The 123,554-nt window shown below is 50.6% G+C and overlaps 12 protein-coding genes across 23 annotated transcripts; 7 read left to right on the plus strand and 5 right to left on the minus strand.

Annotated features, from left to right (window-relative positions):
• Positions 1-5,607: 5,607 nt before the first annotated feature.
• On the plus strand, positions 5,608-10,772 carry HSD11B1 (hydroxysteroid 11-beta dehydrogenase 1). Its single transcript, XM_032710607.1, has 7 exons — positions 5,608-5,739; positions 5,866-5,957; positions 6,587-6,717; positions 7,275-7,386; positions 7,971-8,156; positions 8,745-8,888; positions 10,496-10,772. The coding sequence occupies exons 2-7, from the start codon at positions 5,870-5,872 to the stop codon at positions 10,729-10,731; spliced, it is 897 nt and encodes a 298-aa protein (XP_032566498.1). The 5' UTR covers positions 5,608-5,739; positions 5,866-5,869; the 3' UTR covers positions 10,732-10,772.
• Positions 10,773-12,450: 1,678 nt separating this feature from the next.
• Positions 12,451-16,510, plus strand: LOC116798293 (corticosteroid 11-beta-dehydrogenase isozyme 1-like). The gene is made up of 6 exons (XM_032710604.1): positions 12,451-12,701; positions 13,722-13,852; positions 14,372-14,483; positions 14,617-14,802; positions 15,297-15,440; positions 15,853-16,510. The coding sequence occupies exons 1-6, from the start codon at positions 12,614-12,616 to the stop codon at positions 16,071-16,073; spliced, it is 882 nt and encodes a 293-aa protein (XP_032566495.1). The 5' UTR covers positions 12,451-12,613; the 3' UTR covers positions 16,074-16,510.
• A 507-nt stretch (positions 16,511-17,017) lies between these two features.
• Positions 17,018-32,154, plus strand: TRAF3IP3 (TRAF3 interacting protein 3). 5 transcript variants are annotated; one of them, XM_032710598.1, is made up of 17 exons: positions 17,018-17,203; positions 17,405-17,534; positions 19,174-19,502; positions 20,625-20,739; positions 21,421-21,478; positions 21,692-21,716; positions 22,344-22,373; positions 22,533-22,628; positions 26,125-26,196; positions 26,454-26,594; positions 27,991-28,128; positions 28,357-28,492; positions 29,221-29,283; positions 29,362-29,415; positions 29,949-30,103; positions 31,242-31,532; positions 31,924-32,154. In XM_032710598.1, the coding sequence occupies exons 3-17, from the start codon at positions 19,215-19,217 to the stop codon at positions 32,005-32,007; spliced, it is 1,746 nt and encodes a 581-aa protein (XP_032566489.1). In that variant the 5' UTR covers positions 17,018-17,203; positions 17,405-17,534; positions 19,174-19,214; the 3' UTR covers positions 32,008-32,154. The 5 variants fall into 5 exon arrangements, with proteins under 5 accessions (XP_032566489.1, XP_032566490.1, XP_032566488.1 ...); XM_032710600.1 differs by lacking the exon at positions 17,018-17,203 and having other exon boundaries at positions 17,217-17,534; positions 31,242-31,322; positions 31,419-31,532; XM_032710599.1 differs by lacking the exon at positions 17,405-17,534.
• Positions 32,155-32,766: 612 nt separating this feature from the next.
• C25H1orf74 (chromosome 25 C1orf74 homolog) lies at positions 32,767-34,011 on the minus strand. Its single transcript, XM_032710636.1, has one exon. It carries the CDS (start codon positions 33,968-33,970, stop codon positions 33,080-33,082), a length of 891 nt encoding a protein of 296 aa, XP_032566527.1. The 5' UTR covers positions 33,971-34,011; the 3' UTR covers positions 32,767-33,079.
• Positions 34,012-35,010: 999 nt separating this feature from the next.
• On the minus strand, positions 35,011-43,360 carry IRF6 (interferon regulatory factor 6). 7 transcript variants are annotated; one of them, XM_032710840.1, is made up of 8 exons: positions 42,702-42,706; positions 39,576-39,752; positions 38,513-38,717; positions 37,911-38,033; positions 37,644-37,790; positions 36,458-36,850; positions 35,966-36,084; positions 35,011-35,596 (listed from the first exon to the last, which is right to left on the minus strand). In XM_032710840.1, exons 2-8 carry the CDS (start codon positions 39,747-39,749, stop codon positions 35,375-35,377), a joined length of 1,383 nt encoding a protein of 460 aa, XP_032566731.1. In that variant the 5' UTR covers positions 39,750-39,752; positions 42,702-42,706; the 3' UTR covers positions 35,011-35,374. The 7 variants fall into 7 exon arrangements, with proteins under 7 accessions (XP_032566731.1, XP_032566728.1, XP_032566730.1 ...); XM_032710837.1 differs by lacking the exon at positions 42,702-42,706 and adding an exon at positions 41,414-41,656; XM_032710839.1 differs by lacking the exon at positions 42,702-42,706 and adding an exon at positions 40,341-40,640.
• Positions 41,152-56,310, plus strand: GUCA1B (guanylate cyclase activator 1B). 2 transcript variants are annotated; one of them, XM_032710841.1, is made up of 7 exons: positions 41,152-41,487; positions 45,208-45,497; positions 45,888-45,986; positions 48,947-49,518; positions 51,630-51,779; positions 53,432-53,546; positions 54,145-56,310. In XM_032710841.1, exons 4-7 carry the CDS (start codon positions 49,315-49,317, stop codon positions 54,270-54,272), a joined length of 597 nt encoding a protein of 198 aa, XP_032566732.1. In that variant the 5' UTR covers positions 41,152-41,487; positions 45,208-45,497; positions 45,888-45,986; positions 48,947-49,314; the 3' UTR covers positions 54,273-56,310. The 2 variants fall into 2 exon arrangements, with proteins under 2 accessions (XP_032566732.1, XP_032566733.1); XM_032710842.1 differs by having other exon boundaries at positions 49,037-49,518.
• Positions 56,311-61,168: 4,858 nt separating this feature from the next.
• Positions 61,169-65,141, minus strand: GUCA1A (guanylate cyclase activator 1A). Its single transcript, XM_032710673.1, has 4 exons — positions 64,801-65,141; positions 62,556-62,705; positions 61,918-62,008; positions 61,169-61,571 (listed from the first exon to the last, which is right to left on the minus strand). The coding sequence occupies exons 1-4, from the start codon at positions 64,996-64,998 to the stop codon at positions 61,414-61,416; spliced, it is 597 nt and encodes a 198-aa protein (XP_032566564.1). The 5' UTR covers positions 64,999-65,141; the 3' UTR covers positions 61,169-61,413.
• Positions 65,142-73,965: 8,824 nt separating this feature from the next.
• On the plus strand, positions 73,966-90,785 carry C25H6orf132 (chromosome 25 C6orf132 homolog). Its single transcript, XM_032710558.1, has 5 exons — positions 73,966-74,161; positions 78,591-78,706; positions 84,192-84,267; positions 84,574-87,436; positions 87,783-90,785. The coding sequence occupies exons 1-5, from the start codon at positions 74,011-74,013 to the stop codon at positions 87,886-87,888; spliced, it is 3,312 nt and encodes a 1,103-aa protein (XP_032566449.1). The 5' UTR covers positions 73,966-74,010; the 3' UTR covers positions 87,889-90,785.
• Positions 90,786-92,369: 1,584 nt separating this feature from the next.
• WDR77 (WD repeat domain 77) lies at positions 92,370-98,457 on the minus strand. The gene is made up of 10 exons (XM_032710559.1): positions 98,242-98,457; positions 97,953-98,138; positions 97,193-97,334; positions 97,052-97,101; positions 96,065-96,135; positions 95,684-95,738; positions 95,346-95,417; positions 95,145-95,253; positions 94,619-94,687; positions 92,370-94,257 (listed from the first exon to the last, which is right to left on the minus strand). Exons 1-10 carry the CDS (start codon positions 98,420-98,422, stop codon positions 94,098-94,100), a joined length of 1,095 nt encoding a protein of 364 aa, XP_032566450.1. The 5' UTR covers positions 98,423-98,457; the 3' UTR covers positions 92,370-94,097.
• Positions 98,458-98,546: 89 nt separating this feature from the next.
• ATP5PB (ATP synthase peripheral stalk-membrane subunit b) lies at positions 98,547-101,931 on the plus strand. Its single transcript, XM_032710560.1, has 7 exons — positions 98,547-98,687; positions 98,772-98,817; positions 99,303-99,448; positions 99,578-99,741; positions 100,218-100,343; positions 100,868-101,047; positions 101,776-101,931. The coding sequence occupies exons 1-7, from the start codon at positions 98,660-98,662 to the stop codon at positions 101,845-101,847; spliced, it is 762 nt and encodes a 253-aa protein (XP_032566451.1). The 5' UTR covers positions 98,547-98,659; the 3' UTR covers positions 101,848-101,931.
• Positions 101,932-104,546: 2,615 nt separating this feature from the next.
• On the plus strand, positions 104,547-105,932 carry LOC116798275 (transmembrane protein C1orf162 homolog). Its single transcript, XM_032710562.1, has 3 exons — positions 104,547-104,665; positions 105,076-105,155; positions 105,734-105,932. The coding sequence occupies exons 1-3, from the start codon at positions 104,569-104,571 to the stop codon at positions 105,791-105,793; spliced, it is 237 nt and encodes a 78-aa protein (XP_032566453.1). The 5' UTR covers positions 104,547-104,568; the 3' UTR covers positions 105,794-105,932.
• Positions 105,933-108,839: 2,907 nt separating this feature from the next.
• ADORA3 (adenosine A3 receptor) lies at positions 108,840-113,798 on the minus strand. The gene is made up of 3 exons (XM_032710669.1): positions 113,789-113,798; positions 110,516-111,192; positions 108,840-109,601 (listed from the first exon to the last, which is right to left on the minus strand). Exons 2-3 carry the CDS (start codon positions 110,863-110,865, stop codon positions 109,004-109,006), a joined length of 948 nt encoding a protein of 315 aa, XP_032566560.1. The 5' UTR covers positions 110,866-111,192; positions 113,789-113,798; the 3' UTR covers positions 108,840-109,003.
• Between the last annotated feature and the right edge of the window lie 9,756 nt (positions 113,799-123,554).

A 123,554-nucleotide genomic window follows, 5' to 3' on the forward strand; every position in this document is an offset into this window, starting at 1 on the left:
CTTCTACCTTTGCTGAGGTCCTTCACAAACCCACCACAGACACCTAATCGTGCAGAGTAATATCAGATTCCAGTATTACAGGGGTGTCAGAGGTGGAAAAATTGAAGCATGGAGGTGGCACAGCCAGTCTGAAGGGGTGTGGAAATAGAGTTCCGAGCTTCAGGCTGTACCCAGGGCACTGCCAGAATCATTAGAGGACTTTCACCTATTTAAAAATCGTTCTGGGCTCAGCCAGAATCTGTTGCACTCAGAACTATGTCATGTTAGTCAAATAAAGCCCCCAGACAGGCACAGCTGAATGATCCCGACCACACTTGGGAGGGGAAGGCAGGGAAACAGTCACAGCCAGGGCAGAAAATCCCTCTTTATCTGCCCAAAGACACACCAGCAGGGCAGAGGCAGGAGCAAGGCTACACACCTTACACAGGAACTGGGAAATGTGTCAGGAACATGCCATTCTCTGGCAAAAAGCCAAACAACTGATCCAAGCAGCAGATCCCAGAAGAGTTAAAAACGCTGCCCGACTCCGGTGCCCGAACGCGCGGCTCCTCCCAGAGCTGCACCAGTTAAGATCAGCATCTGAAAATTCCAGAGCACAGCTGAAGCACAACTTCATAGCACATAACCCACAGCAGTTCGTTTTGCTGACCATTATTTGTGTTTAAAAAAAAACCCAAACAATAAAACAGCAGCACGTAGCAGACGAGGAGTCCTACCCCGGTATCTGCACAAGCTTTCAGTCAAGTTTAAAGTACCTTTTCCTCAGTTAAAATTAAAGTTTTGAGTAAAATGGCCTTTGAGAAGTGCTTTACTTAGTTCATAGCCAAGCCTTTGGATTCTGGCAAGGCCAAACAATCCAACCTCTCATTGACAGCAATGGAAGTTTCATGGGAAAACGTGAGAACTGAGGCCTAAAGAGAGCCATCAGCTGAGGAGGGTCCATCGTCCTCCCCTACCTGCCAATTCCAGCTTTAGATTTGCAACCCAGCCTCAGGGATAGGGAAGGCTGTCCTGGAATTCCCTGTGGCACGATTGATGCATGGACAGAGCAGGGACCTGGATGTCTGTGGCTGTATCAGGCATGAAAGTGTTCCCAGCTCTGATCACCCAGAGCTGAACGCTTAAACGGATTAAACCATGACAATCACATCTCTGTCCAAGGAAACTGTTAATCCCACATCACTTCCCAGGATTAGTGCTACTCTACAAGTCACAGGTGTCTCATCCTGTCCTGTGGGGAAGGGGAATTTGAGAAATGAGAAGATGGAGCTGGTCTCAAGCAGCCCAGCCTGTGAGCCCAGAGGTGACGGGGGGAGCTCCAGGTGAGCTGGGTTTGGCCCTGGGTTTGTCTTCACACCTCATCACATAGTGCCATGCCCTGCTGCCCACACCTCCTGTCCACAGTGATCCAGTCACGGGGTTCAGGGGCTTAAAGCAAAGAGATTTGTGAACCAGTCAAAATAGCTCCTGCTAAGGCAGTTAACAGGATTAGACAGATAAAGCACCGCCTGGGGACCCACCTCAGGAACATCATGGCCTGCCACGACAACCTCCTGCCTCCTGACGTCCTGCAAGCTCAGAGGTCCTTTCTGGACACACATCACCCTGAAAGGCCAGCCTGGGAGGTCAGCCCTGCGTGTTCCCCCTTCCCCAGGGGAATGCACTGACACTGGACAGGGCTGGCTCTCTGCAGAGCACTGAATTAGACAATCATTAGTAGCTGACTTTACCACAACGGCCATAAAAAGGGTTATTTAAACCATACAATAAATTTCTGTGTGCACAGAAGCTTTGTAACCCCTTTAACATCACTTTAAGGATGACTTGCCAGATGCAGCAGATTAAAAGGCTTCAGCCAACTTCCCCACCCTTAAACCACAGCACGACCCTCCAACCCAGCCTATTTTCCCAGCCCCACCAAGCCTGTACTCCCACTCCAGGTGAACTGCAGCAAAGCCTGGCCAACACAAGTACCACAAATACAGTAAACAGCATCCACACACACCTGCCATGGAGCAAACAACCGTTGCCATGAATTGCAAAGACAAATTTTAAGTCCTGGGATATACCAGACAGCAACCAGATGGAATAAGACACACAGACAGTACTTGTGAGGACACCTCAGGCAAGCTACTGGGTAGCAGCAGACAGAGCATCTAAGGCTAAGCTAAACTCAGGTCCTGAGGGATAAACTCCTGAGGACAGCCACACATTGCCCAAGGGCTCAGTTGCATTGCTGAGTTTGCACGAGGCCAATTTCTGTTGTTCTCTTTGAGACTTGTTTGTATCTAATCTATAATAACCTGTAAACGTGACATTTTCCTGGTACGTGAAGTTCAAAGGAAAATTGCAGCTGGCACGAGAGCTGGGGAGTGTTTGTTTGCCTGTACCCATCCTGCAGCATCTCTTCAAAGATCCTGTTTCAGCTTGGAGCTGTTGTCCATGGAGCTGAAGGCCACCCAGACCCAGCAGCCCTCACTCACACATCGACCACTTCAAAGGCATGAGCTGAATGTCTTCAGAGAGTCCTCATTCCCTATTTGTAGTTTGGATACCGGATATTTCAGGAGCTGCCAGGCTAAATTTAGGGGTGCAGATAAGCATATCAACCTCAGGCACCCAACACCAAGGGCACTGGGAACATGGACAGCAGCCAAGATTTAAGGCAGCCACAGCTCCAACAAAGAGCAAGGCAGCAATTCCTGATTTGGTCACACAGGGAAAAAACATTAATTTAGCACTTATAAATGACTTCAACATCACAGTATTTTCTCTAAACCAGCAGTGTGTAGAAATATGATGTCAAACCAAACCAAACCCATCCTACAATCAACTCCAGTCTCTCCCTTGGGATCTGAGAGTGCATTTTTCTGGAGTGATGCAGCTGTGACAGGGATGGGGTTTGCAGGATGTGCCCAGGAGCCACAATAATGTGACATGAAGCTGTGCCAAAACCCACAGGCATCTGTCATGGCCCAACAGCATCATGCTGACATGCAGTCTAGTGCAAGGATAACTTTATAACATGATAGCCCTGTCTGGAAAGAACATATTTAGAGCTGTGTTCGTGGTAAAGGATGCTGAGAGAGCTGGGTTTGGAAAGTAAAGTCTAAATATCCATGAGACAAAGGAAAGCAAGAGGAGAAAGAAAAAAAAAAATAAAAAGGAAAATCTTCTGCATTTAATCAAGACTTGACCATTGGTTGAAAAAAGCCAAATATCACTCAAAAGAGGGGAAAAAAATGAAACAGTATCCAAATTCCTGCCGAGTGTGTTTGAGTCTTTGAGCTGCCTGCACAAACCCGCCTGAGCCTCAGCCTTGCTCTGGAACGTGCTCCCTCCAGGGACTCCCCAAGCTCCCCTCTCCCAGTCTGTTTGTCAGAACAAGTTTCCTTTCACAGATTCGTTTCCTCCGAGGAGCTCCCGGCGGCACTGAAGGAAGAACCTCCCCTGAGCAGAGAGGGCAGCACCGTGCTGAGCATCACCCCTCGGAAAACACAGCTCCGAACAGACAGGGACACAGAAGGGACTTGCGGCAGGGGAATACATCCAGGATAATCCGGGTGAAGCTGTTTAGGAAGTCACAGAGCTCCCTCTCACCGGGTCAGGGCCAGGCACAGCCCTGGGGTCCCCTCTCCGAGGTCTGGACCAGCTGAGACGAGAAAACCCTTGTCCGTCATCACCTTTCCCTGCCCTCCTCTGCCTTCCCTCACTCCCCGCCCCCAGGAAAAAGTCAAAAACAAGTTCTTAAGTTGCACACGGGAAAACAAGGCCAGAAAAAGCTGCGAGTGGGAGTGAGGAGCAGCAGCAGCACCCTGGAAGGGACGGGTGGCCAAGAGCAAACCCGCGTGGGCAGCGAAGCGCGGCCGGATCCGGCAGCTCCTGCCACAGCCCCCGACCCTCCTGGGGACCACATTTCCACACACTGAACTGCACGTGAACTGCTCATAAAAGAAAATTTGCGTAAGTTTCGGCCAAAATATTCGGTATTTCAATCTTATTATTGGCTACTTGGTAAAAACCCAACCCAACCTCACGACTTCTCGTTACCACCAGCGAGGCGAGCGCAGTGTCAGCTCCAGAATCCCCCCCTGCCTCCATCCCCACATCTCCTCGTGCTGCTGCAGAGCAAAGAGCACGATACCTTCCTGTCACGCTTGCAGATGGTGCACAAAGGTTGCTGCTTATTGCTTTACTGCAGTATCCTAATGCTGGCAATAAACTAAACTATCTAAAAAGAGCCTCTCTCCCTGCCGGCAGCACAGACAAGATCAGCTGAGATATGGTTAATTACTTCAGTGTTGGGGGTTTTTTTCCCCCCAAGCCAAGGCATGAAATGGTTGCCCCATCATTGTGACTCAAGTTCAAAGCAAAGGGAGGCAGGAAAAAGCAGTGAGTTCACTGGTGTTATCTGACCAAGCGTGGGCCGAGTGCTTCTTATCACAGGGAAAGTAGTTGAGACTGAAGTAGAAAGGCAGAAAAGAAAGAAGTAATCTGTAAAGCAGTAGTAAGGCCAGAGAGCTCCAATGACCTACCAGGTACACCACTGAATTAAAGCATCTTCCTTTGAAGATGCAATTGGAGGGTAAAATTTCATTTAATAATTCCTTCTGGCTGGTTACATTAGATTGGTCTGAAAGAGAACACCACGGACTTGTTCCCAGGAAATCAGCCCATGGAGCAGCCCTTGTCCTGTAGATCACAGATATCACGGAATTATTTAGGTTGGAAGAGATCTCTGCCATCAAGTCCAACCTTTAAGTGATTTCCACCAAGAAATCAGGTGAGGCTCTTGTCCCAAAAAACACATCCTTCTCCTGGCAGAGAAGGCCAAGGCTCCAGCAGGGCAATTACATGGAGCTCCCACAGCATGTCCTCATCCCACAGCAGGTGCTGGGACTCTGCAGTAAAGATCCCAGCAGAAGACCAAAGCTGGAACATGGTTTATCCCTATTGCTCAAGATCCATGGCGTTGAATTTGCTGCTGCTGAGGCTCAGGGAGTTAAGGGGGTGTTTAGTGGGTTTTTCACGAGGTTATATTCACCTAAAGTCAGAACAGAGCTTGTACAAAACTCAAAGCAGGAACCACAGCAGAGAGGCCCCTTATTTCTGTGCAGAAAACACACTCAGTGTTTCACTGCAAACCTCTCTGTGCCCACAGAACCCCTCGGAGCCGGGCTGGCTGCCCCCTGCTGATGGGTTCTGCTCAGCCCCTGCTCCCTCATCTGCTCCCAGAGGGAACAGAAAAAGAGGTGGAAAACTAAATCCTGCCCCAGCAAAGCATTTCTGGAGCTGTTTTGGAGCATAATGTGCTCCTGGGCCCCCACTGCCCAGCTTTGGGCACAGAGCAGTGACACCCTGGGGAGCACAGGGACATTCTCTGTGTGTCCCCCCACGGCACAGCAGCCCCCCAGTCGCTCTCCCAGTGCCAGACCCGGCTCACATCCATGCACAGTGCCCGCAGGAATAAAGGAGGATGTTTAACCACCTGCACTGGGCTCCCTCTGATGTTCTCCAAGTGAAACTTGATGCTGCTCAGCAAAGACACACCTCTTCCAGGGTGTTGTGCAAAATTCTGCATTTTAACGTAGGACAGGAAATATGAAAAGAGCCGGGCAGAACCCAAACAGCCCCGCTGGCCAGGCCGAGCAGCGGGGAGCAAATCAAAGCCTTGGCTCCTCTCATCCAGCCACCCGTGATTTTCCAGGGCTTTGGAAGTCGCAGCTCCTCCACTGACAGGTTTTTAAGGATTCTCATCGCTGCTTCCCTCTGGAGCAACTCTGTAGAGAGCTTTTTCTTTTTTTTTTTTTTTTTTTTTTTTGGGTTCCTTCCTTCTCTCTCATGCTGTGTCTCCTCACTCCACAGTGGGATGGGTCGGTTGCAAAAGATTCTCATTCCCTTGCTGGGATTGGTTTTGGCCTTCTGGTTTTATTCTGCGAGGGAGAATTTCAAACCGGGTGAGTATCCAAAGTGACTCTGCCTTTAAAGCAAAAAATATGAAAAGCCACATTTGAATGCTTTGCGTGGAAACCATTCAGAGCTTGGACCAAGCCAAGCCCGAGCCTTTGTGTGGTGGCTGATAGCAGAAAGTTGTTTTAACGAAGATTTGAAGTCCAACAGGGCAAGGAATATGCAGAAATACTTCCTGGGGGGGAGCAGGTGAGGCAGGGGGCTGAGGGGGAGAGGGCTCTGGACGCTCCGTTTTCCACCGTGTAACAACAGAGCTTATAAACATGACTTTTAAATAATGGATTTTAAGTTCAGAGAATGCACTCAGGGGGTGATTTTCACTACAGAATAGTTGGGCTGTTGGTTAAGTTTTGTCCTGACTCGTGGAAAAAGCTGCTGAAAGAGTCAAGCGCTGTCCCTGTGTCGCTGCATTCCATGAGGAGCTGCAGCAACTCCATGGCTTTTTCCATGAGATGGGAGGCATGTCCTGGTGCTGGATGCTTTGCACTCACAGGCTCATTTACCTCCCAATTCAGTGCTTATTCTGAAGGGTGTTACGGGATTCTTTTGAGTTTTAGGGTTGTTTTTTCTTCTAACAGCATTTGGATAAATTAAATGCCTGTGCCTCGGTCCCCAGAGATGCTGAAGGGGAAGCGGGTGATTGTGACTGGAGCCAGCACTGGAATTGGGGAGCAGATTGCCTATCACCTGGCACGGATGGGATCCCACATCCTCATCACGGCACGGACAGAGGCCAAGCTCCAGAAAGTAAATGGCAACCCTGGGCACTCCCACATGCACATTCTCAGCAGGGCACACGTGTGAAGGCCAATCTCACACCACAGGTACACCCACCACGCAGGAATATCCACACAGGCAATTTCCACAGCACAGACCCCAGCTGGGAAGGGTGGCACTCACAGGTAGACACCCCTGTGCCGTCCAGGGCTCCTGCGTGCACAGAAACCCCCCTCTCCTGCAGGCACACACACCCTGCAGAACATGTTATAAGATTTGAACTTATGTACGCACATCCCCACGGACACAGGCTGCCTCAGCACACACACACACACCCTCATTCCACTGCAGTGATAGCCAAGCCCCTGCTCTCCCCCCACACACACACACGTGCAATTCCAGACCGCACCGAGGAAGAGCCAGACCGCCTGGGGTGCAGGAATAACTTCCCAGGCTCCCTTTGAAGCTTAGAAGGCTCCAAACACCGCTGTTTTAAGGCGGGAGCACATCACAGAGGGAGCACAGCCCCCCCCTTTTGGTCCCACCCCGGGGCTGGGTGTGCTCCTGACGGGCTGTGTCGGTGGCAGGTGGTGCGGCGGTGCCTGGAGCTGGGAGCGGCCTCGGCGCGGTTCGTCAGCGGCACCATGGAGGACATGGCCTTCGCCCAGCACGTGGTGAGCGAGGCACAGGCCTCGCTGGGTATGTCTACAACTTGCTCTCCACCGGTGACAGCAGAACAGGGCATCTCATCCCGGCCAGGCTTATCGCAAAAAAAAAAAAAAAAGTGGGAGAGGTGGTGCGAGACGGGAGAAGTTTCCCCCTGGTTCTGCCCCCTGCCTGGCTTCACCACTGCCCCTCGAACTGAACTGCGCTCTCGTTTTCAGCCCCGTGCCCTCGTGACATCCTGTTGCAGTGCCACGGTCCTGGATTTCATCACCCAGGGGCTGCAGCGTCCGGCGGCCCCTCGGCAGCGCCGGTATCGCGGTCACGGGTCACGGCTGTGGAAATGCACGGTCCCTTCTCCCTCCCCGGGCCCACACGCAGCTGGGGGTGATCTCCCTTGTGCCGTGGCATTTGTGTTTTGAACCAAAAAGCAATATATCACAACGGAGTTTTTACTGGCAGCCACCATCTGGAGTATATCCTTGCCCCAGAGATAACGGGCCACAGCTCTGACCCAAAAACCTGATTTCTTCTGATTACACTTCCCAGGAAAGGCTGTTTTGCTGGCTGTAGCCCTCTCCCCTCCCCTCCAGCACTAACACCCTTTCCTCTGCTTGCAGGAGGCCTGGACATGCTCATTCTTAACCACGTTGGTGCCTCGTACTTTGGTTTTTTCGATGGGGACGTTGAGCACGTACGAAAGCTCCTGGAAATCAACTTCCTCAGCTACGTGGCCATGACCACGGCAGCCCTGCCCATGCTGAAGGAGAGTGAGGGCAGCATTGTCGTGGTTTCATCCATGGCAGGTGAGTGGGAAGCGAGGTGGGTGACGTGGGATTCACCCAAAAGACACCGTGGGCTGATTTTCGTAAGTAGCACATAGGCATCCTAAAAGAGCCACAACTGCTTAACACTCACAAACAAAAAAACAAACAAACACCAAAAACAACCCCAGCACCCAAATCCAGATTGTTTTGGGATTTTCTTGATGGAATTTGTTTTCTGCTCAATCCGATCTCCTCAGTTTGCTTTTTGACCAGCCCTGCAACTAAACCCCACAGCTGGTGTGCTGGGCAGTGCTCTGGTCACCAGCTCAGCTCAGGATCCAGGGCCAGGAGTTCAAACTTTGCTCCACCTCTCCCCACTGAGGGTTTTGTGGTTACTTTGGGTTGCTCATACCCTCAGCAGAGACGTGAGCCATGGTGTTGGCCATGAGACCTTAAAAGAGCTAGAAGCCAACAGGAATATTTGTAATGCTGCTGTTCAGGTGCCAGGATGACAGTTCACTAAGAGTGAACTCCCCTTGGGCAAAATACTCTCTCTGATGAAGGGCAAAACAGAGGTTCAGGCAGAGCAGCTTTCTGTGCTGTAACAGACCTTCACTCTGTGTCCAGGTAAAGTGGGGTTTCCCTTTACTGTCCCCTACTCTGCGACCAAGTTCGCCCTGGATGGATTTTTCAGCTCCCTGAGGCAGGAATTCAGCATTCAGAACATTAATGTTTCCATCACACTCTGCATCCTTGGCTTCATTGACACTGGTAAGAGTTGTGCTGTTGGATGCACTTGTCAGGAGCTGAGCATCACCATCCTGCCCCTCAACCCCCTCTGCCACCAACTCCTCCTCTCCCCTCTGCTGCTGCTCCTCCTCCAGCACCTCTGGGGTATCTCTGGGGGATTCCACCTCTCTGCCACCAAAACCAGTCTCAAAACTAAATTTATTTCTCTGTGTAATATAAAACCAACCACTGCTTAGCACAGCCAAACATCCAATTAATAAAAATACCAGCCACCTCCCTCTCATCAATCCCACCTATTGATACAGGAGCAAAGGAGGGGAATGCAGTGCATGTGTTTTGCATTTTCTGGGTGGAATTTGTTTTGATACAACCCACTCACCCCAGTTTGCTTTTTGAGCAGCCCTGCCATTGTATCCCAACTCTGCTGTCAGGCTCATCTGAGACACAGAGCTCACGTACTCCCAGCACGTTCTGCAGGGCAGCAGATCTGAGTCTTATCAACTTATTTGTGCTTTGACATACACACTGATGCGTCCAATTTTAGGAAACATTTTGTAAGCCCCACTCCCTGTTTCACATTAACAAGGTGGCCTTCCTCAGCTACCCCCACGTGCTCCTTATCCCCTGTGTACCCCTCAGCCCCTCCATGTACTCCTTGACCCCCTGCTCCCCTTTCAGCCCCTCAGGTATCCCACTCGCCCTTCTATGTGTCCCTTGGACATTTTCTCATCCCTCTGTCTGCCCCTCAGCCCGATGTGCTCCCCCACTTGCTCCTGTGTCCTCTTCAACTGTCCTGTGTGTCCCTCAAGGTCCTAACTTGCCCCTCAGCCCCTGCATGTTCTCCTCTGTGTACCCCTTGACCCTTGGCTCTCCCCTTAGCCCCTCTGTGTGACCCTTGGGGTCCCCACTCACCCCTCTATGTGCCCCTCAAGTCCTCCCCATGTGTACCCTTCATCCCCTCTCTGTGTTCCCCCACTCTCCCCTCATCCCCCCGTGTGCCCCACGGGCCCCTATGCGCCCCTCTCTGTGCCCCTCGAGCCCCCACTCGCCCCTCTCTGTACCCCTCATCCCCTCTCTGTGCTCCCCCACTCTCCCCTCATCCCGTCTCTGAACCCCTCGGGGTCCTCACTCTCACGCCATCCCCTCGGGTTCCACACTCACCCACTCGCCCCTCCTCCTCCCATGTCCCTCTCGGGGTCCCCAACCACCCCTAAGCCTCCGTGTGCCCCCTGGGGGTCCCCACTCGCCCATCTCTGTGCCCCTCGAGCCCCACTCACCCCTTTATGCACCCCTCAATCCCTCTGCGTGCTCCCGCACCCTCCCCTCATCCCCCCGTGTCTCCCAGGGCTGCCCCCTCTCCCGTCATCGCCCCGGGTCCCCCTTTGTCTCTGAGCCCCTCGGGTCCCACACTCATCCACTCGCCCCTCTTCCTCCCATGTCCCCCTCGGGGTCCCCACCCACCCCTAAGCCTCCGTGTGCCCCCTGGGGGTCCCCCCTCGCCCCTCTCTGTACCCCTCATCCCCTCTGCGTGTTCCCCCACTCTCCCCTCATCCCCCCCGTGTCTCCCACGGGTCCCTCCTCTCCCGTCACCGCCCCGGGTCCCCCTTTGTGCCCCCCCATCCCCGCAGACCGCGCCGTCCGCGCTGCCGCGGAGGTGCTGCGGGAGGTGCCGGCGCCGCGGGACGAGTGCGCGCTGGAGATCCTCAAAGGGGCCGCGCTGCGCCGCCGGGAGCTCTACTACCGCTACAGCTCCACCCGCCTGCCCCTGCTGCTCCGGGACTGCGCCGCTGAGCTCCTCGACTACCTGGTGAGGAGCCGCTACCGCCTGCCCGCCGCCCCCGGCACCCCCCGCCCGCCCCTCTGAGCCGGGGGCACCGGGGAGGGCTGGCCCGGGTACCCCCGTCCTGCGCCCGGGGAGGGCTGGCCCGGGTACCCCCGTCCTGCGCCCGGGCAACCCCGTCCTGCGCCCGGGCAACCCCGTCCTGCGCCCGGGCAACCCCGTCCTGCGCCCGGGCAACCCCGGCGGGCATCGCCGCCGCTCGGTTCGCGATGCGCTGGCGGCACCCGGAGGGGCGAGGGAGGTCTCGCAGCCCTGCCTGTCCCCGCCCCCCCTGCTCAAGGAAAAACCTAATTATTGAAGCTAATTGTTAAATAAAATGTACTAACCGGATGGCTTTGTGTGTTGTCGCTTTGCTATAAAACTGACAGAGCTCTCTACCGGCTTGGCTCTCACAGGGAGGCTGAAATTGAGGCAATAACCCTTCATTGTTTCATTTTTGGGAATATTTCAGCCTATTTGTTAGTTTAATGGCCAAATTCATAGAATTATAGAATCACAGAATGGTTTGGGTTGGGAGGGACCTTAAAGATGAGGTAGTTTCACTCCCCTGCCAGAGGCAGGGACACCTTCCACCATCCCAGGTTGCTCCAAGCCCTGTCCAACCTGCCCTTGGACACTTCTAGGGATGGGGCAGCCACAGCTTCTCTGGGCAACCTGTGCCAGGGCCTCCCCACCCTCACAGGGAAGGATTTCTTCCTAATATCCAATCCAAATCTACCCTTCTTTGGCTTAAAGCCATTCAGTCCCCATTCCCCATCAAATGCAAGCTTTTACTCCAAGCAAAACTTCCCAAACTCCCAGGCAGTTTCCTACACAAACATTCTAACTGGAAAACACCTTCTAGATGTGGGACAGTGGGAGCACATTCAGCACATGCTGAATGCAAACCCAAGCCCACAGCGAGCTCCACACCACTTCCCCAGCTTGATCCATTTACACCTCCCGTGGTTCTGGCCATTCCTGCACCAACTGTTCCATGTCCTGTGACAAAACCTCCCCAGACTCTTCCCACTGAAGCACTCCTAGGGATTTGTTTGCTTCTATAAAGGAAATTAGGAACTGCCATTTCTCTTGTCCTTACCTCAAGATCTCCTACACAAACCAGCTCACACAGAGCAGGTTTTGCCCTTTAAACTTCCTCTTTCAGACAGTTACTTACAAACCCATTTTCCATGTGCCCAGGCAGATGCTGAGCAGCGAGATTCACAAAGTTGTGAAAGCTGAAGGTCTTTCTTATTCATCAACCTGGCTCTTTTACTGCCTTTTACAATCCAGGGATTCCCCAAGAATTCAATTTTTTAGGTATAAGGGCCACCCAACAAACTGTCAGTATTGTACCAATGGTGATATCATGGAGGAGAAACCAGAAACATCATTACTGGTTGGAAAAGGTAAATTTGCCAGCCCTGCTCTCTCCAGATATTTCTGTGAACCTGTACCACAGTGATACCACTGATAAATAAATCCTTGTGGCAGCCAATGAGGAAGTTGCTTCTGTTTTAGAAGCAGAGTGGAGGGAGAAGGATGTCCATCCATCCCCCCTCTGCTCTGGGGGGACACAGGTGTCCCAGCCCCAAAAAACAACCACAAACACACCCACCACTCCGTGGAGTGAGAAACTGTTCAGTGCCTTCCCTTGAACGCTCTCAAAAAGCACACCTGAAACTCCTGGCAGGCCAAGGGTGCAAAGGCACAGCCTAAAGTCCAAAGCCACACTCTTCATTAGGTTAATGTTTGCTAAATCACTGGCAGAGCAACGAAAAGATCCAACAGATACCAGCAAACTTACGCAAGACAAGAACCAGCTCAAACCTTCCCAGACCCATCTGCAGCCTGCAGCCACCTCCACCTGCAGTGGCCAGAGCTGTGGGGTTTGTCTCACTCCTGCCTGTATTTTTGCAGAGGGATGGGTTTGCTCCTGAAGATTTTCATCCCCTTGCTGGGAGTAGCACTGGCCTTTTATTTTTATTCAGCACCTCCGAGTTTCAACGAAGGTAAGTCATGGGGAAAAAACAACCTCGGGGAGGCTGTGCCAGCGTGGCAGAGTGTGCCATGCAGAGGGGCACAGGCCACTTGAAGGGCCTTTTGGAGCACAGTCAGAGAAGCCAGAGTGTGGGAGGGCTGCAGGCTGGGAGGGGAGGGCAGGCAGCCCCCCATGCGAGGGGTCAGAGCACAGGAATCATAGAATCAGCTGGGTTGGAAGGGATCTCTGAGATCATCAAGTCCAACCCTTGACCCACTACTGCCGTGGTTCCCAGCCCATGGCACTGATGCCACATCCAGTCTCAGCTTAAAAACCTCCAGGGATGGAGAATCCACCACTTCCCTGGGCAGCCCATTCCAATGCCTGATCACCCTCTCTGGAAAGAAATTCTTCCTAATATCCAACCTAAACCTCCCCTGGCACAGCTGAAGCCCGAGCCCTCTTGTCTTGCTGAGAGTTGCCTGGGAAAAGAGACCAACCCCCCCCTGGCTCCCCCCTCCTGTCAGGGAGTTGTAGAGAGTGAGGAGGTCTCCCCTGAGCCTCCTCTTCTCCAGGCTGAACAGCCCCAGCTCCCTCAGCCTCTCCTCACAGCACTTGTGCTCCAGTCCCTTCCCCAGCCTCGTTGCTCTCCTCTGGACCTGCTCCAGGACCTCAATATCCTTCCCGAACTGAGGGGAGGGACAGAACAGCCGGGGTTACACCGGCTCTGCTGGGACACGCAGGGTGCGACCTCTGTGAATGACCGACCTGGGAAACGTGCGCTTTTCCAATTTAATCCTTTTATCAGCTGGCTCTCGCCGCTCCCAGGCCAGGCTGGGTGCAGAGTCTGAGCCTCGCACGTGCTCCCCACCGAGCCGGGATTAAGGAGCCGTGATTAAGGATCGGGCTCCAGCGGGGGTCTGGAGAGGGGTGCCCGCAGCTCCTGCACCTGAAGGTGAGGGGCGGCAGGGCCAGAGAGGAGCCACAGTGCCCACGTGTGGAGAGACAACAGGGGCTGTGCCGGCTCTGAGCTCCGCGCCCTCCTCTCCAGAGATGCTCCGGGGGAAGCGGGTGATCGTGACGGGAGCCAGCAGCGGCATCGGGGAGCAGATGGCCTATCACCTGGCACGCATGGAGACACACCTCCTGCTCACGGCACGGACTGAGGCCAAGCTGCAGAAAGTAAATGGCAAGCAGAGCCGGGCTGGATGAGGATGCCCACATGGGAACACCACAGATACCTTCCAGACCCACCCCAGTGTATCCCCAGCACGAGCCTGTTCTAACACACACACAACCCCCACTACAAAAATTGCATTTTCAATGCTGACAGCACAGCATTTCCTTCTCTGCAGCCCCCAGCTGTGAATTCTGACCTCCACCACCACAGACAAGGCCTGCTCAAGTCCTCGTCTGATCAACCCTTGCCCTTTCTCCAACTCTGAACTGGTTTTGTATCCTGTATAAAACAGAATCAAAGTGCTAACATTAAGCAATCATATCCCTATTTATAAACACTAAATATTTGGCTCAGATGTGCTGTCATTCAACTCTGCAGACAGAATCAGTTTTCCAGGCAACATGTCTCATCCCATAAAGGGAGCAGGGTTTCCAGCAGGACAGGGAGATGCCCTGAGACAGCAACAGCCTGGGATGGGGGTGCTCTGTGAAGGTGAGTCCATGCCAACACCATTCCCACAGGTGGTGGAGCAATGCCTGGAGCTGGGAGCTGCCTCTGCCCGCTACATCAGCGGCTCCATGGAGGACCCCTCATTCCCCGAGGTGGTGGTGAGGGAGGCTGAGAACACCTGGGGTAGGTGCTGTGGAGCTGCCCCTCCTCGCTGCCCAGCACATCCCCTGCCACACTTTGGGGGCCATTTCAACCCCCGGGAAGCTGCTTTGTTCAGAGATGCCTGTTGCTAACAGCAAACATGCTCTGCTTGCAGGAGGCCTGGACATGCTCATCCTAAACCACATCGGTTACTCCACCTTCAACTTCTTCGATGGGAACGTTGGGCACATACGAAAGCTCTTGGAGACCAACTTCCTGAGCTACGTGGCCATGACCACGTCAGCCCTGCCCATGCTGAGGGAGAGTGAGGGCAGCATTGTGGTGGTCTCATCCCTGGCAGGTCAGCACACAAGGGGGGCCTCTCCCTGCCCACATCCCTTCCTCTGCCCGCAAGGGATCCCTGCTGTGACAGAACAAGGACCACAAGGCAGAGAGCCACCCACTGGGAGTCAGGGTCAGCAAGACCTGGATCCTGGATGCCCAATTCAAGACCTCTGGGAGATTTATAGCTTATATTTTGCCCTTCTAGTCACCCACTAATCACCTTCCTGCATAGCACTGCAGTTGTTTTACGTGCATGGCCACATACTAAACATGATTTGCTATCTGTGGGTGTCTCTTCCTGAATACAGGAACAGTATCACCCCCAACAGAAGGTACTTCGTGCCATATGTCACATTTTAAACATTCCTGCACTTGTTTATTTCCCTCAAGCATTCATGACAGTTTACTCCATCACCTCAATCACAATACTGCAACTCCTTGAAGGGCAGGAGGAAGGGAGAGCTGGTGCCTGCCCAGCTCGTGAACCCCAATGTTGTGTCTCTGCTCCAGGTAAAGTCGGTTCCCCGTTTGCTGCTTCCTATTCCGCAACCAAGTTCGCCCTGGATGGATTTTTCAGCTCCTTGCGACACGAATTCGTCATGGACAAGGTCAATGTTTCCATCACCCTCTGCATCCTGGGCTACATCAACACAGGTAAGCTCAGCACCACCGGGGCCTCGGGACTCGGTCCATTCCCAGGCAGGGCCAAGCTGGGCCCACCCTCTGGCTCCAGGCTGCTCTGCCACCACTGCTGGACCCTCTGCCTGCAGTGTCTGTGCAACAGTGGAAACAGGACCCCAACTCTTTAAAAAGCGTGGCCTGGGACTTTTAACTCTGCTGTCCTTGCAGGGGAGGTGGGGATTCCACCCCGTGGTCCCTCAAGAGGTGGAAAGGAATGGGAAGGGCGTAGCCGTAACTGTTATTGTAACTGTTCCAAGCCTCCTTAAGCAGGTCTGATCCCCAGAGTTTGTCAGTTTGAGAATTCTCCCGACACCCTGGCTGGTGCCTGTGGCAGCCCCTCCATCTGACCCCACTCCTTCCCTCCCTGTGCTTCCCCCCTTCCCAGAGAGCGCTGTGCGAGCGGTCTCGCACGTTCTCCGGGACAAACCGGCGCCGAAGGAGGAGTGTGCCCTGGAGATCATCAAGGCTGGAGCCCTGCGCCAGAGGGAGCTGCACTACCCCCCCTGGGTGGTGGGCACTGCTGTCCTCCTCAGGGACATTGCCCCCGATTTCCTCGACTCCTCCATCAGGAGCAGCTACCGCGTGGAAAACCTCAAAAGAACGTAGCCACTGGGACAACCAGTGTGCCAGGACACCTTGGGCCAGGCAGCAGGGGTTTGGGTGTTGATCCAGCTGCTTCCACACCTCCTGGGCAGCTCGTGCTGGCACACCCTGGCAGCTCGAGACAGGACGCTCCAGAAGTGTGTAACACGGCAGGAAAACACCCTTTTTAGTAATGAACTCTTGCAACTGGCTTTTTGCACCCAAGAGGCACTTCAGAGAAGTCCAGCAGCAGGATCTGCTGCCAGCGTCCTGCTCAACCTCCAGAAACTGTTCCTCCATGGAAAGCCACCAAGGCAGAGGTACCAAGTACCACAGGACACGAGCCAGAACAGGGATTTGGGCCAAGCAGCACAAACCACCCAAAGCCACAAGAACCAGGAAATTTTTTGGATCCCTTCTAGGCTGGTCTCTGTAAAAATAAATCCTACACTACTATGAGATCTCTACGTTTCTTTGTGTTCCTTTTCCACGTGCACAAGCACAGAGCCCTTATCAGGGCAGAGAGCCCTTACCAGGGCACAGAGCCCTTATCAGCACCCAGCTGGCTAAACCCACCTCCTCTCGATTTGCATTAACAAAGCTTTCGCTTCTCTAAAGACCTTAATGAATTTCTGCCATTCCTGAGCCCTCCTCAGCTGCCAAAACACGTTTTTTCCCCCCCTCTCCCTCCTTTCCAATCTGCAAAAAGCCCTTAAAATAATAGCATTACTGTGCTTCCCTAAGTCTGGATTTCTCTACCCCAAAGCAGCTTTGGGGAAACCCAGTCACCGAGTGCCACGAGCAGTTCCATGAGCCAGCGCTCGACCTCTGCATGGTGGAGACCAGTAGATGGCCCAAAAGATAATTGTTAGGTCTGCTTAGAGAGGAGCTGGAGAGAGTTTGGGCTCCCAAGATAACCCAAGTGCCCGTGAGGTTGGGCCCTGTGTCCCACAAACGGGGCTGTGAGCAGAGACAGGAACCGGGGCTCGGCTGCAGCTGCAACGTTTCCTGTTTTACAGAGCGAGGAAAAAAAAGAGAGTGAGAGCAGAAAACGAGGTGGTTGGCACGAAGATGGCAGTGGGAGCGTGTTCATGCCTGATAACACCCTGCTCCTGCACAGCAGTCCAGGGGTAGGACAGGACCCCTGGGGCCAGGTAAGTGCTGGAGGACCCACAGCACCGGGGCCAGCGAGGACTGGGGGGGAGCAGAGACTAAAAGCAGCAACGTGCACCTTCTTTCCTCTTTTTTCACCCCACTTTCAGCCTACACAAAACTTGCACTGGGAAGCTGTAACATGAACCAGCAAGAAGCACTGTTGGGTTTGTTTTTTTTTTTTTTTCTTGTTTCCCTTGAAGCAAGAAGTGTAACAGCTTGGAAAGCACAGATAAAGGACATGTTTAATTAGAGAGGGTGATTTGGGGTAACAGAAGGAGGAAATAGAGTGTTAGCCTGTCAAGAAGGCCTCAACAGTTTGCTCAGCTCGGGGTGAGTAATGGACTGTGTGTTTCTTTAAGCTTTACCTTGCTTTAAAGTGCATTTTTGGTTAACTGGGGCTATTCCAGCCCTGGGACAGCACAGGTGGGAGAGGGGCTGAGCTATTCCTGATGGGAGCAGATGGATGAGCGCAGACTGGGCGGGACATTTAATGGGACCTTGTCTAAAACTCAGCAAAATCAGTTGAAAAACACTCAGCATTCGGAGCAGTGCCCTGGCTGGGGCTTGTGGACACCTGACCACCCAAAAACCACTGTGCTCCTTGCAAAGGGTGCCCCTACAGTGAAAGATGGCACCAGGAATGAGCTTTGAGCACTTCACAGCGAACACAAGGCCAACAAAAAGAATTACAGAGCAGATTTTAATGCAGACTCAACAGCATGGAAGTATTTCACGTGTAAATGAGACTTACTTGTTCCCATTTTTTTTTTCCCATTAGACTCAATAACTTCCTAATTGCCTGAGACAGAATGAGACCAATGAAGTTTTGGTGGTTTTTGTTTCACACTGGAGAACATTTAACCTGAATTTTCAGAGACTAAAATTCCTCCTTTTTTTTTTTTTTTTTTCTCCTCCTTCCTACATTAACATGATTTACTGGATACAAGGAAGTCTCACACCAGGCAGGCTGGGACCCTCTGAGCAACATTCATGGGATGTAAATAGGGATGATGGGGCCAGGGGACAGGAGAGGAGGACACAGCTTCTGCTGTGGAGGAATGAAAAGCAGTTTGGGTAGTTCTTGCTCAGCTTTCCCTTTAACTGATTTAGAGGCAAAAGCTCAAATACACTTGATACCACCAAAATCCAGTAAGGAATAACACAGTGGTGACTTGCAACCGTGCAGAGAAGTCATGAGGAGGGAGGAGGTTCCATCCCTGCACCCTGTGCACACATGTAGACAGTGCAACAGTGCTGGAATGGAGGATCTCCTCCTTTGGCCACGCCACTGTCTGGTTTGGGCCCCAAATTCCCAAGACGTGGGGCAGAATTCATGCCTGAGGCAAACTAAGAGCCTGTGCCCCCAGTCCTTGAGTACAGCTTAACAGTTAATTAATCCCAAAGAATAATAATTGATCTCTACACTTGTATGTGCAATGAAAGAAAGTCAGAGCTTGGCTAATCCCAGGTCAGGACCCACCCAATAGAGCAAGATCAGCAGGGTGTGCTTTAGACTTCATGGGCAATGGATTTACAGGATCAAGGAGGTTGGAAAAGACCTCTGAGATCACTGAGTCCAACCTCTGACATAGCACCACCTTGTCTGTTAGACCATGGCACAGATGCCACATCCAGCCTTTTCCTAAACCCCCCCGGGGACGGTGACTCCACCACCTCCCTGGGCAGCCCCTTCCAGTGTCTGATCCCTCTCTCTGAAAAGAATTTCTGCCTAATGTCCAACCCAAATCACCTCTGGCAGAGCTTAGGACTGTACCCTCTTGTCCTGCTGCTGGTTGCCTGGGACGAGAGCCCAATTCCCACCTGGCTACACCCTCCTGTCGGGGACTTGTGCAGGTTGTTCTCCAGCAACATTTACACCCACTGCCTGAGGACTCCAGAACCCAACACCTCACACTCACTAAACCTTAGAAACTATTAGTTCTGACTCAAACGGTGTCTTTTCCCTCAGTTCCACCAGGACAGAGGAGCTCGGGGAGGTGAGAGCCCAGGATGATCAGCCAGCCCGGGGAGGGGGCTCGGCCGCGGCGCCGGCGCTCGGGGGAGAGCTACGAGGAGAAGTGCGAGCGGCGGCAGGAGAGCAGGGAGAACCTGCGCGGGAGGAACAATGTGACCACCTGCCGGCATCTCCCGAGGGCAGCGGGGCAGCCACCCCACAGCCCGCGCCAGAGGGAGTTCCTGAGGAGGAGAAACCTGGCGGGCGAGGCGGGAAGGGCACCCCCGAGGCAGGAGCCGGAGGTGCAAACCCCACCGGGCTCCTCACCGACCGTCCTGCTCCAGGTAACCCCTGCCCCCGGGGCACAGCTCAGCACCCACCAAAACACCAGGGTCCACGTCACAGCGCAGCCAAAACGTGAGATTTGCACAGACAAAAACACGTGCTCTCCTCACGCCCTGCAGAGTCAGGTGCAGGCACACACATTGTCACCCCCCCCGAAGTGCTCCTCTCCTGTTTTCCGAACCCTGAGCCAGGCATTTTCTGCCACTCCTCCAAGCACAACCCCACATCCCAGCTGCCAGGCTACAGGTTTGCACTTACACAGGTTATTTTAGCCTTGCTAAGCCAGCTCTGAGCACCTGGGTTCCCTCCAGCCACCTTTGCTGCTAGCAGGAAGGGTGGAGGGATCAGGAGACTCCCTGGCACCCATTGCCAGCCCCGTGCTGCACAGCTGACAGGAACCCAGAGGGCTTTCTGTCTTGAATAACATCTGTGGCAAGCTGCAAAACACCCCAGTCAGAACCAAAGAGATTTCCTCCTAAACTTCTATCCGTGTAAAAATGAACCATTCCCTGAGTTCATCCTTGGGGCTTCACAAACTTGTGTGAGCACAGACAATCAAACATGAGGTGACTTACCCGGGTACACCCTCGAACTCCCTTTGCAGCACAAGACTGAGCAGAGCAATTACCAACCTCCTGCTGCCATTTGGTTCACCAGGTTTAGTCACAGGAATCTGGAACAGGCATTTACACGCTCACAGGGCCTTCTCTATTTACTCCTGCAGAGATATCAAAGCTCCAGCCCCGGGGGAAGCCAGTGCAGAACTGGCACCTCTGCTCCAAGGCAGCCAAACGGCAGCAGAGACCTCAACCAGGACCTATTTTCCTGCCACTCAAAGTCCTCATCTTTCCCCAAAAGATGTCAAGACACTTAGAGGGGATTCCTTGACCTGTTCTGGTGTTGCCACTCCTCCCACCCCAGCAGCCAGCTGGCTTTTCTTCCACTTTCCCAAAAAAAGCTCTGGAGCTGCTGCAGCCAAAGCAGCAGATCCTTGTGGATCTGCCATGGTTTCTTCATGCTCTTCACCCAGTCACCACAGCTACCAAACCTGACCAGGCCTTAACCCCTTCCCCTCAGCCTATTTTGGAGAGACACTGACTCAAGCTGCCCTCTCGTTCCAGGACTTGTGGAGCAGCCCCACATCACCCCCTGCACAGCCCCTGCTCCGCCTCAGCATCCCCCTTGGCATTCCAGCAGAAACCATTCCTGGGCAAAGTGACTCTGTGAACACCAAAGGTAGGTGAGGGATGCTCTGGTTTCCCAGCACAGCAGCATCCATGGGATCCCTTTCTCACCTCCATGTCTCCATCACCAAACTCTTTGGGGTGAGCTGGTGGCTTCCCTCCAACCCCAGCTCCCCAGCCAGCTTTGACCATCCCAGTCTGAGTTTCCCCTGAACAGTGCAGGAATTAGGAATACTTTTTCCTGTGGAGGGATAAACCAGCCCACAGCTTAGCCCCCAGTGCTGCCAAGCAGATGCTCTGCCCTACAGCTTCCCTGTCACTGTCCCAGCATTATCCAGAGCTCTGGGGGCTTTTTTTTTCCCTCCTTCCTACAATAATGTGATTTACTGGATACAAGAAAGTCTCACACCAGGCACAGCCACAGCAGCTCCCTGGCTGGGACCCTCTGAGCAACATTCATGGGATGTAAATAGGGATGATGAGCTCTGCCAGTGCTGATGGGGCCAGGGGACAGGAGAGGGGGATTTTTTCAGGATTACTCAGCTTCTACTTCTCTGTCCATCAGAGCAGGACATTTCTTTGCCTCTTGCCCCTATTAGTTGTCACTGGACACTATTTAAACTGCTGCCCATCCTAGGAGCCATCTGGGAGTGGAGATGGACACCCTAAAAGACAAAGTTCATGGCCCCTCAGGCAGGGGGATCATTCTCATGCTTTCACTTTGCCTTCACAGGAACACAGACCCTTCCAAATCCAAGAGGAGGAGTGAAAGACTCGAGCCAGCAGACAGAGTGAGTTGGTCCTGCCCTCCTTCCCTGGGCTGGGAATTCAGATCCCACAGAGCAGCAGCTTCCCAAGCCCAAAATGTTCCCCCTCAAAAAGGCACAAGCTTTTGCTGTACAAAACCTCCTCTTGGGGGGGGATGGCAGAGGGTGTCCAGCAGCACAGATGGCTGCAGACCCCCCATCACACACCTCACTAACACATTTTGGTTTTTATTTCAGCTGTGGATCAGCAGTTTTTAATAAGGTGAGCAAAACACTGGGAATGACCAGCCTGGAACTCCTACAAATTAAATCAATTTTCAAGTGGCTCTCAGCTGAAGGAGGGCAGATCTAGAGTGGATATAAGGAAGAAATTTTCTACTCTAAGGGTGGTGAGGCCCTGGCACAGAGAAGTTGTGGCTGCCCCATCCCTGGATGTGTCCAAGGGCAGGTTGGAAGGGGCTTGGAACAACTTGGGATAGTGGAAGGGGTGGAATTACATCATCTTTGAGGTCCCTTCCAACCTAAATCATTCCATGAATTTCTGACTGGGACACTGAGTGGTGCTAAATTTCTCTATTTTCCAAAGTTATGACACTCCTGCTATAGGAAAGGCACTGATTTCTGCTCTTCTCACTCACACCTGCCCTGATGTCACACATTGCGTGGCAAAAACACCCCAACTCCAACACAGTCAGTTGCAATAAAAATATTTTCACTTCCCCGGGAAAAAAACCCACCCAAACAAACCCCAGCAAGCTCTCCCCAACCATGCAAGTATAGGCTGTTAATTCACTTCTATTTCAAAACATTCGGATTTTGTAGCCAGTTCATTAAATGTTTATAAACTGATATAATCCTATTTTTTAAACATTTGCCCTTTCCCCTGCAGGAAATGATGCAGCTGTCCAACTACCTGAAGGTAGGTATCAAACCAGCTCAGGGAAAGCTGGTTTTCATCAAGAACAATACTTGTAAAATATTATTATTATTATTAAATAATAATTTAATATTTAAGTATTTAAAATAATTGTTAATAGTAATGGTGTTACATGCCCAATTTTAACTCCCTTCCCCACAGGAGGCCCTGCACCGGGAGCTGCTGCTCAAGCAGAAGATGGTGATTTTGCAGGAGCTTTTCTCCACACTGCTGGAAGCCTCAGAGAAATCCTGGCAGGTACCAGAACACCCCAAAAGATCATTATAAAAAGTGTTCTTTGCTTTCCCCATCAACAGGAAGTCTAAAAATCCTTCCTTCTGTAAGGTTTTTTGGAGGTTTTTATACTTGTCTTTCCCACTTTTTCTTAAATATAAGCCAACAGCTGGGTGTAAACGAGGAAAAAATTGGAATAAACCCGAACAATAATCTTCCACCAAGTTTTCTCTTCTAGTCAAAACAAGTTTCAAGCATTATGAACATTTTTTTAAATTTTTTTTTTTTTTTTTGCAAAAATAAAGATTTTAGGTGCACCCAAGTCCTGGCAAACCCTGGACTGAAAATCCTCTGAGCATCACTGAACCAGGGCTCTTTTTTTTTTTTTTTTTTTTTTTGCTATCAAGACACAAAATTGAGGTGATGCATTGTGTGTAATATATTAAGCTCTTCTATAGAATTATTAGATCAATTTATAGTTCATTGGGGCACTAAAAAAAATAAAAGGGGGGCTTTGAAAGTTCTGTTGGGGCAGAAAAACGAGCGATTATTGGGCGAGAGGGCACAGAAACCTCGTGTCAGACACATCCTGTGGTTTCAAACTTCCTCCTCCATTTGCTTCTTCAAATCTAATATGAGCAGGAAAAAACACCCCCTGCCACACTCTGCAGGAAGCAGCCATGAAACCTCACATTAGAAACAGGTGGGTGCTCTTTGCTGCTCCTTTGTCTCTGCTGCTGCTGCTGCCTCTTGCATCCAACCTTTCATCAGCCCAAATATTAACTGGGGGCTGGAGCCAATGGTGCTGCTGGGAGGGGAATTCCTGGAGCCACAGGAGGTGCTGGCAAAGGGAGGGATGGACAGGACAAGCTGATGGTTGGCTGCCTTTTTCCAGGCCCAAGTGAGATGCCAAACTCCTGTTGCAGCAGCTTTTTAATCTTCCCCGGTATTTTGAGTTTCAAGAACCTGCTGCTGAACACACATGAATGATTTTGGAGCTCCAGAAACCACTCTGTGCCCATTCCAGAGGTGCTGCTGGTGTTCCTGGGTGCTCCTGGCTGGATGGAGCAGGTGAACACTCTGCAGGAGGACAGGGGTGCCAAAGTGAAGGGATAAAGCATTTGGTGCCTCCTTCCCCCTCCCACGATTTCACTTCTAGCTCAGAGAGCTCTTCCTACCCCAGCTCTGTGCCTTAAATCCCCCATCTGCTGCAAAACTCAACACTGCCAGATGAGGGATGCTGAGAGAGTCTTGGTTATGATTATCAAGAGTAATTAATTTTAAGCTGTTCTCCTCCTAAAGAAAATTGCTGCTTTAGTGTATTTTTCTCCTCTTCCTGGCATTTGAAGCTGAGCCTGATTTTTGGGAATACCTCAAACTGCTCTGCAGAGTTTAAGCTCTTTGCCATTTCCAGCACATCACTGCTGCTACATGGACTTATTTTTCTAGCACAAGCATCGTGCTTGGGCAAACTGGAAGCTTTCCAGAAACAGCATTTATTATTATAACCCTACCCCAGCTCTCTAAAATGACTAAGGGAAGCAGTATCAGAGAATTCCCCAATCACAGGACAACCAAAACACTGCAGCTGTCAGCCAAAAGCAGTTTAGAAGACTTACATGGCACTTAAATGACAGCAGCAGAGAAATGCAGGAGAGTTTCAGATTTGGAGCTGCTTGTTCAGGTCACCTCAGACTCTGAAAAACAGGGCTGTGGAAGTGTAAAAAAATGTGGTATTTTCCAGGGAGGGTGTATTTTGAGCACATTAGCCCTAATCCTTACCCCTGCCTGGCTTATAGGTGGTGACTTGGGGCCCTCTTGATGATGGTGGCTGTAGGATTTGGGGGGGTTTTTTGCTGCTGTATTTATTTGTATGTGTGTTTTTGGTTTGGTTGGATTTGAGGGGTTGTTTTGGGTTTGTTTTTTTTTCCTCTGAAACAGCCCCTTTCACACAGTTAATCTTCAACACAAGGGCTTGACCAAGGTTTGCTCACATCCCTTATTCCATTTAGGGAAATTTCCTATTCTATGTTCTTTTGCCAATTTATGGGCTGCAGCTCCATCGAAGGAGTTTGCCAGCACAAGGACAGTGACCTCCTGGAGTAAATCCAGGGGAGGCCACCAAGCTGATCAGCGGGATGGAGCACCTCTGCTATGGGAAAATTGGGAATGTTCAGCCTGGGAAAGAGAAGCTTTGGGGTGAACTAATTGCAGCCTTTCAGTACCTGAAGGGAGCCTGCAAGAAACATGGAGAGAGACTGTTTGCAAGGGCCTGGAGTGAAAGGATAAGGGGGGATGGCTTCAAACTCACAGAGGGCAGGGTTAAGTTGGATATTGGAAAAAAATCCTTCCCTGTGAGGGTGGGGAGGCCCTGGCACAGGTTGCCCAGAGAAGCTGTGGCTGCCCCATCCCTGGAAGTGTCCCAGGCCAGGTTGGACGGGGCTTGGAGCAACCTGGGCTAGTGGAAGGTGTCCCTGCCCGTGGCAGGGGGTGGAATTACATCTTTAAGGTCCCTTCTATCCCAAACCATTCTTTGATTCCATGAGTTCTGCTCCAAAGTATAGTTGCCTTGTCCACAGCACAGTCACATCTGTGCACAACAGCTGGAACAGCACCACCCTCCAACATGAACCTCTGCAGGCAGAGTAAGATAAACCACTGAGGAAAACTAGGCATAATATTTCACATCTAAAATCACTTTTCAAAATTCCACTTACTTCCTGAGCCTTTGGCTCTTTGCACCGACAACTGAACTGGGGAGATTTAGTCTTTGGGGCTCTAAACGTGCTTCTGTGCAAATTTAAACAGTGCTAAGGCACAGGGGAATCTGCTTTTGCTTAGGTCTAACAGCTATTCCTGTAACATCAAGGAGTTTCTTTTCGGAGGTGTGACTTCAAACAGTGGTGAGCAGAGAGGGTATTGGTGTTCTCAGCACTGGTGGTGGAAAAAACAGCCTCCGTGAACTCTTTGCTGGAAATTTTATCTGAATTTGCAACACTCTGGTTTCACAAAGCCCAAGTAGCCTGACTAACACCGAGATGATGATAACAAGCAAAATGAATCATCAGTGCTGCCCTCTGTCCCCCTGCCCAACTGCAAGACGTTGCAACACAGACCCGACCTATTTTCTAAGGAAACCAGCGAGTCAGGGCTGTCACACCAGCTGGAGCTTTGGGCAGGGAGGGACCACGAGCCAGGGAACAGGCTCAGGGACCCTTCCAGACTCAAATCCCCTCCCTTTTAATTTATAATTTCACTGCCAGCACCTGCACTCAGCAACCAGTGAAACTGCCTCACACAGTTTTTCAGTCCATAAAAGTTTTGCTTCCCCCATATCCCATTTATCTGAAGTTCACAAAGGTTTACCTGAATTCAGCACTGAAGAGACTTTGACCCAATTTAGCCACAATATTACAGATGAAGGGAGAAAATAAATCAAAACACAAACTAACAAAACACTGGGGGCATATTGTGTGGTTCCTGGTTTCCCATGTCAGTTCAATTGTTTTTTTCCCCCCAGGGTCAGCTGAACGAAGACAAACTGAAGTGCAAACTAAGGGCCCTTGAAAATCAGCTGCAGGCTTGCACCCAGGTAATGTCTGAGCCACTGAGAAACACGGGGGGGGGAAGAAAGGCATGAAAACAAAAATCCAAACCACATCATTGGGTCGGGTCTCAGTTTCCAGATCAATCTAGATTAGATACATATCCAAAAAGGATTTTTCCTCTTTGCTCCACAGCAAATTAGCAGCAGCATTTACACACTCCAGATTTGCTAATATTCAGGTTCAACAAGGTTAGGAATCTGTCAGGGAAGACCCTTCAAGCACTTCTTTTCTCCCTTTAAAGAGTTACTCAAAGGAGTGTGTGAAGAAGATCCTGATAGAGATGGAGGACCAGAAGCAGACCTACGAGCAGAAGGCAAAAGAGGCTCTTCAGAAGATGCTGGAGGACAAGCTCCAAACAGAGCAGCAGCTGCAAAACTCTCAGGTGAGGAACATGTTTCACACCTGGTTTGGCTTCAGTTTAGTCCAACCGTGACAAACAAAGCACATGTCAGGGGAAAGGTGATGAAACGGGCAACAAAGAGAGAAAAATATGATTTTTTTAGCCACTGAGTAAAGCCCAAAGCAGCTTAATGCAACCTGTGCTCGTGGTGTGAGCTGCACACCAAGTTATTAAAACCAGCTTGCAGCTGGGGAAACGTGCTGCTCTTTGTCAGCTCAAACTGTAATCCCTTCTCCTCCACCCTCCCTTTGGCCCATTCCCTGCTCTGCACACTCAGGGAGCCACAAGCCACACACAGGGACATCCCAGCCACGAGGTCCCCAGAGATGCTTTTTCTGGAGTTGCTCTTTTATATGAAAATAGATTTCCCCCCCCCCCCCCTTCAAGAGGCAGCAGTTTGCTTTAACCCACGGGATAACTGGTATCTGCAGAAAAACAAGTAAATCTTATCCCAGGTTACTACCAGGCTTCTCAAGCCTGCTGGGAGCACGGGAATTAGTGTTCCACAGGGAACACTCTGCCCATGTTTGCTCTGTCCATCAGAGGGCATCAGCCCCACACAGGTTATAGTGTGTATATATCTCTCTATACAATAAAAACTATATATCTCTCTATACAATAAAAACTATATATCTCTCTATACAATAAAAACTATATATCTCTCTATACAATAAAAACTATATATCTCTCTATACAATAAAAACTATATATCTCTCTATACAATAAAAACTATATATCTCTCTATACAATAAAAACTATATATCTCTCTATACAATAAAAACTATATATCTCTCTATACAATAAAAACTATATATCTCTCTATACAATAAAAACTATATATCTCTCTATACAATAAAAACTATATATCTCTCTATACAATAAAAACTATATATCTCTCTATACAATAAAAACTATATATCTCTCTATACAATAAAAACTATATATCTCTCTATACAATAAAAACTATATATCTCTCTATACAATAAAAACTATATATCTCTCTATACAATAAAAACTATATATCTCTCTATACAATAAAAACTATATATCTCTCTATACAATAAAAACTATATATCTCTCTATACAATAAAAACTATATATCTCTCTATACAATAAAAACTATATATCTATCTATACAATAAAAACTATATATCTATACAATAAAAACTATATATCTATACAATAAAAACTATATATCTATACAATAAAAACTATATATATAATAAAAATATATGAGACATATATGTATATAAAATATATATAAATATATATACACACACACATCCCTGGTGCTGCAGGAGGCAGCACTGCCCCAGGCCAGCCTGCCATGGTCCCAGCAGGCTCTGGGTCCCAGCCCAACCCTTGCTCTCTCCCCCAGAGAAGCCTGGCAGCCACGAGAGAGGACCTCGCCTTCTGGCAAGAGCACGACACTGCCCTCAAAGCCGAACTCACCAAGGTGACCACGGCCCACAGCGAGCTCAAAACCAGCTTCCACACTTTACAGAGTGAGCTGCAGGTACGCTGGTTCCCTGCAGGAATGTTAATTCCCTGTAGGAATGTTGGTTCCCTGCAGGAACAGCCTCCACGCGGGAGTTCAGTGGCTGCCCCATCCCTGGAGTGCTCAAGGCCAGGTTGGATGGGGTTGGAGCAACCTGGGCTAGTGGAAGGTGGCAGGGGGGTGGAACAAGATGAGCTTTAAGGTCTCCCCATCCCAACCCACCCCACGGTTCTCTCCTGGCCCCAGAGAGCAGAGGCCCAGAACGAGGAGCTGCAGCGGGCGCTGCAGAGCCTGCGGAGCGAACACGCCGCCCTCCACCTGAGAGCCACTGCCCTGAGCCAGGACATCGACCTCAAGGCCCAGCACATCACTGCCATCGAAGGTATTGTGCGCAGGGAAATAGTGCCAGAGCATGTAAGGGAAGTACTCTTGAAATTCTGGTCCTTGAAGCCACACACACACACACAAAAGACCCGCTGGCTTTCAATGCGCTGCACACCTCAGCTCCTGATTTCCAGAGGGCCCCCAAAAGCCATTTCCAACTAGATTAAAGGACTTCACAGAAGTCAAGTGACTTTCCTAGAAGAAAGGATGGCCTGGGAGACCTGAACAAAAAAAAAAAAAAATAAATCAAAGCTGAGTTCTCAGCTTTGATGAGGGTTTTGCATCCTTCCAGAGCCATCAAACACAGCAATGCAGTGCCTGCTACTGTCTGAGGTGCTGCTTGGGGTGGGTATTACCAGCCTGTAAATATGAGCTAATAGTGTCCTAGACCACTGCTTTGGATAGAGACAAGCAAACTTCATGTGGCTATTTTAAAACATGACTAAGGAAGAGCAAATGGGTAGCAGTTCTAATTTCATAATAAGTCTCGCACAAACAGCTTTAAAATAAATCTTAAATTAGTAGAACGCAAGGCACACTGGAAAAAGCTGCCAAAACCAAAAGGGCAACGAACAGCTGAAAATCACATCCCTTCAGAGAAGGAAATTTGGTGTAGGCAACAATATCTGCTTCACTTTACACCTGGGGAGAAGGGGAAAGTTGCCATCCTTGCATAAAGATACAGAGATCTACACCAACCTTGATTTCCTTATGTTGTTATTTCAGACAAACTGCAAAAAGAGCAAAAGCAGAAGGTAATGCTGGAGGCAACAGTCAGCCATTTGCACAGTGAGTACCACGGAGATGCACGAGGTAAGAGGCCTGTGTAGGTGCTGTGGACAATAATGTGCTTTTCTGGGTTCACAGACTTGATCCAGAACAACCAACAGAAGAGCCAGGAGGTGGCAGTGCAAAGGAAAGGTCAGCAAACTTTGTAACCCCCACCTAGCACCCACTGGACACAAGAATGTTAGTCCTGACTCTAGGAGAAGGCTACACTGGTTTAGAATAAAGGATTATTTTAGAGCTGCACAAAACGAGTTATTACATTTCGCTAGTTAACATTAAAATATGTATTTATGATGGCAAACACTTTAAAAATAAATGGATTTCATTGCAAATTCTACTTCAGTGGCTATGCCATTTTTTTTCCCCAAACAAAACACATTCCAGTTTATAATTGCAATTACAGCTGTACTTGGAAAAAAAAAAGTAATAAAATGCATTTTAGATATCCCTCCCCTCCATTTCTGGCAACTACTGAGAAAGATTGCTCTAAATATGATTAACATGTAGCTACAGCAGAGACAGGCCTGTGATAATGAACTGAGCTCCTGTGCCTTCTGCTGTGTGTGTAACATGTAAATATTATCCTTAAACTGCCGAGTAAACAAGATCTAAAGCGAACCCAGAGCCTGGACCTGTTTCTCATCAGCAGCCTGACTGTTTTCTAGACCAGGTTTTCACCACCCAGACCCCACCTCTCATTCCTGCCAAGGAAAACCAAAACACTCTGTTAGAGCATCCTGAGGAGGAGGAGAAGGGAGAAGAAAGTCTGAAGGCTGAGATGCAGAAAAAGACATCCCAGCTCACAGCAAAGGAGAATGAGGTGAGGAAGCCACTGAATTGTTGCTGGTTTAAGAGCTCCAGCAGCAGCACAACACAACAAATGTCCTGGAGATAACTCAAACTTGGTGCCCCCTGTGAGGATTCTCTCTGCTGAATTTTTATCCTGATACCAGCCTTGCCTAAATCTCCAGTAAAGCACCTCCATGGAAGGACAAGGTACCAGCAGCCCTTGGCAGTAGCAGCAGAGCCCTCTCCACACAAACCCATTTCTGTTGGCACAGACAAGAGTCTCAAGAGCCTCACAGGAAAAAGCCACATTAAGAACCAAAACCCTGAGCACAAAGGAGGGAGAGAAGGGGAAAAAAAGGCTTGCAATAATAACAATAATATGAATAACAGGCAGAGCCTGCTAACAGAAGCACTGCCCTTGCCACTGGGCTGCAAAAAAAAAAAAAAAAAAAACAACCAAGCCTTTCCAGCCTTTTACACATTCCTTTCCATCAAATTATCCTTCTGCCAACTAACAGCCCCACAAGCAGTACTCAGACAGCAAGGATTTATTAAAAAGGGACTTATAAAAAATGATTTATAACTTACTGTAGCAGAGCTGAGAGCCACCCAGGAGAAGACCTTGTCACGTTAATCCAAAATAGAGAGAAGACCAGCACCAACAGGTCTTACCCAGCACCCCCTGGGGAAGGGTTTATAAAGCACAATCACAGCAAGAGGGAACAGCTGGGGAGGGGGCCCAGCTGCCCCCTATTTGGCTCCTGAAGCCTCTGGGCACGGGCAGCTCCTTCCACAGCTGCTGCCAATGCTCTGCTCATCAGAACGGCAGCAGGGTCTTGTGCCCTTCAGGAAAGGGCCCTCCCTGGGTTTTGGGGTTGTGCAGCACAACCAAGCTGCCTGTCCCATGTATCCCATGTCTCAGAGGGTTTAAAGGGCTCTGGGATTGCTGTCAGGGTCAGTGAAATGGAGAATGAATTTCAGAATGAGAGGCAAACCCTGACAGGAGTTTGCACCGCACGTCTTCTTCCCGGTCATAAAAATCGCTGTCCCTCCTTTCTCCGCTGGGATGTGAAGGTTGGCAGCGAAGCCAAGCAGGGCTGGTGACAGACTGGGCACTGCCTCCACCACCACATTCCCAGTAACCCCGAGATCTGCTCTGTTCCCTGCAGGTACACGTGGACACCCAGGCACACGTGGACACCGGGGCAGCAGGAGCGAGACCCCCCGGCCCGGGCGGTGCCCGCGCGCGGGTGAAGCTCTGCAGCCTCTGCGGGGGCCCTGCCAGGCTGCGTGGGTACAAGAGGGAGGGGACCCACCCCGGTAACCCCCCCTTGCTGTGCTTGCAGTGCTGGGAGCTGCGTTTGGAGCTGGAGGCCCTGAGTGAGGAGTACCGCTCCTGCCTGAGCCGGCTGCGCCAGTGCCGCGACGAGCTCAACCGCTCCCACAGCCAGCGGGCCCAGGTGGGAGTCCCCAACCCCAAACCCCAGTGCTGCACATCAGCCTGGGAAACCCCCCCCCAATGTGGAGAGATCAGTGACATGTCTGCTAGGGATGAGATGAGAAGTTTCTTCCCCAGCAAGGGGACCTGAGGGAATGGCCTGGAGTCGGGTTAGGTTGGGTATTAGAAAAAGGTTCTTCCCCCAGAGGGTGGTTGGGCACTGAACGGGCTCCCCAGGGAAGTGATCACAGCTCCAAGCCTGACAGAGCTCAAGGAGCATTTGGATGATGCTCTCAGGCTCACAGTGTGACTCCTGGGGATGGTCCTGCGCAGGGCCAGGAGTTGGACTTGACGATCCCTGTGGTCCCTTCCAACTCTGTGAAATTCCCACTAACACTTGCTTTTCCCTGCAGAGGCAGCGTGGTCACTGGATCCCCCTCGTGGTGGCACTCACAGCAGTGGCCATTGCCACCTTCCTGGCAAGTTACAGGCCATGAAGGGCCTCCCTGATGACTGACTTCACTGCAGGAACTGAGTGTGCTTCCCCAAAAGTCTGTGACCTCAGTGCACCTTCTGCTGTTTTGTACCTGCGCGTTTGGTTCACATCCTGAGCTGGTCTCACTCCAGACAAACTCCCAATAAATGCTGGAATATCACCCCTTCCCTCTGCTGCTTTGGTTACTCTGTTCCAGCTGAAGGTTGCACTGCCCTGTCCCCCATGGCACTGAAGGACAAAGCCACTCTGGTCATCACTGACAGGTCTCACACAGGGAGGGAGGGACGGGGCATCCCATGCCATTGGGATCCAGCCTCCCTGGGTTTTTTGCCCCCAAATTCCCTTCTTTTACTTACTGCCTCCCTGTATGGGATGTTTTTGACCTGGACCATCTCTACTTGTACCTGACAAAGAAACCTGGCTCAGGGAGGCTCTTTAGCACAGTCCCCTTGTTTTCCCCTCGTGCCTGTTCTGAGCAATTTTTCCACCTCCCATCTACCAGGCCCTGTTCTATCCTGCTTTTCTAGCCTGTCTTGTGGCCAAGCATTCCCTCAGCCACACCTGCTTCCCTTTCACTGCCAGCATCACATTAATTTGAGAGAGACAGAGGTTTTAAGCCCCTTTTGAGCTGCACTGTGCAGGTTTTACAGAACTTGCCCCTCATTCATGCAGAGGCTCAGCTACGACCCAGTGCAAGACACCACCTCGTATGAGTAGTAAATACAACATGGAGCCTCCAATAAACTTCACAAATTCAAAGTACCGTGGTGTTCAAAGTTTTTATTCATCCTCAGCTGCTCTCAGCAAATAAATACACCCTTACAGGGCACAATCTGCAGGCAGGACCGAGGCTGCAGAGCAGCTGTCAGCACACACGTCCACACGCTTGTCTTCTTTAAAGTACATGTATTTGTTCTGCCACTGGCCCGTGAGGTCAGGAGCATGAGACTGTCACAATTCAGCCTTTGGTGCTCAGGGGCCAAGAGATGCAGTGGGTCACACACAGGGGAACTGGATCTTTTGCCTCGGTCCCCGATGTAAGAAAGGCCAAAAAGTCCGAGTTTGCTCATGTTTTACAAGGCAACAGCTGGAAGAGACACGACCTCACTGGAAATGCAGAGATCCACAAAGTCACTCTGAGCACTGAATGCCTCCTTCAGCTCGTCACACCAGGCATCCAGCACCTCCCCCAGCTCCGTGTGGAGGCTCTCCGGGATGCTGAAGGAGTAAATCTGGACCCTGAGACCGTCCTTTATCCTGGGGCAGGAGGCCTGGACCGTGAACACCCTCAGCGGTGTCAGTGCCAGGCAGTTCTCGGCGCCCTCCTCCCTGGAGAAGGTGTACACCGCGGGGTACCCCAGCAGCACCCCCACCACGGTGCACAGGTTCCAGTCCTCGGGCTCAACCTCGCTGCAGGACACCGGCCCGGCGCCGGCGGCCTCGGCACCCCGCAGGTGGTCCAGCAGGGAGGCGAGGTGGCCCTTGATGGCCTCGGCCTCCGGCTCCCCGCAGAGCGCGGGGCATCCCCTCCCGGTGGAGACGTCCACGAAGGGCGCGGGGCGGGCGCGGAGCATCCCTTCGAGCGTCCCGCGGGCCAGCCGCGGGTGCAGGAGCAGCGCCGAGCCCCCCATGCCCAGCACGTGGAGGCGGCTCGGGGCCAGCCCCGCAGCCCGCAGCCCGCGCAGGTACCGCAGCAGCTCGGCGGGTCCCGCGGCCCCGCAGTCCCAGAGCAGCGCCGGCTTCAGCCCCGCCGACACCGCCAGCACCTCCCCGGCAGCGTGCAGGGCACGGGCCGCCGGCAGCCGCCGCCTTGTCCTGCTCCCTGTGCCCAGAGCATCCCGAGGCCCCAGAGCATCCCGAGTCCTCAGAGCATCCCGAGGCCCCAGAGCATCCCGAGATCCCAGAGCATCCCGAGCCGCCGCCACCAGCAGCGCAGGGGACAGGGCGCTGCCCCCCAGGGCCATGGACCTGGAGACACCGCAGGGCCCGCGGTTCCGGGGCGGGTCTAACCCAGCACAGCCCCTTTCCCGAGGCGGGTCTAACCCAGCACAGCCCCTTTCCCGAGGCGGGTCTAACCCAGCACAGCCCCTTTCCCGAGGCGGGTCTAACCCAGCGCAGCCCCTTTCCCGGGGCGGGTCTAACCAAGCACGGCCCCGATCCCAGGGCGGGTCTAATTAAGCGCAGCCTCCATCCCGGGGCGGGTCTAATTAAGCGCAGCCCCGGTCCCGGGGCGGGTTTAACGAAGCACGGCCCCGGCTGGAGCGACCTTCCCGGGCGGAGCCGTGGATAAGGAAAAGGCTGTTTGGGAGCAGAAATAGGGAGAAACCTCCGAGCTCGGGGAGGGAAGGGATGGGGGCACGGCCAGAGGCATCGCCCAGCGCGCAGAGCTGTGATGTGACATTACAGCTTCACAGAGTCGCTGAGTGGTTTGGGTTGGAAGGGACTTTAAATGTCATCCCCTCCTCACATCTCCCACTAGCCCAGGTTGCTCCAAGCCCTGTCCAACCTGACCTTGGACACTTGGGATGGGGCAGCCACAGCTTCTCTGGGTAACCTGTGCCACGGTCCTCAGAAAGAAGAATTTCTTCCTAATATCCAGCCTAAATCTTCCCTCTTTTAGTTTAAAACCATTCCCCCTTGTTCTATCATTCTCTACTCTTGTAAAAAAATCCCTCTGCAGTTCTGTTGAAGCCCCTTTATGTACTGAAAGGTGCTCTAAGTTCTTCCCAGAGACTTTTTTTCTCCAGGTGGCTTCTCTGAGTTTGCAGAGCTGCTTTTCTTTAAAGACAAATTCCTGTGTCACCTGCTCCAGGTGACCCTGCCCTGGCAGAGGGGTTGGACTGGATGAGCTCCAGAGGTCCCTTCCAACCCTAGAAACTCTGTGATATATGGATTTACAGTGCCTGTGTATACACACCCCTATAAACAAAGCACAGTAGAAGAAGCATCAGCATCCCAGCTCGCTGCTACAGCCCAGTTAAAGAGAAAAAACTAGACAAGGTGATATTCTCCAGGCAGTTTTAATAGAGCAGATTATTTTCTTTTTCCCCCTCTAATGATCAAGTGCTTATATACAACGTATCAATAGGAGATTAAAAAAATATTACAGAATTGAAAATCTGATTTATACACAGGGGTTGCTTAAGCCAACAGCTGAAAAGGGTGAAGGAGTCAGAAGCATTCCTGTAATCCCCTCTGCTTTGAGGGCTTCCAAAACAAAAGCACCTATGAAACTATGGAATCAAGATGACCAGATTTACAGATTTTGTTTATTCAGGTGTAGGCAAGGCACTGGTTAAGAAACACTTTTCTATATGTACAACAGAAAGAAAACCCCGGGGAGGGGGGGGGGCAAAGCCGGGGGTCTGTCACTGCGCCGGGAGCGGCTGGGCCATGTGCAGGGGGGGGGCCTGCATGGGCCACCCCTCCTGGTGGTTCTGCAGCAGCCTGTAGAGCTGCTTCAGGTGGGCCACGATGTTGTCCTTGATGTCAGGGGTGGAGATCTGCAGCCTCACGCTGCCGCTGTCGAAGGAGCGCGTGAAGTCACCCGAGAACATCTCGTAGATCATCCGGGCCACGACTGGGATGACCTGTTGGAGAGGAAGGCATTTGTTTCAGGCCAGTGGCACACAGGATACCCCATTATTTTGCAGGGATCCCCCATTCTGGATGCAGGGGATGGTCTCCACAATAATCTAAAGAGCACTCACAGACTGATTCTATCCAACACATGTAATGTTTGTGTTTGCTCTCCCCAAACTCACCAGCCCTACTGGGTTTTTCCCAGTGTCAGAAGCCACAGGTCTCTGCTATGCTTGGGCACTGATCCAGAGACAACACATCAAACCCAACAAGGCTGGCACAGAATCACAGAATCAACTAGGCTGGAAGAGATCCTCAAGTCCAGCCTGTGACCAGACACCACCCTGTACGTGTCACCTCAGAGCCTCAGCTCCTACCTGTACCACAATCAGCTTCCTCTCCCTGGGCTTTCCATCGGGCCACTCTTCTCCAAAACAGAAGTAGATCTCATAGGGTGGCTGTTTCTCAATTTGTCCCTTCTGATGGGCAATCAGCTCTAGGAAGAAAAGTAGAATGATGCAGGGTTGTCCTCTGTCAGTTAGAAACACCCCACCCCACCTCACTGTATCATCCCAGGTCTTGCCTACACACTGTCCTTTGCCACCTCTTGCACATACACAGTTACATATTATTTCTTGCACCCAAAGAGCTTTTTTCTAAAAGCAAGGCCCTCCAATGTCTTCCAGAGCATTAAATGAGTGTACATTCCCTTTCTTATGCCACACATCTGCTCCATGGAAGTCAGGGAGATGGTGGCCCCAACCCACACTCCACGCACAAGCAAAATAAACAGTGCACCCAGACCAACCCTTTCCAACAGTGCCCAGACCAGCACCCAAAGCCCCTTCCCAGAAGCAGAAGTTACCTACCGCTCAGGAATGTTTCCAGACAGAAGAGTTTGACTTTCTTCTGCCTCTCAATCAGGTTTGGTGTGGTGGAGGAAGGCGCACAGGGCCCAGACCAGTAGACCTTGCACTGGCAGAGCCGCACGGCGTAGATGGCGTGGCCGCTGACCTCCAGGATCAGCCCCCTGTCCATAACGTCCAGCAGCCGACTCGTGAAGATCTTCTGCTTCTCGTTGGTGATTTGCTCCGTTCCTGGAAACTTCACTTGCTCCAAACTGATGGGCCCAAAGAGCTCCTCCTGGTCTGGCATGGGGCCCAGCTCTCCGTAGAACAGTCTGCACCCCTGCGGGTTGCTCACGGTCGTCGTGGGTCCGGTCTCCTTCCCTCGGTACTCAAACTTGATTTCCAGGTCTGTCACTGAGAGAGAAACTGTCACTGTGGCTTTTCCTACATGTTCCAGCATCAGCAGCAGAGACACAGCATGGAACCACGGAATCACAGAAATCCTCAAATGGTTTGGGTTGGAAGGGACCTTAAAGCTCATCTGGTTCCACCCCCTGCCATGGGCAGGGACACCTTCCAGTGGCCCAGGTTGCTCCAAGCCCCGTCCAACCTGGCCTTGGACACTTCCAGGGCTGGGGCAGCCACAGCTTCTCTGGGCAACCTGTGCCAGGGCCTCTCCACCCTCACAGGGAAGAATTTCTTCCTAATATCCAATCTAAACCTACTCTGTGAGTTTGAAGCCCTTGTCCTGCCACTCCATGTCCTTATGAAAAGTCCCTCCCTTTCTTGCAGGCTTCCTTCAGGTACTGGAAGGCCACAATTAGGTCACCCCAAAGCCTTCTCCTCTCCAGGCTGAACAACCCCAATTCTCTCAGCCTTTCCTCACAGCAGAGCTGCTCCACCATCCCTCTCAGCAACTTGATGTCTCCTCTGGACTCACTCCAGCAGCTCCATGTTCTTGCTGTGCTGTTGCTCTGCAGGTGAGGTCTCACCTGAGGGGGCAGAGGGGCTGAATCCCCCCCTCCCCTGCTGCCCAGCACAGGGTTGGCTTTCTGGGCTGCAGCAACCCACTCTACAGTCACAGGAACATTCAAACTCTACACAGTTGTTGCAAACAAGCAAACAGCCACAGGAAAAAAAGTGAAAACATTGGGTTTTTTTTTTAAAGTACAAGGGCAGAAGCACTATTACAAACCCACACACATACTTGGCAGAGAGCTGATCCAGAGCTCAGGGCTGCTGAAGAAGTCGTGCTGCAGCGCAGTTGGGGGCATTTCCATATCCAGAGGTTCATTCTTTGGCCACACAGCTTCAGGGCTGCAGTTCTCTGCACTGCCTGGAGCCATTGGAGATTCTAAAAAAAAAAAAAAAAAAAAAAAAGGCAACAGTTCTTCAATAAACCAAGATCTTACTTCAAGCATGCACCAATTTACAAATAAATAGCCCCAATAGTACATTAGTCTGTGCCACCAACCATTGATATTAAGAAATGGAAATGTCTCTTGAATAGGGACATGCTGAGATTGATTCAATTCTTCCTCCTCTTCATCATCAAGATCATTATCCTTTTCATCCCACGGAGCTGAGCCAGTGGAACCTGAAAACAAGCACATTCTTGTGGGTGGATGGTCAGTGTGAAACACTGCGATGCATTTCTTGAAAAAAACAATAAAATCTTTGTATTGGTTGTGCACAGCATTGGATAATTATTTGTGTATTTTTCAAATATAAGTAAAAGGATAAATGTGATCTGTACAACACGATATCTACAGTTTAATAAGTAGTTCTAGAGAGCTAAGGATAAAGTATTGATAAAGTAAGACACAGATAAAGTAAGATACAGTATTGCCAATATGAGACTGTTGGGCAGAGAGCACACAACTGTGTGCAGCTTTATTCATCTTAGTACTGGTATTAAAGTCTGGTTCAAGGCCCTCTTAGTTTAAGCCCAGGCTTACAGATGGCAGCTGCTCTCTGCTGCACACCAAGGCAGCTCGAGAGTTAATGCACAGAGGGAAAGGAATTGTTGGACAAATGCCTGCTCAGGAAGCAGCCCCGTGGCAGCAGAGCCCTCACCTGGATTAATGATTGATCCCTGGGACTGTGGGATGTCGCACACCTCATAAATTTTAATGGGGTTCATGGGCACCTCCTTGGTGCCATCGTACATCAGATTGAATTCCCGGCTTTTGTTGAGCGCACATCGGAGCTGGGCTTTCCACTTGGCAGGGTCTGGCTCATCCACTCCTTCCTGGTACTTCCCTGTTTCCACTGCCCATGCCTGGGGACAAAGTACACCGAGCTCAGTCCACAGCCATCTGCACAGAGCAGCTTTTATCAGGAACCAAGGCTTCCCAACAAATTCACTGCAAAACCCTTCTCCTGCAGAAGCCTTAACCAGAGCTCCTCTGATAACCACAACAGAAATTCCCCCCCCCCCCTTTAATAGATTTTCCCCATTAAAAGAAGGGGAAAGAAAAAAAAAAAAAGGATGGAAATCCGAATTTCAGGAAATCATTAGCAATTCTGAACATGCAAAGTACAAACTGTAGAGGGTCATGCACGGAGTTTTTCTAGGTCTCTCAGGTTCAACAGCAGAAGTCATTTGGAGCCATACCAAGGAGGAAGGGACTTGGTTAAAATGGAGTGAAAGGGCAGCCACAGATGTCCAGTGGCTCTCTCACCTCAAAAATCAGACTATCAGCCCAAGATGCCTCCAAGATAGAGGCCAGAAATTCCTCCAAGGAGTGCGGGGAGTTATAATCAATCCCTTGGGATAAGAATATTAGTGGCAGCAGCGATGAGTGTCTGTGATGAGCTTGTGGTGGGACCTCTTCAGATTTACGTAACAGCATTTACTGGTTTGGTGCCAAGAGCAAGGCAGCTCCCACATCCTAAACCCAGCAGATGAAACAAGGAGCAGCAATCTTCCAGAGCCCAGGCCTCAGACACCATCTGGCCTTTGGTGGTTGGAAAGGGTTAAAGAACTCAACACCGACTCAGGCAGTGCCAGCCTTGGCATCCAGGTGCACAAAGTGGCTTTTCTGAGGTCAGATAAATAGGACAAAATGTGCCTGGAAGCTCCTGGGCCAACAATCCAGTCCTCTGTCCCTGTCCCCTGAGCCCTGCCCTGCCTCACCTTGAAGATGGTGTTCTCCTCCTCGTGCTGGGGGCTGTGCCTGGTCGCGTGTTTCCAGGGGATCTGGAAGCGCTTCGCTTCCCGGTTCAGCCAGATGAGGCCGGGATACATCCCACTGTCCACCTGGGCCACCAGCCACGGCTTCAGGCGAACCCTGCGCGGGTGCAACGCCATGGTCTGCAAGAGACAGGGGTCGACAGCCACTCACCCACCGCTCCAGGTCAGTCAGGACCCCAATGCTCTAAAAAACCCTGAGCTCGTTACGTGAAAAACCGCCGGATTGCCGCTGTTCTTTTTCGTGTTGCTGCACATTGAAACCACTCATTCGGGCTCAGCTGGGCGACTCCTCTGCCAGCAGGAGTTACTCACACATCACTGAGCGGGCACCAGGACTGTTACAAGGACAACAACTCGCTATTAAACCTTCCAGAGCGCTATTAAACCTTCCTTATTCGCCGTCGCTGAGCGCGCGGAGGGCGAGCCCCGAGCGCAGCCGAGCTGGAGATAAAGCCACGAACAAGCCACAGCAAGAACAGGCAGCAGAGTTTCCAAAGCCTCAGCAGAGGGGCCGAGCCGATCTCGTGCTCCTTTTCAGTCCTGTCAGACCTGCCATCGAGGAGGAGAAAACCTCACACACGTGCTTTTAGCCCAGCTGGGGTGGAAGGGGCTGTTTTATCCCAGAGGCAGCCGTTCCTCCCCAAGTCATTTTATGGCTTTTTCCCGAATGCCCTGAAAGCAGCACAATCGTTGGCAAACACCACTGACCTGTAATAACCAGGATGTTTATCCAGAAGGACATGAACTGCAAGTCTGCCCTGCACTCCTGCTAAAAACCGAGTGCTGTTTACTTAATGTTTTCGTTTAAGTAGCCCCGTGTTGCCGACACAGTTGCAGCCAACCAACAATATTTTCCTTGTGTAGAACAAAGCCAAACAAACAAAATTAACGCCTGTCCCTCTGCAAGGCCAAGAAACATTCAGTGTCTTTGAATTTTAGCAGGGGACTTCTACATGTGCTTAGAAGGTGCATCCCCCGTATTCCTTTGCAAGTCTTGAAACAGAGGTGAGAAATTACAAATATTCCCATTAATAAAGCAGTTACAGGTTAAGTAAAACCTTTGCTATAAGCCCTGAATACTCTGCTGCAGGAGTTGCAAAATATGTCTAGTAGCAGAGATGGAGAAGATTAAAAAAATCCTATCCAAGAACTAGTCTAGGAACAGGTTTTATTTGTTCAAATACCTGTAGATCCCATTCAGATGCAAGTACTCACACAAAATTAATCCAAACACAATTTAGTCTATCTGTTAAACAAAGAAAATATTCAGCTTCAACTGCAAATCACCTTTAAATAATAGTTTGAAAATGTGTGGGCACATTAGCAGAGTGTTTCCCAGGAGCTGCAAAGGATCAGGAAGCAATCATCAGAATTATTCTATGCTCCTGAAACTCTGCTGTGTTGGTTCTCCATGTCAGAAGTGCCGTCAGAATTAAACTTTGCAGCGTGTTTGCAAAGACACAAAGTCCAGGTTAATCCTGGACTTGGAATCGAGAGCTAAAGCAGGTTTGGATTTCTCTTGGAAAGGAAAAAAAAAAAAAGTGGCATTTTAACAAAAAATCCTTCCCAAGGCTCGTTTCCACCGCTTCTTTTACACTTCACTTTACAGGCAGTTCCTTCTGACAACAAACACTGCATTTGCAAGGCCAGCAGTGAATTCAAACCCACAGAACGAGGAGAGAAATTAGTGCCCCTCTCCCAGCAAACGAGTCGGGTGCCGTGGGCTGGGCTCGGCCCGCAGACAGCGCCTGTCAGTGCCCGGCATTACAATGCTTTATGACCTTTTATCACCGATGACTTGTTGACACAATAACCGAGAGCAAATCAACTTGAATCCCAGTGCTGGGCTCAGACGGTGAGTCAGCCTCTTACAAACTTCAACTTCGATCCGGGGGGGGTGGAGGGGGGGTCCAGTAGTGCCGGAGACTCCGGGAATGTCTTCTCACTACTCCTGGGATTTGCCAAGGGAGGTTTGGCCCTCACTCCCGACCCAGGGATCCTCCAGTTCGCTTCATTCCCACTCAATCTGGGTGGTGTGTGGGGATAATTAGCACATCCCTGTGCTGCTAATGCACGGTCAGCGATGTAATTATTCCCCGTACCCTAATTATTATTTAATAAGTTTGACACTTCTCCTCGGAGAGGAGACGGTCACCCCGACGAGAACATCTCGGGAAGGGAGCAAACATCCTGCAGCCACTTCCCCACGACAGCAGAGCAATGACCAAGGTCAGGGACAGCCCCGGTGGGCTGTGGTGGCTCTCGGGGCCCTGGAGTGGTGCCAGAGAGCCCAAAAACACACGGTGCACCAGGAAAACGCGGCCTGAAGCCCGGCTCGGCTTTGCTTCACAGATGCTTTCACTCTCCACCTGCACTCCCAAATATATTCAGTGTTCCTGCTCCACCTCGTCCATTAAGCCTCTGAAGAAGGAAGGGTCTTCTCTGGGTTCGACATCACAGTTCCTGTTCCTTGCTTGCTACCTCTGATTACATCACCCTGTATCTCATGAATCTGTATCCATTTTTACAAAGACAAACGTCCCCACGGAGAAACTGAATTTCCATCTGACACTTAATCACCTCCCTACACCGGGAACCCGGAGCTCCCACATTTCAGAGATCTCTACAGCTCTCTTCTCCCATCCACCGGCGCCCCCCCTCCACAACACACCTGAACACGGTGAACTCTCCCAATTCCCAGCCACGGTGAACTCTCCCAATTCCCAGCCACGGTGAACTCTCCCAATTCCCAGCCACGGTGAACTCTCCCAATTCCCAGCCACGGTGAACTCTCCCAATTCCCAGCCACGGTGAACTCTCCCAATTCCCAGCCACGGTGAACTCTCCCAATTCCCAGCCACGGTGAACTCTCCCAATTCCCAGCCACGGTGAACTCTCCCAATTCCCAGCCACGGTGAACTCTCCCAATTCCCAGCCACGGTGAACTCTCCCAATTCCCAGCCACGGTGAACTCTCCCAATTCCCAGCCACGGTGAACTCTCCCAATTCCCAGCCACGGTGAACTCTCCCAATTCCCAGCCACGGTGAACTCTCCCAATTCCCAGCCACGGTGAACTCTCCCAATTCCCAGACCCTGCAGCCCGACCTGGAAACCCCAGCCCCCTACCGCGGGCCCGGCAGCCCATGAAGTTGGAAGGGGCACGACTTGTTCCAGTGTTAGTTTTTGGGGCGACACCAGCAGCGGCCGAAGCGGGTGGGGGGCAAACACCACCCTCGCCCTAACTTCAGGCCTCGCTTTACCCCGACTTGAAAGGCGTAGCCCGGGGCTAGGACAGCCCAACCCGCGGCGCAGATGGTGAAGGGAGCCATAAATTGCCATTTTCAGCGGGCTCTGCCCTCCCGGCTGCCCGCGGAGCCGCACGAACCCCCCTGGCACCACCACCACCACCACCACCACCATCCCGCCGGGATCGGGGCGCTCCCGCCGAGCCGCCGACCTTCCATCCCGCGGAGCCCCGTGGGCTTCTCCCCCCTCCCCAAACCCCGCTTCCCGTCCCGCGTGGAGCTGCGCGAAGGGCGGATCCCGCGGCCGCTCCCGTCCCATCTCATCCCGTTCCGTCGCATCCCATCCCCGCGCCACTCACTCACCCGCTCCGTCCGTCCGTCCGTCCGTCCGTCCGTCCGTCCGTCCGTCGGTCGGTCGGTGCCGCCGGCGGGTCGGGGAGCGGCTCCGCGCCCGCGGGGGCTCTGGGGCCGCCCCGCGGGGCCCGCGCGTGGGCTCGGGGAGCGCGGCGGCCGCGCACACTCAGCGCCCGCCCCGCCCTCACCTGCCCAGGTGAGCCCGGCGCAGCCGCACCGCCCGCCCCGCCCACGGGCACCGCGGGGGGAGAGGGGGGGGCGAGCAAAGGAACCCCCCCGCCCCCCCAAAAAAAAACCCTGGAAGGAGCATCCGCACCCCCCCGTCCTTCTAGAGAGACCCTTTTCACTTCAAAACGCGATGTTTAGGGAAAAAAAGTTCATTTTAGGCTGGTTTCCCCCCCCCCCTTTAAATGGAATATTTAGGAAAATAAGTTTCCTTTTAAACGGGATTCCCCCCCCTCCCCTTTTAAATGGAATATGTAGGAAGTAAAATTTCTTTCTGAAACTTCCCTCCCCAATTTAAATGGAATATGTAGGAAGTGAAATTTCCTTTTTAAACTTCCCCCCCCCCATTTTAAATGGAATATGTAGGAAATAAAATTTCCTTTTAAAACTTCCCCCCCTCGCCCCCCATTTTAAATGGAATATGTAGGAAATAAAATTTCTTTTTAAAACTTCCCTCCCCCTCTATTTTAAATGGAATATGTAGGAAGTAAAATTTCCTTTTACGACTTTCCCCCCCCCATTTTAAATGGAATATCTAGGAAGTAAAATCTCCTTTTAAAACTTCCCTCCCCCTCCATTTTAAATGGAATATGTAGGAAGTGAAATTTCCTTTTAAAACTTTCCCCCCATCCCCCTTTTAAATGGAATATGTAGGAAGTAAAATTTCCTTCTACAATTTTTTCCCCCCCATTTTAAATGGAATATCTAGGAAGTAAAATCTCCTTTTAAAACTTCCCTCCCCCTCCATTTTAAATGGAATGTGTAGGAAGTAAAATTTCCTTTTACAGCTTTCCCCTCCCCCCGTTTTAAATGGAATATCTAGGAAGTAAAATTTTCCTTTAAAACTTTCCCCCCATCCTCCTTTTAAATGGAATATCTAGGAAGTAAAATTTCCTTTTAAATGTGATAAATATGTGGGGGGTTTTTTCCCTTTTAAATTGAATATCCAGGAAATCAAATTTCTTTTTAAGTGGGATATATTCTTTCCTTTCAAACTGAATATTTAGGAAAGAAAATTTCCTTTTAAATGAGATATACTGTCGCCTTGTAAACTGGATATTTAGGAATGAAAATTACCTTGTAAATGGCATTTTTTTTTCCTTTTAAATGGAATATTTGGAAAAGAAAATTTCCTTTTAAATTTGACGCTTTTCTTTCCAGTTTAAATGGAATATTTTGGAAAGAAAACAAAACATTCCTGTTTGGGTTTTTTGGTTGTGGGGTTTTTTTTGCCATTCGAAGCATATTCTGCCGAGTTACAGAATCACAGAATCATTAAAGGTGGAAAAGCCCTCTAAGATCATCCAGTGCAACCATTAACCAGCACTAACCCACGTCCCACAGCACCACATCCACATGTCTCTGGAACTCTTCCAGGGGCTGTGACTCCACCACTCCTCTGGCTCTCCCACTCCAGAGCTGGACCATCCTTTCAGTGAAGGAATTTTCCCTGTTATCCAACCTAAACCCCTTCCCAGCACAACCTGAGGCCATTTCCTTTTGTCCTAAATCAATCCATAAAAATCCATATACGGGATGAAGTAAAAACCAAAGTCACCTCTGATGAACACAAAGCCACAGGAATCCGTTTTTTTCTCTGGAAAGCAGAAAAACATCCCTTTTCCCCACCTTCATCCCCGTTCTGGGATCACACCGACCCCTGGGAAGGGGCTCAGCAGCATCTCTCCCCTGGTCCCTGCTCAGTCTCCCACCCTCCAGCCTCACATCTTATTTAATATTTTCCTCGTAGGTGGAGAGCTGTGACTCAGTGGTGAATCGTGGTTTCAAGGATCACACAATACTTTACCAGCCAGTTTCAATGAACCAGAAAAAAAAATTAAAAAAAATAAAAAAAAAATTGGGATTTTCCCTTCTCCTTCCCATCTGTGATCACTATGGAGAGTCCTGCCTTTGGAAAAGCTGACTGACATCCACAGCTCAGGCCTTGGAACTGTGAGGGATTTTGGAAATCTTCACACACAGAGAAGGCAATTCAAAGTTTTTCTTGGAAAGTTTGCCTTGCAAGATGCCAAGTGCAAGGTAAATATCTCAGGCTTCACTCACCCAGCACAGAGTGCCACTCAGGGATAACATTAGCAGGAGTTTGTCAGCACATAATACAATCTTCCTGCCAATAAACAGGAGACAAAAGGTGACACTCCAAGGTCAGTGTGTTGGATGACAGTGAAAATGGGGGGTGAAAGGGGTTTGGTTGGTTGTACTTTAATATGTAAAGCAAGGGACAGCTGCTCCTGCAGTGCAATGTAATAATACATATATTACATATATTACATCCACCCTGGTGTTGTTCCTGCTGTATAAAAGTGTGCAACGGGATGGACAATCTTGGGAGCAGCTGGGAAGAGACACAGGGAGGTGTTGGGCTGAACTCCCAGCCCAACTATAAAAGGATCTTTGATCTCTCCTCAGATGGCTCAGCACAAAAGCTGCCGTTCATCCTCCCCACATTCCTGCTGTCCACGCCTCCCTCCCGCCCGGAGACAACGGGGACATTTAAGGATGCTTCAGGTTTGCTTTGTTTGTGGTTGGATGCTCGGGGAGCTTTGGGGATGACGCCGGCAGTGATGCTGCTCCCTGTCCTGCACTCCCTGACAGAGCAGTGGCAGCTGCCCTGGGCACAGTTTTGCTCTTTCTGGGCCCACTGGAAGGAGGGTTGAGATGCTCAACCCGCAGGAGGGGTCTTGGGGCAGGCCAGGGCTGGGGGATTTAAAATAAGGGAGCAACGTGGCAAAACAACCAGGGGAGGACTCCTTGGGTTTCATTCTGCCTCCAGTTTGACTGAAGTTGGTCCCCTCATCCCTGCCAGCACCTTGCTGCCTCTGTCCCAGCCTCCACTGCCTCCCCAAGCAGCAGCAGATGCCAAACAAATGAGTCTTCCCAGCTCTCTGCAGGGTTTGGTGGTTTTTTTTTTCCCCCTCTTGAGTTTCTCCCAGGCTCTGCTGGAGCGTGTGGCAGCACGTTTGGGACTGAGCTGACAGGAAATAAGCTGTCTTTTTTCCATGCTCTTGGCTGGGAAACTCCACAGCTTTGGAGCTGTATAGGTAATAATCCTGGGATAACTCATTAGGCAGGACATGTAGTCAGATGTTGCCTGTTGGTAACTAATCATTCAAAGTGTTGATTCTGACAGAACATACCCAGCATTGATGCTGCTCCTTCAGGCAGCCAAAAAGGACCAACCTCTGTTTTCTAGAAAGAATTATTTTTATTTTTACTTCTCTCTGCCTATGTTTACCTCTACCTGCACCGTTTTTTCGAATCAAATTAAGAAATCCTTTGGCTGATAAACTGTCCCTGATAAAGTGACACTGTGCTGGCTGAGAGACTCCTCCAGTGCAGTCTGCAGAGCACACACCACCACGAGAGGATGTGCAGAGGAATTTTCATACCAGGAGCTATAGGATTGACTTTATTTCACTGCCAAATTAGCATCACTGCTTTTATCAACATGATTGTATGTCATGATACCTGCAAGAGCAGCAGCCAGGCTTTGTAACCCGGGCCTCTTGCAGCCCTTTGCTCCTGGCTGGAGGAGATTGCAGCCATCAAAACAAAGAGGAACCATTTTCACTCCTGGGAACAGATCACCGAGTTCCCCATAAGGCAAAACAAAATTATGCAATGAGTCAAGGCAACAGTGCTGGGCATGTGGAGTCTTGTTGTGTGCTCTGAGCACTCACATTCCAGCAGGCAGCCAGCCTCCCCGTGCAGGAGAGCAGCACAAAATGGTGGGAGGCTCCAAAGGGCACATCCAAAACTCCCCAGGTGTGCAAAAAGAGAGATGAGTCCTCAGGTGTGCAGGAAAAGAGAGATGAGTCCTCCCCACCCCTGTCCTGGCACCGCCTCTGTGGCCTGGGAGCTGTTTGTGACCCTGAGAGAACCCGTGTCCTCACCAGATACTACCCCAAGATGACTCAAAAAAATTATATAAAATAATTTACAAACACCACCGTGGCTGCCACGGGCTTCTTTCCAGTGGGTTTAGTTGAGAGGAAAACACTGGGGGATGGATTTGCTGTTATTTTTCCTGATGAGCCAGAACCTCGAGCTGCTCTGCTGTGGAAAAGAAATCTCAGAGTCAGGGGCTGAAGTTTGGCTGAAGCATTTACAAAAGGAAGGACTGAGTTCATTAAATGTGCTGAATTCTTCTAGGCACGAGGATAGAAGACACAATTCCTCTGCATTATTAATAAAAATATTTTAATTAAAACAGAATAGTCTTTCTGGCAACTTCTCTGGCCCTTCCCATCCATGGGATGCTTCTGCTCAACTGTCTATATCCTCTTAAGTGAAACCATGCATTACCTGGGTTCACTTAAATATAAAAATGTAAAAGTGTAAAGTTGTACTATACATGTAAAAGTGTAAAGTTATACTGTGCTCCTGCAAATCTCTGGATTTTGCAGGAATATCCCTGATGGAATACACGTGGAACATCACTGATGGGTTACTCAGAGGTGTGAGTGGACTCAGAGCAAACCCTGTTCCACCAGTGCAGCATGAATTGCTCTACTGTTCTGCAATATCAAATTTTAGCCTGATTCTTACCCAGTATTCTTCCTTCTGAGAGACTCTTATTACAAAACCAAGCCAAAAAAAAAAAAAAAGGAAGATCCAAAAAAAGTGAGCAGCTTAAATCCTTCAGGGCCTCAGCATTAGAATAAGGGAGTCCATTGTTTCCTATTAATGCTGCTCCAATCCTCTTAATAAAGATAACAGGCTGGCTTGGGCACATTTATAGCTACAGGTCATTCTTTCCAGCTGACACAGATAATGGTTGGACTCAGAACAATTGGTCTGATGTGGGTAAAAGCTGGTGGGCTCCTGGAAGAGAAGGAATGAGGGATGGGTGGTGTAAAGAGAGAGGAGGGTCTGAGCTGTGGCTGTTGCTGAGCTGGCAGAGGTCAGGGGGGATCTGGAATAAAAGCAATAAGCCAAGTTCAGTGGGAAAGGGGGAACTGGAGTGTTTCCATGGATAAAGGCACTAAAGAGGGAAAAGGGGATAAAGGAGAGAACTCTTTTTAAAATAAGGAAATAAACTGTTCCTGTTATTTTTGACTTAAGGTTCTAGGACTGAATTGTGAAAATAAGAGGAAAAAGTGGTTTTGTACCTATTTACTGGTTCTCTCACCCATTTTGTATAGAGCACAGCCTATAGCAGGTATTCAATTAAATTAATACATTAGCAGTTTTTTTTCACAGGAGTGCTTGGTTTTTTTCAAGATTTCCTCCCTGTGATTGTTGTTTGTTCTTATGCCCCATCTCACTAAAGCAGTTGAGTCACCCTCCCCAAGCCAGCACTGAAAAAAACTAATGTTATTTCCCTTAAAATCCTTTTTTTTTCCCCCTTTGAAAATCTCCAGTATTTACATTGTGTGTAAAAAGGGACCCTCAGCTCTCAAATTCTCTGCCACCAAGGCATTAATGCATAGAAAGACTCTGACCCTCTGGAGTTTGTTTCTAAATAGGGCACAGCTCAGAACATCTGAAGGTCTCTGGGGCTCATAGGAGGGAATCTCCTAATGATCTTAGTTACTTTTATACCTGCCTGAGACCAGGGTGCTCCAGTGCAGAGAGGCAACCCTGAGATCACCCAGTGAGCACAAGGAACTGGAGCAGTGAGAACTCGGGAGAGAAGGGGGCAAGAAGAAAATAAAACAAGAAAAGAAGGTGAAATAACCACACACAGTATTAACATCGAATAAAGGCACAAGGCAGCCAGAAGAAAAAGAGCAAGGGAACAGCAACCAAAGGATATTACAAGCAAAGGAATTTGGGAAGGTTTTCCTTCTTTTCCTTCTGTTTTTTTGTTGTTTTTTTTTTTCAAACCTGCAAAATGGGACAGCAGTTTACCAATGCTGAAGGGGAGCAAGGAGAGATCGACGTGGCAGAACTGCAGGAGTGGTACAAGAAGTTTGTGGTGGAATGTCCCAGTGGGACCCTCTTCATGCACGAGTTCAAGAGGTTCTTCGGGGTCCAGAACAACCAGGAGGCAGCAGAGTACGTGGAAAACATGTTCAGAGCTTTTGATAAGAACGGGGTAAGTGGTGAGGGGTTCTTACAAGTTGTTTGTGTCATAATTTGTGTGTCTTTTCCCGGGATTTGCAGGTGTTTCAGTGCAGCTCACCCTTCGTGACACTGAGGCATGAGGAGGAGCACAGGCTGCACTGGGCTGGGATGGACTTATCTTCTCCTAAATCTCTACCCAAATTAAGATCAGAGTGTCCCCTTAAAGGACTAAGGCTGGATTAAAAGGCTGAATTTTAGCAGTGTCACATTTTGAGACAGTGTTGTTGAAAGATCCTCAAACAGCCAAGGTTCCTACATGGAAAAATTATTTATCTGCTGTGATAAAGGGGGAGTTACAGTGGAGGAAATTCCTGCTCAGGCTTGCTATATGTTGGAGGAAATGTGTTTCTATATGTATATATATAGCATGAACAGGTGGTATATAACAAAATATTGATTTTAGCTTGGCTTTCCAAAAGCAAAGGAATGCTGAACAATTCTGACATTCTGGCTTTGATTCCCTTCTCTGTATTTGTCATCAGGCACCTGGAAAAAAGTGGGCTTTCTGGTTTAGTCACAGTTCAGACATACCCAGGCTCTGCTGCCAAAGGCAGCCTAACACTGGCCTGGGATATTTTAAGTACTTAAAATAATGTCACACAGTTGTTTTTTTTATCTAGACATGGGTAAGCAATGCTTGCCAAGTGGTTCAGTTCTTTTTTCCTGAGTCTTTTGATCCTATGTCAGCTCTGGGGTTGTTTGTTGCTGTGTATTAATACAGGAGAAGGGGAGACAAGTCAGTCATCTCTGACAAACTGATTTCCCTCATGCTCCCTTTGAAACCAGTGGCAAAATCACAGTGAGGTGGCAACAAAAGTCAGTTTGTGAGAAAGGATTAAAAAAACCCCCTATGGAATATGTGGGCAGGTCAGACTCATCTCAGGATCTGAAGCTGGAAAAGCCCACATTCCTGAAAAAAAAAAAAAAAGAAAAAAAAGAAAAACAGAAAGGTTCAGGTCCCAAATTTTGTTATGAAAGTTGTGCAGAGCAAACAGATGAAGTCCCATTCCTAGTTTATAGGAGCTTTCCTAACAAGACAAAACCCCCCCTGTCTTTAAGGGATGCTGATATATAAGGAACACTAAATTTAGGCAGGGAGTTTGTTTGAATATCCTGAGGGTATCTAATCAGTTGATCAGGACCTAACGACCCAAAGGATTATTGGTAATACAATAAGAAGATGGAACCAACTTCTCAATTGTCTTTTCCTGCTCTCTGGGCAGCACAAGCAGTTGTTGCTCCCAGGGGCTGTGGAGCATTTTGGTGCCTGTGGGGAGAGGGGGTCACCCAGCCCCAAATCTCCCAGGGGTTTGCTGAGGGTGGGGAGGGCTGGGAGGTGCCAAAGGGGCCCTGGGGAGGGTGTGGAGCTTTATGAGGACCATATTCTAGAGTGCCCTGAATCCCTTCAGGGTGAGGTTTTTAGGAGGATGAATATCCTGGTGTAAATCCTTTATTGGGGGTGTTCTGGCTGCCTTCTTCAGTTTGGTGACAGGTCCATTGTTGAATTCTTCCTCGGATCAATCAAGATAAAACCAGACAGAAGGATGGGGGAAAGGGGTAATGATTGGGTGTTCAGCAGTGAGGCAGCTGAGGTCATTGAGAATCTCTTCCCCAAAAAGCAAATGTCTCCTGCACTGATCCTCATCCTCAAGGCCAGGTTGGACAGTTTGGAGCAACTTGGGATAGTGGAAGGTGTCCCTGCCCATGGCAGGGGGTGGAATGAGATGAGCTTTAACATCCCTTCCAACCCAAATCATTCTGTGATTCCTGATCAAGTCGTTTTGTGGGGCATTTAAATCTCTAATTTCTGCAGTTTGACAGGTGTGTGTCCCCCCCTTATTGCACTGCTTTGCAGGAGAATTGCTTTGTTCCCCACTGTCACACTCCTCAGAGGGGCTTGGCTGTGCCTACTGGTGGTTCTGAGCTGGCACAAACCTTCTTTAAAGTGCCAAATAAACAGTTGTCCCCTTGGAATACCTTTTTGGCAATTTCAACCCAGGTTTTCTAGAGCTTTCAAAGCAGTTTTCTATCAACTTGCACCCAGTTAAGTGTCATCCAGCTGCTGCTTTCCTGTTTCCCCAGGATAACACCATTGATTTTCTGGAATATGTGGCTGCCTTGAATCTTGTTTTGCGAGGAAAACTGGAACACAAGCTGAGGTGGACGTTCAAAGTGTATGACAAGGATGGGAATGGCTGCATAGATAAACCTGAGCTGCTGGAAATCGTTGATGTAAGTAGGCATTGCTTCATCACTTCTTTAAGCAATCCCTGTTCTTTGGCAATGTGTGTGGGGCTTGTGATAATCAGGTTTCAAGGATGGTGATGGAGTGAAAATGCCTGACCTCTGGTGAAAGGGTTCTGTGCTCAGTGGTTTGGAGCCTGGTGGGGTGTCTGAGGGGTCTGTTATACCCCCTGTGGGCAGCCTGGCCCTTGCTGCTCTGTCAGGGATCCTGTACCTCTGCTCTGCCTTTCCTTCCAACCCCTTCACACCAAGATTCATTGCACTGCAAGAGGGTTTCACCCCATGCCCCTTATAGGAGCTGTTTTCTGCCTGAGTAGCTGGTGAGAACACACTGAGAGGCACAAGTTAGTACAGAAATCCATTTTTAATGGTTCCTTCCTGGGTTTCTGCAGTTCTGCACTTAGCTTTGATCAGTGACTGTGTGAAGGTCTGAGAAGGGGCACTTGGGTGATTCTGTGATTTGATTAGCAAGGTGGGAGCTGGTCTCTTCTCCCAGGTAGCAAATGATAGAACAGGAGGAACTCACCTCAAGCTGCACCAGGGGAGACTTATTAGATTAGTTATTAGAGAAAATTTATTCGCTGAAAGGGTTCTCCAGTGGTGAAGTCACCATCCCTGGAGGGATTTAAAAGCCATGTAGATGTGGCACTTGGGGACATGGTTTAGTGGTGAACAGTGCTGGGCTAACAGTTGGACTGGGTGATCTTAAAGGTCCTTTTCCAACCTGAACCATCCTCTGGGGCTCAGCAGACAGTCAGACACAGGGGGCCTGTGCTCTTATTTGATGTGAATACCTTGGTGGTGTGCTGGAGCACCTCAGGTGCTGCTCCCCCTGCACAGCAGGGCCTGGGAGGCTCAGTCAGTGGTTACCACACGTTCTAGGATCTCAGGGAAAATGCAATATCAAGACCACATCAGGAATTGAACGTGTGGAAAGCAGATTTTGGCTGGGAAGCATGAGCAGGTCGTTACCTGCAGCCCCAGGTGTGGGGGAATCGGGTCAGCCTGTCTGGGGCATATCCCATTTTAGTCTTGAGGTCAGCTAAGAACTGCAAGAACTGTGTAAGGCCACTGCTAATCCCCTCTCTGGGGTGACTTTAGACAAAACCCTTCAGCCTAAGGAGTAAAGGTGACAGTGAACAGGTGGCTGTCAAGGGAGGAGTAGATAAAATCTGAGCCTTTCCCGTGGCAAAGTGGAACAGAAGCTGTGGGTCAGGACACGTGCTAATACAGGCTTGATCTTGCAGCTTGGGCACAAGTTCCCTGGGAGAGAGAGGGCTGGGTAGGTCCAGCTGTGCCTGGCTTTGGATGTTAGCAAAAAAATCCTGGTCGGGTCAGATGACTCTCCCATCTGTGAAACTCTCACTTTGTTCTTTGCAAAGGAACCCCGAGGTGTGACCAGTACCTGAGAGGAAAACAGGAGGGCAGCAGTTTCAAAGAGCAGATGAGGTAAATCTGCAGCCTGTGTGGGTGTAAGGTCAGAGGTTTTCATTCCAGATCTGAGGCTGCTGAGTGGCAGAGCCTTCCAGAGAGGTCAAACCCACAGCCTTTGAAAAAGACCTTCACAGAGCTGGGATGATAATGGACTTCACTGCTTTTCACTTTCCAGTTCTTCTCTTAATTTGTGACTGTCTTTTCAGTCTATCTACAGGCTGAAGAGGGCGTGTTGGTCGGACACGGAGGACAGGACCCCATTGCTCACCCCAGAGGAGGTTGTAGACAGGATATTTGAGTTAGTGGATGAGAATGGGGATGGTAAGTGATCAGTGGCACAAACTGCATTCATGTCTAAGGAGAGGTACCTGTGCTGGCCAGGCTGGCTCTGACTGTGGCTCTCCAGAAATCCCTTGTGTTACTCAGACACCCCAGGTTTGGTTCTGCTCTGTTTGATAGAATCAAAAGTAACTTGGTGGAGGAGGGTGACATAATTATTGTTATTTTAACATAAAATACACTGTTCTGTCTGGATTTTGATGCCATACAGATCTCATCCTCTGAAAGCCCCAAGAGCCCAAGGGCAGGTCCTGGTCCCAGCACAAATAACCTGAATAAAGACAATGGTTCCAAACTGGGGCTTGCAGGATCAGACTTGCAATCCTGGAGGAGCCTGGGGGAGCTACTGAGATGTTTCATGTCTCTTGTTCTGATGGGGCAGGTGAATGCACTGGCCACAACCTGTGGTTTGTCTTTCAGAGCCCTGGCCTGAACTAGGGTGGGGGAATGAAGCAAGCTCTTGTCTGATTAGCATATTATCTGAAACACAGATGGTATTTGCTTCCTGCCTTCTTCTTCTTCTTCTCTTATCTCTCCCCTTTTGACTCTGCATCTTGTGTCCCCCTCATCTCATCCACAGGGCAGTTGTCTCTTGATGAGTTCATTGATGGAGCCAGGAAAGACAAGTGGGTGATGAAGATGTTGCAAATGGATGTGAACCCCGGGGGTTGGATCACTGAGCAGAGGAGAAAGAGTGCTGCACTTTGAGAACATTCAGCTTTGGTACAGCTGACAGTGTGATGCTGACTCCAAGTGTGACTCTTCCTCTAGGGTGGTAGGGACTTTCCCTTGTAATCCAATCTCAGCATCCAGATGAAAACTTGGGTGGTTTAAGAAGCCGTATCTCGACCTAAAACCCATGTGCTGCTGGTACCCAGAGACTATTTTTGGCCCATGAACAAGTCTTTCTGTGTACACAGTACTGTGTTTGCCAGCTCTGGTTTTTGGTTACACCCCAAGGAACAAACTTTTTTTGTTGTGGCTTCCTGCAGCAGATCCTGAGCAGGGTTTTAGTCTGAGGACAGACAGGATGGGGAGGTAAGAAAGCCAGGCAGTGGTCCTGGTGTTTGCATCACTCAGGGATACAACACATCAAACCACCAGTGGCACCAACAGAGGGGCTCTGGCAGGTGTCAGACATCCAGGATGTCTGGGTGTGTGTTTTGTAGCCTATAATGTCAAATTAGTGAACACCAACAGATTGCTGAGTCCAAAAATGAGAATTGGACTAGAGCAGTAGCCAAGGCACCACACAGAGCTGAGGGAAACAATGCATGGGCTGGAGAGGGGGAGCAGTAACTCCTTCCCCTCCCTCCTGAGGACCAGATTCTGCTCCTTCTGCCTGTCCAGAGAGTCTCTGAGGGGCTGGATAAATGCTGTTCTAAACACTGAGCAGCACAGGAATTGCTCCTCTTCAGGGCCCCATTTAGAGGACAGAAGGGCACAAGTGGGACTGGGCTCCTTTTGAGCCCTTGGTTTTTAGGGAATCATCACTCTGGAACAGCTTCTGCTCTGTGAAGGGTGGGTGAGCTCCAGGAGCTCCAGGGCTTTCACTGCACTGGGGAAAGCTTTGTGTGGAAGCAGAGATAAAGGGGAGAGCAGAGTTTTGGTTGGCAGTGTCTGCAGAGAGAGGATTTGTGCTGTTTTATTGGCAGGACCACCCAATCCTAAATCACAGGATGGTTTGGGTTGGAAGGGACCTTAAAACTCCTCCAGTTCCAACCCCCTGCCATGGGCAGGGATGCCACTCTCTAGATCAGGTTTCTCCAAACCTTGTCCAGCCTGGCCTTGAAAAGAATAGAAAAAGTGACAAAAATCCGAGTTATGAAGCAGTACAGTGGTTTTACACTGGACTTAATTTAGCCACAGATACCAAATTCACACACACTGCAGGCTGAGCTCTGCTGTTCTGACCCATATTTCTGCATGTATGTATGTGGAAAAAGAATTTGGGTTGAATCAATATTTTGGGTCATCTTTATTGGATTTACTGGCTCATTTACAGGAAAAATTTAATCAGGGAAAAATAACATGAGTTTGCCTGTTTTATGTTAATTTTCCCCTGGGGTCAGTGGACCAGGTCATACCAATGAAACGATTTACAACCCCTTTTTTGTGGCCTTTAATTAGGAGTGTACTATCTGTCATTAGTTGATTAGTTTGCTGGTTTGTGGTCTTGTCACTTTAGCCAGTGTTTAAATTCAGGGACACGAGGAAGTGTTCAGGATAAGGCACAATCAGTGCTAGGGTTCAAATCATATAGATTTCCACTTCAAAATAGCCTTTCTAGGAGTTCTCTGTAAATACACACTAGTCTGTGCTGTGCTTACTTATCAGAGCTGATTAGACTCCTGGTTTATGCTGCTCTTTCAGGCTCTTTCAAGTCAATAGTTTATCAGCCAAAGATCTGACAGAAAAATCTCGCTTCTGACTCACATGAAAACATTCACTTTTGTGAAATGTGAATGAAAACATTCGACTTGTGGAGAAATGTTTTCACGAGAGGATACAAATCTCTAATTCCTTGAATTTCAGCATCTCAAACTCTGCTTCTTGCACAGGTTTGAAGTGGCTGTTTAGTTACTGCAGTTGCACGTTGCTGGTTGACTTCAATGCTTTAAATTCTCTAACTCTGCTCAGCCCCAGGCACTGGAGGGGCTGTTTGGTGGGCTCGTGCCAGCACCCCTCTCCTGGGGTGCACAGGGCACCCAGCTCTGAGCCCTTGTACAGCCCTTGGTAGGAATTTTGTAACACACGACTTGAATAAAGAAAGATTTATTAAAACCCTTTGTTTTGTAGCATTTCCGTTTTTACTGAGCATGGAAGTGAAGACCTGTGTAAGCACCCGAGCCTTTGAGTGAAACTGTAGCCTGTGAGGCTGAAATATTGAATTTAGGGGAGGTGTTGGTGTGAGAGCTGGGTAAGGCAGAGATAAGGCAGAGATGACAACGCTGCTGCAGAGGCAGAGCAGGGAATGAGTCTCTTCTGTTTCACTTTCATGTGATGACAGCAAAAAGCACAACAATATGAGTAAAAAAATGATACTTCTCAATGGAATTTGAAATGGGTGCTTAAGATAAAGTGACCCTACCAGGGCTGAAGCAGGAACCCTGAGGAATTTAGGGCTCAGGAGCTGGATGTTTCCACCTCCTCTGGCCTGGGCAGATCTGGGATGGACACAGTGGATGTAGTTGTGTCAGTGCTGGCATAACCCAGTGGAAAATTGTCCCTCTTCCTGACTGTGTAATCTTTTGTCAAGGAATCACAGGCTGCTTTGGTCTTAGTCCTATTTTTAAATCCACAGGTATAAACACCCTGATCTCTTCCCAAACTCAACTCAACGTTTGCAGCAAGCTGTTGATGTCAGGCATTCTGCATAATCCGTTTTCCAGACTTACAGCCCGGCTAGAATTGGATTTGGCTGATCGGATTTCTTTCGGGGCTAAATTTGGAAGCAGGATGGCTTGGAAAAGGCAAATGCCATGTGATTTTTCTGGGCTACCATCTGCTCCCAATGCTTGATGCCCCTGAAGCTGGGCAGGATTCAAAGTGGGACAGTCAGGTTAGAAAGCTGGAAGATGCATCCCTGGAGAAACTGCTGAGCAGCAGAAATAAAAGGCTGAGAGGGAAAGAGGATCATTGCACCCAGCTCTGTGCTTAGGCAGGCTCTGGGTCCCTAAAATGATGTTCAGAGAGGGGAGGCTCATCCCTGGGCAGCTGGGGCTCAGTGGCTGCCCAGAGGGAAGGTTCGTGTCCAGGTCATTCCCAAAGCACCTGTGTGCAGCTCTGCCAGTATGGAAAAATGCCTTAAAATTAATTTCCCTCTTTCTTTCCTTCCTTTTCTTTCTTTTCCTTCTTTTCTTTCTTTCTTTTTCTTTCTTTTTCTTTCTTTTTCTTTCTTTTTCTTTCTTTCTTTCTTTCTTTCTTTCTTTCTTTCTTTCTTTCTTTCTCTCTTTCTCTCTTTCTCTCTTTCTCTCTTTCTCTCCTTCTCTCCTTCTCTCCTTCTCTCCTTCTCTCCTTCTCTCCTTCTCTCCTTCTCTCCTTCTTTCCTTCTTTCCTTCCCCTTCCTTCCTTCCTTCCTCTTTCTTTCTCTCTCCTCCTCCCTTCCTTCCTTTCTTTCCTTCTCTCTTTCTCCCTTCCTCCTCTTCTCTTCTCTTCTCTTCTCTTCTCTTCTCTTCTCTTCTCTTCTCTTCTCTTCTCTTCTCTTCTCTTCTCTTCTCTTCTCTTCTCTTCTCTTCTCTTCTCTTCTCTTCTCTTCTCTTCTCTTCTCTTCTCTTCTCTTCTCTTCTCTTCTCTTCTCTTCTCTTCTCTTCTCTTCTCCCTTCCTTCCCTTTCCCTACTATCCTTCCTTCTCCTTTCCTTTCTTTTCTTTCTATTCTTCCTTTTCTTCAAAGGCAAAAGCACCTCAGAACTTTAGGAAGTATCTCAAACGCATCACCCTCAAATATCCTGTATTTGAGGCAACCTGCTGGTGTTCTGGGATCAGGGCTGTGCTGCAGGAACACGGGATCAGTGATGTGCAGTGGAAAAAAAGGACCTTTGGAAGTCTGAGAGCGAGTTTTGTGTCATTTCTTTGCCTTTTAGGTCTCCCGCCCCACCTCTCGGGGATACACAGGGGGATGTTTCTGCCGTCTGAGCTCATCATCCCCTTTCCCTCTGATTTTGGGATGGGTCGGGCCCATCCCGGCGCATTCCCGGGATTCCCGATGGAGCCGGCAGGGGGCGCTGCCGGACACGGGAGCGGGACCTCGGGGAGTGTCCAAAGGGCTCCCAAAAAACAGGGACAGGGAGGGTTTGCACGGGCAGGCAGGGACAGGACAGGCGGGAATGGCTGCGAACTGGCACGGGAGAGGCTCAGAGGAGATAGCAGGGAGGAATTCTTTGCTGTTCACTGGCACGGGCTGCCCCGGGAGCTGCCCCATCCCTGGAAGTGTCCAAGGCCAGGTTGGACGGGGCTTGGAGCAACCTGGGCTAGTGGAAGGCGTTTTTCAAACCATTGCAAGGGGCTGCCCAGGGAGGTGGGGGAGTCCCCACCCCTGGAGGTGTCCAAGGAAAGCCTGGATGTGGCACTCAGAGCTCTGGGCTGGGGGACAAGGTGGGCATCGGGCACAGGGTGGAGCCGATGATCCCGGAGGTCTTTTCCAACCTTAATGATTCCATCATTCTGTGCCCACCTCATCGCAGGGGAGTTGGACTAGGTGACCTTGAAACGTCCCTTCCAACCCAAACTGTTCTATAACTATAATTTTAGTGCAGCTATAGCTCTTTGAACAAACCTGGCTCCAGGGGCTGGTCCCAGGTCACCCCAAAGCAGAGGCAGAGCCGGGACCTGGGGTCAGACCTGCAGCCTCCCAGGCCCATCCCTCCCAAAAAATCCTCCCCCACACTCCCCAGGGAGGCTGTGCTGCCTCCCAGCACCAGGGATATTGTCACAGGGGTGAGCAATGTGCCCGTGGCACCTCAACAGCCACCACTGTTTGGAAATAAATTAATTATGCATGAGCTGGGGCCAGGAGAGTCACAACATTAGTTTCTAATTATTTCTTATTTGCTTTCTTAGAGACTGAAAAAACATCCTTTGGAACAGAGACACTGAGGTTTGGAAGGTGTCTTTGGCCCACTGGCAGTCCTGACACAGCCTTTTTAGAATAACTTTGTCTTTATAAATAGAATTTGGGCTTGTCAGAGCTGCTTTTTGGTGCAGAGGAGGGGCTGAAGGAAGCAAAGGAGGGACTGGAGCTCAGCTCAGCTCCCTCCTTGTGCTGTAAAGCCAAAGTGCTGTAAGTTTTGTGCTGGTCATTTGTGGGGGAGTTAATTGTGCTGCAAGAAGGAGTGTTACACACTGAGTAAACAGCTCAGCCCACCTTTAATAAGCAGTTGCAGCTTCTCTCTCTTGCACTGGTGTGAGTGGACAGGTTGGCCCATCAAAGGGTTCCTTTCCATGGTGTGTTTCTGTGCCTGACAACAACCCCAGAGCCTGAACCTGCTGGTCTGTTTGGGTGGAAAACAGGCCAGGAGGGAGTTGTGGGGCTGCAACGAAGGGAGGAAAACAGGATGTGCCTGGAAATGTGGGTGGGTAAAGCAGAGCTCTGGAAGAAACAGTTGTAGGACTACTCAGGGGGTGGTAGTTTTACTAAAGGTTTTACTAAGGGTTTTACTAAAGGTAAAACTGCCAGACTCGATGCAGGTGAGGTTCAGAAGAGCAGGCAGCACCCATGGGATGCAAGAACCTGGGAGCAGCTCCTTTTCTACACTGATCCTGAAGAAATCAGACCTCTCCCCACAGCTTGTGCCTGTTGTTGTAAAAGAACTGTTTTAATAAAGTCAAACCAAAGGTTTTTGCACTTGCATGAGCCAGTTAATCTGTCCCGCTGGAAACAGAAGGATTGTTTGAAAGAGAGAAGAAGCACAACTTGGAATAATGTTGTAAAGCATCTTTATTAGTTCACTACAAGACTGGAAGTACAAAAGCTTCCAGGCAAAGCACTGCCCAGTGAACGAGACGCACAGGAAAAATGCTCAGGAAGTTGCAAACACCCAGTGCTAAATAAGAAGACTTTCAGCTGGGCAAGAAACCCCTCCTGGTGTCCTGTATTGCCTCATCATGCCTGAAACTTGCTCCCATCAGACGGGGAAGCTCCTCTCCGGGAGCAGCCAAGGGGATGGAGGGGGTGGGCTGGGGTGAGGCCACGGCTCCCACAGCCACCCTTGTGCGTGTGCAGGGTCCTGGGGGCAGCTCCTGCTCGTGGCACGGGGCTGCTGGGCCCCAGGGGTGCTCTGAGAAGGGGTTTTTTACTCCGTGGGGGACTGTGTGTGATCCCATGTCAGAGGTGGTGGGACCCAGGCTCGGGTACTCGCGGATGCTCGTGGCGCGGGCGCTGCGCTCGCCCGCCTCTAGCAGCTCACCCACCCCTCCAAAATGCACCCAGGCTTTGGAGTTCAGACCACCTCGATGCTCAAGTCTAACTCACAGGGAAGTTTGATTTTGCTGTCCAGGTGGTAAAACGTGCAGGAATATTCCTACAAATGTGCAAAGCTTCTCCTTCTCAGGTTACTGCTGTTGCAGTACTTATGTCTGGTTCTACTTGCCTGGAAGTACTTATTACTTCCAGATACTTCAAGGAGAAAAATGCCCTTAAAGTCCAGGTGGTTGTTAAAAAAAGGCACCATTCGATGGTTTTAATGCTTTTAAACAAAGAAAAGCCACTGCATTCACCCCTCCCCTTTTTCTAGCTCGTGAATGTTTTTACCTTACATTATCACTAATCATTGCTAACAATAAATCAAAGAACAGGTGACCAAAAATGGTGACTGCTTGCTCTGGAAATATAAACGGGAGGGGAAGGTTTAGTTTTGCTTTTCTAGGACCCCTCTCACTGGGGCCAAGTGCAGGGCAGCCCTGGGGTTTGTCCCCTGCCAAGGCTGCAGAGGCTGGTGTTGGCCACAGCCTAAATTTTGAGGCGCTGTCTGTGTGTTCTCAGGCTGCACAGCCTCGTACTGCTCCCCTGCCTGGGGAGGTGACATTGTCCCCCCACTCTGCTCGACAGCAACGTCCAGAGGGCCCTGCACAGCTCAGGGCCCGTGGCAATCCGGGGTGGGGGGTGTGTTTTCCATGTGTCCACATCCCCTCCTTGCAGCAGCTTTTCCTCTAGCGCCGGGCAGGGCCCCCCAGCTCCCCCAAACCATCTGCCGGGGGAGCGGCACCTTCAGAGCAGGTCCTGGTCCCTGCACTGACAGGGTAGCCTGTGGCCACCCTGGCACTGGGACAGTTCACCAGCTCCCACAACCACGACACGAGTTAATAATGCAAGGGGGGAAAAGTGGAGGCGCAGGGAGAGCTCCCGGGAGGTTACTTGGCAGCCTCTGCCTCCTCCAGCTCGTGCGGGTTCTTCCCGTCGTTCTGGATCAACCGGACGATGTGTGTCAGGTCCAGGCTGCGGGTGAGGATGTCCAGCAGCATTTCATCCTTCTGCACGCCCTCCATGAACTCTTCCAGGGAGAGCTCACCTGCGGGAGCACGTTCAGGAAGGGGCTGTCAGATCCTGCAGCCCCTCTGACGGTGTCTCAGCAGCCCCCCCCAGGAGCTGTACAGACTCTAAGTTTGGGGTCTTAAATATGTGTGTTGTGCACCCCAAACCCCACCAAAAATCCCCACCCTGCCAGAAGGACAAGGGGCAGTTTGCAGTGTCCCCTTGGGCCAGCTGCAGCCCACAGAGGGGATGGGGAGCTCAACCATCACCCCCCTGCCAGCTCTCCCCATATCCTGGTGTTTTGGGACGCCCAGCACCTGGAATTGCTCTGGCAGGTAAGGGGGAAGGTGGGAGCATTGGAATTGCTTAGGGAAGTTCCTCACCATCTCCATTTATATCGATTTTGTCGAACACCATGTCTGTGAACTCCTCAGCCGACATCGTTTCGTTGCAGCGGTTGATGGCTCGAATGGCCTGGAGGGAAGGAAGGACACAAGGGAATTACTGAGTGCTGTGCAGGTTGTGTATCCATCAGCACAAGTGGCCAAGGGATCTGAGATACCAGAGACCATGAGAGGCTAAACTATTTTGCAGGCAGTTAGGTTTGGAAAGCAATAAGTCTTGTCTAAAAAAACCTGGAGTTTAAAATCACTTCCAAAGGCAGCAAATGCTTTACAAGATTTAGTGGCCATGCTGGGATAAACCAGGAGCTGCTCACCTCTGAAAACCCTTAGATTAAATTCAAGTGCTTATCTCAGTCCAAGTTTCAGTGGATGGGGTTAAACAGCCAGGAGAAGACCAGGGGCTGCTGTGTGTCAGAGTGTGTAGATGCCATGGGAGGTGTGGGATGTTGGAGATGGGTCCACCAGGGAGGACTGGCAGAGGACAAGCAGCAGGTTTGGCCAGTGCCTACTAATTTGCCATGGAATTAGCTGGGTTGGAATGTTCCTCTTACAACCTCTCTGTCTACCTGCCTGTAATGACCCCCTGTGACAGAAATGGAAAAGCTGAGCCCACTCACTTTGATGATGTTCAGCAGCTCTCCTCGGTCAATGCAGCCGTTCCCATCCACATCATAGAGCTTGAAGTACCACCGCAGCTTCTGGTCCACCTTCCCTTTCAGGACCAGGCTCAGAGCTGCCACATATTCCATAAAATCTATGTAGCCATCCTGAAAGCAGAATGTTAGAAGCCAAGATGAGATTAAAAGCAGAGAGTCAGGCAGTGTGTGATTTTCCTGGTCACTTCTGGAGGTCCCCGCTGGAACTGGTCCCCAGTGGTGGCCTCCACCTTGAGACAGGGGCTTGTGGAGCACAGCAGAGGGCAGGGGGGTGTGGGTCCCCTGCATGCCCAGTGGTTAAAGCCAAGGCTCCATGTTAATCTGTGCAGAGCCATTACAGAATTAGAGAATCACTGAAGTTAGAAAAGGCCTCCAAGGTCATCAAACCCAACCTCGGACCGTTATTTGTTGGGAAGGAATGAACTCGGTGGGTGTTCCTGGCTTGGGCACTAAGGAAGCCTCCAAAGCCTGTGCTCAGGGAATCTCTTTATGCAAAGCAGTGGTAATTCAGAGGTCAAAGAGGCACAGGCTTATGCAGATGAGTCCTGATGGATTACACAACCTCATCCTGCCTGCACACACCTACAGCTCTTTTCTGCTTCAAGGGGGTCTTGGATGAAAAAATCCCAGAGAGGAATAACATCAGGAGTCACCCCAGCACGGTGGTGACATCTGGGCCTAGATGCTGCTCTGTCCCTGTGCCATTTCTGTATTTGCTTCACGTTTGGTCACGTCAAAAGCACAAACACTTTTATCTTTGACTTTCCCCCGAGGTGTTTGCCCACCTCCAGCTCCTGCCATGGCATTAGGAGACCTTCAGCTGGACTCACAGAGGGCTCTCTCCCAGGACTGTAGATCACTGCAAAGCTGCTGGGATGAGCTCCCAGGCCACCAGCCTGCCTCCAGACACTGCCCATGATGTTCACAGCTCCTGTAAGCTTTGCTGAAGTGCCTCCTGCCCACCACAGAGCATTGCCATGGCACTTGGAAAGAAAGTGGCACATGGGACGTGGCACATACCTCCCTGGAAGTGCTCAAAAGGATGTGGCACCTGGGGATGTGGGTTAGTGGTGAACATGGAGGAGCTGGGTGAAGGGTTACCCTTGATAATCTTAGAGAGGTCTTTTCCAAGCCTTGTGATTCCATGATTCCATACTACTGACCAGGGACAGTTCATTAGAGCATAAACCAGGGTTTTGTCAATGAACAAAGCCCCAGCTCCGCTGGGCCGGTTCAGGAGGAGATCATCTGCTTTATCCCACTGCTGCAGGAGCCAGATTAGGTATAAATAGCTGCTAAGCCCCATTCCCAGCAGGATTTCCAGTGCATCAATTCCCTTTTCAGGCATGCATTGAAACATGGGGCAGTGAGCAAGGTAAAGGCCAAGGCTCAACCAAACACCTGAAGGATTTGGGGCCTGATTTGCATTTTTTTCAATGGGATTAAGGCCATTAAAGCCGTTAAGTTGCAATAAAACATATTCCTCATCTCACAGGAGGCGCAATTTCAAATCATTTGCAAGTAAAGGAGGATGTTGTTTCCTCTCAGAGACTCAGCATCCAGCTGCTCTTCTGGCAGCACTCCCAAACATGTGCAGGTGCTCCAGGACTGCCCTATTCTAGGGGTCCAGCACAGCAACAGCCTGAGGAGCAAAGCCTCCCTCCCCACAGGGAACAAAGGACCTGAGCTCCTTATCACAGGGGACAGAGCACATGGCAAGAAAAATCAATGAAACTAATCCATTTATTATTTAGAGCAATGCAAAACAGACCCGATCTGTTCTGTAAACTGTGGCTCGTGGCTTGGGAACTCGCTGTCTCTGCATGAATGCAGCCCTTGTTCTCACACCACTTGTTCCTTACTGTCACAACATTTGATACTTAAGGCTTAAAAGGGCACTTCATTTTAAAGGGATCACAGCCTGCCAGATAAAACCCCACTGTTTTAATCACTTAAAACCAAAAGGAAAATATCAGCTCTGGGAGAAGTCTGCTTTCTCGCAGAACAGGCAGCGGGTGAAGGGTTTTTTTGCTGGCGTTTTTCGCCTCCCAGAACTGATTTTGCAATTCATGAGGCCACAGAAAATCAGGCTGTGCATACTCAGGACATTTTCAATATCACACACACCCAAACACACCGCGGGGGGATCACAGGGAGCAGAGCACAGCCCATCCCAGCGCAGCTGAGCGGGGAGGACAATATTTACCTTATTGAAGTCAAACGTCTCAAACATTTGCTCAACGTATTTGTTCGCTGAAGGACTCAGGTTTTTCAAGCCAAAAAACTGTTTGAACTCGTAGAGGGTGAGCTGGCCAGAAGGACACTCCGTCATGAACTTCTTGTACCACTGGTGGCACTCGGTGGTGCTGAGCTCCTCCACGGTTTTCCCGTCCATGTTCCCCATCTCCACACCAAGCGCTGGTGGCTTTGCAGCCAAAAAAAAAAAAAAAGAAGGAGGCTTTGTGAAGCCTGAGAGTAAAAATTCTCAAAGTTCTGCTTCTTGCCTTCAAAGTTCAGATGCTCCCAGCACTCTGCAGGGGTCACAGTGTCAGGGAGAAGGAGCTGCCTGGTGCGAGGGCTGTACCAATTCCGTGTTGGTGGTGGATGCAGAAGACGCGTCCTCCCGGGAAAACTCAAAAGCACAAAACCCTCTTTGGGCAAGAGGGTGACATTTAAGTACCCAGCAAATCCCTGCCCAGCCAATGAGGCTCAGGGGGGTGACAGGCTCCTGCCAGGCATTAAGAGTTCAGGGTTAAAATAGAAAAGAGGTAAAATGGGGAAGTCTTGCAGATTACAGGCCCAGCAGGAGATTAGGAGGTGGAATTTTCTCCTTGATGATCTAATCTCTTAATCCACTTCATTTATCATGGGGGGGGGGGGGGCGTCACATGAAAAATAAGTTTTACACCAAAATCAAAGTAAGAAGAAAGAGAGAAAACCACTCAGAATTCTCTGTGCTGTTACTGCCTTTTTGGTTTCCCTTCAACTTGATCTGCCAGAAGATTCCAAACAGGGCTCTAGAGCCTGAAATTCAGGGAGGGGGAAGTACCACGTGAGCTCCTAGAAGAGATGCTTCTGAGGGTAAATTTGGTATGCTGAGACAAATATAGAAACATAATTGCTTTAAATGGTAAAGCTTTAAGTGCTTTCATTGCCAGCACCAGGAAGGTGAAGGTGCCTCTCCCCCCCAGCTGCAGGGTCCCAGTGTTCAGTCTCCCTGGTTCTGATAGTTGGGTGTTTTCTCCTCAGAATTGTCCCACACTCTGCTCACCCCCGGAGTGTGTCCTGGTTGGTGCATTATCAGAATTTGGTTGACACCAGTGGAGTTAAATGCAGCTCCAGTTTTCACTTGTGATGAATTACCACAAAAACATTCTCCGTGTAAATATGAGTAAAAACAACCCAGAGGAGAAGGACGGGGGGGGGGGATAAAATACATCCTCAGAACACAGCACGAGCCAAATCCTCCACTAGGATGTGACTGCTGGGTCTCTGCCCACAGGGAGTTCATCCCATAACACACATTTTTTATATCTGGCAAGTTTAAAGACTTATCTGATGACCAAAAGAGCCCAACTCTTGCGTGGTTCAGAGCTCAGCGTTGCGTACGCGCGGAAGCAAAGCAGGAATAACTCTGCTAAAACAGGCAGGATTACACAAGCGTAAAACAGTTATGAAAAGGGAATTAGGCTGAGGAAGATAATTGGATGTGCTAATTCTGCACTCACCGCCAGGTCCCCATCGTGCAAGAGGAACCTGGGCTCTGATCCAACACCACAGGGGCCCCGGCTGGAATAGCCCCGGAGCACAGAGAGGGGCTGCAGGACTGAGGTGTTCAGCAGCAGCAGGAATGTTGTGCATTAAAAGTGGATACAGGCTCACCGAGTGTTTCAAGAAGCACTTGATGGTGGTGTGTCCGCTTCTCTAGAGCGGGCAGTGCAAAAGCTGAACTGCTTTTGCTGCCTTCTGGAATGTGTGCCACAAAGAGGACGTGCTTTTCCAGTCACTGAGAACACCACTTTACCTGAATCTGGGAAAGCTGAGTGAAAGAAAACGGCCTTTCAAAGAAGGAGCAGAATTTAGACTCAGACAGAGGAGCTGGTGAAATGAGAAGCTGGCTTCAGGCTGAGAGAGCTGGGACAAGAAGGTTGTGTGGAGGCAGAGGAGCCTTCCAGTGTCTGAAGGGGCTGCAAGGAAGCTGGAGAGGGACTGTTCATCAGAAAGTGGAGTGACAGGACAGGGACTAGTGGGTTCAAACTGAAAGAGGGAAAATTTATGTCAGATATTAGAAAGAAACTCTTCCCTGTGAGGGGGTGGGGAGGCCCTGGCACAGGTTGCCCAAGAAGCTGTGGCTGCCCCATCCCTGGAAGTGTCCAAGGTCAGGTTGGATGGGGCTTGGAGCAACCTGGGCTAGTGGAAGGTGTCCCTGCCCATGGCAAGGAGTGAAACTAGATTAGCTTTAAGGTCCCTTCCAAACCAAGCCATTCTGTGACTCTAGAAAACCCTCCCAGGTTTTGCAGCCTGTGCTGGGGCCGGGCTGCTGCAGACGAGCTTGGCTGGGTGGCCACTCACTCAGTGCCCTGTGCTGCTGACACCCAGTGCCTCTGCACGAGCAGCTGCCAGTAAACAACAGGACAAGTTGGACCAGGTTTTTAGAGCAAAATCCACACTGCATATTTCTCTGGGGAGCAGTGACACAGCCTCAGCACCCACCCCTTGGCTCACGTGTTCGCTGCTTGTCATAACTCAGACACCAATGGAAAACTGAAGTCACACCGGTTGCTGGTTTCGTTGTTTGGGCTTTATTGTTTGGGCTTTACTGCTTGGGCTTTATTACTTGGGCTTTATTGCTTGGGCTTTATTGCTTGGGCTTTACTGCTTGGGCTTCCCTGGTCCTGACTACAGCTTTTTGCTACGGAAGGGTCTCCATCTGCGAACGTCGGCATGTTCCAGGTCCGTTTTTATTTTGCCATGGGTGTTGTCCTCTCGGAACTGGTACCCACAGTAGGGCCTCTGCACGGTGTAGAAGGGGCTGTACGAGTTGGAGAGTGTCCGTCGGTAGAAGACAAAGTTGAAGGAGCTGAGGGGACGTCCCCCAGTGTGGACAACAACCGGAACGAAGCGACTGGCCAAAGGCTGGTCCTGCTGCTGGTGTGCTGCAGAGGGCTTGTTTTTTGGGCTGGGCTGTGTGCTGGAGAGCTCCTGCCTTGCTTTGGTCTTCTCCATTCCCTTGGGTCTCGTGTGGTCTTTGCCGGGGGCTTCTGGTGTTTCAGTCGCCTGTGGCTGAGCCCTGGAGATTCCTGCTTATCCTCTGGGGCACCTGAAGCTTTGCAGAAACATCCTCTCTGTGGAGCAAAAGAGCTAGACAAAGGCATTGCAATATTGCCCCCATACTTTGCCATCCTCATCAGTGCTTAAGGCCCCAGTGCAAGAGTTGTGAAGTGGTGGCCAAAACCAGCAAGTTAAACCAAAAAGGAGGGCTTTTTACCTTACAGTGTAAATGATGAGAAGTCAAGTATTTACATTTCTTTAGCTAAAAATCTAAGGTGGTGCTGCATAAAGAGAAAGGGAGTTAAAAATCCTGTGATGTTCTGGAAATATAAAAGCAAATTACTGGAAATAAATTCTGAGGGGACGCATATGATGAGACAGGAAGGACTTGATTCTCTTGACTGGCATTTCAGCTGGTTATTTGTAACTGTGCAGAGCAAATATAAGGTGCTTCACAGTTTCTGATGTTCCTGCTCTCAGTCTGACCTGGCTCACCCCTTCATCACTTTTAGGGGACACTGTTTTCCAGCAGAGCCCCAGTGCCAGATCAGAGCCTCAGCTGCTGTAAACGACAGCAGCACACACTCCTTGGAAAGCCTTCACCAAACCCCAGCCACGGCAAACGAGGCAGGAAAATGGTTCAACACAATCTGACCCACCAGGTAAAGGGACACAGCAGTGATGGCAGAAACCTGACACTGCCCTTCAGAGCCTGAGCATCAGCTCAGCAGCTCCGGGGGCCTCTGCAGGGACCTCCCACCACCCTGTGCCTCGCCCTGCTGGGTGAATGGCTCTTGCTGAACCTTTACGTGGGTTTTCCCCCCTGAAACATGAAGGCACAACACGGGGGTCAAGGACAGCACAAACAGCCTGTTTTGCCCAAGCATTTGCAAGAACCCTTTGCAGAGGAGGGGGTGTGGACGTGCCCCAAGACACACATGGGGCTGAGTTGTGACCCACAGCTGCTCCACAAGGCTGTGCTTGACTGCCAGGATATTTCTGCTGTTACCTAAGCATGACTCAGTTGTCTTGCTTTCATTGACGACACTTCTGTGCGAATGGAAACTGGCTCTTCCCTCAGCAATTAGCCACTTTACTCCTGGCTGTTCTAAATAAACACTCTGCTTTCTGCTTATTTTTAACCTTGTAAAGAGGTTTCCCTGTTTCCGTGACGTACTCGGTGCTCTATTTCCGTTCCCTGGCTCCTAAACCTATTAGCAGGGGAATGCCCACAACTCTGCAGATTGTTTAGGAATCTCCTTCAAGTCTTGGAGGGGAATCACCAGACCCCTACAGGTTCACCACCTCTTCTTGTCATTCCTTTCTCCAGGGTCATTCATTTCTCCAGCACCTGCAAGGCTGGAGCTCAGGACATGGGTTATTTCAGCAGTTGCTGTCACAAAAGGAAACCTCAGTCCATTTTTTTTCCCCAGGGAATAAAATAAGAGCAGATTTTGTAGCACTGCAGTCATTTCAGTGTGGTTTGTGTATCCCTGCTCTGAACACACTTAGATTTGTTCAGCAATGATTTTACATTCACACACATGCACGCTGATAGCTCGTGGACATTCTCTCTTTGGAAGGGACAAGTACACACACGACTGTGCTGCTGCTGCTGCACCCACCCAGTGGGGAGCACTAATGTCATTAATCCCGTGTACTTGGGGTGTGGAGGGGAGGCTGTAGCTACTGTGACAACCCAATTGCTAAGTCATGTAGATGCCTTCAAGATGGGCAAGCCTTGCTGGGCCATGGAGACCTGACAGTCATTTCCAGTGACGGGCAGATACCGAGCCTGGGAGTGCTGAGCTTTGGGCTTTGCTCTTGTGGTGGGGCTCATCTGCCCTGGAGGTTCCTGCTTATCCTCTGAGGCACCTGAAGCTTTGCAGAAACATCCTCCCTGCCCATGTGAATGCACCTGCTTACGTGACCACTGCCTTGGAGGGGAAGCACCATCTTAATGCCCACAGCACTATTTATGGCACTGCCAGCGCTCCGTGCCTGAATGAAGAGTCCCACGTAATCCTGTTGCACCCACTCATACATTTAATCCCTCCCAAACTGTCTGCTGTCTATCAAAGAAAATCCCACAGGAGGGCTCACAGGGAGAAGGTTGGTTCAGCAACCAAGGAAGCTCGGAGGGCTCAGCCGGGCAGGCAAAGCGTTCCCTGGGCGGCTGCTGGAGCCCTACCTGGATGCCAGCGCTGCCTGTCTCCTGCAGTTCCTCTCCTGTCCCCCTGGAGCCACCCCGGGAGCCACCCCAGGAGCCATCCCAGGACTGTGACGTGCGGTTTGCTCTGAGCTCTCAGCCCCACGGGGGCAAAGCCGTCTGACGGCAGCAGCGGGATTTGCGCAGCGGGGAAGGGATGAGGCACCACGCTGACATCAGCGGGACCTTTTCGCCCTGGTCACCCTCAGGGCAAGGACCTCCCAGACCCCTGCCCTCAGGATGGGGACATGGTGAGAGGGTGTCTCTCCTGCCCAGCTCTGAGCCTGGAGCACCCACCTGTGAGGTTCTCTCCCCGGTGGGGACCCCGGAATGTGGGGCTGCCTAGGGGGGGAGGCAGGAGGCAGCACTGGCAGGGTGGCAGTGCTGGTTGTCAGGGCTGTCAGGGCCATTGTGACCACAGGGGCCATTGTGACCACGGGAACCATTGTGCCCACGGGGGTGTCACCAGGGTGGTGGATGTCACAGGGGTGCCCAGGTTGAGCAGGGCTGCTCGGGCAGAGGGTGCAAAGCAGGGGCTCAGCCACGGGGATTAGGATTTACACCCAGTGGGGACCACCCAGTCAGAGCACAGGATGCCCTGCTGGCCCTGCCACCCCCACTGAAACGTGGCCCTGGCAGCAGGGACCCCCTGCCCCCATTGACAGAAGTTGGTTCTCTTTCCACAGGTGCTGCTCTGCAGCTATACATCGGAGTTTCTCTTCCCATCCATCCCTCCCTCCTCCAGGTCCCTCTGGAGCCACACTCGCTGCACAATCCCTTCGCCCACCTGCGAGTGCGGCAGGGAACGATCCACATCTGCAGCTCCTCACCCTTGATGCAAAAGCAGATTGTTCTGGGGTGTTTACCCGTGTTAGGATCAAAGGCAGCCTCACACCACGGCGTGTTACATCAGAGCAGTGCTCACATGGCCATTTCTCTGCTATAAAATCTGCTGGAGATCTTCCAAGCCCTTTCCCGAGCTTCGTGCCCAGCCCAGCCCACCAGTCCCTTTAGCTGCGTGGCTTCAGTCACTGAGTGGCAGTTGTCCTTCCTTAAAAACACAACCAAACTGGGCAACTTTCCCATGTCTCTGGAGCCTGCACTTCACAGAAGTCCCCCTGCCCAGCAGCACACCCAGCACGCCCTTCGTGCTGGTCCAGGGCTCTTTTCTGGACTTCTGAGGGGAGGTCTGTGCTCTTCTGGGAGGTGGGAGGCAAAGAACAAACACCTTTCATCTGGAACAAATAAATGGGAGTGTGCACATGAACCCTGGCAGAATTGTTTAGCAGCTGGTGTTCCCTGGGATAATAAATTCACCTCAGAACACACATCCCTTCATGTTGTGAGGGTGATTTTTTCCTACGCTCACCACCCAGGGTGAGGCACAGGCATCGTTGGCGGGGTGGCACGGGCAGGGCTCTGGCATCCCCCCACCCCTGGGGCTCAGGAACACCTCGGAGCAGTGTCAGGGAGCTGAATCACACCTTCCTGCTCCCACAGAGCACCTCTGCAGCCCTGCAGACACTTTGAAGTCTCTTTGCTCTAATGAGACTTTGTGGGACACCTTTGTGCACGAGCCGAGGCTTTTTCATTCCACGGAATTTTATTGGCTTCGCTTCTTCAAACAGTTCCTCTTCTCCTTCCCGTTTTCCATGACTGTGTCTCTGTATTTCCTGTTTGATTTGCTCAGTTGAGGCCTGTGGATATCAGTGAGCACTTCTGCCTTGCCTACCTTGCAGAGATATCACGTCCTTTGTCTTTCCAGCAGTGGGTGGGTCCCTCATTTCACCCGATTCCTGCTTTTGGGACGCGCCAGTGAATTTTCTGAAAATGCCAGAGGTTGGATCCAACGACCTCAGAGGTCTTTTCCAACCTAATTGATTCTGTGACTCTGCCTGGAGCTCAGCAGGATCGGTTCCCTCAAGGAGCTGGTTCCAGCACTGCCGTTTCCCAGTTTCCATCCTATCACCCCTCTTCTTCCCTGCAGGCAGGGATAGGAACACTATCCCTTTTCCTGCCATCCTGGCTAAAACAGGTCCCAGGGCAGGTGTTTGAGGAGTGTTTCCCTGCCCTGTCTCACACAGACAGTTAAGATAACTGTCACAAAGGGTGCCAGTCCCACTAATTGCAGGCCTCTGGCTCGGCACAAAGCCACCCCTTCGGCGTCACCTGCCGCTCCTCCAGCGGATTTTGGGAGCAGCAGGAGCAGGCTGACCCCTCCCAGGAAGATCAGTGTGACCCCCTCGATGGAGCTGCACATCTGCAGCCCAGGTTAAATTCCCTGGAAAATCCCCTAAATTATTATAGCCCCCATACCACAAGCACAGCATTGAATTCTAACATTTTAACTCTCCTTTTCCTTCTCCATTTGCCATTCACGTTAATTCATTTAATATTTTAAGTGCTGCCTGTCAATTTGTGCCATGATTTTCCTTTTGTGCCAGGATTTTCCTTTTAGAATATCACAACAGTGCTGATTTTTCACTGTTCATGGGAGATTTAATATGTTGCCCTAATTTGTACTTTAAGGCAAAAAAAAGAGATGCTTTTCACAAGAAAAGTGTAATTCTAAAGTGATTAAATAAATTATATTTATCACTGAAAAAAAAAGAAATCCGTATCATTTTGACTCTCAAATGTGGTGGAAATAGAAATAGATACAAGATGACCTGAGCCTGAAGCTGGGAGCTGTGTTTCAGAGTTAATGTTTCCACAGCTATTTTGGGTTTAAAGTTCTCCAGAATCCCCTGCATTTGTTAATAGCCAGTGTTACTCATTAACTCTCGATTTTTGCTTGCCTGACTCAAAAAAATCATGAGCAATGCTAGAAATTTGCTTTTGTACCTGAAACAAGAAATGATTTGGGGGTCAAGTCCCATTGCCCTGAAGCTTTTGCATCGAAACCACCCAAAGCCAAAGAGCACTCGGGTCACACGGGGTGTTCCTGGGGCTGCACGGTCCCACAGAAGCCAGGAGGGATGAGCAGAGGGGCTCTGGAATGCTTCCTAAACACTCAGCTCCCTAAAAACTCAGCACTAATTTGCTCCCTGTCGTACCCAGGGCAGAGGGAAAGGATTACCTGGCAGCTTTCCCTGACTCTGATGATAATTCCATTTATTTCTGACACCTGCAGATCTCAGGGACTCCGGGTCCAGTGCACTGCACGTGGGGGGTGCGGAAAGGCCTGGAGGGAGATCCCAGCCCATGGGACAGGTCTCAGCTGCAGGTGAATAGGCAGAGAAACAGGAGAGAGTGAGAGAAAGGTCAAACCCCTCCAGAGTTAGGACTGTGGGAAAGGCTGGAGCTGTGTCAGGCAGGGTCAGGTTGGATCTCAGGGAAAGGTTCTTCCCCCAGAGGGTGGTTGGGCACTGAACAGGCTCCCCAGGGCAGTGGGCACAGCACCAAACCTGCCAGAGCTCAAGGAGTGTTTGGACAACACTCTCAGGGACAGGGTGGAATTTTGGGGTGTCCTGTGCAGGGCCAGGAGCTGGACTGGATGATCCTTGTGGGTCCCTTCCAGCTCAGGATATTTTATGGTTCGGTTATTCCTTTCTCTGCTGCCTGATGCCAACACGTGGGTAATGAGCATTTACTGCAGCTAAGGTCCTTTTCCTACGGTATTAAATGTCTGGTTTCCTACAGGATGTGTCCCCAGGAACATGGCTCTTAGCACACGGTGGGATTTTGGGGCTGTCCCATGCAGGCACAGGAGCTGGACTTCGATGATCCTCGTGCGTCCCCTTCCAACTCAGGTTATTCCACGGCTCTCAAACCCAACTGCCCGGCGTGTGACTGATCGGAAAACACTCCAGGGGCACCTGGCGAGGGCGGGTCCGTGGGTGGGACCATCCCCGCCCCTCCCGCCGCCGCTGTGGCCCCGCTCCCGTCCCGGCTCGGCGCGGGGATGCCCGGCTGGGAGCGCCCGGCTCCGCCAGGATGAAGAAGCACCACCACCACTCGGTGCAGGGCACCTTCAGCCGCCTCTTCGGGAAGCGCCACTCCAGCCCCACCGCCACGTCCCTGTTCGCCACCAACCCGCCCTGGATCTTCACTCAGGAGGTGACCTCGGACAGCGCGGGTGGCACCGGTCAGTGTCCCCAAACCCGCCCGCCCCGGGGGCTCGGGGGGCTGTGCCGTGCGCGGCCAAGGGGTGGTGCGGGCCGGGAAAGGGTGGGAAAAGGGTGGGATGGGGACAGGGAGCGGCGGCGGCTCCTCCAGCGCCCCGTCGGGAAGCTCCGCGACGCGCTCGGCGGGCCCGGGATGCGCAAACCAGGAGGGGCCGTCCCGGCGGGCTCGCTGCTCTCCGGGAGGTTAAACCCGACTAAACCAGGCTGCGAAGTCGTTGTGAATCTATTTGATTGCTTCCCCGTCGCTCTTTCCCACGCCATGTTTGATCCGCGCCTTCCCAGCTTTTAGTTATTTACTCGTAAACCTGTTTTCTCGCAGCGCTGGGGGGAGCTGAGGGTTGCATATTCCTCGGGATTTATTTGTGTTTCTTTGTGGTTTTAATTGCAATACGGTGCCCTGGAGGCTCATGGAGGAGGGAGCCAAATTAATGGTAATGGAGCCAGGTAGATAGAAGATAGCAGTTTGTGGATGGAGTTTGGTGGCTGTAAGAGCCCAACAAAGTCTTCCAAGATTAAAAAAAAAAAAAGTGGAAGCGCTGCCTGCTGAGCTGTGCAGGGTGAAGTATTGTCTGTGAAAGCAACTGCAAGGTGGTTACACCCCAAAGGCCAAGCTGCTGAAACCAAGATAAAATGAAAATGTGACAGGGAGTTTCGTGCAGCTCTGCAACGCAGAAGGAAAATTGCTGATTTCTAGCTGTCGTAAATCTGAGGAGGATTCCAGCTTCTCTCTGATGTGGTTTGGATTTAAAAAAAAAAAAAAAAAAAGAAAGAAAGAAAGTTGCTGTGTCTGCTTATTACAAGCTTGATTTCCGTGGCTGCAGTTCTACAGCACAAAAGCATTCCGTTCAGGTGTGGGTCAGATTGCAAAGGAAAAACTGGGAGTGCTGAAATCTGAGCCTAAATAGGAGCTGTTGAATCAATCCTGAGCATCCTCTTGGTGCTTCTGTCCTTAATTTAGTTTGTGGAGGGTGGTGTGACACCCCAAGGCTGGGTGACCACGTTTGGAGTGGTGTGAGGAATGGTGAGCTCACAGCTCAGTCCAAGGGGCAGGTTTTATTGCACCTGGGTATCCACAGCTCCACAATCCTACCTGGGGAAGCCCCATCCCTGGCCCTGTTTCTGGAATATTTCCTGCATAGCTTCACGCCACCACCGCTGCTGCTGCTGCCAAGAGGAGTCCACTGCTCCTGCTAATCCCCACCTTAGTTTCTCATACAAAGTAAACACAAGTTGAGCAATGTGGAATGGGTGTAGGTTTGCATGTCCCTGACTCAGAGATTCCTGAATATAGTGACTGATGCCGCCTCCTCCTCCTCCTCCTCCTCGCTGGGAGCTGTGGATACCCCGGTGCCAAACCTGGTGCCAAACCTGCTGCGCCTACTCCGGGTGATGCAACCCCCAAGGAGGAAGAGGTTCCATTGCATGCTTTGCAAATTGTTTATTGAATTTCCCCGTGGCTGAGCGGACACGCAGATGTCTCCAGGACAGGCTGAATGTCAAAAAGTGGCCAGAGCAGGGCCAGTCATTTGAGGGCAGCTGCTTCCGACAGCCTCCCAGGCTGCTTTTCCTGATCCCTCCTTCCAGGAAACGAGGCTGGCAGAGCACAGGTCTTACTGGTGACAGGCTCTCAGCAGGCAAGTCCTGTTTATCTAGCAAAGAAAACACAACTACAAGCACTTCATTTGACTTTAATTAAAAGCATTCATGTTAGAGATGCTTAGTAATCTAGGATCAAAGTCCTTGTGATCTTTAATCCAGTTTCTCACTGAGTTTACCCAGTGACTTGTTTAATGTAAAACTCACATCGTTTCAAGTCTCAGAACTGCTCTATCACTGCTCCACAAAGCTGCCTGAGTCCAAACTCTTGTAGTGCATTGGCCTTAATTCTTGCTACTTACTCACTGAATGTGGGGTCACCCATAAAATTAATCATCACAGAATCACAGGGTGGTTTGGGTTGAAGGGACCTTAAAGATCATCTTGTTCCACCCCCTTGCCATGGGCAGGGACACCTTCCACTATCCCAGGTTGCTCCAAGCTCTGTCCAACCTGGCCTTGAACACTTCCAGGTTCATTGCTGGGTTCTCTGCCCTCCTTGGGGCTCCAGCAGCTCCTCCTGTGTGCTCGGGCCCCTCCCAGGCAAGGAAGTGTTAAACCCTTGGGAGAACCACACTGACTGAAGTGCAGGCTGATTAGTAGTTTGAAAGCTGTTGTAAAGAATCCCTTGTAGTGGGAGAAGTTGGGGATAAGGGAGAGGAAGTTGTGAGGACAGTGGTAGCACAATGGACACTCCTGGGTGTATCCCAGCCTAACCTGTGGTGGAGTGGGTGGGTGAAAGGAAAAGCTTACGTGCTTGCTGGACTCAGTGGCATGTTCCAAGGTTGTGTGGAATTCATCTGCCTCCAAACCTGTAAGTTCAGCAGAGGCTGTGCTTGCTCATGCCCAGCCCCTGGTGTGGTCAGGTTCTTCATTCCAGGTGTTCATGCAAGTGCTTTCCTTTCCGTGGGATGCACACAGAAGCGTTTGCTCTCCTCTTGTTTTCCACTAGACTTGGTGGAAAGCTGTTTCCTTGGGAGCTCCCTCCTGATGTCTGCCCGTCCCAGGAGGGCAGAGCCTTGGTGACCAGCTCAACTGTGTGCCATGGCAGCCTGGGGTGGGCTGGGGACCCCACTCACTTGACAGAAACTCTTTCTGTGCCTCACACTTCAGCAGGGGGAGCAGCTTTGAGGACTCTGCCCCCAGACTTTTTAGGGGGGCAAAAAAAAGAAAGCTGTTTACTTGTTGGTGTCTGCCTTTTGGGGTGGAGGGGAGGTTGGTTGTTTCTTCCTTCTCCTACACCTCCCTTCTTCCTTCTTCACTATCAGACTCTGCTGGGAGGGAACCCTCCTGCAGAGTTTTCTCTCCAATCACAGCCATTTTGTTCCTTTCCCCCTCCTTCCTCAAACCCTCATATTTTCTTTAATGTCTGTCTCCTTGGCTACGAGTTATTTGTGTATCTCCTTCCAGCCAAGGTGGGGTTTACATGCTTCAATATTTCTGCCTGTTAATTCATGCTGTTAATCAGACACAAAGAACGTAATTAAATTAATTTTATGAGCTTTATTCACTGTCAGAAATAAACCAGGCCCAGAAAGGTGTGGTTCAAGGTGAAAGCACAGAGCTGGGAACCAGGAGCACCCGATGGCTTCTCCTGCTTGTAGCACTGGGGATCTGGGGCTGTCAGCTGCAGTGTCTCCATCCAGAGTATTATTTTGGGGGAAGTCATTTGGAGCATTTCCCTGTAAGGCAGGATGAGATGTAGAAGTCTGATGAGCACAATCTGGCCCCCAGTGCCAGTTGCATCAGGGTTAGGAACAAATGGCTCCAGCAGCATCCCTAGGGATGCAGCTGCAACCTCCTTGGGAAGCCCCTGTGTGTCCTGTTCCCATCACTGTGTCCCAGTGGTGCAGGAAGGGGTTTCCCTCTGCTCATCCTGGTCTTGTTTGGCACGAGCCAGGGCAGCCAGTGCCCAGGGACACCTCTACTGTCCCTCTCCCCTGTCTAAGTGGCAGGGGTGAGTGAAGCTCCTGGAATTAATTCTGTGCCTCAGTGCAAGCACTCTGCCCACAGGGCAGAGTGAGGAAGGGCAGGAGCTCTCCCTCCTTCTGTTCAGCTCTCCTGCCTCCTTCTACTCTGCCTCCCTCCTCAATTCCAGCTGCTGATGGGTCAGCTAGGGTTGGATCCTGCTTCTGAGCTGGTTTGTGTCACCTCTGTGCACACCTGCCCTGCTCTCCTGGGGGTTGGATCCTCCCAGCACTGCAAAGGGATGATCCAGTTGCTCCTGAAGCATTTTCCTTCCCTGAGTGTAATCTGGGAGGGGAGTGAGTTGAGTATACTTGTGCTAACTTTTGACCCCCCCCGGGGTAGATTTAAGTTATCTGCTACTTGGAATCAGCCCTTCAGAATCGATTTTGGCACCTGGGCTCACTCAGTTCCTGGGCTCACTCAGTTCCTGGGCTCACTCAGTTCCTGGGCTCACTCAGTTCCTGGGCTCACTCAGTTCCTGGGCTCACTCAGTTCCTGGGCTCACTCAATTCCTGGGCTCACTCAATTCCTGGGCTCACTCAATTCCATCATCCGGAGCTCTGGGAGGGCTCTCTGTGCCGTGCAGGTGTGTGACAGGATTGTCAAGGCCTGTCCTGCACACCTGGGACTTTTCTCCCTCTATCTTCAACCCACTCCCCCAAAAAAACCCCAGGTTCTGCTCAGAATCTTGTGGGTTCTGCACGTTCCTGGGAGCTGATGCAGCAAATTCTCCGGAGCGCTTTTTAAAATCCGGTGCTGTCCAGCGTTGTTTTCCCTGTTTCCCAATCACAGTGCTGGCTGCTAACAGTCCTCTCTTCCCCTCAGGTGATGTGATCGAGGTGTATTACGGTGACAATCGCTTTGGGACAGTGACAGACTCTGGCACAGCAACACTTAAACCTCGTCCCAGGGTCCGGCCGCTGCTGACTTTCCTACCCCTGGTGAGTACCCAGCTCACTGCTGGGATTCATTGCAACACCGTGGTGGAACTGGTGCCCAGAACCAGCTGGGCTGGCTGCTGCTCTCATCCTCTACCCCAGGGGAGAGAATAAATGAAAAGCAAAACCACTCTGTAATAACACTGGAGAGGAGGGATTAAGAGGTGATGTGAGTTCAAGGCTCGTGTTGGACACAGGCAAGGTACTCGGGGGAGAGGCGTGAGCATCGTCAGACTTGCATTTTCAATTAAAAAAAAAAATTGCTGAGCATGTAGATGATAGATCAGGCTTGCACTGCAGTTTATCCAACCACTGCTGGCAGTATCTCTCCTGGAATCAGGCATCTTGCTGGAGACAGCAAGAGCAGAGCTGTGTCCTGTTGCAGCAGAGGAACAAGGAGATGATGCTGCAGGTGTGCAGGGGGTGATTTTTTCCCATCTCTGTAAGAACAAACACATTCCCTGAAGAGCTCCCAGTGCTCCAGCAGCAGCTGGATGCAGGGATTGGAGCAACAAGGGGCCAACACAGCCAGACCAAAGGGCCTGGGGGTGGCTTTAACTCCAGGAACCACACTTGCTTGTGGCTGGCTTTGAGGTTCCACTGCTGTGTGTGCTGAGCAAGCTCTCCTCCCCCATGCACCACACCTTTCCAGGGGTCTTATTCCCTAAAGAGCACAGTGAGGAGCAGGATTCATAGAATCATGGAATGGTTTGGGCTGGAAGGAACCTAAAACCACTAGACCAGGTTGCTCAGAGAGATTCTGGAGGTGGCAGGAGCTGAATCTGAATTGATACTCTCAGTCAGTGGAGACAGGAGAACACTTCAAAGCCTTTGGTCTTAATGGGGAAATTCTCTCTGAGAGCAAGGGATGGTTTTCCCTGTGCATCCCTGTCCTTCAGAGCAGCCATCACCTTCAGCAGAAAATGGGCTGGTCTGGTGATACAATCAGGTGTTCGTGGGGTTGTGCTGGTGTTATCTCTGAAGGATGAAGCAGAAGGGGAGTTTATTTGAAAGCATAAATGGGAAGTTATGGGGTTACAAAGGGGTTGTTCCCTCTGTGATGCCTTGCAAAAGATTCCCAGCAGGTGAAAAACCTCATCTGGGATCCAGGACAAGTAACCATAGGACTGTGCCTGAAAAACTCCTCTCCAGCAGCGCAGGTTTGGAGGTGTGACTATATCAGCAGGATTTTAAGGTGCAGCTGGCCTTTTGCATTTTTTTAGAGCTTTCAAATGCTTTGCTAGTGGAAGTGTGTGTGGTAGAGGAATTAACAGCTGGAATGCCTCTGGGATAAATCCTGAGGGCTGTCACCCAAGCCTTGGTGCCCACAGGGGCACAGCCAACCCTGGGGCTCTTTTGCCCTTGTGAGGGTCCCTCACAAACCTGAGCTTCTCTTCTGACAGTGACAGGTTTAACTGAAGAAATTAGCAGGAATAAGCCATATTTTTAAGGACCAGCCTGTGCTGGGTGGTGTTTGCACTATTTTAACGAGGTTTGATTATGATTTGATCTGGCACAGACCACGTCCATACCTGCACTGGGCTGTTCTGCAGCTCCTGCCTTAACCCTTTCCTCCCACCCCCCCTCTGAGGAGCAGCTCAGTGAGTCAGGAGGATGAACACACCCTGCCCTGCAGCTCCCTGTGCCTCTGCACCTGGCAGCTCTTCCCACGTGGAGCACTTTCCTTCCCTGTGGATCACCCTTGGCTGTCCCACTCCAAGGACTGCAGGAGGAGGGGGTCCCACCACGTCCCCCTGACCTGCTGCCTTCCCCAGCCCCATGTGCAGGCAGGGCTTTGGCATCCTGGGGGAATAAATTCCTCCAGCTAACCACCAAACTTCCCTGGCTCAGAAAAAAGGAGTTCATTTCTGGAGGAATCTGGAGGAATCCTCACCCTCCCTGAGAGCCCAGGGTGCTCAGCAGTTGTTATTTTGGGGTGGTCTTTTTAACAGGCAACCTCAAACTTTGTTCATTTAATGGGTGGGAAGAGTCCTGGGAGAGCAGGGACTATGAGAACAGGCAGGCTCCCTTCACTGGGTGGGGAAAAAATTCTCTTTTAAATTTAGAAAGATGGCATAAACTCATGGAACAAAGAAACTGTATCAACAAGGAAGAATTTATTCAGCGTGTTGGGTCTTCCTCTCACCAAGTTTCTGGGGAGAAGGACCCCTTGGGTTTAAATCTCATGCATTTTATAGTTTTACAAAACCCCACCCTTTTTCAGATAAGTTTAATATATTCAGTTTTGCCTAAAAAGGTTTCTTTTTCTCCAAAAAGGGGCTTTCCCTTCCTTCCAATTGGCTGTGAGGCATCCTCTGTGAAAAATGATGGATTTCCTTTGTTCTTAGCCCAGAGAGAAAAAGAAACCCCTATGCTCAGAATTTGCCAAGTGGCCCAGAAAGATTTTAAGTTTTAGGAACTTTATATATAAAGACCCTTGTACCCAGTCCAGTTTGGAACTTGGATACCTTAAAACTTCACATATAAAAAAACCTTATTTTATTTCTCATAACTGGGGACATCTTGCTGTGTTCCAAGGATGAAAAGTGATCCCTGGTGGTTCCAGTGAAAGCTTCCCCTGCACAAATCTGAGCTGGGTACCACGAACTGGAAATGCAGGTTCCTGGCCCAGCACCCTGAGCCTGCTCTGAATCAGCTGGAGGTTTGCAGGGCTGGTCACACCCCGAGCAAAGGCAGGGAACAATCTTCCCAGCCATCTCTGGAGGCTCTGGCAGGGTACTGGGGATGTTTTCCATTTCAGGAGCCAGCTCATGACGTGGGGATGGGTGGTTTTTTTTTTTTCAGAGAGATGCTGAGCGTTAGCAACTGCTAACAGAAGTTTTTGGTGTGAAACAGGCTTGCCCAGTTTGAAATGGCATGTCCAAAATTACCACTTCATTTATGAAGTGCAGACTGTTTCCTCCAGCTTTGCATAGCTCTCTTCCGACTGTCAGTCCCTTTCCACTCCTCTCCAAACATGTGATGCATATTCTGCTTTGAATTCAGTGCTCAGACATCTTTGTTGCCCTGTAAATGAGTAGGTATCCTCGGTGTGCTCTGGCAGCAATGGATTTCCATAGCAAATGGGAGCTGCTGGGTTTTTTTTCTTTGTAGTTTTTGATATCTCATTACTCTGGACAGTGTCATTACTGGCTCTTGAAATACCTCTGTTGGCCTTGGCCTTCCCTTTGGCTTTCAGTTGAAGTCAAGGATCTTTCTTCTACCTTGTCCTGTATCTTTAGGACCAGTAAAGAGGTCTCAGATTTTATATATATATAAAAAGATATATATAAAATATATAGGTCTCTATAAAAGGATATATATATATATATATAAAGATATATATAGAGAGAGATATATCTATATCTATATCTATATATATAGATATAAAGATAGATATATATATAAAGATAGATATATAGCTAGATATTAAAGATACAAGGCCCACCTAGCCTGGTGTTTTGCCATTTTTGCCACAGCAGACCTTGGCTTCTCCATCAGCAAAATGTTCTCTGATCCATCCTGCAATCCCAGGAATGTGAAATTCCCACTCACTCACTCCTGGTTCACCAGTAACTGGCTCATTCCCGTGTGGTTGTAGGGGATCCTTGGTCATCTGCAGGGTGATGGACGTGGCAAGTGAAATATGTGTATTTTCTTATTGTTTTGTCCAAAGCTGGAGTATTCCAGGGCTCTTCTGCAGGAGCCCAGGCTGCTGCTGTTAAATCAGCTCTGCCCATCAGGCATCTCCTGAGCTCTCCACAGCAGGGCTGTGTGAAACCTTAACGTGCTGTCTGAGCCTGGAAGGGGCTGGATGAATAAACCCAACTTGACCTTTGCTCAAGGAGACTTTGGAATCCCGTAGCAGCCTGATGTAAAAATGGTGATAGTGGCAGTGAAAGGCAAAGGGCAGGGGCTCAATCATTATCCAGGCTTTTGTGTGCAGGAAACCACTCCGGGAGAGGGGCAGGCTGATGGCAGGATAATGTTTCCTTTGTAAAGGGCTGTTAATCATGCAAACAGCTGCCTGAGGGGAGCAGGAGTGCAACAGGGTGGACCTGGAGCCTGGGAATGGGACAGGATGTCCCCGAGTACTGCCTGTGGTGTCTGCGAGTTTCTGCTGCTCACAGAGTGTCACTGCATGGAATCATAGACTATCCTGAGCTGGAAGGGACCCACAGGGATCATTGAGTCCAGCTCCTGACCCTGCACAGGACACCCCAGAATCCCACCCTGTCTCTGGGAAGGTTGTCCAAACACTCCTGGAGCTCTGGCAGCCTTGGGGCTGTGCCCACTGCCCTGGGGAGCCTGTTCAGTGCCCAACCACCCTCCAGGGGAAGAACCTTTCCCTGATATCCAACCTAACCCTGCTCTGACACAGCTCCAGCTGTTCCCTTGGGTCCTGCCACTGCTCACAGAGAGCAGAGATTGGAGCTGCCCCTTGTGAGGAGCTGCAGCCTCCAATGAGTCTCCCTTCAGTCTCTTCTCCAGCTGAACAGACCAAGTGACCTCAGCTGCTCCTCATGTGGCCCCTCCAGACCCCACACCATTTTCGTGTCCCTGCTTTGGACACTCTAATAGTTTTATATCTTTGTAGCACTCAAAATTGTCCCCAGGACTTGGTCTCTCCCAGTGCTGGTGTGTGACAGTCCAGCCACTGCCTCACTTGTGCCTGTGCCTGACCCAGCACCAGTCTGGGTTTGCACATGGGAGCATTAATGGACATTCCTGAGCCACTGCAGGTCCCTCAGAGCAGTCCCAGCAGTGAGTCACTGGGGGAAGGAGAGGCTTTCTGCTCCTGGCAGGTGTGTGAGGTGGAGCCCTGATCAGCTCTCGGGGTGAGTCAGCCTGCCTGGATCTCTCATGCTGGGTGGCTGTAATTACCCAAAGTGCCCTCACTGGAGGCATCCCCACGGATGTGTGGGCTGCTGAATTGCACGGTCCTGTGACAGCTAAAGGCACTGCTGAGTTTTCAGCATGAATGTGAAGGGAGTAATTGAGAGTGGAACACAAACCACACAAGTAGCAGTTTTCCCTGGAGTGTTCAGATCTGCTGGTGCCAGTCTCCCAAAAAGCTGGAGGTCTGTCTGTGACTGCAGCATGGGGTGTGTGTGGCTGTGGTGTGAGCTGGCAGTGCTTGCTGGAGAGCAAGACCCACAGAACCCATGGGAGCTGTTCAATGTGCTTGGTACACGGATGGTGAGAAGCCAGTGCTGCTGCTGGTGGGCTGGGGAGCTCTGAGGTGGGATGTAAATAGCCATGCTCCTGTCCAGCCCCTCTGCACCTGACCACAGGGAACTGTGGCCATGGCTCGTGCAGCCTTCATCACTTGACTCACCTGTCAACAGCAGCTTCCACAGAGACCTCCGTGTCTTGGGAAGATCCATCAGGCCCCTGTTTGTGTGGACAAATAACCAGCTGCTTGTCAGCCCTTCTCTCTGATACCCTGGGTGTAAAACTAACAGCTCTGGTTTTTTAACTCTTACAGAATGCCCAAGAATCCCATGGGGTGGCTGTGCCAACGCCCTCAGTGCCAGAAGACTTTGAGGAAAAAGCAGCTCTTGGTAAGGGATCTTCTCTGCAGAGTCCTGGCCAGCACAAAGTGCTCAGCAGGGCTGTGTCCTCAGGGCAGGAAGTGTGTGTGGCTGGAGCTCTGGAGCAGACAGTCTGCTCCTGAGAGTTCCGTGCCAAAATAGAGCCTACTATCAATTATTTTTTGAAGCCATTGGAAATCAGTTAATTTCCAAAGGGTGAGGCATAGTGACCTTAAACAAGCTGAGCAAGAGGCTGGCTCTCTGGGGGGACCACTGACCACAGCAGTGCTGGTGGAGAAGGTGCTCACACTGCTGCGCTCTCGCTCTTTTTTCCAGGCTCTGGCTCCCGGATCAATGGCAACTACCGGATGTACAGCTCCGTGGGGGACCTGCGCCCACAGGCTCTGGAGGGGAATGACCTGGATGATGACATCCCCCCACCACCATCAGTACCCCCACCGCCCCCTCCAACAGCACCGGCGCCTGTGCCACCCCCTCCGGCCTCGCCGGTCCCTCCACCCCCCGAAGTGCTGCCGCCACCGCCGCCTCCGCCACCCGAGCTGGTGCCACCCCCTCCTGCCGTGGCAGCTCCGCCACCTCCAGCCTCTGCCCTGTCCTCCCCCAGCACACCAGCTCCTCCAGACTTCATCCCCCCAGCCCCACCGGGTGCCTCGCTGCTCATCCAGGACCCGGCGCCCTTCGCCTCCGGCATCTCCAAGTGGAAATCCGAGACGGTGCTGAACACGAGGCAGGCGGACGCCGAGGGGCCTCTCCGCCCTGCCGAGCCCGGGGTGCCCGCTGCCCCCAGCCCCAAGGAGAGCCTGCAGCCCAAGCACTGCCCCGAGCCCCACCTCACGTTCCCCAGGTCCTTCAAGGTGCCCCCGCCGGCCCCGGCCCGCTCCTCCTCCATCCCCGTACAGGAGAACCAGCCGGTCCGGCAGGAGCCCTTCCCGAGGCAGCCGCACACCCGGCCCCCCCTCCCGCCCTGCTTCACCATCAGACCCGCGGCCAAGGCTCGTGGGGGGGGAGAAGCCGAGCAAAGGAAACCTGCCACGAAGCCAGCTGTGCTGACACCCCCGCCCCTGAGCCCCAAGCCGGGCCCAGGGCTCAACCAAGGGGCGAGTCCCGCCGGCCACCGGTCCCCTCTGCCCGAGGTGGAGAAGATTCCCCCGCTGAAAACAGCCGGGAGAGACTCCCCTCCAAAACCTGAGCCTCTCACTGCCAACGACCTGGATCTGCCCCCTCCGGACTACCCGACCTGCGAGGATGACTGGAAGGACGCCAACAACCTGAACCAGCTGCGGCACGAGCTGTCGGCCCTGCTGCGCTCCCCGCGCAGGGAGGAGAGGCCCGTGGAGAAGCCGCCTGCTTCCCAGCCCATGGACAGCAGGACCAGCCGTGCTGGCAGCCGGGAGCCCGCCATCAGTGAGCCCCAACCTGCTGGGAAGGACACGGGGTTACCTAAGGGAGGGGACAGTGAGAAGAAAGAGGTGCCCAGCAGCCCCCCCAGCACCAACGGGGGCTCTCCCAGCACGACGGTCACCGCTCCGGAGAGCAGCCCTGCCACGCACACCCGCAGCGTGATGACGATCAGGAACGAGCTGGAGGCTGTGCTGTCCCTGAAGAAAGAGGGGAAACCTGCCCCAGGGCCCGGGGGCCAGAAGCAGGGCACTGAGAATGGCATCAGCACCCCACATGAGAGGAAGAGCCCCCCTGACCTGAAGAAGGGTCCCCATGAAGCAGGTGACTCGCTGCTGCCAAAACTGGTCCCGAGCCCACTTCCAGCACCAGTGGCTGCTGTGGAGAAGGATGAGACAGATCACGAGGACCATCCCACTCTTACCACTGGCAAGGCCACAGAGGACTTGACCCCTGCTCCTGGGTCCCTCAACAGCAGCCTGAGCCCCCCAGACCCACCTCAGGGACCAGCAAAGGAGCCCTCTGCTCCCACCTCCCCCTCACCCTCTGTCTCCCCCGCAGAGAGCCCGGCAGCACAGCCCAGCACGACCGTGTTCCAGTACAAAGTGCACCGGGCTGGGGCCAGCTCAGCCGAGCCTCCCTGTGCCCCAGGCTCAGCTGAGCCACCTCGCCCCGGGAGCTCGGCCAGGAGCCCCCCAGGCACCTCTGGAGCGGGGCAGGAGGAGGTGCTGATCCACCCAGTGACGGGGGAGCGGGTGGAGCGGGGTTCCCCCATGGCCCTGCTCCTGGCAGCCCGGCAGCGCGCCCAGCGGGGCCGCCAGGGCGGGGACGTGGGGTCTGCACTGCGGGCGAAGCCCCCCCTGAAACTCAGCAGTGCCTCGTCGGACACCACCTCCACCAGCTTCTTCCGCCACGAGTCTAAGCCCTACTCCTTCACCGTGGTGCCCCGGCCGTCTGCAGCAGGTTCAGCGGGGTCTGGATGGAGCAAACCTCCCTCCTTCTCCAGCTCCTCGGACCAGGGCCGGGACGTGCGGGCGGTGGGCGAGGCGCAGCCCCCCGGCCTGCCCGGGCACCGACGAGCTGCTGCCTCCAGCCTGCTCCGGGGCCTCCTGGACTCCGGGCAGCCAAACCAGCCCATCCCATCCCGCCACGCCGTGCCCAGGGAGGAGGAGAACGGGGAGACGGCGCTGGACTACGGGATTATCCCCCCACCCCCCGAATTCAGCAACGAGGCGGACGAGGGTCCCCTCCCGAGCCGGGAGGAGAACCGCAAGTGCCCCAGCTTCCCCGACTGCAGCCGGGGCGCGGAGGAGCCGCGGTACTTCAGGTGGCCTGGCTACGGGGGCCGCTACGGGGGCAACCACGAGGCGCCAGCCCCGCTGCCCTCGGAGAAGAGCCGGAGGAACGGTGATTTGACGCCCCAGTTCCCGGATTACAGCAGCTCCAGCGGCTACTCCGGCCGCGATCCGAACCCCCGCCCGCTGATCAAGAAGCGCCTGTACGTGTCCGAGCCCGACAGCTCCTACCCCCGGGTGGCTGCAACCCCCCGGGCCACGGGCACCCTCTCCTCCTACGGCCCCGGGGGGTTCAGCGCCGTGGGTGGGGAGGGGTCCCGCCGCCTGGGCCCTGCCCTCAGGAACGGCCCCTCGGGGGTGCAGGGCAGGCGCCCATCCGTGGATGCTGCTGGGAAAGCCGCGGTGTACGGGAGCGCCGGGGCCGACGCCAAGTACAAGGGGCAGAACGGGGATTTCTCGCCCGCCAGCGTGCTGGCAGCCAGCAGGTATGTGTGTCCCACTCAGCTGACCCTTCCCTGTCCTCGGTGTCCCTTGGATTTGGCTCCAGAGGAGTCACTGCCCCTTGGCTCATGCGCTCGCTGCCAGCTGGGATCTCCTCCCGCCACTTCACAGCTGTCCATGGCTCCTCTCTAGTCCCGGCTGTGACCTTGCTCCCAGATGCTCCCAGTGGGTGCCCATGTCCCCCTCCTCCTCACATCACTGGCTGGAGACACCAAGCCACAAAAGTCACCCTGCTCCCCTAGAACAAGAATAAAAGACATAATCGCAACCCTGACTAAACCCAAAGGGTTTCCTTGGCTTTCAGTGACTTTCCCTCTGTTTTCCCTGCAGACCTGCCCACGGCAGCCCCCAGTACGGCGGACCCACCAACACCTTCACGGTCAGGCCCGGGACACGCCAGCCCATCTCCTACGCCTACCAGAGCAGCCACCGGTAGGCTCGTCCCCAGGGCTGCTCGGCCACCTGCACCCGGCTGGGAAGGGAGGAGAAGGTGCCTGGCATGGTCCTTTCCTTCTCCGTGGGCCCCAGGGACGGTCCCAACCCAGCCAGCAAACGTGCTGCTTGAAACTGCTGCTGGAGAAGGTGGGGGATGACCCTGGGGCTCGGACTTTTGTCTCAAAAGACTGTCATGGAGAGTAAGTTACTGCAGACAGGCCACTGCCTTATTACCTGAGCAAATGTGGTTTGCCTTTTTCCCCATTTTCCCCTTGGATTATTTTCAGAATTGCAGCCTGATAGGTTGTCTAAGAAAGCCAAAGAGCGTCCTTAGTTCTCTTTGAAGAGCATCACCACTGGAAACGTTGGTTTGGGATTGGTTTTTTTTGAGTTGGTTTAACTCCAACATGCTTGGCAGTAGGGAGAAACCAACTGGGAGATGTGCATTATGGAAGCAAGCCAGTGTATAGCTCAGGGTAGGGGGATTAAAATAAAGTGTGTGAGGCCAATGGGATAGAAAGAGAGTTTAGGATGTCCAGATCCTGACCTCTTCCATCCCCACCTCCTTCAACAGCCTGGAGCAAATCAATTATGCTGATGCCTTAAAACAGCTCCTGGCTGTCAGGGCCTGTCCTCCTCTTCCAGGGAGCAGCTTTGGGAGCAGGGGCCTTGCTTTGCTGTGCCTTTTGGTCACTGGAAATGTCTCTGTTGGCAATTATTCCTCGTGGAAGGAGGCTGTGAGGCCTGGATGGACGGCTCTAAAGCCCTTTGGAGACTTAGGACGTGGAGCAATCCTTCTTTTCTTTTCAGCTGGTGGGTGCCAGTGACTTGCCAAGGTGCTGTGCTGGTGGTGCTTCCCCTGAGGGGTCTCTTGCCACTTCGTACCCATGTAACCCCCACCCCTAAAAGCTCAGCCACAGCGTCCTTGTAAATGCTCTGCTGAGACTTGGCTTTAGTTTGCCTGATTTGGGGACTAAGCAGCCAAATTTCAGTGTGATGTAGGGTAGTTACAGTCCTTGTGGGGGGTGGCTGCAGTGACATCCCTGAGGGAGCTGGCTCCCACTGCTTCCATAGGTGCTGGATGTGCCTGTGCCTGCTTCCTGCTGCTGCCTCTGAAGGAGCTGGTTGTGGCTGTGCAGAGGGTGGGAGATACAAGAAGCCTTAAAGATAAAAGGTATTTTATACTCCAGAGTGAGCAGTCTCACAATAGCTGACCAAAGCTTTGAATAACCAGCTTCCTGAAACTAGAAATAAAAGCTCTTCCTCGTAGGTAAACTTGCTGAAAATCTCTGTAAGATAACTGTAAAAACTTGTAGAGAATGTTGTCTGATCACTGACAAACTAAAAGCACTTTGAGACATTAGTCTATTTTTATGGAAAGCACTTTCTATTTTCAATGCTATAAATTAGTTCCACTCCAGCTTATCCTGCCTGGCACACACCTCTACATGTGCCTGTAAGCAGATTTTGCTCTACAATTCAACTGGAATTCAGTGATAAATATTCCTTCATGGTGGAATTTTCAAAAGTTATCTTGATATTCGTGTCATGTCATTGGCATTCTATGTTATTTCCAGTTTTACCCAGTGATTTAACAGCCCTTTCAGATACTGCAGCAGCTTCAAAGTATTCTGAACTTTACTTTGCTGTGAATAAAATGAAAATGCAAATACCATAATCAGTCTAATAGCTAATTTAAAGGGCATTTTATGCCAGTAAGTCGCAGTGACTTGGAAGATTTCCAGTGCTCACCGCAGCCAACATTGAAATAATTGGCTTTAAATATCTGGGTGTTGGTTTAAAAAGAAAAATGTTTATGGAGAAGAGTGATTTTGGAGTAACTCTGTGGATATTGAAGTGTGCCAGGTGTCATGTGGAATAACCCCAACCCCAAAACATGGAAGTTTCTCCATGCAAGGAGTATCTTGAGGATTCTTAATGATCTGTGGAAGTAAAACTGTGGCCCTGCTTGAGTGGCTTCAGGGTCATGTTTTAGTACTGGATGAAGCTTCACCAGTTAAACTTGAAAGAAAACAAAGAAGCTTCTCTGATAATATTGCAACCTAATTTTTTTCTTCCTGATAATTTATTATTTTGAAAAAAAGTATAACTGCAAGTTAGTTCTCAAAAGCAGTTTTAAATTTAAAGGCTTGTTGGGAGATTTTGGGCCTCCAAGATTGATTTTTGCCCACTATAGGTCTGGAGAAGTGTGGGGGGTGTGCACTTTTCCACCTCATGAATTCTAAATTTGAGCATATCCTCAAGTTTTTAGAGCAAAATGTGACACTCCAATGTCACACTTACTATTTCAACCCAGACACACAATTCAGATGGAGTTGTTAGATGATGTCACAGAGCAGGGAGTGTCTCATTCCTAGCAGACATATTTGTATAAATTAACTATTAGAAGCATGATAATGTAAACCAGCCTTATAAATCAGCCATTATTCATTCCAGAACACCCATTCTGGGAATGCACAGTGGACTGAGCTGCCACTAACTCAGGCTGGACTCTGCTCCCAGTTGTAAAACTGGTTAGCACACGTTTTAAGCAGTGGAACTCTCCTATTCTTCAGACACTTTGGGCTATCCCTGCTTCTTTTGAATGCATTTTCAATGCATTCAGCATTCCAGTGTTTCAGTAACAACCAGGACATTTCTGTCGGGCCGTTGGGAACTGTGTGACAAAGGAGCCACTGTCAGAGCTGTTGGCAGCCACAGCACTTGGGGACAAAGGGAAGTCTCTGATGAAGAGCAAGGGCTGCAGGGACGGGGAAGAGCTCCCCCTTCCTGGGGCAGGTGACTCTGTCAGGTACGTGGATAAACTGTACTTGGATTCCTGTCCCTGCTCCTCCCCAGCTGGTTCCCTGTGTAAATTCAGCAACAGGAGATGAAGAAGCAAAAAAAACCCTAAGGGGTAGTAATGGAGCAAAGTGCCTCACAGGCCAGGCAGTGCTGAGAGCAACCCTGAAGCCTGGCAGTGGAATTACTCTCACTTCAACCCTCCCTGATGCAGTTTGGTCATTCGAGTCATGATACAACTGAAATTATCCCCTGCAGCTGCCTCTTCCCCAAAAGCACCAGCTAATGGAGTATAACAGAGCTTTAGCTGTAAAGTGTTGAACAAAGTCTCTTATTTATGAGTGCCATTGAACACCAACCTTCTTGCATTAAATATTTCTGGACGTGTTGTTTTATCACACGTGTGGTCTGACTTTTTTTCAGCGTAGTTTTAAGTGGGGTGTGTGCTGTAAGATTGAGATCTTTGCACGTCAGATTAAAAGGACAGGAAAACAGAGCTCAGCAACAATTTGAATTCCAGCTTAGCCAGGGCTTGGTCCAATTTCTCCTGAGCAGCTGATATAAACCCTGTGGCCATTCTGGTGTTTTTAGAAGCCCAGCCAAGGCATGAATGGGCAGCTGAGCCCCAGGAGCCCTGTCACTCACATCCAGCTGGCTGGGCAGGCTGGCAGAGAGAGGAGCTTGTGCAGCTTCTATAAATAGTTCTTGGGTTTGAGCTTTTCATTAGGAACGAAACTCACATACTTGTAACAAGTCCCAACTGGAATGTTGTGCTTCAAATTGAAAGCACGGTGAGCAACGCAAGCAGCAACACAAAGGCTCGTCTTCAGAGTGTGGCTTGTTCTCTCCACTCCTCAAAATTAAACTTATTTGCATGCTCCTCTCTTTCATCCAGCCCTGGCTGCAGAACCAGGCTCCCCCTGAAGTGTGCCAGGTGTACACTGAAGCCTTTACTTGAGCCACAACCTATTTACACGAGCATCCCCAAACCTGACAGAGTGCAGGGACAGCTGAGCAAACCCCAAACCCCAGAGAATTCCCTCTAATTCCTTTGCAGAAAGCTGCAAAGTCTACAGGGATTGATGTGGGATTGCTGGTGTTTGTGCCCTGCTGCCTGTGTGTCTATGTGACTGTTTACTCCAGCCTTGCTCACAGCAGTACAATCGACTCCAAGCCAAGCTGCACAACAGGAGTGACTCTTAAACTGTTGCTCTTCTGTGCCTTTCTTATGATAATGAAAAACCCAAATAGAAATGGTAAAAAAACCAAAAGGAGATACTCTTTAATGCAATGTGCAGAGTTAGGGAGGTGCTGCCTCACCCCTGGTCGAGGGCAGCTGCTGCCATCCTGTGGCACAACAAACATCTGCCAGCTGCTAAAAGCACTTACTTTCTTTTGGTCTTTAATTCTAAATCCAGAATTAATATATCAGTAATGACCTGCTGTCCATATAGATTTCACCATCCACCATGGCTCTTTTTTGTTGTGTTTTGCTTATGTGTGGCAATAGGAGGAACTGGATGTTTGACATTTAAAACTTTTCTTTTTAGCTATGCACAGTGGAAACCCAAGGCAGAGTTTTGGGAAGAAAAGCTTCCTGAAAACATGCAGGGCACAGAGCCTGCCTTGACCTAGTGCTGAAGAATTGTAGTACCCTGGCATTAAACAGGAATACAGTGATCATTTATTTAAGAACAGTTTTAATATCAGGGACTGAAACCACAACTTCAACAGTGTGAATGATCTCAGCTGGCTCTTCAGTGCTACAGAACTGGCCCAGTGAAACTTTAAACCCAGTTACAAATGAAAACTATGATTTATTTAAAAACCATCTTCCAAGACAACTTTTTCAGAACCAGCACAAGACCTGTTTCAGTACAGCATCAGAGGTCCCCAACAGGGGACTTTGTGGTTCAAAGGGGATTTTTTTGAGGAAACGTGTCAGTTTTTATCATCATTTACCTTTTCCTTTGTCATACACTGCTCTAGAACAGGAGGTTTGCTCTGTAAACACCTGTATGACATGGGAGTTAAAGAAGCAGCAGGTGAGGTTTACAAAGACTATGAGAAAAGTCCAGAGCCTGGGAAAGCTTAGTCTGCCTAAAAATTAAGTGTGGGCTTTGCACAACTAAACCTATGTGTATGCAGGGATAAACACTGGAAGCAGTGTACATTTAAGTGTTGCTATCATGCTAAAGAACCAGTGGTAACATTCATTTCAACAGTATTTTTGTTTCATTAGTCAGGACTTGCTTAATTCTGTCTAGGAGATACTAGGCCAGACCAAGCCATATCTAGAGCAGCAGCAATTCATGCAGAGCAATGACTTTTTTTTTTTTTCAGTTAAATATGTTCCAGGGAAACGGTTTAGTTAGAAATGGATGTGATATATGACAAAAAAACACCTCTAGGGATTATGTGGAGTCTGTTTTGGGGATTATGGGAGTGTTCTGTCCCCTCAGTCGCTGGCACAAAAGTCACTCATCACAAGTGCACGAGGAGCCTGGTTTATCACTAAGCAGAGCCTGTTACAGGAGCAAGCAAATGACAACTGAAGTCCTTAGTCCAGTTTTTCCCTTACAGAAACCTTTTGTTCACAGGTCTTATCTTTGAGTAAACCGCCTTCAGCCCAGAGGAGATGAAATATGGTGTCAAACAGCACAGCAACTGCTCACTCCTGGCTTTCAGTCCCTTTAACTGGCCCTGGGGCTGAGCATCACAGGTCCCAGGATTTCAGCACCATCACAAAGGTGTTTAATTACAGGGCTACAGCTGGGAGCCTCATTTTACAGTGTACAGGACTCCTCACACCAAGCACAGGTGTCAATACCAGTGCACAAGCAGTGCTCAGCACAGGATCCACACTGGTACTGAAGCCCAATGCTCTAAACCAAGGGCTGCATTAAGGACAACACTGGAACCCTTCTAGTCTTCGAATTAGAACATGTCTTCCCATTCCACTGGAAGAATTAAATTTCAGAGCAAAGAACTTTGCTCAAGGGCAAGGCTCTCACACCCACCTGAGAGGAGGTGTGTTGTTAACCTCCTCAGAAAATGTTTCTGTTAATGCCATGGGTGGTTTGGAGGACTGAGGGAGGATTCAAGCCTCTTTGACTTAGTTTATTTTTCATTACACCTAATTCCCCATCTCTCCAAGTCTCCTCTGTACCTGAAGCAATTTTTTTTTTCTGGGTAAAACTGAAGTCATATTACAGAAGCACTCCTGAGGAGAGGGCAAAGCTTGGTTTGTAACTAACTCTGGCCTAATTCAAAATTACTACAGGAACCTTCTGAGCCACAAGCCTCAAGGCAGACAACAGACCATCCCCGCTCCAGTTCACACACACCTTTGACTTCAGCAGAATCAAAGTGATGCCAGGAAGGAACTTGGACCATGAGTTTATAAAACTATTCTTTTACACAGTTGACTCCAGAAGCTTCACCAGTTGGTACGGGGACAGTGTGATGTAAAACCTGATGATCCCATCCAACTGTAGTGAGCAAGGCATCGTCTGAAGGAGACCAGGATAAGCCTTTAACAAAGTCTCGATGAGAACGGTTTCTGAACCTGCAAAACACCAACATTCCATTAGCCAGGAAACACTGAGAGTTTATGGGCTTCTTCTGCAATTCCTAACTGCTAGGGGTTTTTTTTTTGGATGATGCTCCCCCATTTAGGAATATTTTCACCTCAAGGTTGCCCAGAGAGGTTGTGGACTCCCCACCCCTGGAAGTGTTCAAGGTGAGGTTGGACAGGGCTTGGAGCAACCTGGGCTAGTGGAAGGTGTCCCTGCCCATGGCAGGGGTAGAATGAGGTGATTTTTAAGGTCCCTTCCAACCCAAATCACTCTGGGATTCTACAGATAAATAATTAACTTGAGAAGACAGTAAGACAGCCAAAAGAGTGAACATGTTCTGCCTGTACTTACACCTCTGAGAGGTCTGAGTCAAGAACAGCAACTGAACAGTCTTCACTGATTGAAGCCAGTAAGGGTGAACTGGAGGACAGAGATGAAATCATGCTTAGAACAATCAAATACACGAATTGTTAGGGCTAAACTTATGAAAAGTAGGATTCTTAGTGATCCTCACCCAGGTACAGTGAATTAAGAGGCACAAAATCTTACAAAAATGTTTTCATCATTGTTTGGCAGGTTGTCAGTGCACTGAGAATATTTTATTAGTCAGAAAACAAGTGATCCTTCTCTAATCAGAGGTGGCTGTAATTAGAAAAATCCCCACAGCGAGTGGGTCAGTAATTCTGAAACTGCAGAATTGTTCTCACAGACATTCACACGTGTCAGAAGTGAGATGTGGTTTGGTTTACTCTATTTGCTACAATCTTCTGGATAAGAAGACAACTAGAACTTTCTTTTTTGTTTCCCCCCCCCCCAAAATAATCAGGTTTTCCAGGGGATGCAGTCATATGTTCTCCAGCAGGGTATCAGACTGTACCTGTGTGCAGAGAATGCAAAGCCCGTGATGCTCCGGGCGTGCACGGTGGCACTGAGGGCAGAGTCAGGATTCTTTGTGTCTACTAGTGCAACTGTTCCACTTTCATCACCTTGAGCAGAGGGAGAAGGAAGTTAGGAGGCAAAATGGTCACTGTGAAAACAAAAGAGCTTGGACCTGCCTGGTGAAAGGGAAGGTTCTTACCCAAAACAAAGATGTCACTTTTCTGTGGGTGCCACATGATTGAGGTAGGGAGGTAATTACAGGCACTGCAAACTGCAAGGGAAGAAACTGGGATGAGTGTGGAAAGAGTCAGAGTAAGAATATCTTTGTACTATCTCATTTAGCACTTCTACAGCACTAAGACAAGTATTTTAAGCTTATCATACTTCTGTGACAGTGTTAGACCTCCTTAGGTTTTAACAGGCTTTTCTAGGATCACATCACTAGACTGGGAGTTAGACACAGAAGTCAGGCATAAAATAATTTATTTCTTCCAATACAAGCTCATGCACAAGCAGTGAGTGTGTACAGAGACATACCAATTCGGGTAGCTGGTTTAGGGCATCTGGTGTCCCAGAGTAAAGTTCTGTTGTCCTATAAATCCAAAGGGAATAAAAAGGGGTTTACAATGTCTTTGTGGCATAAACTCACATTCACTACAGAACTGCTGCTGACCTCCAGCCAAAACCATCCCCTCCTCTTCCTTTGGGTTAAAATGATGCTGCCATTAACTGTAGCCTTACACCCAGAACTAGGAGCTCCCAAAATTCAATACAGACCTGTAGGAATCAGCTTGGTAAGCTGATTATCAATTCATCAAACTGGAATACTCTACTAACTCAGGTATGCATTAAACTGTAAATAACTAAAATTAAATCTCATTTTTATCAGGCAGATTTAGACAACAGAGTGAGCTTTACCTCAGCACAGGACAGGAACACAGTGTCCTTACCAGGACAGGAAGCCACACATGTCACTGCTGCCGAGTGAGCTACCAAAGCACAAAAGGATAAAGAGCCTCAGAGATTGTATCCAACTTTCCTGCGTATTCCCAAGAACCTCTGAAGGGTCAGCAGTGTAACTAAGAACAGTTTATGCCCAGACACCCAGCAACTTCCACTCAGCAACGGCCAACTGCTTCCTACCAAAGCAATGAGCTGCCAAACCCAACCACAGGTGCCTGTGACACAGCTGAGCTTGAGGGAACCTCTCCAGACAGGATCAAAGTGTGACAGAAGGGGGCTTGGAAAAATGAGAGAGAAGGACTTTTTCTATGGGCAGACAGTGACAGGACAAGGGGCAATGGTTTCAAGCTAACAGAGGGAAGGGTTAGATGTGATATGTGGAAGAAATCCTTCCCTGTGAGGGTGGGGAAGCCCTGGCACAGGTTGCCCAGAGAAGCTGTGGCTGCCCCATCCCTGGAAGTGTCCCAGGCCAGGTTGGACAGGGCTTGGAGCAACCTGTTCTAGTGGAAGGTGTCCCTGCCCATGGCAGGGGGTGGATTGAGATGACCTTTAAAGTCCCTTCCAACCTAAACCATCCTGTGATTCTATGATTCTGCAGTATGGTCTCTGCTGTTCCAGAGATGATGACACCAGCATCTCAAATGGGCTGTTGTTCAAAACAAATATGGCTCAGGAGAAGAGATTTCAGTGCAGAAGAAATACTCTAAAATACACTTCAGGGATGCAAGGCAAACTAAACCTTACAGCATTTGTTCCGTGGGGAGAAACGAACAACAGATTACAAAATAAAACCATGGCAGAAACTTCACAAGACTGGCAAATATACAGTCACAGCCCTGAGTGAGGTGGGAGGTCACTGGAGATGCTGCAGGAGGAAGCTCAGCCTGCAGCAGGAGGTGAGGGGCCAGGAGGAGCAGGGCAATGGGGTGGTTTGGAACTCACCTCTGTAGGAGTGCAGCACCGTCTGCTCCGGGATGTCCCAGACCTTCACACTGTGGACAAGAGCGAGCAGTCAGCACCCAGCACCAGCCCTGGGGCACTGGACACCAGGCTGGGGGCACTCACCAGGCTGGGGACACTCACCAGAAGTCCCTGCCCCCGCTGACAGCCTGGGTGCTGCCAGCCAGGACCGACACCGAAGTGGCAATGTCATCGTGCTCGTATTTACAGAACTTGTTCACGATAAGGGTCTCGTTCTCCTCCAGCTCCCACAGCTCCACGGCACCTGGGGGGTGTGGGGGGACACTCACCTCAGTGAAAGGGGAAGGGATACCCACCTATGACACCCACTTCAGTGAAGGGGAAGGGAGAAGACACCCACTCCAGTGAAAGGGTAAGAGACACCCACTTCAGATAAGAGGAAGGGGACACCCACTGCAGTGAAAACATCTCCATGAGACAGGGAGAGGGTCACCCACCTCAGTGAACTGGGGATGTCATTCACCTCAGAGAAGGGGAAGGTAACACCCACCTCAATGAAGGGGAAGCGAGGGGACACCCAGTTCAGGGGAGGAGGGATGTCACCCCCCTCAGTGAAGGCAGGGGCAAGTGGGCAACCGCCTCAGAGAAGGGGAAGGAGGGAACACCTCAATGAAGGGGAAGGGAACACCCACCACAGTGAAAAGGTAAGAAAAACCCACCCATGAGATGGGGAGAGGGTCACCCACTTCAGTGAAGTGGGGATGTCACCCACCTCAGTGGAGGGTGTCACCCACCTCTGCAAAGCAGGGATGTCACCCGCGTCCGTGGAGGGGCGGGTGACACCCACCTCAGCGGGAGAGGGGACACACCTCAGCAAAGGATGGGGAACAGGGGAGAAGGGGGGGGTATCCCCGTTGCTTACCGGAGTCGGAGGCCACCAGGATGCCCCTATCCGCCAGCCAGCACAGGTCGGCCACCCCGGCCTCCGTCTGCACGCCGGCCGTGCAGAACCCCTCGCTGGGGGCGCGCCGGGGGTCGGCGAACACCCACAGCGACCCGGCCCAGCAGCGCCCGTTCAGCCCGGACGCGCCGAGCAGCAGGGCCCCGTCTGCGGGAGAGAGACAACGAGAGACGCACCATGGGAGCCGTGAGGGGACCGTCTGGAACACCCCGGACACCCCTCACGCCGCTGCCTCCCCCCGCCCCGTTACCTGCGCGGTACCGCGCGCGCTCCAGGTGCCGCTCCATGCAGGCGGGCGCGTTGGGCGGGATGTTCCACTCGGGGCCGGCCGCGGGCGCGGGCTCGCCGTCTACGGGGGCCGGTGGAGCCGCCGCGTCCCCCGAGGGGCCCGTGGGGAGCTGCCGGAGCGGCGGGAGCGGCGGCTCCTCCATGGCGGGAGCGGCAGCGGGAGCGGAGCCGGCGGCGCCCCCCACACGTGTCTCCCGCCGCCGCCTCCTCTCGCGAGAGCGCCCGCCTCCCCGCCCTGCCTCTGAGCGCAACTCTCGCGAGAGTTCCTCCGCCGCCATCTCAGCGCTGAGGCGGCCGGGCGGTCACCGGGACGAGGGGTCGCGTCCCGCCGCTCTTCCCGCTGCTTTCCCGGGGATTCCCGCTGCTTTCCCGCTCCGGCCATGCTCTCCCGCCTCGTCCTCCGCGCCGGTGAGTGGCCGGGGGTGGCGGGGGGTCTTGCTGTGTTTGGCCGGGCTCTGCCCTGACGCGCTCTGTGCCCTCTTGTCCCCCCAGCCCCCGCCGCGCTGAGGGCGCTGCCGCCGCCGCCCGTGGCCGTGGGGTGAGTACTGTGGGAGCTTCTCGGAAACCAGCCTCTGTTTGCGCTTAAGCAACGTTTTCTGGGGGTTTGTCTTCATTTTTCTTATTAACGCTCTGTGAGTGTAAAATAGGGACGGTGGGAAGGAGCCTCTGGAGGTTATTTAGTCCCACCCACTTCCTGGAAGGAGGTGCGTCCAATAAATGGTAACTTCATCGAATCACAGAATAGTTTGGGTGGGCAGGGATTTTAAAGCTCATCTCATTCCACCCCCTGCCATGGGCAGGGAGACACCTTCCACTATCCAAGCCCCGTCCAACCTGACCTTGGATGCTTCCAGGGATGGGGCAGCCACAGCTTCTCTGGAGAACCTATTTTAGTGCCTCACCTGTTACCTGCTTATTTAATTGGAAATCTCTTTGAGCCTCATTTGAGAGTGGTTTTGGGGATTATTTGTGTCTGGTTTTTTAATAAGAGCCATAATTGAAACTTTTTGTTGTTGTTTATAGTGTGCTGCACGCCACAAGACAAGTACACACAACTCAGCAGAGTTTGGCTCCTTTGCCACCTCTACCTGAGAAAGGAGGAGAAGTTCGTCATGGTTTGATCCCCGAGGAGTTTTTCCAGTTTCTCTACCCTAAAACAGGAGTCACAGGTTAATATAGGCTATTTTACTATTTACTAATACAGGTTTTAACTTTCCTATATTGCTTTTACCATTTTTAGTTATGTAGTTCTGTCCACAGACTTGTACAAATAATGCTGCTTTATTTTTTTTCTTTAGGGCCCTACATGCTGGGAACTGGCCTCGTGCTTTACCTCCTTTCCAAGGAAATCTATGTTGTTAACCACGAGACAGTGGCAGCTGCTTGTATATTGTCAGTCATCATTTATGGCATCAAGAAATTCGGGCCTGATGTGGCAGCTTTTGCTGACAAACTTAACGAGGTAACAAAAAAAACCAGGATCTGACTTTGTAGTAGCTAATAAGGAGTGGTTTTGTTAAAGTATAAATGGCTTCAAACTGGCAGAGGGCAGGGATGGGTGGATATTAGGGAGAAGTGTGAGGGTGGGGAGGCCCTGGCACAGGTTGCCCAGAGAAGCTGTGGCTGCCCCAGCCCCGGGAGTGTTCAAGGCCAGGCTGGACAGGGCTTGGAGCAACCTGGGCTAGTGGAAGGTGTCCCTGCCCGTGGCAGGGGGTGGAATGAGATGAGCTTTAAGGTCCCTTTCAACCCAAACCTTTCTGGGATTCTGTGATTTTGAACCCTAACTCTGCTTTGCCGCCCTTGAACCTCAGCCCTGGCGCAGGGCAGTTCACACAGACATTTCTCAAATCTTAATGCACCATTCCAGAAGCTAATTGCAGATTGTTTTCCTTCGGCCTGGCTTTCATTCTGAAGGGTGTTTCTTGCTTCTTCTTCCAGGAGAAAATGGCCAAAGCTCTGGCTGTGAAGAACGAGGCCATCGAGGGTCTCCAGAAGGCCATTGAGGCGGAGAAGAAGGAGCAGTGGCGGGTCGAGGGCCGCTCTTACCTCTTTGATGCAAAGAGGGTACGTGGTGCCAGCTCTGCTGCCCTCCCCCCTGCAGCCTGCCCTGCCCAGTCTGGGAGCCTCTTGTACTCCCAACACGTTACAGACCGTTTGCTGTCTGTGTGTTGCACACAGGGCCACTTCCCCCACCTGACCCAGAGACTCCAAAGGAGGGAGAAGGACTTTTTATATGGCAGATAGTGACAGGACAAGGGGGAATGGCTTCAAACCGAGGGAAGGGTTAGATTAGAGATTAGGAAGGAATTGTTTACTCAGAGGGTGGGGAGGCCCTGGCACAGGTTGCCCAGAGAAGCTGTGGCTGCCCCATCCCTGAAGTGTTCCAGGCCAGGTTGGACGGGGCTTGGAGCAACCTGGGCTGGTGGAAGGTGTCCCTGCCCATGGCAGGGGGGTAGAAGTGGATGATCTTTAAGGTGTCTTCCAGTCAAACCATCCTGTGATTCTGTCCCTCTTGCTACAGAACATGTTCTGCTGCTGCTTTGTGTTCTTGCCAAGCATTAACCTCCTGACTCCATCTGCTTGTGCAGAATAACGTTGCCATGCTGCTGGAAGCCAACTACCGGGAGAGGATGATGATGGTGTACAACGAGGTGAAGAAGAGGCTCGACTACCAAGTGGCCCTGCAGACCCTAAAGAGGCAGAAGGAACAGGATTACATGATTCAGTGGGTGGAGAAGAACGTTATTCAGAGCATCACACCCCAACAGGTATTTGCTGGGTTTTATCTGCTTTACGTTTTAGTCTGTACAAAGATTTGCTACAAGGGATTCTAATTTAAGCCAGGAGATGATGGGTGTCCTTGGGTGACTTCCAAATGTGGCTGCAGCACATTCCTGCTGCTGAGGAAGAGCTAAGGAGCCCAGTTCCTGGGTACCAGGTGCTTATGTTGCTGAGATTTAAACTGGGATTGTGTGTAGCATTTGTTGCTGCAGCTCAGAGCTGAACTGTGATGAGATGTGCAGCTCAGAGGGCAGGGGACTCAAAGTTCTCTGTGTAGGACCTTGGCAGATCAAGATCTGCAGGTGGCCTCTGGGTGTCCTTGCTTTTAAGGAAAGAAACAGAACAAAAAAATGAAAACATGTTCCCAGCACTTTGTACTTTTGTTACCCAGAGCAGCTGTGGCTGCCCCATCCCTGGAAGTGTCCAAGGGCAGGTTGGACAGGGCTTGGAGCAACCTGGGCCAGTGGAAGGTGTCCCTGCCCATGGCAGGGATGGAACTGGATGAGCTTTAAGCTCCCTCTGAACCCAAACCATTCTGGGATTCCACGACTTCCACTCCTGCTTTAGTGCAGGTCCTTAGTTGGATGTAATCTCCGATTTCATCACATCCCTTTAAATCTGTAACTCAGGGGTGTGAAAAAGGATGATCTAAAATGCACTAAGAATCTATTTTGCTTGAAATGTCTGCTGACAGCTGTTTCCCCCTCTCTTGCAGCAGAAGGAGAGCATTGCCAAGTGCATCTTGGACCTGAAGGCGCTGTCCAAGGGTGCACATGCAGCAGTGTGACCTCGTCTGAGCCCACTGACATGTCTCAGTACATTGCTGGTGGAAACTATGAGTCTAAAACATCATTAAACAAACAAACCCCAACCCCTGTGCAGTGTTTCACTACCAACAGTCGTTGCCTGGTTGTGTTTGAAGTCGCTGGATGGGTCACACCAGCCACTGCTGTTTAGAGTGGGGCATTAGTTGCAGGCACAGCGTGGGTTGGATTCCTGGTGTGGTCATGAACGCTTGCAGAGATCACACAACTTCACAGGGACAAATTCTGCTGCTCAAACTGATCTCTGGGTTAGAATTCTCTGTGGTAACAACCCACAGATACCTGCTGTCATTGCAAACATGTTCTAAAATCGGTGATTTGTGCTGCCATTGACCTGGTCCTGGGCTTGGAGGGGCTCTGAATGAATGTCCTTGTTCTCAAAAGGAGCTGAAAACCCCTTTTTCACAACAAAGCTTTGTGTAGTGATGAAAGTGTTTTGGTTCTGGGAAAAGAGTGATCTGGCAGGAAATATGTCAAAAGCTACCGGAAAACATGACTTCAGTGTTAAGCTTAAAACAGGGAAATGGGTGAGTTTAGAGGGTGGGATTTTTCTGGATTTTCATAGGAAAAAAAAAACCTGTTGGTTTGGATTTTTCATCGTGCATCAAGAGAAATAATTCCATGTCTATTATGATAAAACACACAGAATAAACCTCTTCCATTTGGTTTCTGTGGGAAATTTTTCCCTGCAGGATTTTGTTATAACTCAAATATCCCAGCTGAGCCAAGCACTGACCTGTGTAAGTTCATCCTTTGTGTGCTGGGCAGTGATTTATTTAGTACATGAACTGCAGTGAGCAGGGTGGGGTGTGCCCAGTACCCACTTTATGAATTGCTGCAAATCTCAGTGGGGGAAAAGTGAATTTTCTCCACTTTTCAATACCACAGCACAAAACCCGTGTTCTTTGGGGGTCAGAACCTGACTTTTAAGCCAGTCTAAACTGAACCTGCCTTACTTCTTTTAGCTCAACAGTTCCAGAAAAGGCAGGTGCACAATTTCCTGTCTTGTGATAATTTAAATAAGAAAAGTGAAGTTGCTCAACTTCCACATTTTTGTAACCCCACGTCTCAATGACATTGGAGCTTTTAGCTGGTGTGACAGATTCTTTGCACAGAGCCAAGTGGTTGAACTGCTGTGCTGGCACCCCAGGAGTCCTCCATGGTGGGAGGTAAGATGGAGCTGCATCATTTCTTGTTCCTTTAGTTCTTGCAAGCACAAACTGGGAGGTTTGGGGTTGGAAACTGGGAGCTCTTCATGGTTTGACTCCTGTGCAATGTGGGCAACAACGGGGTGCAGTAGGAAAAGTGGCAGCAGCAGAGTTTAATTGTCATGTGATATTGTCACGTTGTGATATTTTCACATTATTCACAACATGCATATTGCAAACCCACGTGGTGAGAAATACCAGGGCAGGGATTTTGTAGTAGGCTGTCTTTTTAATAAAGACTCCCTATCTTTTAGCCCTGTCTTCAAGATTCCAGCCCCAAATTTGGGAAGAAACCGTTCCTGCCTTGGTGGGAAGAGTCAATTTAACTTGAGAAGGGAAAACATCAAGAGGGGAATTTTTCAGAGCTGCTGATTATGAAAACGTTCACAAAGTGGACTGGGTTTTAGCTCTTGCAAAAATAATCCTGTGGGTGCTTTTTAAGTCTTAAATATCCTCCATTTTTGGGGGAAGAAGGCAACGTGCCCATCAGGGCGTAGTGACCACGTGTGCCAGGAGCAAGACACTGGGAAGCAGGATTGATGCTGAGGAACTGCTGGGTTTGTGTGGCTTTGTGCCAGTTTTATAAGATTCCTAAAAAAATGGATAAAAACTAAATCAAGTCTTTGAGTTAAAAGAGGGTGACAGGTTTGTTTTGCTTACATACCTATGTATATAAATGCATTTTTTCCTCCCCTCCTTTCAGCTTCTCTTTCTGTCCATTAATGCTTGGAGAGAATGGGAGGCCGTTCCTCACAACCAGGTATTTTAGTTTTCAAGCAGTTTTTTTAGCTGCAGTGTTCTTGCCTGAGCTGATGTTGTCCTGACCCAAGGGCTGCTGTGGGGGTGTGTGGAAGAACTGCATGGCTGCCAGAGGCTGCCCTGAGACAGTAATGACATGAACAACTGCATTTGCCTGTCTGGTGGTTCCACTTTCAGCCCCCTGATGGAGAGATGTCTTACACACAAAATAACACTGCCCTGGGCAGACACGTGCCTGAATGTAGTTCTTGTTGTCTGGAGAAATTTATATGTTTTAAAACCAGTTTTTGATTATTTATTTTTTTCTGTTCCAGTTACACCCACTTTTACTACTCCCACTGTCCCCACCACTGTCCACACCACCATCCACACCACTGTCCACACCACTGTCCACACTGAATTAGAAGCTTCACAAGTTAAATGCTGGTTTGAGAGGTAAATGCTCCACCTTTATTTCCTGCCTCCAAACCCTGAGACTGCAGCCTCCTTCTGCAAGGGAGGGGGTTTATGTCATATATTTGATGTCCTGGGGTTTTAAAAAGTTCATTGCAATTTCCTAGCCTGTGCACTAGTGATGCTTAAGGCAGATATGCACCTCTTCATCTCATACTGCTTGGGATAAATGTGTTAACACTCCATAAAGTTTGCTGAATTTGAGCACTGCTGATGCTCCAACACCTCTGTTAAAACTGGGGCTTCTGACACGATTTTCTGTGTATGAACAGTCGTGAAATACTGTACATGTCACTGGCCTTCATCTCTGGCATCCTCCTGACTGTCCTGGTTTTTGCCATCATCTACCTCTCCAGAAAAAGTGAGTAGCACAGTGGAGGGAGGAACAGCAGAGTGGTGATAACTGCAGAAGTTACTCTGAAATTTCAAAATTGTGTCTGCCTTGAGTAACTCCTGAGTTGATGAACAGGTCACCCCTGCCAGTAACTCCTCAGGGGCTGTTTTCGTGGGAGAAGTAACTTTGACCACTGATGAGCTGGGGAGGTTTTTGTTGGTCGTGGGTTTTTCTCAGCCCAACCCTGGCCACGCTAAATTCTCAGTCCCTTTCATCCTGGCCACTTCCAGCAGTTGGGCAGGGACTTGGCAGCCCAAAATGCCCACTTTGCAGGGCAGCTGTGTGACAGATTTTACAGGTTATGTGTCTGTCACCCACCACTGAGCCCTTCCAAACACAGTGCAGACAGCTGAGGCTGATATCCCTCTCCTTCCCAGATTGCAAGAAATCCCACCAAAATTTACAAGGGGAAGTTTGCTTCCAGGCAGCACCTGAGGAATGTGCCAGGAACACCCAGGTAAAGGTCACAACTGTTATTTCTAACCCTTGATGAAGAGACTTCACATTCTTGACAGGGTGGTGAATATTAATTTGGGGATGGGAGGGAGAAAAGTCACTTGCTTGAGAGACTTGAGTGTTAGTCAGGAGTTCTTTTGACTAAGGAAACGGGCTTTCTTTGGGCATCCAAGGCTTCAGCCTGTGTTTATAGAAGTATAGGGATGTACTGAGGAGGTCCCTGGACAGTAGGAGGAAAAATACAGAGCTGAAACACCATATTATACTCCCCATGAATTTCAAGGGTTTAACTAAACCTCTGATTAGGCAGTTCAGGAGAAATCTTTTTAGAAGGCAAGGATTTCTGCAGTTTGCCTTTGTGATATTAATTCTTTGGTAGCCCCTAAACTTGAGACTTGACCCAGGATCCTGAGCCTGACTAACCACTGGCACAAACCAGCCTAGTGTATATTAATTTCCCAAGTGTAAGGACAGACTGTTTATGGTGTGTGGTGTTGAGGACAAACTAAAAGTGGTAAATTCCTGCTGACTGGCAGTGCTTAAACACTGTAATGTTTGTGGCTTCTCTCCCATCCTCAGAATGAAGTTACCTACAGCACTCTGGTCTTCCAGCGGAGTCAGACACCACTGGCTGTGTGATGACGAAGTTCCAAGAGAAATAAAAATGGGTTTTTTCCACTTTCTGAACGTCAGAAGCCACCAGAACGTTACACCAAGGCCTGCAGTGCCCTGAGGGTGCCAGCACTGCCATCTGTAACATCAGCTCTTTTTATAGTTACAAGGGGAAATTCAGGTCTCCCGTTCCAAACCGATTGCCAAAGGTTGTGGGCAAATTGAAGGTGGTTTGGTTTTTTTTTTTTTAATACATTATTTCCCCATCTGTAGAAATCTCCCTGCACTTGTAAAGTTTCCGTTACTGAGCTACCAAGGAGAACTGAGAAATGGAAATGTTTCTCTGCATCTATCCACGTCTGGGCCCTTGTGTTTCCCTTTTCTGTCACCAGCCATGGCACTTGGCATATTTTTTTGATTGCCAAGTGCTCTGATTAGTTATTTTCTGATACTGAAGTGATGATAGTGAAATGTTTGTGTGCAAATGCTGCTTCCTGGTCGGGTCCTGTAAAAGCAATGCACGATCACAGCGTGACAGCCAAAATCTCTCATTCACGTGTTATTACCCACAATGTTCTAAACACGTTGTGAAGAGGGAAAAATCATCCCATTTGGCATCAGCTGGGGAATAAGTTACCATGAGTGACTCTGAGCAACCAAGGAGAAGCTCCTCTGCACGTTCCCACGGATGGGAGGTTTGTTGTCCCGGGGAGTTCGGGGATCTCCAGCTGCTCAAGGCTGAATGGGAGGGATGTTTCCTGCTGGCTCAGCCCTCGGGGCCTCAGAAACCTCCTTGTTTGTGGTCACCAGAGAGTGCCAGACTCTTGCAGGTACTTCTGTTTTCTGAGAACGCTGATATTCGCATGCGTGCTGTTCAAACACTCCTCCGGAGGGATCTCCGGGGCAGGACAAGAGTCCTACAAACTCCCACGAGCTGCGGACGAAACATCTGAGAGGCTTCAGAGGAGCGATGCTGGATGTGCCACCTGATGGCAGCACCAAGCCGTGCCTGGGCTGGGTTTAATTCCGCTTAAACGCGGGGCTCTGGTGCCTTTCCAGCCCCGCTCAGCAGAGCAGGGGCTCCACCTCTGCCACCCTCGGTGGGTTGTCCTGTCTCCTCCTCCCGGCAGCTGCTGGAGGTCCAGGGGACCACGTGAAAAAGTGCGGCTAAAACACTTCTATGTTCTGAAATTTGGTGTGTGGGTCAGGCCACAGACTGTTCCATGGTCTTTGCTGTTATCTGCTCTCATCTCAGTCGTGGCAGTTTCTTCAAGTTCTATTTAAGAGAGAAAAATACCATATTACTCCTTAGTATTTTTAGCTGTGAAGAGACTCATGAGAGATGTGTGGTTTGTGCACAGTGTTTTTTAGTTTAGTTCAATTTTTGTTTAAAATTAATAACAGTGTTACTCCGCTGCCTGACAGAGAAATAAGGTCTGATGATTTACCTGGCTTGAACAAAGGTTACTCCCCCACACCAGTAAGTTAGAAAAACAAGGGAAGGTGGCTCACCACAGGCTTCCCCCTCCTCTAGCCCAGCTCGGGGGTGTTGGGTTTTCATGCAGGTGTTTCCTCACTGAGACTCAGCACAACCATTTCATGTCCACTGTGAAACGCTGCCAACCCCAGCACAGCCCTTGGGTGTGTGTACCTGGGGGGCTGAGGGTGGCACAACCCTTGGGAGGTGACACAGAATCTCTTTGTTGTGTGGCTGCTGCTGAGCCCCAAACTCATCCCAGAGCATCCCTCTGTCTCTCCCTTTCCCGTGCCAAGAGCTCTGTAGGGTCATGCACAGCTTTTAATGGCAGCCACCTGCCAACTCTTAAATAAAATTCCTGTAGCTCCAGGAATTTGTGACAAGTGCATCTGCTAATCAGAACAGAGGATTCTGTGTCCTCTGTTTCTGGCTCTCCCATTTTCACTATTTCAGGAGGTTTCTGCTTAAAGTGTTTGCACTCTTCTCTCCCTCAGGACAAGCTTTCACAGCAGGAATGTGTCTGAGTGTGTCTGTGTCCAGTATAAATTGTCCAGCTCTAGGAGGGTAAGTGGAAACAGCTCATGGGTTAAATGGTGCTGTGAAGGATGCATGGACAGCAGTGCCTGTGATGTTCCCTGGCATTTTGGAGTTGACATCTGGTTGCAACGTCAGAAGGGAGAGCAGGGAGCTTGTTCTCAGAAGGCAGGATGACTTCCCCTGCTCTCAGTCCCCTCTCTGTTCTTCCTCCCAATCTTTGTACCTTGTTCCCTTGGAGTTTGACAGGCAGCCTGCCAGGAATCTGGTGCAGTGTTGCTCCCTCTTTCCTCAGTTCACACAGAAACACATCAGCAAAGTCCCCTGTGCATCGTTCTCACGAATAATTTCCTGCCCGTGAGGTGGGACCTGTTTTTCTGCTGAAAGCAATCGCTTCCATCACTGATCATTAGAGATCATGTACCAAACTCTGATGTACTTGTGCAGTGCCTTCCTTTGGCTTGTTTATCTCTCAGGTTGAACTGTGTAACGAGGCAGAGCTTTGGCCTGGGACAAGGGTTGCATCAGATGAGAAATGAGATGTCTGGTCTCAGCTAAAGGAGCAGATGCCAACGCTCTCTAAGATAAGTAACAGGATGATGCACTCCCTTTTCTGCTTTATCTAGACTACTTTTATTATTTAAAGATGGACAAGAAAGTAGCCTGGCCTTTAATGACCTATTTTCAGTTTGACCCATGTTCCTTAAAAAGGGGCTGTGTCAGCTGTGGTGTAATAATTAGTGCCATTTTTGTGCCATCCTAGGCAACTAAAACTCTGCAGGCTGGTTTGTTTTGATTGTCAGGGGAGGATTCAGCAGGCTGAATCAATGTAAAATCCATCTAATAGTTATTATTATTCATGACAATGTGACAACCCTGGCTGCAGCACAAGTTGACCAGACTCAAGTTTTAGTCTAAATGGACAGAGAAGACAAAAGGTGTGAAAACAGCCAGTGAGGTTGTGAGCTGCTGGATTACAAACAGCAAGGAACACATTTAGCCTGGTTTTCAGTCAACTCTTCCAACCCTTATGTTAAAAAAAACCACAAAAAAACCCTCGACACTAGACAGTACTTCCTTCTGTATTTTGAACTGATATAATACAAAGACATATATTCACATACAGCTTTAGGGTAACCTTCAGATCTACATGTTGCTTCATTTTCCCATGAGTTCCTTAGCAAAGCCAAGTGGTTTATCAGTTGCCTGGTCTATACAGTCTTAATTTATGACGGTGGGTCTGTTGTTTGCTCTGTAAGAGCCAGGTCTGGTTTTTTGCACAGGATATAGGTCCTCAAAATCAAAAGGTACGTGCTTTTGAACTTCTTTATCTTGCAGGCGTAGACAATGGGGTTCATGGCAGAATTGGCATGGGATAACAGGATTCCCAAGTACATCCAAAACTGGGGGATCTGAGTCTCAGGGTAAAAATAGGAAATGCAGTTTATAATGCACAGAGGCAACCAGGATATTGCAAACAGGAAGAGAACGAGCGCAAGAGACTTGGCCATCGTGAACTCCTGCCCATAAAAAGCTCCAGCCCCTCTCACCCTGGTCGTGCCTTGACTCAGCTTTGTCCTGATGATGTGGAAGATTTCAGCATACAGGGCACACATGATGAGCAGGGGGCCAAGGATCCACGTGAAGAAGCCAAAATACACCATGTGATCCGTGCTCATCACGGACATGAAGCGGCACCGGAGGAAGTTGGAGTCCCCTGACTTGTTCCAGCCAAACATGGGGACGAGTGCAACCAGCAGGGACAGAGACCAGCACAGCCCCAGTGCCCACCAAACTCTTCTCTCTGTAGTGATTCTTTTGTACCTGTGGGGGAAGAAAACCCAGGCTGTGCTAAACGGGAGTGTTTAAAATAGTAAAGGATGGTTTCAAGCACTCACACCTTCAGATACTAAAGTTTCATTATCACAAAATGGAGCATTAGTTTTTTGTTGTTGTTTTTTTTTCAAGGGGGGAAACCAAATCTTATCTTGAGACAAGACCCAACCCTACATTTGTAACAGTTACATTGCAGCATCAGTAAGAATTGTGCTTAACTTCCCCTGTTTATAACTGGATGTTTTCATCCATATTATTTATTGTTTCACTATGATTTTAGTGCTTCTCTTGCCAAGATACAGCTTTGCTGCTATTGGCAGTTCTATCTTATTTCTCACCTTCTTTGGGTGTACCTTCGTCTTTATTTTTTTTTATGCCACTTGAAGGACTAAAATGTTGTTTTGCTCTTCAAATTCATAGGCCCTTTCCCTTGAAATGATGATTTCTTTGATGCTTGAGGTTATGCTTTGCATTTTTAGTTTGTGTGCTTTTCCACTCAGATATAAACAGCAAATGACCTAAGTTTACCCTTAGTGTGTTTGTTACTACTTCTGTGTTTTCAGCAAACGCTAAACGGAATTTTATTTACAAGACCTGCCTCAGAAACCCTAATAATAACTATTAGATGGATTTTACATTGATTCAGCCTGCTGAATCCTCCCCTGGCAATCAAAAAAACCCAGCCTGCAGAGTTTCAGTTGCCTAGGACGGCACGAAAATGGCGCTAATTATTACACCACAGCTGACATAATAATTTGTGCTGTAATAATTTTTAAGGAACATTAAAGGCCAGGCTACTTTCTTGTCCCTCTTTAAATAATAAAAGCAGTCCAGATAAAGCAGAAAAGGGAGTGGCATCATCCTGTTACTCATCTTAGAGAGCGTGGAGGTGCAGCACTCACCTGGTCGGCAGCTTCACTCGCAGGTACCTGTCGATGGTGATGGCCAGGGGAAGGAGGATTGAGGTGTTGGTGAAAACCACCATGAGGCAGCACATGAAGAGGCAGGTGTAGAAGTGCAGGGTGATGCCCAGGCTCACCACGATGGCCAGGGGCACCACCAGGATCCCCACGGCGATGTCGGCCAGCGCCAGCGAGGCGATGAAGCACAGGGTGGTGTTCTGGAAGGTGGAGCTCAGCCTCACCACCCAGATCACCAGGACGTTGCCCAGAGTGGCAAACAAAGCCACCAAGCACTCGGTGCCAATGTAAATGCCATCCAGGCTGCTCAGTGCCAGGCTGTTGTTTGGCATGATGGTGCTCCCACCCTGGCCTGAGCTCGGGAGGAGACACGGGCATGGATAACCCTGTGTGGGATTTGTCTTCAGTGGCTGGTGCTCAGTGACTTCAAGGTGCAAACTTCTTTCAGTATTTCACGTCCTCCGTGCTCAGGCAGCAAATCAGGTGTTGCCTTCCCACAGAGCTGCAAACTCCTCAGCACCCAGGAGCTGTTCCCCTCTCTGGAGACATCTCCTGAAGCTCACAGCTTCCCTTCGGCAGCATCGTGGCACTGAAGTGCTCTGGAAGGCTGTTTTGAAGGAAAAAAATGGAAAAGCTTCCACACTCCTGCTTACCAGCAACTCATAAATAAAGACTTTAACTGCTTCCTCTTTCGAGCCACAGTTTTACAGGTCCGAGAAGGTCAACCCCAGCTGATGTGCAAAGCTGCCACTTATCACTCCAGATAATCACTCTGCAGTCACTGTGGCAAATGAGGCAGCTCAGAGGATGTTGAAGAGCACTGCACTAAATTCCAACACCCAATTTAATCCAGGCTGCACCATTCCAGTTAAGGCCCTGAGGTGGCTGAAGAACACTTTTTACTTGGACCTTTCTCAGCCTGACAAGAACACTGGTAACACGGGTGATGTTTTCAGTGAGAGCCCTCGTTTCTGCTGGAAATCGGTGTGACAGCCAAGCTTGTCATGTTCAGAGGGTGCCATATTTTCCTGTGCCTGGTTTGTGGAAGATGGAAAAAGTGAGGGAAGGTGTGGGAAGCGATGGGAAGAAGCAGGGAGAGGGTGTGAAAGCTGAGACGTGCGGGGAGCCCGGCGGTTGTGATGCCCCACTCCTCCCAACGTGGGTCTGCAGTGAAAGAGCTGCTCCCATCCCGGATGGAACTGAGGAGAGAGGCAAACAGGAGCTCCCTGACATGAGCTGTAGAGTGACATGGCTCTTGGGCAAGTAGGAATGCTCCTTCTCCAGGGATGAGCAAGGAGCAAGGAAATGATTAGGAGGATGGAGCCTCGTTAGCATAACAAATCCTGAAGTGACATGGGGTGGTACTTGGTTTCCCAGACACAGAGTCCTCCATCTCTGCCACCCAACTTTCTGGAAACACTGAGCATGGGGAAGTGAAATCAGCCTGAGAGCAGACAGAGCCAGAAATAAATGAGACTTCTTTCCTCCCTGCTATCCAAAGAGTTGGACACGTTCTGATTCCTTGAAATCAACTTTAGTGCTTCTTGCTCCCTGACTGCAGAGTGTTTTGGTGGAATAACTGCTGGGAACATGGACAGTCCCAGCCTGCAACTGAACTTGGCTGTGCTGGCAAAAATCGGATTGAGGAACTTAATTTAAGGCAGATGAGGTTTCTAGAAGGTAGAATTCAGCACAGTACTTCTGAATTTTGGACATAAACAGCCCCTGATATCCAAAATGTCAGTGGGCAGCCTGGATCAGATCTGTATCATGACAGAGGCTGTGACTGTGGTGCCTGAGGAACTGGTTGGGTGGTGACATCCAGAGGGAGATGGTTCAATGGCTCAGTGTCCTGGTGGACATCAGGGACAAGTGCTGTCCCTCAGGGGTCTGCACTGGGCCCAGTGTCATTTAATGCCTTCATCAATGGCAGACAAAGGGACTGAGTCCTGGACAGGGGAGAGAAAATATAAGGAAAGCCTTGTGGGTTAAAGTAAGGACAGGGAGAGGTCACTTGGCCTTTGCCAGGACTTGTGGAAAAATTAATTACCAATCAGATCAGAGTAGGATAATGAGAAATCAAACCAAACTGGCTGCTGGCAGCAGAGTGTTCACCATCTGAGGATGCTCTGACTGGGCTCGATGGGGCAGCAGCACCCACTGGTGGAAAGGTGCTTTGGGATGGGAGGAATCGAGTGGCTTCTGGGTGAGGTGGTGTTTGCAGCAGCCCGTGAGGTTCCACAGCCCTGGATCTGCCCCTCCCTTTTCCTTCCCAGGCAGGTGCTTTCCCATGGGGACACTGTCTCTGAGGGAGGTGCCACCAAACCCAGCAGAGCTGCACCCCCTGACTGGGGCTGAACTGGGCTGTTTCCACCCAGCACCCCCTGTTCCTGTTCCCACAGGTTCCTGCTGGGGACAGCACAAGGTGCACTGATATTCTTCAGATGTTTCCTCCGCCAGGCAGCATCTGTTTCCTGTCCTAAATATGACAGAACCAGGGTGCTGGGAGGCTGTGACTCCTCTGTCACCAAAGCACGATGAGCCTGTGTCCTTCTCCTCTCCCTGCCCCACATGAGCACAGCTTTCCCTCAGCCCTGGGGTGCTGTGGGTGCTGCATCCTCCTTCCCTGGGCACTCAGCTCTTCTCCCACTGCCTTCCTGCAGCCCCACTCTCAGGAAGCACCGGGCTGGAGGTTTTTACAGCTTGCAAAGTGTTTAAACACTCCCTGCACAGAGGAGCCAAATGGGGCCGGAGTGTGGGATCAGGGAGCGTTTTGCTGTGGAAATCAGCTCTGCCCCCCCTTCTGGCTGCTTTTTACCGGCACCCAACCCCGGATCCCGGCTGGAGGGCTCTCTCCTCTACTTCTCTCCCCTTTAGTGCTCCATAAGCACTCACTGTGCTCCCACTGGGCGGCTTAGGGAAGCACATGCCAGTAAAGCTGGCAGCAGGAGGGACTGGGAGCGAGAAGGATCAGGCTCAGCCGTATGAGGGTCCGGGATTCACCTCTCCCTTCCTCCGTGGCATCAGTGGGGCATCAGCCATCGAGCAAAGGCACAGTCTGCTCTGGATAAGTGGGAGGATGATGCTGAGGTGGATGATACAGTTCTTCACCAGCCCCTGAGCTCCTGGCTATCACTGAAACCTGCCCCTGTCCCCCAGGGCAGCTCAGTCCTTCCCCCAGGGCTGTGCTGCTGCCAAGAGCTGTAGTTCAGAGCTGTGTCCAGGTGTGACCCACCCCAAGGTAGAGGAAAGAACCAGATGGAAGGAACTTTGTTCCCCACCACCTTTGGCTCCCATTGCTGCTGTGTGGCACCCACCCAGCTCTGCCCTCCCCTGCCCTGCCTGCCCAGGCTGCAGCCCGAGAGAAACCCAGCCCTGGGTTTGCTGCCCCCCAAACCTGCCCGGCTGTGAGCGGGGCTGCAGCTGGAGGAACGCTGTGAGCCTGCAGTTTAAGGCTTTGGTTTAGATTAGGATTCAGAGGTGTATTTTTAGCTCACATCATTTAGCTGAGCCTGTGGAGAAGGCGGCTCCAGGAGGAGCCCGTGCTGGGCAGGTCGGGATGAGAGCTGGGTGATTCCTGCGGGATGGAACCCAGGGATGTCACAATGAGATGGGGTTAAACAGCATTTCGGATCCTGATCCCTGAGCACTTGATGGTTTTGCCATTTAAAGGCTGTGCTCGGCTTGCCGGATTCTTGGATGGCTCCAGCGAAAGGCTTCCAGCTATTCCCCAAGGATCCTCCTACATCCTGGTGAGATAAGGATCAGGAAGGGAAGGTCTCTCTGCAATCTCAGCTGTGGCTTTGAGCACAGATTCCCTTTTCACTTTGGGGGCGGAGGGGAGGAGAACGAATTTGCTCGAAAAAAAATTACTTCGAAGTGACACACAATAAAAAAATAAATCCCACAACAATGATCTTATCGTGTGAGTCAACAACAGCCACGGCTGCCTTTGTTCTGGTGGGGCTGTAAAACACTTGCAGGGAGGAGAAGGCAGCCTCCTTGAAGGCAACTTCCTTGGAATGCCCTGCCTGGGCCCCCAGCTGGACTCTGGGGGTCCCCCCCAAACCTGTGCTCACACAGTGCTGGGGAGACATCAACGTCCCACACCTCATTCTGCTTTCCTCACATCCCAGCAGCTTCTGCCCTTGTGCCACGAGCTGTGGAGGAGGGCTTTTTCCGGGATTTTAAAATTTAATCTTAACTTTATAGGGGAAAAAAGAAAAAAAGCAGCCCACAAACCAAGAGGCTGCGAGTGGTGAGAACTGTCCTGGCTCTTCCCTGCCCTGGGAAGGAAGTGAAAGCAAAGCAGAGAGAGGATGTGAATGGGGAACAGGATCACATCTGGTGTGACAAAGAGGGATTGTGTCTGCTGAATAACCAGCCAGAGGGAGAGGCTGGAGCCTGGTGTGGGTGACCGATGTCGTGTCACTCCGTGCCTCAGTTTCCCCATCCATGGTAAGAGGAGGGTCAGTCTGGTCTTGCCAGAGCTGGGAAGGGCTGGACAGGAGCAGGGCCCTTTTGGTTTCCCTCCAAAACTCCCCATTTGGGATTGTTTCACCTGCCCCTGCATGCAGAGGCACAGGGATGTCGGAAAACTGCTGTCAGTGCTTCTCACAGATGGGAAAACCTGAAGAAACCTCTCCCCTGGCAAACACACAGCTGTGCTGGAAGGCAAAGTTCACTGCCCTCAGAATGCAGCTTTGGTTCCAAAGATGATTTCAACCACTGTCAAGAGCAAATTGTCAGCGGAGGATCAGATCTGGAAAGCTCTTCTTCCCTTCCACATCCCGTTCCCTGAGCTTGAACTGTGCTGGAAATCGGATTCTCCCGGTGACTCACTGCTGTGTTTGGAACAGCCAGAAAAGGTGCAGATGCCTGTTTGCTGCTGTCTGCTGACTGACTCTGGGGCAGAGCCTCAGCCTTGGCTGGTCCTGAATGTTATTTAAAGCAGAGCAGGGAGTGTGTGGAGGCTGAGCTGGGTCAGCACCGCGGGGGCCAGAGCTGGCAGATGGTGCTGAGATGTGACGGTGTCTGGTGGTGGATGGAGCCCCAACCTCTGCTCCCACAGCCCCCTGACCCTCTGCATCCCTGCTCCAACCCCTGCACCAGCAGCACATGCAGCCCACGACACGTGTGACCACAGCCCCTGGGACAGCCTGAGCTCGGGGTCTCCCAGCGGGAGAGATCAGGGTGGAAATAAAGCGTTAATGCCACGAGGAGCAGGGATAACCTGCATGGCTGGCATTCCCTCGGGATTTTAATCCCTGCCAGACAGCAGTCTGTGGCTTTGCCCGGTTTCTCAAGCAGCACGTGTGGCCACCTCGGCATTCCCGGCGGGGACGGCCCATCCCTCCTCCCGGCTGTCTGACACTGGGAGTGGAACAACCCGGGGCTCCACAGGGCACTGAGCACACACCGACAGCCTGAGGATGGCAGGAAACACGGCCCCAAACTGTGCACTGCCACAGTGGGTTTCACCCACACAGGGGCACTGCCAGCAGTGGGGTTCACCTCTCCCGAGCAGGCTCCCAGCTCCTGCCCCGCAGCTGCCTTTGGGAAGAGCTTTGCTCCTTTTAAGTCCAGGGGCCCGGTAAAGCTCCCTGCAGCAGCTGTCTCCATGTATGGGGATGGCATCCCTTCCCAGGATGGCATCCCTTCCCGGGAGGCTGCTCTCTGTGGGCACAGCCAGACATTCACACTGCCCTGAGACGCCGCTCCAGAGCCGAAACCTGCACCCGGGGAACAGCAAGGACCGGAGCGACGCCCGCGCTCCCGACGGGCTTTTGCTCGGCTGGATTCTGTGGCTTTGGATTTTAAACCTCCCGAAACCCGGGAGTGAGTGTTTGCTCTTCTTGCTCAGCTCGTTCGGGAGTGCAGCACCAGTGTAGGAGGGAGATGGGGCTGTCAAACCAGTATGGCTCGGTGGGTTTGCTGGGACAGGCTGGGATGGAGCTTTGAAACAGCTCCTGCTCGTCAGCCCCTGGAATCCCAAGCACAAAGAGGGCAGGAAGGCAGGGACAGGGGCTTGGACAAATGATATTTTTGTGTGTCTACAAATTCGCGGGAGTTTTTTGAGGCTTTCTGCAGGTGTGGCTGTGGAGTGGGTGAAGCTGCAGCCAGGGCAGAGCATTGACCCCGTGTGATGCCAACTCCGCTCCCACACGTGGCAATGACCTTTCCCAGCCCGTGGGAGCAGCGATTCCCCCCCCCCCGGTTATCCAGCTCTCCTTGACCCACACTCTTGCCCTCTCTCAGAGCATCCAGGGCTGTGAATGAACCGTGTCACGCTGCGTTTTCTCTGCTGACTTGGGAAATGCAACTTTTGGGAATGTTTTGTTCCCCGAGCTGCTTTTCCAGCTTGCTGCAGAGCACGCAGAGCTATTACCCAGCAGGCGATGGCAGCTTTGAGCAGTCACCTCCTGTGAATCAGGAGAGGAAATCACCCCTCGGTTTCTGTTTCACAGCCTTTCTGCCTGGCTTTGTCACCCCCGGCAGGTGACAGCAGAGCCAGGATCCCACTGGAGCTCCGTGGTGCCCCACACCCACCACCTCCGAGGGCTCAGAACTTTCCATCCTCGCTCTTCATCAGAGATTGTTTTAAAATCCCACAAAACCCAGCATAAAATAAATCCCGGGGAGATGAAAGGGAGTTCTGAGCTGGCAAGAGGTTCTTGAAAGAGGCTCTATTTACACGAATTCTCTGGCTGACAGGAGAGAAACTGTTTTGACATTTTATAAACTCTTCCGCTGATAATTCTGCCTCTCAGTCTGGCAAGGCTGGGGGAGGCAGGACGGGGTGGAAAACACCAAAGCCAAGGCCCTGAGCTCTCTTCCCAGCTCTTGGTTTTGATCACCAGCAAGTCATTTAACTGCAAGGGACTGCAAAAGCGAAGAGAGAGAGAGGGAAGAGCTGTTGTGGAGAGCAGCCACGGGAGGGGACAAGTCACCTGGCACAGGCAGCACCCAGCGCTGCCACTGCCCCCCTGACCCCAGGGGTTGAGGACAGGGGGTGTAAACCCCATTTAGCAGCTTCTCCATATCAGTTTGGCTCCAACAAGGGATGGGTGGACACTGCCAGAAATGTGTGGCTCTAACATCAATTACAGTAACAGTGCTTGATGTGGAGTCACTGAATTACTCCTAATTTTGAATGTGTAGTGGCATCTCAGGCCACAGATTTCATGGATTAAATGAATATTACCAAGGCATTTCCTAAGATTCCTAAGAACATTTGGAGTTGTCCCATGCAGAGCCAGGAGCTGGACCTTGAGGATCCTTGTAGGTCCCTTACAGCTCAGGATATTCTATGATTCTATGAATATCTTGCTGTAATTTATTTATGAAACATGACTCATTCTCTGACTGGCATTCATGGACAAATTCATCATTGTCAGCATAACTACTTGTGGGGGGGGGAGAGCTTATATTTCCTCTGGATATCTTATAAGTGTTTTTTTCCTGCCTTTCTTTCCCTAATCAAACCAAGATCTTATTTATAGTCCTGCCATTTCTGTCTGGGTAAGCCCAGAGTGGCCCCAATGGCTTAACAGGATTTATTTACTCCAGATTTACACGGGTGTAAGGAACAGAGGGATTTGGTCCTGTGGCCCCAGTAATCCTCTTGGAGGTGGAAGCAGAGGCTTTCCCCTGAGGAACAGGAATTCCAGAGGAACAAATGAAACCCCCCAGGCCCTTCTGGGGGGGGGGAAGGAGCTGATGGCTCCCAAGCAGAGAGGTGGGTGGGGTGTCCCCAGGGCTGGTGCTCCCGTGTCCCCAATCCCCCAGGGATCCCACTCAGGTTTCCACACCTTGCTGGTCCCTCCAGCTCGAGCTCTGCAGGGAAATTCAATCCTGTTTGATAATCCAACATGTTTTTGGGCCTCAGAGCAGAGAAGGAGCGAGGGAGGCTCAGTGCCCATCTCACACCCTCCCACAGCAGCAGCCTCCCAGGACACAGAGCCAAGGAAAGCCTTTGGGCTTTTATCTGATCAAAGATGCTGCTGAAAACAAACCATTTTCCAAGGAAATGGTCCTGAGAGGTGCCTGGAGTCTCCCTGGGGGCTCAGCTCCACGCCAGAGCAGCCTCCACCAACAGGAAGATGAGCTGGAGGCAGCCAGGCTCCGGCAGGGTCCAGGTTTACCAGGGAAGCTCTTAAGGAAGGAAGCATTGTTTATACCTTTTTTATTTTTAATGTATGTATATTTGGATCCAAGCTTTTCCATGATGGATGGCAGAAATCGAGGCCTCTTTTGTTCTACAATTAACCCAGAGATCTTATTTGGTTCCTTAGTAAAAAAAAAAAAAAAAGGGATTTATTTTTCTTTACAGCAAAACACATCCATCTCTTATTGCAGCAGAAAAGTCAGTTTTGTTCATGACACTCACTGCCAAGGCTGCTTGGGGGAAATAAATCATTCCTAAACCCTTGCTTTAAGTTTTGGAACCTCATAATGATGTATCTGGAGTTTGCCCACGAGATTTGTCAGCGCTGGAGGAATCACAACTCACTTACTGGAGAGTGGAAGGGAATTTCAGCTGGCTAAATAACAGCACAACACTCCTGACTGGGGTGAGAATGAGATTTAGTAGCTGTTTTGTGCAGCTTTACAGCCCCTCAGAGCCCAGCAGGAGCTGGGAGGTGATGGGGTGGCTGCATTTCTGTGTGAGAAGGGCATGGAGGGGGCACAGGAGCCAAGAGCTGTGCTGGACACAGATATAGACAGAAAGACATATATATCTTATATTTATATAAGATACATAATACAAAAATATATATATGGTTCCTTCCAACACATACCTTTCTATGATTTTAATATATTTATTTTTTTATATATCTTTATATAAAAATATGTTTCTATACATTATAATTTATTATTATATTATAATTTATTATTATACTATAATAATTTATTATAGTATTATAATACAGATTATATATATTACATATATATTATATATATGTATTATAATATAATATATCATAATAGACTATTATAATACATATGATAATTTGTTATATATAAATATCTATAAACATATAAATTTATTACAGGTAAATAATATAAATTATATAATGTACAATAATAGAGTTTCTTATATATTATTCTATATTATATATAATTTACTATATTATAATAATATAACTTATGCACATAAAATATATGCATATATTATATAATAAAAGTTATATATTTATATCTTCTTATGTAGTTTTATATATATAAATATATATATTTTTATATAAATATATTTATAATATATTATATTATTAAATATTATATATATATAAAACTACATAAGAAGATATAAATATATCATTATAGTTTTATATATATAAATATATATAATATATATAAAATATATATAATATATATATAATATATATATAAAACCACATATATATACATATATACACACATTATACTATACTCTATATACCATTCTCTCTCCCTCCCTCCATATATATATATATATATATATATATATATATATATATATACATATAAAAATATATCAAATCACTGTTCTTAGGTATCAGGATGGAGTCCAGGCAGTGTGGGCAGTGTGGGCCTGGCATCCCCCCAGCCCCAGAGCCCGTGCCAGCTCCAGCAGGGACAGCTGCCCATCCCTCAGGCAGCTCCTCACCCCCAAACCCCAGTGCTGGGCACAAGGGCAGCACCCAGAGCAGCCAGCCCCATCTGCGAGCCCTGCCCGTGCACACCAGCGTGTTTGCTTTCCTTATCTCCTGGGAGTTCAGCCTGTGGAGGAAATCCTGTCCCCTCGTGCCCGCCTGGCACGGGCACAGCCTCCTCCCCAGCCAGCAGGGCAGGAAGGATCTCCAGGGCAGCCCCGTTACCACCAGCCTGACCCTGGCCAAGGGGCAGATAAACCCCAGCACTGCAGGTCCCCTGGTTACCCAGGGCAAACACCGTAATCAGCTCTCAGAACAGCCAGGCCGCTGACAAATGGGCCATTTATGGCCAGCCTGGTGTGCCAACCCCTCGCCCACACGGTGCCATTTCCCCAGGGGGATGTTTCAAAGCTTGCACTCAACGACCCCTTGTGCGTCCCTTCCAGCTCGGGATGTTTTATGACTCTGCGATTCAACAGCTCATTTTTGAGAGTCACAGAACCGCAGGACGGGGAGGAGAGGATGAGCACAGGAGGGGCCGTCAGGGCTGGCGAGCCCCGGTCCCTCCCCGGTCCCTCCCCGGTCCCTCCCGGGGACGTGCCCCGGCAGCAGCACCCGGCGGTGACAGGACCCGTCAGCCTGGAATGCAGCACCTCACCACAACACACGGCACAGGCGGTCGAACAAGCGATTAAATGCCCTGATAACTCTGCGGTTTGTGCAACGCTGGAAATGCAAGTGCAGTTTTCTGTTATTAAGGTAACCTTAGGAGCTGCCCCCGTCGCCCCACGAGCTCAGCACACATCCTGGTTTATCACGCGGGGCAGGCGGTTCTTGGCAGACTTTTTGGCCGTTTTGAGTAAAAGTGAGATGTGGCAGATAAATACCCTCATCCCTGGCGTGTTGGTTCCTTGAGAAAACAGCCCTGGGAGCACAGCTTCGTCCCAGCCCTCCCCACCCCGCAGGTACAATGCTGGGGACCTGCTCCTTGCTGGCTCTGCCTGATGGCTGGAGCTGGGCTCAATCCAACATCCACCCACCTGTTTTAGTGGGAAGCCAGGAGAACAGGTGCCCCAAATCCCTGCTGTTTGCCCCCACACTGCTCATGTCATTGCTGGCCTGTGTGCTGTGGGGTCAGTGGTTGGGGTTTTTTCCCAACACCTGGCTAAATGCTGATACAACTTTAGCCCATGACATCTTAATCTTCCCCACTGTCAGGGCTACACCCACACCCTCATCAGTCACGTACAGGAGTTTGTCACTTCCAAGTGGACACGCCTTTGGAAAGCTGGAGGGTTTGGTGACCAATGGAGAAGGAAATGAAAGCGCTGTGTGTGAGAACAAATGGCTGCACGGGTTTTGAAGGTCTGTGAGCTGAAGGAAAAGATCTTGAAGGTTTTGGATAGAAGGAAGGAGAGGAGCTGCTGCTCAGTGCAGTTGGTCACAGAGCAGTGCCTGTTCCAGGGTAAAACTTCCTTCTCAGAGACAGACACTGAACCAGTCCTGCTGCACTGGGAGTTCAGAGTCACTCCTGGCAATATGGAAATCGTTACCAAGCTGCTTGTAGGCAATAACCCATTTCCCACCTTCGGGGCTCGGGTATTAGTCCTCTGAGGGGACAGGGGGAGGCTGCAGCTCCCTGGCCTGGCTGTGCTTTGCTCAGAGGGCTCAGGATGGAGAACAGCACTCACCAGGCAGTGCGACAAAGGGGTCCCCGGGGCTGGCCCGGGGGGAGGCAGCGCCAGAGAAGGGGCTGGATGGAGCTAGTACCTCAAGCAGGGACATTCTCTAATGCCTCAAAAAAGCGGGCAAAAAAATCAAGCAGCACTTCGAGGATGTTCCTGCTGGTGCTGAGCCCCGGGAGGGAGCTGGGGCTGCCCCGGGTGCCTCAGTCTGCGCGGGCAGCGAGCGCCGGCACCGGCAGCGGCTCCTGCGAACCATCTGCCGGCTTTCTCACTGCAGATGCGACTGTTTCCTCCTCGCTCATTTCTATTGCTAAACACGGGCTGGGAGACCGAGCTATTTGCAAACGCATCTGCTGTTATTTATGCGAACGCTTTCCTTGCAAAGGGCAGCAGAGGGAAGGTGTTGAAAAGCAAAGCACCCCCAAATGTTTTGAGGATGTAATTGGGATTTTCCGCTGGGGATGCTGCTGGTGAGCTGCAGGCACCATGAGTTTACCCCTTCCCGTGATCTTTAGCTCAGAAAGGCAGATCAGTGTGTGCTGCTGAGGGTCTCTGGGCACTGCTGGGTGACCTGCCCGGCCCTCGGTGGCAGGGGCAGCACTGACCCCCTGCCCAGGGGCTCCAGGGGGAGAAACCTCAGGAGAAACATGAGCAAGACATTCAGCCCTTACTCAGGCAAAGTTTCCAGTCAACTGAGTCATAACTGGAGTGGAAATGACTCAGGATCCGCTGAGGAGGCAACAGCTGACTCCAGGGATGAATTCACGGCGGCGTTGCCGCTTGGAGGGGGACTGGGACACGCTGCCTCTGCCCAAAAGGACCCGGGGTGGCTGGGCTGGGAGAACATCTCAGGCTCTGAGGAGACATCAGCAACTTGTGTTCCCTCCCATTCACCATTTGCTTTACTGCTACCCTGCAGTACCAGCCTTTCTGCAGGAAAACTCCCGCTCTTCCCCAGGAAGCAGCGTAAAGCCGGGATTATTCGCCGGTGTTCAGGAAGCAATCAGAAAACAAAGAGTGCTTTCAAAAGTCTAAGTGTTATTGTAATTGTAATTATAGTGGAGCAACTAATAAAAGAGCTGAGGAACAGCCTCTCCTGAAACAGCTGGTTTAAGACAAGCTCCTGCTAACACCTGACAGCAGGAGGAGTGAGAGATGCTGGAGCTGCTGGAGGGTCTCCAAGGCCATGGGATGATTAAGTCCACTTAGGACAACACAGCAGCACCAATTAGAGACACACATCTCTTATCCAGGTCCAGGTGAGTTCATTATTACCTCACTGGTCCCTTTACAAAGCCTGTCCTGCAGCCCTAGGCCTGGGTGTGCTGCTGGCCTGGAGCTTGGCTGAGGGCAGGAGGAGTGTCTGGAGACTTGTGGTTCCTGCCATGTCCAATCCCTGGATACTGGCAGTCACTAGTCTGACCCTGGATGGGACCAGCTAGCCCCTGGGAGAGGTCAGGAATAGGTAAGGAAGGAATTCCATGGATCTTAAAGGGCTTCCAGCCCCTGGCAGGCAAATACCTGGATTGCTGCTTTTACCTGCTAATCAAAAATTCCCCCTTGGCTACAACACAGTCATTGTGTGACCATGTTTAAAGAAAACAAGTGTTTAAGCCCCATGAAAGGAAAGAGGGGAGCAAGTACTTATTGAATTAGACATTCTCTCATTTCAATACATATGACATTTAATTTCAAGGCAAT

This window comes from Chiroxiphia lanceolata, chromosome 25 (genome assembly GCF_009829145.1).
Source record: "Chiroxiphia lanceolata isolate bChiLan1 chromosome 25, bChiLan1.pri, whole genome shotgun sequence".
Lineage (NCBI taxonomy): Eukaryota > Metazoa > Chordata > Aves > Passeriformes > Pipridae > Chiroxiphia > Chiroxiphia lanceolata.

What these genes read in the sequence shown, in the direction of transcription:
- TRAF3IP3 (XM_032710598.1), top strand. Translation starts at nt 19,215, where the DNA reads ATGATCAGCCAGCCCGGGGAGGGGGCTCGGCCGCGGCGCCGGCGCTCG. An exon ending in GACTCGAGCCAGCAGACAGA is followed by an intron (nt 21,479 to 21,691) that starts GTGAGTTGGTCC and finishes TTTTTATTTCAG; the next exon opens with CTGTGGATCAGCAGTTTTTA. An exon ending in GCACATCACTGCCATCGAAG is followed by an intron (nt 28,493 to 29,220) that starts GTATTGTGCGCA and finishes TTGTTATTTCAG; the next exon opens with ACAAACTGCAAAAAGAGCAA.
- LOC116798275 (XM_032710562.1), top strand. Translation starts at nt 104,569, where the DNA reads ATGAACAGTCGTGAAATACTGTACATGTCACTGGCCTTCATCTCTGGC. An exon ending in CATCTACCTCTCCAGAAAAA is followed by an intron (nt 104,666 to 105,075) that starts GTGAGTAGCACA and finishes TCTCCTTCCCAG; the next exon opens with ATTGCAAGAAATCCCACCAA. An exon ending in AATGTGCCAGGAACACCCAG is followed by an intron (nt 105,156 to 105,733) that starts GTAAAGGTCACA and finishes TCCCATCCTCAG; the next exon opens with AATGAAGTTACCTACAGCAC.
- GUCA1B (XM_032710841.1), top strand. Translation starts at nt 49,315, where the DNA reads ATGGGACAGCAGTTTACCAATGCTGAAGGGGAGCAAGGAGAGATCGAC. An exon ending in GAGCTTTTGATAAGAACGGG is followed by an intron (nt 49,519 to 51,629) that starts GTAAGTGGTGAG and finishes CTGTTTCCCCAG; the next exon opens with GATAACACCATTGATTTTCT. An exon ending in AGTGGATGAGAATGGGGATG is followed by an intron (nt 53,547 to 54,144) that starts GTAAGTGATCAG and finishes TCTCATCCACAG; the next exon opens with GGCAGTTGTCTCTTGATGAG.
- C25H6orf132 (XM_032710558.1), top strand. Translation starts at nt 74,011, where the DNA reads ATGAAGAAGCACCACCACCACTCGGTGCAGGGCACCTTCAGCCGCCTC. An exon ending in GGACAGCGCGGGTGGCACCG is followed by an intron (nt 74,162 to 78,590) that starts GTCAGTGTCCCC and finishes TCTTCCCCTCAG; the next exon opens with GTGATGTGATCGAGGTGTAT. An exon ending in TGAGGAAAAAGCAGCTCTTG is followed by an intron (nt 84,268 to 84,573) that starts GTAAGGGATCTT and finishes TCTTTTTTCCAG; the next exon opens with GCTCTGGCTCCCGGATCAAT.
- HSD11B1 (XM_032710607.1), top strand. Translation starts at nt 5,870, where the DNA reads ATGGGTCGGTTGCAAAAGATTCTCATTCCCTTGCTGGGATTGGTTTTG. An exon ending in CGTGGTTTCATCCATGGCAG is followed by an intron (nt 8,157 to 8,744) that starts GTGAGTGGGAAG and finishes CTCTGTGTCCAG; the next exon opens with GTAAAGTGGGGTTTCCCTTT. An exon ending in CCTTGGCTTCATTGACACTG is followed by an intron (nt 8,889 to 10,495) that starts GTAAGAGTTGTG and finishes CCATCCCCGCAG; the next exon opens with ACCGCGCCGTCCGCGCTGCC.
- GUCA1A (XM_032710673.1), bottom strand. Translation starts at nt 64,998, where the DNA reads ATGGGGAACATGGACGGGAAAACCGTGGAGGAGCTCAGCACCACCGAG. An exon ending in AGACGTTTGACTTCAATAAG is followed by an intron (nt 62,706 to 64,800) that starts GTAAATATTGTC and finishes TTCTGCTTTCAG; the next exon opens with GATGGCTACATAGATTTTAT. An exon ending in AATCGATATAAATGGAGATG is followed by an intron (nt 61,572 to 61,917) that starts GTGAGGAACTTC and finishes GTGCTCCCGCAG; the next exon opens with GTGAGCTCTCCCTGGAAGAG.
- ADORA3 (XM_032710669.1), bottom strand. Translation starts at nt 110,865, where the DNA reads ATGCCAAACAACAGCCTGGCACTGAGCAGCCTGGATGGCATTTACATT. An exon ending in CGAGTGAAGCTGCCGACCAG is followed by an intron (nt 109,602 to 110,515) that starts GTGAGTGCTGCA and finishes CTTCCCCCACAG; the next exon opens with GTACAAAAGAATCACTACAG.
- C25H1orf74 (XM_032710636.1), bottom strand. Translation starts at nt 33,970, where the DNA reads ATGGCCCTGGGGGGCAGCGCCCTGTCCCCTGCGCTGCTGGTGGCGGCG.
- ATP5PB (XM_032710560.1), top strand. Translation starts at nt 98,660, where the DNA reads ATGCTCTCCCGCCTCGTCCTCCGCGCCG. An exon ending in CCGCCTCGTCCTCCGCGCCG is followed by an intron (nt 98,688 to 98,771) that starts GTGAGTGGCCGG and finishes TTGTCCCCCCAG; the next exon opens with CCCCCGCCGCGCTGAGGGCG. An exon ending in AGAGCATCACACCCCAACAG is followed by an intron (nt 101,048 to 101,775) that starts GTATTTGCTGGG and finishes CCTCTCTTGCAG; the next exon opens with CAGAAGGAGAGCATTGCCAA.
- WDR77 (XM_032710559.1), bottom strand. Translation starts at nt 98,422, where the DNA reads ATGGAGGAGCCGCCGCTCCCGCCGCTCCGGCAGCTCCCCACGGGCCCC. An exon ending in AGCGGGGGCAGGGACTTCTG is followed by an intron (nt 97,102 to 97,192) that starts GTGAGTGTCCCC and finishes TCTTGTCCACAG; the next exon opens with TGTGAAGGTCTGGGACATCC. An exon ending in AAGTGACATCTTTGTTTTGG is followed by an intron (nt 95,254 to 95,345) that starts GTAAGAACCTTC and finishes CCTCTGCTCAAG; the next exon opens with GTGATGAAAGTGGAACAGTT.
- IRF6 (XM_032710840.1), bottom strand. Translation starts at nt 39,749, where the DNA reads ATGGCGTTGCACCCGCGCAGGGTTCGCCTGAAGCCGTGGCTGGTGGCC. An exon ending in AGGAGAACACCATCTTCAAG is followed by an intron (nt 38,718 to 39,575) that starts GTGAGGCAGGGC and finishes CTTTGTCCCCAG; the next exon opens with GCATGGGCAGTGGAAACAGG. An exon ending in GGAAGCTGATTGTGGTACAG is followed by an intron (nt 35,597 to 35,965) that starts GTAGGAGCTGAG and finishes CCTCTCCAACAG; the next exon opens with GTCATCCCAGTCGTGGCCCG.
- LOC116798293 (XM_032710604.1), top strand. Translation starts at nt 12,614, where the DNA reads ATGGGTTTGCTCCTGAAGATTTTCATCCCCTTGCTGGGAGTAGCACTG. An exon ending in GGAGGCTGAGAACACCTGGG is followed by an intron (nt 14,484 to 14,616) that starts GTAGGTGCTGTG and finishes CTCTGCTTGCAG; the next exon opens with GAGGCCTGGACATGCTCATC. An exon ending in GGTGGTCTCATCCCTGGCAG is followed by an intron (nt 14,803 to 15,296) that starts GTCAGCACACAA and finishes TCTCTGCTCCAG; the next exon opens with GTAAAGTCGGTTCCCCGTTT.